We start from the raw sequence: 144179 nt of genomic DNA on the forward strand, positions 1-144179 counted from the left end.
ATGTGCAATGGTAGCTTTTTTCTTCATGACATATACCATTTTTCTTTCTATAGATTCTGGATTGCCTTTGGACAAAATGAACATGTACTAAGTCTCTCATGGTTTTTTATTGTTTAATGTTAGCCACTCTGAAAAATATCCTTTCGTAAACAGGAAATCTAAACGTACAAACGACAACTATTTAAATAAATAAATTTATTTCTAAATTGAGAGCATTTACCCCCAATCTATAATCCCAAATGCTATGGGAACCAATCCATTATGTTAAGAATCATATGGTTTATAATGTAAACAAACTGTGATTTGTTAATACAGGTATATAGTGCAATATAATGAATAAACACAAAGAACAGAACTGAAGAAGTTTCTTGGATGAGAAATGTTTTCAAGGAAAAAAACCCCCAAGAAAGTCCAGTTGCCTTTTGAACAGCATCATTGGGCAAAAAAATACACCATTACATTTTAATCCCATTCTTTCTTCAAGAACGGTGACTGGTTCAATCCTAGCCTGACATACTAAGCCTCCCTTTCAACCTGGCATAACTCAGATGAGTTGAGACTCCATTTTCTATATTTACCTGCTGGAATTTTGGAAATTATAGTTACAGAATAGGGCATGTTTTTTTTAAAAAAAGAAACTTTTAGCTTTGCAGCAGTTTTTGTTTTGTTTTTATCTTTTTACACACATGAATGAATCCCAGGTACCTTTATAAAATAGCAGATAGACTACTCAGAACTGAAATTAGCCCACCGTGATTTGATTGTTTTTGTTCTTGAAGCTTCAGGCAACATATATAGCACTCCCATTTCCAATTTTATCTTCACAGGAACAGCATTATGAGATAGCTTGGACCAAGAGGCAGTGACTGAAGTTACCCATTGATTTCTGTATTTGAGAAGAGGAACTTGGACCTCCAGCATCTTAACCATGGGCCAGAGGGGAGAAAACAGACACATTCAGAGATAACAGGTTTTCTACCCATAGTTTACGTATAACCTTGACAACTAGAAACACCGTTATATATTAGATTTTTTAAAATAAATACAGGGGGAAAGAAAAATATTTTAGCCTGGGTAATATCTTTTTAGGAAATCTTAATATCTGAAAAAATACTGAGGTATTTTTTTTTCTCCTCTGCAGGGAGATAATGTAGCTCAGTGTAAGCAGTTGCAGCTCTGCCATCCATTCTGCACAGCCCTTTGAGGTCTGCAGCTGACATTAATGATGACCCAAAAGCCACCATATTTCACTGATGACTACAGATTGTCATAAAGGCATAAGCTGTGCTGGAGTTCGGAGCAATTCTTTACAGCAAAAAAAAAGGCTCTTTAGAGAAGTGAAAGTCTACAATACAAAAATGGCCATGCTGCATGTTGGAAACATACTGGATACTGCAAGTAGCAAAAATACAGATTTCCCTCTTTTTCAAGTAAGTGATTGTGAAAGTGATCTTACACAAATAAATTATAAAAATGAATTATCTCGTACATCACTTAGAAAGAATTCATTGGACATGATGTGAGGATGGCCTCAAGTTAAAACAGCTTTAGGATTAGACAAGTTCAAGAAATGAACCTAAACTGTTAGATACACTGGCTGCATAGAATATCCCAAGTCCAGAGGCTTTACACCTCTGTGTACTTGCTGTTGGGGGAACTAGGCAGATGACAACAGACTTCCTTATGTTCTTAAAATAAGTGACACTAAACTACAGAATTCTATCCATGCCTGCTTCAAAGCCTACTGCACTAAATTTGGTGGATTGCAGCAAACTCCAAAGAAATATGACATAGATTTTTTTTTAAAGAAAGTAGTAAGTATTAAGCTTGGGATCACAGAACACATATTAATTTAAGTGGCTGTATATTGTGGATTGTATTGTTTATTCTTAAAATAATTGGACTAAAATTAAGACTGAAAATTAGGTTATTGGTGGGATATTCTGACCATCATATATTCACTGATTTCCTCAATTTTCTTCCAAATAACTGTAATACATGGAAAAGTATCATTTAGTCTCTCAAATTCAGCTCTCAGCTGGTGAAAAATCCAAATGAAAGCAACCTTGGAAGTTGGTTTCTAGCTTCTGTTTGAACAAATCCAGTGAAATTCAGTATCTCTCAATAATTAGTTCTACTGGTGACTTGTTCTTTCTCTTAGTTATTACTTAATTTTTAAACCCATATCTTCTCTCCTGTAGCTGTAGCTGTAGCCTTGGAATAAAAGTAACAGATCATGGCATGCTCCTCAGTAATATTCCTCTAGGATTTTGATTTCCCTTTTCATGACTAAATGTATTCTCAGTTCCTTCAGTCTCTCTTTATGGAACTTAGTTGATAACCCCAACTGTAATTTCTTGTAACCTCTTCACATTTTACATTACTTTGAAATGCAATGCCCAGAAATGGGCACAGAACTTGAAAAGGGCATAAAAATAACCAAACCCATAGTTTTACATAAATAAATGATACATAAATAACACTTCCATTGATGCAGCTTGTCACAGATTCTTTTTAAAACTCTATCCCATTAGACTGATCCAAGAGTGGCACATTTGTCTAGTGCAGGGGTAGGCAACCTTGGCTCTTTTATGACTCGTGGACTTCAACTCCCAGAATTCCTGAGCCAGCTGGTTAAGGCCTCAGACTAGCAACCAAAAGACTGTGAGTTTTGATCTCGCCCTAAGCATGAAAGTTGGCTAGATGATTTCAGGCCACTCTCTCTTTCTCTCTCAGCCCATGAACTCAGGCAACAAGCTAGTCCACCAATTCCTATTGTAACAATGAATTGACACTCGGTTAAAAAAAAAGGGGGGAGGCTGCGTTTGCACGCAAATGTTAGGAAGAAAAAAAATATTAAGACTGACCCAAAATTAAGAGGCAGAAAAGCGCTGGTGGCTTTATATCTCCTTGTAAAGGTTGGAAAGACTTTTATTTTGTAAAAATAAACATATAAAACTGTTAGGTGAGTGCTTCTATTGCTACCTCTATACCAGTACTATACTATGATAATTACTATTACAATATACTAATCCTCTTGAGTTACTGATATTATGACAATGTTTATACTACTCTACTATTAATGTTCAATTAATATTATATATTACTCTATTATCTATTACAATCACCTATTTATTCATTTATTTATATTGCCGCCTTCTCACACATGGCGACTCAAGGCAGTTTACACAGATATAAAAACACTATAAAAGAATAAAAATAACAAGAAAAAATAATAAAATAATAATCCCCCATCCCCTACCCCAGCGACAACACATATTCAAACTAACCATTTAATGGCCTCTAGCCCGGTCTGGATTCTCCAGGCCTGCTGGCAGAACCAGGTCTTCAGTGCCTTCTGGAAGAGTGCTAGAATAGGGGCCAGTCTCATCTCTGGGGGAATGTTCCAGAGAGAGGGAGCCACCACGGAGAAGGCCCTTCTGGGTCCCGCCAGATGTATCTCCTGGGAGGATGGGACCTGCAGCATTCTTTACTTCCCCACTCTAGTGGGTCAAGTGGATGTGATCGGCAAGAGACGGTCCCTCAGATAATCTGGTCCCAAGCCACGAAAGGCTATAAGGGTGACAACCAGCACCTTGAATTGCACCCGGAAGCAAATCGGCAACCAATGCAGGCCTCATAGGAGAGGTGACATATTGCACACTAAGGTCTGCACAAAACCCATGTGGGCTGCTGCATTTTTCACCAACTGGAGCTTCCAGGGGCAGTTCCATGTAGAGCGCATTGCAATAGTCAAGATGGGAAGTGACTAAGGCAGTGGTAGGCAACCTCGGCTCTTTTATGACTCATGGACTTCAACTCCCAGAATTCCTGAGCCAGCCATGCTGGCTCAGGAATTCTGGGAGTTGAAGTCTATGAGTCATAAAAGAGCCGAGGTTGCCTACCACTGGACTAAGGCATGAGTGACTGTGAATAGGTATACTGTGCTGTATACTATTATTAGTATGCATCAACATTTTTTCCTTAAGTCTGCCTGCCTTAAGTCCCCTTCTCTGAGATTTTGTTTCTTTTTCTATTATCAGCCAGTATGTAGAGCTCTTCCATCTTTTTTTACATTGTGCTTTGTCTTGCTGTGTTGCTATACTTTTCATCTCTTTTGGACTGTCCACTCCTTCTGAAGGAAAAATTCTTTCCTTTGGCTTTCCTTTCTTTTTTGCTGGTCGCTGCAGAGCTATGAAACTTATGTCTCTTTCCACAGCTTTCTCAAAGTTGCAGCTTTATTAGCAACTTTGTTGTGCTGATGCTGGGAAGAAGGCTAAAATGGGAGGGAAAGAAAGCAGTAAATTTACTGAAATTTAGTTACCACTCTGCTGTTGATTAGAAAAGCTGGGAAGACTTCTGCAACCAGGCTTTTGGCCAGCGATTGTGCGGTCTCTCAACTCATCTTCATCGCACTTGTCATTTTTGATTTATTGTCATTTGATTGCTGTGAGCTGCTCAAAGTCACTGAGAGCATTCCAGTGTGATAAATACTTATTATTTAAAGTAGGGGTCTTCAAACTTGGCCCTTTTATGACTTGTGGACTTCAACTCCCAGAATTCCTCAGCCAGGCACGCTGGCTGAGGAATTCTGGGAGTTGAAGTCCACAAGTCATAAAAGGGCCAAGTTTGAAGACCCCTGATTTAAAGTAACACCCGCCGGTTTGGTTGGCAATCCTTCTTTCTCTCTTCCGCAAATCTCACCAGCTCGCTGAACCGTCACCGCCTTTTCTTCAAGGCCCTCGTCTCCCCCATCCACTTCAGTGGAAGAAGTGGGGTCCTGTCCCACCTTTTCCGACTGGCTTGGTCTTGGGCTAGAGGACACGCGCAACTAATTGCCCAATGACCGGCGCCTCGCTTTCTCACCGCCGTTACTTTACTCACGGACGAGTAACTTTGGGGTGCCGCGTTACGTCACGGGAGGGGGGGGGCGAGCGGCGCTTGGCCGGGACGCTCACTTCTGATAGGCCGCCAGCCGCCAAGGATTCCCTTGGGATCGCCTAGCGTCAGAGGTACCACGTGGAGGAAAAAGGGAAGCCGCACGGAGCGGGAAAGGCGGGGTGTGTGGCTTTAGTTGTACATAAGGTAGGTGGAAGGGGCCAAGAAGGCAAAAGGATCTCTTTGTACCCTTGGGACCGGGAAAGACTGTGCATGTGTGTGTGATGCCTTCTTCAACTTCCGTCTCCGAAGCGAGAGCGAAGAGCTTCGGCCCTTTCCGCTTATTCTCCCCTTGTCTTGACTTTTTTTCAGTTTTGGGCGAGAGAGTAATAATGCCACGAGTGTGAGAATCAAGGAAAAAGGGCAACTAGCGGCTGTCCTAGGAGGTAACTCCATGGCCAGCTCTGCTCCATTTGTGGTTTCTTGGTCACCACCTCAGCTATCTCTTGCCTACTCACTATTTTCAGTCTTAATGGAAGTAAGCTGAGAGTGAGTTGGGAGGCCAGAGAATTTTTTCTAATTTTCTAAATGTTTTTAACCTGCCCTCCCCGAATATTCCTCCGCCCTGTTTATAAGTCTATAACCCGAGGAGTGATTCCAAAGTTCTTGGTGCTTTCTTAATATGTGTAGGTACTATTAGAGTACCTGGAAAGCTGGGGAATGAGTTCTCTTTAAGGCTGCTGGGAGTAGCGTGTCGTACATGTAGCCTCCACAAAGATACGGTAGGTCGTGAAAGTGGCTTCCACCGAGTTGCTGAATATGTCAGTCCTGCTTTTGTTGGAGTTGATAGGAAGGGCACAATGCCTCCCACCTCTTTTCGGATGCTCTGTAGGAATACATGTATGTAGTCTATTCCCTCATAAGGAGGGCAGAGTTGTAAGAAAGTTTGACTTGCATGTTAATTCCAGGGATTCTTTCAAGCTCAAGTCATCTCTTCTTGCACAGTTAGCATGTTTCACCCCCGGGCTGTTTCTTGGTCAATGGGAATATAGTTGAATATTGAGAGGTATACATTACATTAGAACATCTTCTTTTATTTATATTTTATCTCTGGAGGCAAAGCACATTTCTTTCTAAATAAGAAAAAGTAATAAAATACAAGTAATCTATAACAATACATTGTTTTTTAATTTCAAACTTACCTACAGTATAAATCATTATTCAAGTACACTGTGAATATAAAGTACTCACAACTCTTACTTCTGTAATTGCTAGTCCAAGTCACAGTTGCCTTTATTTTTATGTGGAAGTGAGAGCTTTAAAAAAAAACAATTCCTGAAACAATAACAAAATTGGCTTGGGACTACAGAAGGTGTAGTCTATGATTCCTAGGAAATACTATTTTGCAGCACATACACAATCTTGTTTTTGCTTTTAAATATTGTCTTGCCTTAGATGGAATGAAAGCAGATAGAGTTGTTTCGCTTTCTAGAATTTGCGTTTGAATTTTTGTGCACTTGGTCTTGTGACTTTATTTTCAATTGCTGTCACACAGAAATTAAGGAAGTGAGTTCTTTACTTATTTCCATGGCAGTAAAAATGTCTTAGCCCACTTTTTTGTTTTTTTTAAAAAATAGATATTATGCTATAAGTAATAAAAAGAGTAAAACATTCAGCTTTTTTTTCCAGGATAAGAAAATTTGGGTTTGGGATTTTGACACCAGTCTTGGATTCGAAACCTCCCCTATTACTGTAGTGTGGGATTAATGAAAGTAGTAGGAGAGTGTTTCTCCTCACCTTTGTTAACTGATCCATTTTCTTCTCATATGTTAATAGGGGAAAGAATCCAAGCAGAGAACATACAAAGGTATTAAAGATGCTTTTTGCTGTGAATTTAAGTCTTGACGATGTGCTGCTTTTGGCTGCCTAGTCAACATGAGTTTAGAGCACTGAAACCAACCATGCGTTGTATTACTCATGGTTTTTTAAACGAAATGCCTTAGTTATAGCTAAAGTATAAGCAGGCAATTGTGTACATAGAGAAAAACAGCTGAAAAATATCTTAAATTGATAATATTGCCCAAAACATTATGAACAATATTGCATGTTGCTCAATTTCAATCATCTTAAGGGGTTTTCAGACTTTAGTCTCAAGAAAAAAATGTGCCTATTATTCACACAAGAAAAACAAAGTTAGCCGAATGTGCACCGAAGAGGGAGGCAAATACATTCTGACTGAATGTATCTAACAAGTGAAGATCCATCCAAATACTAGTGCCAGAATCAAGCCAATCACTTGCAGTTTACAAGGGAAAAGTCGTCATTACTAAAGACATCAGGGAAGATTCACTCTGAACAGCTGAAACTGACAAGGCAAATTATCACTATTATATATTTATTATAACATTCCATTCTCACAACTCAAGGTGATTGTATTATGGCCAAAGCAGCCCTTTACAAGTATATTCAGCAAGGATTTCTTACATTTATTTACCGTATTTGTTTGTTTGTTTGTTTGTTTAGATTTATATACTGCCCTTTTCCCGAGGGACTCAGGGCGGTTTACAGGGCAAATTAAAACAGTGCAATGTACAAATTAAAATAAAATAAAATTAATAGCCCCAAAAGAGTGTAAAATTTAAAATTTAAAACCTTAAAATCCCTCAGTCCAGGCTGGCTAACTCAAATAGCCAGGTTTTTAGGTCCCGGCGAAATGAGCGAAGGTCGGGGATGATCCGGAGTTCCACAGGCAGTTGATTCCATAGGGCAGGCGCGCCCACCGAGAACGCTCTCCCCCTGGGGATCACCCGCCGGCACTCCCTGACCGGCGGGACCCTGAGGAGGCCCTCCCTGTGGGAGTGCACAGGACGATGGGAAGTTGATGCTGGCAGCAGGTGCTCCCTAAGATAATCCGGACCCATGCCATTTAGGGCTTTATAGGTCATCACCAGCATCAGCTGAATCACTTTATGATGTAACAAAGAGGGTAAGCTTGCTGATATCTCTATTACCAGAAGATGACATTATAAGGTGGTGGTTTTGTTGTTGTTTTTTAAACTGTATAAGAAGGCTATGGAGAAAAGGCATGTGCTGTTTTTTCTAAGGGTTGTCTTTTATTCATTCTGTTCAGGCATAATGCCTCCCCAAAAGCATAGAAAGAACAACCTCCCAGATCCTCTTCAAGAAGGAATAATATTGATGGATACCCAAAAACGGAACTGGAGATTGGGTTCTATGATTGCTTATGGAGGATTTGGCTTAGTCTACCTAGGTAAGATAAGTAGTATGAAATATTTTGTGTGAGAGAGCTTACAACTTGGAATCATCCCTCAATAACTAGGAAATGTATATATTCCTTTGCCCTCTTCCCCCCTCCCCCCTTTTTTTTGGCTTCCTAGAAGTCCACTGTGACCAGTGATGGGATTTAAATATGTGAACAACCAGTTCTCTGTGTGGATGCTGCTTCTGGAAGTCCATTCTGGGCCTGGGCAACAAAATATTAGCTACTGGTTCTGCTGAACTGGTTGAATCGCACCACTGACTGTGACATATTGGACACTGCAGATGTTAATATTGAGCTTTATATTTTGTTTGCAAAAGAGATTTAATATTTTATACCCCACTTTATAAAAGGAGGAAGAACTATATTTTCCTGAATAATAATTAGGATTTAAAGGGTCTGCTTCTAATATCTTTGCACCTAAAATGATGAAGTTAGACATTTTCCCAGTTTTAAGGGTCTACTTTTGTTTTTAACCTCAAATAGCTGAAACTTTTTTTTAAGTTACAGTACTTCATCATATCCTTGATAAAAGATCTTTGAATCTTTGATTTGGATATGACATTGAATCAGGTGGTTTTTCTGATTCAGCAGCTGCCAAAAAAGCCAACACAGTACTAAGTTGCATTAACAGAGGGATAGAATCAAGATCACCTGACATATTAATACCACTTTACAATGCCTTGGTAAGGCCACACTTGGAATACTGCATCCAGTTTTGGTCACCACGATGTAAAAAAGATGTTGAGACTCTAGAAAGAGTACAGAGAAGAGCAACAAAGATGATCAGGGGACTGGAGGCTAAAACATATAAGGAACGGTTGCTGGAATTGGGTATGTCTAGTTTAATGAAGAGAAGGACGAGGGGTGACATGATAGCAGTATTCCAATATCTCAAGGGCTGCCACAAAGAAGAGGGAGTCAAGCTATTCTCCAAAGCACCTGAAGGCAGAACAAGAAGCAATGGAAACTAATCAAGGAGAGAAGCAACCTAGAACTAAGTAGAAACTTCCTGACTGTTAAAACAATTAACCAGTAGAACAACCTGCCTCCAGAAGTGGTGAATGCTCCAACACTGGAAGTTTTTAAGAAGAGACTGGACAACCATTTGTCTGAAATGGTATAGGGTTTCCTGCCTGAGCAGGGGGTTGGACCAGATGACTTCCAAGGTCCCTTCCAACTTTATTATTATTATGTTATTTTTTAAATTGCTGTTCCAACCCATATATTGAATAAATTAAAACACATAATTTCTGAATATTTCATAATTTTAATACAGAATTGAAACTAGCAAGAACTAATATTTTGAATTAAAAAGTGAAAAAATAGAAAAGAGAGCAAAGACTGCAGAAATCAAAGGAAAAAAAATAAAGTGACTTCTGATTTTTTTTACAACAGTTAAAAGGATATAAAATCTAACTTTTATTACAGTATTGCGTACATTTTCTCTATATTATTTTTATTCTAATCCTCAAAACCATACAACATTTTTTCTGTTTCCTATAAAAAAATAAGGGTTTTTAATCATCAAATTTTGACAAATGTCTTATGGTATTTCTAGTTAAAGCAGTCAATTTGGCTATCTCAGCATTCCAGGATCTTCACAATCCATTTCTTCCCTTGTGGGTAATTTCCCAATATTTGTTTATATAGTTGTACTTCATGGTGCAAAAAAATCCAGTGATTATGTTCTATTAGTTCTACTTTGCCGCCATTCCCCACAAACCCTGATTCCAGAATTGAAAGTTGTGAAGAATAGATGGGGAAGGGGGGGTCTAGGATTGGTTTCAACATGGTTATTTCTCTCACTTGCACTTGAAAAAGAAACCAGATGTATATCAGATAAAATTAAAGAACTTTATATCTTAAATGCCACATGAGGCACAGTCCTGCATAGTTTACTAGGATTAGTACCCAGGCAGAAGCTAGCAAATGTTTTACTTTCCTTGATTAAAATAATTTTTACATTATATAAATATTCTTGCCTTGCTTTAGTTTTGCAGTACTGAAAATTGTTAAAGTGACGTTTCCTTGGTCTCCACTTGAGTACTAAACAGTTTCATTTCCATTTAGCTTCATTGCTCATTTGAATAGAAATAGAAAATTAGGAAAGGAGAAATATGTAAACAAGATTTCCTTGACCAGAGGACTTCCAGATTCATTTAGTTTATATATCTTGGCTTATCAGATGTGAATTCTGTAAGTTGTTCTAAGACATCTGGAGGGCACCTGGCTAGTGAAAGGTGATACAAAAGATGAAGGAAAACATAAAACTAAATCCTATCTTCCTAGCTGTTACTTTGCAAAAGTAGTAAAGAATTTTTTGGGGGAAATATCACCAGAATTTGTACTTTCTGATCTTGGAATGTCTACAGATTGTAGATATTGTGATGTTAGCATATAAGTAATGCCCACAGGAAATTAATACTCTTCAAAATTTTATAACCACAGCATGCTTGCGCACAAACCTCCACTTTCTTGAGGCCATCCATATTTGCAAAATGAGTATTTGTTGCCAGAGCTCCAGCAGTGGCAATGAGATCAGCTGTGGACAAGAGTTGGGAATTCTATTTAATTGCCAATAGGCACTGCTTTCCTCTTCCCTCTGTGCAAACTTTGCCTGCAAAACTGACTCCACAAGATGTACTGCAGGCACTTTTTCCATTATTTCAGGAGATGATTGCTACACAAATAAACTGTTGTACATGGAAATTTGTAGGTTCCAGCTGGCAAGCAAAACTAGCAAGTTACTTTGTCGGACTTCTGGGTGCCATGGTGCCAGGTTATCATTGTGTGTGTGTGGGGGGGGAAGCAATATTCTCCAGAAGTGTGCTCTGATGTTACTTTTGCTTGTAAAACTAACAAAAGCTATGGGGGAAAGCCATGGCTTAACGGCAGAAATCATGCTGTGCAGGCAGAAGATCTTTCTTTTCTTATCACAGAGCAAGACACTTTCAGCGGTTAATACTTGGTTAGCTAGGAGAAAGGGTCTTACTCTATATGAAATGGATGCATTGCATATCCTTTTATTAAAGTTGTTGCACAAATTAAGAAAATCTTGGGTTTATATAGTATTGGGTTTATTTATAAAGCAAATACATGCATAAAATGGAAGAGAAGTACAAACAAAAGATTAAAGCATTGATTTGAACAACTAGAGGTTATTATTAAATGCCTTCCTCATGTTCTGCAGTACACCTATCATCTTTTCCAATGAATGTGGTCAAAATGACAGAATAACACATTAGGAAAAGGTAGCCAATGTCTTCCCCTCTCAGTTATTTTGTTATTACATATTCTGATTTGGATTTCAACTGCTTAAATTAATATATTCTTTATTCAAATAGAATAGAATTCTTTATTGGCCAAGTGTGATTGGACAAACAAGGAATTTGTCTCCGGTGCATACTAAATTACTTTGAGCAGAACTTTAAAAATTGTGTACAGATTAGAAGACGTTTATTTTAAAAGGCAATCATAACTTGATTGGAATTAGTAGTAGTTGAGTCCTAAGAGGTGAAACTGAAGTGATATCTGGAGAAGATCCACTTGGAATGGGCCTGCTGTGAATCCTATCAAATAAATACTAGTGCTTCATTGGACATAATTGTCCACATTTTCGTGCAGCATGGGACAGAAATTATGCAAAAGGACTAATTAGACTAGGGGTCAATTTCAAAGTCCTGTTGGAAGTCATCTATTTCCTACTGGTGTAAGATAAGGAAAGGAAAATATGGATATAGCCAGTGTGGGGGTGAGAAACTATTTACTTCTCCTCAGAAGGCTTAACATGTAGGAGTTCTGGATTCTGAATCAGGGTTCCTCAAAAATCTTCTTAGATCTGTGGTGTTCATCTCCCAGAATTATCCAGACAGCATAACTTTGGTTGAAAATATTGAGAGATGACATCTATGTATCTAAATCTAATCATATCCATCTTAGGAAAAGCTGCCCTAAATTATGTTATATGGGGAAGCCTGCAGTTCCGAGTCTGTTCTAGTCCTTCATTGAATAATGAAGTCAAACTGGTGATTTCTTGACATATTTCTTTAAATCTTTTTTTTAATTAAAAAGTTTTAAAGTACATTTTTTTAAAAGCATAAACCCCATCCCCCCCTACCCCTACCCCTAACCCATACCCTAACCCACCCAATACCCCTACCACCCCCACACGCAACCCCCCCTGACTTCCCAAAGCTGAATACAGGGTATTACTTTCACAATCTTAATCTAAAATATACTAACAAACTATAATTACACTTTAAATCCAATCGCACTTTAACTCTCTTTAAACATCACAATATATCTCCATTACAAATATTCTTCACATATTCCAAATTCTACCTTTTCTACCTAATTGAAAACTTTCAAAATCCATTCTTCTATAATAAACAAATCAGCCTTCCTCCAATATAACAGTATCAAAAATTCTACTATAGTTATTAAATTTAATTTCTATAACAATACAATCTATAATAGTACCCTACAAAAATAGTTATACAAAGAAAAAAAAAGAAAGAGAAAAGAAAAACCTTATCTTTTTCTTAAAAATCTTACATATTCCACTAAATTACTTTAACTTTTAAAATTGTAATCTTATACAATTCAACCATACATAATAATACATTGCATCATCACAGCCACATCTCCAACATTTAGACTAGCAATTTAAATACATCCATACTAATTTTTAAGATCTACTGTAAATACCATCCCCAAATATCCACCATTATTAGTTCTTGATTATCCTACTATCTTTAACAAATTCCATTACTAAATCTTGTTTCTATCAATGTCCTCCTTACATACACTTGACTTTAATCTCTACTGTTATTATTATTGTTATTCCTTGAATCTAGATGCAGCCCGTGTCATTCTTTGAATCTTAAGATCTTTAAATAAAACCAAGGATTGCACAGCTTCTGAAACTATTTCTTGTAACTGTCGCTCTTCTTCTTCCTTTCCTTTTTTAACTTCTGAGGATGACGGTGTGCCTGCTTTCAATACATTAGAATAAAAATCACATGCCTTCCCTACTGTATTAAGGCAATATCTTTCTCCAGAATGATTCACCACAATCCCCAATGGTATCTCCCACCTGAAACGAAGCTGTTGTTTCTTTAATTCATCTGCCAGAAAGAAAAAAATCTTTCCTTTTTCTCAAAATTCTTGGGGGAATCTCTTTCAGAATCAAAACCTCCTGATTAGCCACTTTAAGTCTTTTATTATAAGAGATTTGAATGATCTCATTTCTAATCTTTCTCATTGTAAAATACACAACCACATCCCTTGGCAGTTTCCTTTGTTTAGCAATCCAAGAATTAACACTTTTATCTATCTTCCCAAAAAAATCTTCAGGTTGAAACCCCAAAATAGATGCCAAAGCATCCACCAACGTCTCTTCCAGATTCTCCTGCGGGTTCTCTTTCAAACCTCTGATCCTCAAGGCGAATTTCATATCTCTATATTGCATTATCATCATTTCATCTTCAAGTTTTTCCATTTTATTCTCCACTTCACCTATTTTAGCTTCCAGCATCAGATTATTTTGTTTCACTTCTTCCACACGTTCATCCAGGTTCTCAATACAGCCTGAGAACACTTGAAGTGCCATCAAAGTATACTCCCTTATTTTCTTGCATTCCTTTTCAATAAATTCTGCCACCTTCTCAAATATTTTTTCAGACTGGATTTTTAAGGCATCGTTTAAAGCATATTGTAAATCTTTTAAAGTCAATACAGATGCAGCAGCTTCGGGGGGGTAACTTCAAAGACTGTGTTCCAGACTGCTGAACAAGCAATGCCTCTGCACTTTTAAAAACGGGTCTATGCGGTTTGGGAGCCAATTTTGCGACTGATGACTTTCAGTACACACTTTCACTTTCTAGTCCATTTATTACTTTATAGTTAAACTGTGAAATAACCAAATCTTGAAAATAACTTTTTAGCACCTCCAAATTATAGCAAGCTCTTTTAAAGTTTGATAGTCCATTTTACATATTCCCACTCAGTTCAAGCAGTCACTTTACTTTGAAGAAAAACACTTTCACTTCTTGTTAGAAAAAAAGTACGTCAGGCGCCATTTTCCCCTTCTTTAAAACAATCGGAGTAGGAAGAGAGTTTGAGTTTCAGAGTTAAAGCTTTGTACTTGCTATTTATACTGCTCCTGCATCAGCTCTGCTACTACCGTAACTCAAGATGACAATCAGATCCGGCAGGAGTGGATTCAGCATCTTGTTCTGCCTAAGCAGAAGAGTCCTTCGTTCCGGAGTATTCCCAGGCTTCGGGGGGGCTCTCACCCTTCATGCCCCAGAACAAATGTTCTGGGCCACTAGGGGAGCTCTACCCCTACCTGGAAGCTCCCCCTCCCCTCTTTGCCCGAGGAGAGGGGTTTTTGAGTGGCAGAACAGCTGATCGTCGGCTATTCCGCCGCTTCAACGGGATCGAAGGGCCGGCAGTCAAATCCGACCATCCTTGCTGCTGAAGAGCCACCCGGAAGTCCCCCTATTTCTTTAAATCTTGTAAAAACAGGAATGATGTTAATGGTAGAGCTTTATCCTATGTCATGAACAAAACAATGAAAAAATTACATTCTTTCATTTTTAGCCAAATTCTTTTTAAAGAAAAATGCTTTTCCTGTTTGTAATATAATTTGTGCAAGAACATAACTACATCATATCTTCTGTTGTTGAATTGAAATTCAGTTTTGGATAAAGTGGTTGAAGTCTTCCATAACTTTCTCTGACTTAATTTTGTCTTGCAGCTTCCCCTTGTCTTGATGTTCCAGTAGAAGACAATGCTGTGCACGTCATTAAAGTGGTAATTTTTATAACTTTAAAAATATTGTTGCCTTTTTATTATTTCTAATTCAATGGAATTGCATACTTTCCTTACATTATTATTTATTTAAAGTGAATGTACTCTTTTAGACAGAAGATTCACAGAGCACCTTAAAACAATACAATACTTGCTCTATCAATTACAATCTTAAAAAGATGCAACAAAGGAAGGATTTTTTTTTAGAAAAGTCAGCACCATGTATTACTCTGATTCTGGTATTCTTTCCAACCTTTACTAACAGTTTTTATAGGAGGTATCTGTATTGTGTTGTTGGTGATCCTGCCTGTTGATGAGTACTTTTGAGTTTCAGGTCTCTTACAAGAAAGACACACACTGATTATTCCAACAATTTCTTTATTGTTCCTCACCTATAGACAGAATCTTGCCAAACTAAGGTAGACTACTACCTACATGAAGGATATACTTGTGAGAACTATTAGGGAAAGGCTGTCTTCACCCTCTTTCTCTCACACAAACTATCTGGACTGAGTTGTCTCTTATTCCTCTGGAATGCAGACCTTCCCTCCTGGAGTCCAGCCTATTAAATTCCATCACATGGTGTGTGGATTGGAAAGCATAAGGTGAGCATTGTATGCTCTGCTCTGGAACTTGTGACCAGAAAAAAAATAACACTTAGAATGGAATACTCAGTAATAAGCCAATCCACTTCCCAACTGCTCTCCCATAGAGATGGAGGTAACTGTTTTTTGGAATAGCTATATAGTAGCCTCCAGCTTGATCCACCCATTTATGCATTCATCTTTCCTTTGCCATCTTCTTCCACCACAACAAATGTGGCTCTGCTCTGTTCAATTTTTCGAGTTACTGTGCCCATAGACAGATGGGCAGAGTTTGAGCTACTTTACTTAGTGTCTTTCCAAACTTCTTTGAATTAAAAAAAATGGTATATTTAGTTAAAATAGTATTTTCAAAATTACACAGGAAGTTTACTTTGATCTCCTTAGTACTAAAATCTTTCGTATTGATTAATAAAATGTCAGGGATGCCTGATTCACTTGTGCTTTCTCCATGACCTGAAAGACAAAGTTACCACCACAGAAATTATAAATTTCCTAAGAAGGACCACGCAAGGCAGAATCAGTCTCCCAAAAGATGTTTCAGTTATCAAAGTCTCCCATGCTTTCATTCCTTTTTGAAAATTTTGTAATGTATAGTTGGAAGGCATTATCCTCATGAGGGGTCTACATAAAACATGGAAAAAACTTTTTTTATAATTCAGACAAAAGGTTTGCCTTTCAAAATTCTGCCAGACTCTTTCAAGCCAGCCATAGTTCAACAGAACTGGAGCCTAGATTGCCTTGGTTGTTCCGGATTTCAAAGCAAACAAGATCTAGATGGAGTGACTAGACAAAGATGATGTGTGTTGTCCTTTCTCCTCATATTTAATCAAGCTCCACTTCTTAGCACTTTCCCTATTTATGTGCAACACTCAATCATATGTAACACAAAACTGACATGAAACTTTTTGCCTTTATATATATCTATATAGGAATATCTTGAAAACGGGCCCTTATTTTCAGAATTGAAATTCTACCAACGAGCTGCAAAACAAGAACATAGTAAGTCAGGCAACAGAACTTTCCTAAGTCAAGCTGCCATTAATACTTTTTCAGGAATAATAGCTTGAGAACAATCACTTGGAAAAATTCAACTTTTACTTCAGTGTTACTTTTAGCAAATGTACCTAATGTGTATATTCATTTTAATAATATTGTATTCTGATGTTTCCAAAAACCATAATTATGTTTCATTTTTAAAAGAAGCTGGACAGTTTAATGAACCTGTTTTCCTCACATGTTTCCTCAGTCAAAAAATGGATGAAGCTGAAAGAACTAACATTTTTAGGCATTCCTCTTTTCTTGGGATCAGGCCAAGTCAAACATCTTGGTAAAAGGTAAGGAAGACATTACAATACAGTAGAGCTGAACAAGAATTCTGGGGGTAGGGAATTTTATTTGTCCTTCCCTGAAAGAAATGAGGAAACATTTTAGGATAATGTGGAAGGATATGCTTTGCATAACTGCCACATTAGATGGATTAATACCTAATCTAGTAAAACAAGTAAGGGACGCGGTGGCTCAGTGGGTTAGGTCACTGACTTGTCGATCAGGTCGGCAGTTTGACGGGTCGAATCCTGAGTGCCGCGTAGCAGAGTGAGCGCCTGTTACTCGTCCCAGCTTCTGCCAACCTAGCAGTTCGAAAGCACATAAAAATGCAAGTAGAAAAATAAGGACCACTACAGTGGGAAGGTAACAGCGTTCCGTGCGCCTTTGACGTCTAGTCATGCCAGCCACATGACCACAGAGACGTCCTCAGACAAGCGCTGGCTCTTCGGCTTTGAAACGGAGATGAGCACCGGCCCCTAGAGTCGGAAACGACTAGCACACATGTGCGGGGGAACCTTTACCTTTATAGTAAAACAAATCAGTTTATTTCACTCATATACATTAGCTTTTGTTGTTGGCAGTATGTTTTCATTGTTTTTCTTTGTGGTCATATTAGTTACAGGTTTATGGTGATGGAAAGATTAGGAGAAGATCTTCAAACCATCTTTGAAAGAAAAGGAAGAACATTTGACAAGGAAACTGTTCTGCAGATTGGGATGCAAGTGGTAGGTATGAAACCTCAGAGTAAATCTGGGATGGGGATCAATGGGCCTTTGAGATTTAGCTACTGTCTTGCATATGTATTTTTAAATGATCTTTGTTTAGTTTTGCTTGAAAGAATGACTACAAAGAAGAAGGACTTTCTCCATCTTTCTCTTCCTTTGCTGTAGTGATTTGAAACTAATTAATTAAAATTTGAGCTGAGCTTCTGCATTTCATATTTATTTTATTTTTATTACATTTATATACCGCCCTTCTCCGAAGACTCAGGGCGGCTTACAAGCTTAGCAGTAGCCTTCATTCTAAAAGATCTTTCTAGTCTGTCATGACTTACATAGATTTTTATTACTTGAAATCTAAAAATTGGCAAAAAAATGAGCTGCATTTTACCAGTAGTGTGGCACCAAATTTCAGTGATATGTTTTCAGAAGGTTCTGGAAGGTGGAATTAAAGGCTGTTAGTTTCTTAGCCCTTTCTAAGTGATTGTTCAAAATATACTACCAATGTATTATATTTGATGTTTAATCAAATAGTTTACCTATTCACTCTGGATTAAGAAATATGTTTTTCCTTCAAAATACAGATAGTCCTCAATTTACAACAGTTCATTTAATTTAATTTTAATTCCATTTATATCCCGCCCTTCTCCGAAGACTCAGGGCGGCTTACAAGCTTAGCAGTAGCCTTCATTCTATGTATATGCCTGCTTATTAGGGCTTTCGCCCCCCCCAAGCGGCATTATTACAAAGTCAGCTTAATTGCCCCCAACAATCTGGGTCCTCATTTTACCTACCTCGGAAGGATGGAAGGCTGAGTCAACCTTGAGCCTGGTGCAGGGGTAGGCAACCTCGGCTCCCCCATGACTCATGGACCCCAACTCCCAGAATTCCCGAATCAGTGACCATTCAAAGTTACAATGGCATTGAAGAAAGTAACTTATGACCATTTTTCATATTTACGACCATTGTGGCTTCCCCATGCTCAGTAATCAAAACAATTGACTCATATTTATGACGGTTGCAGTGTCCTGGGGTCATTTGTTCTCCTTTTGAAACCTTCTAACAACCAGAATCAATGGGGAAGTCAGAGTCACTTAACAACCATACTTCTAACTTAAAAACTACAAGGATTCACTTAAGATCCGTGACAAAGGTTGTAAAATGGGGCAAAATTCATTTAACAAGTGTTTTGCTTAGCAACAGAAATTTTAGGCTCAATTGTCAATTGTAAGTCGAGAACTACCTGTAATATTTCTCTTCATGTATTTAATAAAACTTGTTAAACCTTTAAGCTTGTGGGGATGACTGTAATATAAATACCAATACTGGTTTCCTTTGTAACACAGTCTTTCCTTGCCTACTAGCTGGATGTCTTAGAATATATTCATGAAAATGAATACGTGCATGGGGATATTAAAGCAGCAAATTTACTTTTGGACTACAAAAATCCACATAAGGTAAATAAATATATCCCATATACATAACATTTTTTATTTGTTAAATGTTCCTTGATTTTGCAAAAAATCAGGATGGTGGAGACATTGTAGTTGCTTAAAACTATATGCATTATTGCTAAGGAGAAGAAAGCATAAGGGTTTGTCCAATTTTCAAACTGTTATTCTGTGTGGTAGCTCAATGAAGTGATTTGTTACCAATACTTTAAAAAAAAACATCTGAACCTTCCATGCCTTTAAGAATTGGATGCCTTGTTTATATATGTGAAAGAAATTATGTGTTCATTTTTTATATAGATGCATTGAAATCAATATGAAAATGCATGTACAGCTAATTAGCATATTAAAATACACATTTTTCCAGTTGAAAAAGTATTTTGCATCTCTTTACCTCTTTCATAGCTGACAAATTAAGAGGATGCTGCTGGTGTGGTAAAATCTAGTGTTAAGGGCATCCATGGTTGCTGGGTAATTTGCTTGTGGCAGATTTATTGAAAAAACTTGACTTGCCCCAAAAAATCATAATGTAGCCTGACAGGTTCAGGAAATTCCTGCCTTAAAAGAAAGTATTTTTCATTGAAAATCTTCAGGTGGGAATCCACAGATTCAAAGTTGTCAAACTTCATTAATTTCTGTAGCCTGTATAGAGCAACTATGACTGTCTCAGATTCAACCATCTCTGATTGCAGCATAATCTTTAATAACTTACATTTATTTTCAAAATGATGGTTTCAACAAACTGTTGAATTACTGCTTATGAGATGCTGATGTTGGGTTTTTTTGTATTAAGTCTATTGGACAAGATTCATTTATACTTTTAAATGGGAGACAACCATTGGACATTAACATACACTTTTAAATATAGAATATGTAGTAACTGCTTTTATTTTGCTTTAAGATAAAGGAAATTATTTTACAGAACTTTACAGAAAATGGTGACAGAACAATCTCAGTTAAATTTTGAAGTGTACAATTAGGCACTTAAGTATGTTTTGCAACGTAAAAAAATTATCAGTACAACTGTGAGACTTGTGTGCTGAGTAATCCCTGCAACTTCAACAGAGAATGATTTTGGGACAGCTGGATCAGGCTCCCTGCTTACAAATGCCCCAGAAGTCAATCAGAACTCCTTGCCCCCAGGGATAAATACTTTGGGAAGATCAAGTTTTACATCTTGTGCTGCAGTTGATTGCCGTTTTACTGCTAATAACGCTGTCATTGAGTTCTGCAGCCTAATTAAGTTGGCCTCCTAATACACTGGTGATCCAAATTTATTACTGTGATAACAAAGCAATATATCTCATCAGGTTTATATGGCAACTCCATCGACTAAAAAAAATGAAAGGTGAAATACTTCCCATGTGTTTGTAATGTTTTTCTCTCCAACTGTTTTCTACTACCCTGTGGATACTTTGCCTTTAAATATTGTGAGTAAAAAACTTGAACATGGATAATTGAGGCATGTATGTGAATATTTAAAACACATTTTTTGGTTTCCCGGAGGTCATTGCAGAGCTTTTATTTAGAATGTGTTGTTTGGAATGCTTGTTGTATAAACAGGTAAACAAAAGGGCAGGAGATTTTTTTTAGTCTTTTGTGTATGAATATTCCCAGTAGTGCACTTTCCCTCTAATGGATTTGAAGACAATTTTTTGTATTTGTATTTCAAGCCAAGGAATTACAAACTTTAGGACTATTAATAGTAATTGGCTATTGCAATAATACAAAAAATGGTTATAATTCTCTTGCTACTTAGTGCTATGCAATAAAACCAAGCATATGTTGTTTTATAATAATCTAATCCGATAAGATTGGTGCTTGTGGATTCTACAGATTTAACTTGGATTCTCTGTGCATATAAAAAATTCTCACTTATGAAGACTCTTCCACTCTTTTTTCTATTGAGTATTCCAGAATATATAATAGAATAACAGAGTTGAAAGGGACTTTGGAGATCTTCTAGTCCAACCCCTTGCTCAAGCAGGACATGCTATACCATTTCAGACAAATAGATGTCCAATCTCTTCTTAAAAAACTGCAGTGGTGGAGCACTCAAAACATCTGAAGGCAGGTGCTTCCGCAGATTAATTGTTCTCACTGTCAGGAAATTTCTCCTTAGTTCTAGGCTGGTTCTCTCCTTCATTAGTTTCCATCCATTGCTTCTTGTCCTGCCTTCAGGTGCTTTGGAGAATAGATTCACACACACCCCTCTTCTTTGTGGCAGCCCCTTAGATATTGGAACACTGATATTAGTCTTTTTTTCCAGAGAGACTTCTACTGTTTTCTTGGCTGTTAAGCTCAAGCTCAATTCATATGTGTTCCACAAAACACAGCAGTGTAATATGAGAAGCTTTCCTTCCCTTGATGAAAGAAAGTATAATGCAGAGGACTATTAATGAATGAACATTTCGACAATTTCTAGCAATGTTATCCTGTAGCAGAGGGAATGCCTTGCAGAGGAAAATCAGCACTGGACAAGCTGTTTTCTAAGAAGCTTGTTTCTCATGACTAATTTTCTTGTTAAGGCACTCTTTAATATCTGAAGGTATGTCCTTTGAAAGCTACTAATCCATTCCAGTTTTTGTTATTAAGCTTGAGTATTCTGTAACTCTGTTCTGTTGCGGTAAAATGAGGGATAGTTGCTTTGTATGCCAAGGATTCCAGATTCAATCCCTCATATATCAAGGTAGGGCTGAAAAAGAATGTAGACTGAAAAATCAACTACTGTTTTTACAGCGGCTTAATTTATATTTCATACAAAGCCTCAAAGTGATCATAGTTTGTTGAATAAGTCACAATTGGCTGGGTTCACGTAATACACTATTCGTCTGTTATGATCTACAGACAACAGTGACTAAACCAAATCTAAATTAGCCACATTATGGATTAGTATAATACATGAACCAAATCTAAACCAAATCTAAATTAGCCACATTATGGCTTAGTATAATACATGAATTCAATATCAAGAATAATGAATTTGTGGAACCCTTGCTCTAGTCTGGTATAGATCTGTGTCCCTTAAGTATCCACAACAGTTGATCTTCCCTACTTCCCTTGAAAATAAAAATATGTCTTTCTGCAACTTCCTAGACTGCTGATTTCCTTATCTACACTCCTTTAGGAGTGATGTCATCATCATCTTCCCTTTAGCCTTAATATTCCTCTCCTATTCTTGGTAGACTAGGTTAAATAATTGCTCCCTTGTACATGAGATAATTGTATGGAATCCTTTTGTTCCATGCTCTAAATTGCTTGTCATTTAAATAAATTTAAATAATGGGTGGAGTTTGGGCTTGGGTGCAATATATAACAAAACCCTCTCCATGTCAAAATTACACTGAATTTAGGCTGTGTCTTGAATTGATAAGCTCAGTAGTACAGTTGCTCCAGTCAATTCCATTAAGTTGTGTTTTCCATCACATTGATTTGATGCATTATTGTCTTCTGGCTTGGCTAGGTTGACTTCTAAGCAAAATGAATCCACCAAAAAACACAAGTGTAAATGGAGGCAGTCAGGCTGACAGAGCTTTTTGCCTTGACTGAGAATTCTAGATGCTGCTTCCAGACTTTAGTCTTTGTATCATAATCTGTACAGATCTGTTGGATGAGACATGCACTGATATAATCTTAAAAAAACTGTCCCATGAAATAAAAGCACCATGCTCCTGGTGCCACATTCTCAATATGCATAGAAGATGCTGCAAGAAGAAATGATATTTTAAAACCTGCCACTTCAGCCATCCCAAGATTGCAAAACATGCCTGAAGCCCAGAGAGGAGCTAATCGTTTTAATGGAATCGGTTACAAGATAACTTGATTATTTCCCTTTGGCTTTGAAAAAAAGAAAAAGATCAGAGAAAGAGCATCAAGAGCAACATAATTAAATTAAGAGCAAGGTCATTTCTTGTAATGCTCATATTTTTTAGGACAGGAACTCGCCTCTGAAAAGGACACAAAAATAGTTAAGGAGGGATATAAAAAGTAGTTTCTTCAGCATAGTAAAGGTAAAGTAGAACTGTTTCCCCTTTCCTCTTTCCCAACTCACAGCACCCGCATACTGGCTGTGTGGGAAAGCAGTTATTTCAAACTTTGTTGGGTATGTAAAGTGTAAGGATAATCTCAACTTTTGCTAAATAGTTTCCCATTAAGGTGCAAAAGTCATTTTAAAGTTCTAAAAAAAATCATTGTTGAATTTTGCATTGTTAAAGTATTTCCTTCATCATATGTATTTGTAAATGGTCTGGACTCTGACTGGGCAGAGTCTGGCGGAGGTGACACGAGCAGTCTTGGTGATGTTATCTGGGAAGAGTTCGATCTGTGACTCCAGAAGATGTGGACAGGATTATGGGGAGGCTGAGCTCCACCACATGTTTATTGGACCCGTGCCCATCCTGGCTGGTTTATGTGGCTCGGGAGGGGACACGAGGCTGGCTCCAGGCAGTGATAACTGCTTCTTTGAGTGAGGGTAGCTTTCCCGCCGCCTTGAAGGAGGCGGTGGTGAGGCCCCTCCTCAAGAAGCCTGCCCTGGACCTGGCTATTTTGAACAACTATCGTCCGGTCTCCAACCTTCGCTTTCTTGCGAAGGTTGTTGAGAGCGTGGTGGTGCATCAGCTCCCTCTGTTCCTGGAGGAAGCTGATTATCTGGACCCGTACCAATCGGGCTTTAGGCCCGGGTACAGCACGGAGACGGCATTGGTCGCACTGATGAATGATCTCTGGCGGGCTCGGAACGGGTTGTTCCTCTGTCCTAGTCCTATTAGAACTCTCAGCGGCTTTCGATACCATCGACCATGGTATCTTACTGCGGCGTCTCAGGGGGTTGGGAGTGGGGGGCACTGTTCTCCAGTGGTTCTCCTCCTACCTCCTGGGACGGTCGCAGTCAGTGCTGGCAGGAGGGCAGAGGTCGGCCTCGAGGTCTCTCGTTTGTGGAGTTCCTCAGGGGTCGGTCCTCTTGCCTCTCCTGTTCAACATCTATATGAAGCCACTGGGTGAGATCAATCGTGGTTTTGGGGTTGGGTATCATCAGTATGCTGATGATACCCAGCTCTTCATCTCCACCCTAAACCACCCCAGTGATGCCCTCGATGTGATGTCCCGTTGCCTGGAGGCGGTTCGGGTCTGGATGGGGAGGAACAAGCTTCGGCTCAATCCCGACAAGACTGAGTGGTTGTGCGTGCCGGCATCTCGGGAAATTCAGGCTATTCCATCTTTAACCATGGGGGGTGAGTTATTACCCCCCATAGATAGGGCTCGCAACTTGGGTGTCCTCCTGGATTCACAGCTCAATCTGGAAGATCATATAGGAGCTGTGACCAGGGGGGCTTTTGCCCAGGTTCGCCTGGTGTGCCAGTTGCGACCGTATCTGGACTGGGATGCCCTGCGTAGAGTCACTCATGCACTCGTGACCTCTCGTATAGACTACTGCAATGCTCTGTACATGGGGCTGCCCTTGAGGACCACTCGGAGGCTTCAACTGGTGCAGAATGCGGCCGCGCGAGTTGTGATGGGGGTCTCCTGATACTCCCATGTAACACCTCTATTCCGCGAGCTGCATTGGCTTCCAGTTGCCCTCCGGGTGAGATTCAAGGTGCTGGTGATTACCTATAAAGCCCTAAATGGCATGGGTCCGGATTACTTATGGGAGCACCTGCTGTCGGCCTCTACTTCCCTTCATCCTTTGCGCTCCCACAGAGGGCCTCCTCAGGGTGCCACCGGTCAGAGAGTGCCGGCTGGCGGCCCCCAGGGGGAGAGCATTCTCTGTGGGTGCGCCAGCCCTTTGGAATCAATTACCGGTTGAGCTCTGGATGGCTCCTGGCCTTCGCTCTTTCCGCCCTGATCTGAAAACTTACCTATTTGAACAAGCCGGCCTGGTCTAATGGGTTTGGGGTATTTTAATTAGTAATTTTTAATCATTTATTTTAATGGGCTAGTTCTATTTAATCTTATTTTTAACTTTTGTATATTGTATTTTTATTGCCCTGTACACTGCCCTGAGTCCTTCAGGAGAAAGGGCGGTATAGAAATAAATAAATAAATAAATAAATAAATAAATAAATAAATAAATAAATAAATAAATAAATGTATGTATGTATGTATGTATGTATGTATGTATTTTTGATGGGTACCATTTTTGCCCTTCATTAAGAGCCATATAATATTTATTTATGAAATTTATATGCTGCCAGTTTCATTCATCTACTATCCATTAATGCTTTGAAAGACTTCATTGAATGAAGGTACAGCAACGATGTAAAATTAGAGGGACGTATGCAGCCCACAGAAGCTTTGAGTGCAATGCTCAGAGGTCCCCAGAAGTTGCATCTAATTGTAACTTTTAGGAGCTGTGACCAAGGGGGCCTTCACTCGGATTCGACTGGTGCGCCAACTACGACCTTATCTGGACCTGGATGCCTTACGTACAGTCACCCATGCACTTGTGACCTCTCGCCTTGACTACTGTAACGCTCTCTACATGGGGCTGCCCTTGAGAGCCACTCGGAAGCTTCAGCTGGTGCAGAGTGCAGCTGCACGAACACTTTTGGGGGCCTCCCGATACTCCCATTTCACACCTCTCCTCCGTGAGCTGCACTGGCTTCCGGTTGCCTTCCGAGTGAAATTCAAGGTGCTAACAATGACATACAAAGCCCTACATGGCATGGGTCCGGATTACCTACGGGAGCACCTTCTGCCAACGTCAACACCCCTCCGTCCTGTGCGCTCCCACAGAGAGGGCCTCCTCAGGGTGCCACCGCTCAAAGAATGCCGGCTGGTGGCCCCCAGGGGGAGGGCATTCTCAGTGGGTGCGCCAACCCTCTGGAACTGCTTGCCTACCGAAATCCGGATGGCCCCCGACCTTCGCACCTTCCGGCGCGACTTAAAAACTTACCTGTTCCAGCAGTCCGGCCTGGCCTGATAGCTCTTGGGGTTTCATTTGTTTTTACTATTGTTTTTACTATTGTTTAACTGTATACCTACCTTGCTCTGTACACCGCCCCGAGTCCCTCGGGAGAAGGGCGGTATAAAAAAACAAATAAAATAAATAAATAAATAAATAAATAAATAAACTTTTAACATGACAGAAATATAAAATTATCAAACATAAGAATATAAGAAGACATACTCACATAGACATCATGTTCTTTTTTGAGGCAAGCAGAGTTATACAGTAGCATAGAAAAACTGTAAAAATAGTAAGCAAAACAAATCAAAAGCAATGTTCTGTACCAGCCTGCTACCGGCCCTGCAGAAAAGGCAGGGACAACCCCTTTTACAAGAAGGCAAGAGGCTGGAACTAAGCCTGCCAAATTTATGGACACAAAAGCAAACAGAACAAGACACGAACCATGAAACAGGAGCTATTCAAACGGTTGCCTTCAGCAAACCAGCCCTCCCACGCATTCCCCTTTTAAACAGTTCAGGGCGTGGCTTCTCTCTGCCTCCTTCCGAGGTGCCCCATTGCCTTCCTCTGTTTACTCCTGATTGACTGCCTCCTGCGTCGGGCGTCCTTGAACAGGGCCAGCTGTGGGTCATCTTCATCCACGCTGTCAGGCTCACACAGCTGGGTCTGCGTAGTAACCAGATGGGAGGGGCCTGGCTGAGGGCTCTCATCAGCAAGCTCTCCAACACCCTCAGCAACCTCTCCAACACCCCCCTCCTCCTCCTCTGAATCGTCCGACCCAACTGCCCAACCCACAGGCTGACCCTGAATCACAACAAGCAAGAGATAAAGAAAAGGAAATCTTAATCAGGTTCATATTGACACCATTCACTGTATTCCTTCATACCTTCCAGCTACACATACATCAGTTCATAAACTTTTTTTCCTTATCTTTTTCTTTTTTGAGGATCTTAACAACAGTATCCAACCCTGACTTCTTTGATACTTTTTAGAATAGTTTTTCATGTTGGTCACTAACTTTGGTATTGAATTTATTATTACTACATGTCTCTTAAGTGATATGTTCGTATCACTGTTCTTATGTAAACATAATCAAGTCGTATAAGAGGGCTAATTGATGGGATGCAGACAATAGTGAGCTCGTGACCTCTCGCCTTGACTACTGTAATGCTCTCTACATGGGGCTTCCCTTGAAGACCACTCGGAGGCTCCAACTGGTACAGAATGCGGCCGCGAGAGTTGTCTTGGGAGTTTCCCGATACTCCCATGTTACACCTTTGCTCCGCGAACTGCATTGGTTACCAGTTGTCTTTCGGGTGAGGTTCAAGGTTTTGGTTACGATCTTTAAGTCCCTACATGGCATGGGTCCGGGATACCTCAGGGACCACCTGCTGCCGGCATCACCTCCCCTCCGCCCTGTGCGTTCCCACAGAGAGGGCCTCCTCAGGGTGCCGCCAGTCAGGGAATGCCGACTGGTGGCCCCCAGGGGGAGGGCCTTCTCTGTGGGCGCTCCGGCATTATGGAACCAACTGCCGGTGGAGCTCCGGATGGCATCAGACCTCCGAACTTTCCGTCGGGGCCTGAAGACCCACCTGTTTGAAATAGCTGGTCTGGCCTGACGGGGGATTATGGGTTTTTACTGTTGTTTTAAATTTGTATTACTGTTTTAACTGGGCATGGGTTTAATCTTTTTTTAATTTTTGTATTGTCTTTTTTTATATATGCCCTGTGAACCGCCCTGAGTCCCTACCAAGGAGAAGGGCGGTATATAAATCAAATAAAACTGAAACTGAAACTGTTGTTGTTTCGGTGCTTTCAGGTCACCATTGACTCCTGTACAAGTCCTGCAGTTTTCCTGGCAAGATTTCAGAAGTGGTTTACCTTGCCTCCCTTGTAGGGCTGGCCTAAGGTCATTTAGCTACGGCAGAACTAGACCTCAATTACTTGGATTTTAATCATATACCTGGTTTGCAAGGTATTATTTAAAGATCCTTGCTTGTATGGAAGAGTATGCACACGCTGGGTTTTGGTTGCACATACAACAAGAAGCCCAAATTTTGCCATAACTGATCATACTGTCCATATCATTCACAAGAAATGTTGCATGTTGTGTAATCTAATGTACTTTTCTCTTAATTGGTTATATTAATTGAATGTTGAATGAAAGGGAATTAAATTACACTTTTATCCTGGTTCTTCATCTCTGCTCTGTTATTTAAAGAATGACCTTTGAAACACCATTCGTAGCTTGGCCCAATAAGAGATGCACATCTGTGATTTACTGGGGTGTAAGTACAAGTGTAAAAAGTGATACTTTTCTATAACATTTTTTCTTTCTTTCTGGCTTTCCATTTGTATAATACGTACTTCCAAGATCTTTATTTTTTGTTTCTTATTATTTTGCAAAATTAACCTGTGGAATTTACATGAAATACTGCAACAATCACTAACTTGGATGGTTTTAAAGCAAGATGGGTTAAATTCTTGAGAACAAGCCTGTCAAGAGCTGTAATCTTAAAAAGTCTAAGACAGGATCCCCCTTGTAGACTTTAAAGTATACAGATGTTGTTCTGCCAAACTAATAATAGTGATAGCAGGCTTTATTCACCCTGATGTAATGGGTAAGGCTAGAAGTTACTAAGGAGGAAATGCTAAAGTTGTCGAGTCGAGAATAGTATGCTTCTAAACACCAATTGCAGGGGAACAATGGTAAGAGAAAATACATCTCCATCTTTTACCTGCAACCAGTTGGCTTCTGTAAAAAACAAAATATCATACTAAGATGGGTATTTTCCTGATCTGTCTGAATTATTATTGCCCTAATTCTTATAGTGGATTGAAATATGAAATATGAAGTGCAAATAGTATACTTCCTTCCAAATTTGATGTTACACATGTGGCAATGGAAAACATTCCATTGGAGAAGAAGGTGAAGAATATGCCAAAACAGGACTTTTCTCTTTCCACACTTGGCCATCTGTTCCTTGTTTCCAACTCTTACTCTACCCTACAAACAAAATGTTTTGAAGTAAAGGTCTTGCATTCTGCGATAGTTTATAAGTTTAAATTGTTTTATTTTATAATTCTATGTTTATATGTTAATATTAACATGGTTGTCTATTAAATAGAAAAACTTTAATTAAAAAAGAAAATCCTATCATAAATATATCAAGGTGATTTTTCTCATTGAATGTAAGTGCGATAAGATAAAAATAAGATGTTAAGAGGTCAGTTGGTATTAAATAATAATAAACCTTTATTGTCAAAGTACAACATGTGTACATTGAGATTAGCTGAGCCTTCCCCCCCGTGCTCTCTCCCCCCAACACACAGTGACAACAAACCCTCCATCCCACCACACTATGTGAACCAACTACACCACACACCGGCCTCCTAAGTCAATTCTGCATAAGATTATGTCCCATTTAAAAGCCTAACAGCCCACGGATAAAAGCTATTTTTCAGCCTGTTGGTACGGCTGGCTATATTCCTATATCTCCTACCGGATGGTAGGAGAGTAAAGAGATACCGTCCAGGGTGTGAGTCATCCCTGAGACTCTTCCTCACTCTTCCAAGGCAACGAGCCATGGCGATGTCATCCAGTGGTGTCAGGGAACAGCCCACAATGTCTTGTGCTGTGCTCACCACCCTCTGTAATACTTTCCTATCCGCGGCTGTCAGACCAGCATACCAAACCACAATACCATACGAGAGGACGCTCTCTATAGTAGACCGGTAAAAGAGGGTCATTAGCTGTTGTTCTACCCTGTTCTTCCGCAAGACCCTAAGAAAGGGTCTTGCTTAGGTTTCTGTTCTTGGATTACTGTTTTGTTTTAATTTTGCTTCTCACTACCCCTCCGCTTTATGTCCAATTCTTGAAGACTACTTGGACAAGTTCCTGTGGTTTTCTTGGCAAGGTTTTTCAAAAGTGGTTTGCATTGCCTTCTTCCTAGGGCTGAGAAAAAGTAACTGGCCTTAGCTGGGCTTGTACTTAAGGCAGGACTAGAACTCAATTTGTCTTGTTTTCTAGCCTGATGCCTTAATTACTACACCAAACTGGCACTCTGTTTTGTTAATCTCTGCCAAATCTAGGTGTTGCAGAATCCACCATTTTAGGATGATACTGCCTTCATTTTGGGGGATTGTAATGTCTTAGAAAATTTCTGAAAAACATTCATTCAGTTGTAGAAAACTGTATTCCTCTATAATGCTTTCTAGGGAGGAAATTGGTAGGTTATCACAATGGGTATTTGTGAAACTTTTTCTTATGTTCTTGCCTGTAGCTGAGCCTATTTTGAACTTGTTGCAGGGCTGGCTGTTAAAAGGTGGGATCTGTATGTGAGTGTGTTTGTGAGAAGGAGAGCTCCCATAAGCAGCATGAAGAAAGATAAAATATATATTGCATTTTATGATGTCTGGATGCCCACCTGGAGAGACAAAATGTGATTTTATTCTGTATTACTTGGAAATAAGGCAGCGCATAGAAGGCACACAACTTAGAAGGAGAAAGTAGCTGTTAATAGCCCCCAGATGTACATATTTTATCCTGAGGTGCAATTTGGCTTAATAAAATGCAGATCTAACAGTGTCCTTAAGCCACCATTTTCTTCTGGCTTAATTAGAAAGGTTATACTTTTTCAGAGGACGAAAGCATTATTCATGTCTCTGCTCATGTCTTCCAGGTTTATCTTGCTGATTATGGACTCGCCTACAGATATTGTCCCAGTGGGAACCACAAAGAATATCACGAAAATCCTAAAAGGGGCCATAATGGGACAATGGAGTTTACCAGTATAGATGCACACAGGGGAGTAGGTTAGTTTTTTCATCTTCACTCCCCCTTCCTTCTCCCCACTTTCAAACACGTGGGAGTTGGGTCTCAGTAAAGCTGAAGTGGCTTTTGCATGTGATAACTTTCTGTCCTATTAAGATGAATATAATCATTTGTGCAATTGTGAAAGATAAATCTTTTTTTTTTTTGCTCCTGAGAATATTTTTAGAATCTTTCACTATGGAGTTTCTACTGTGTGCTCCATAAGTTAGAAGCCAGTTCCATGCTCCATGTGGGTTGCCGATCTGTAAAAAGAACGATTGATGGTCTGAATGATAAGCACTGAACCATACAACTAGAAGTCTCTTAATATTATTTTTATTTATTCAATATATTTGCCTCCCTTTTTTCGGAAGTTCAAGGCAGCTGAAAATACTCCCTCCAAGTTTTATCCCACAGCTACATCCCCTAGATTAGTCTGAGAGATAGTGATTGACTCCACATATGTAGAGTTCAGAATAGCTACTTTATTCTTTCTATGCCTATTTCACAGGAATCTCCCCAGACTGGCAGTTTCTGCCCAGGAAAGCCAAGATAAGGCTCAAAGGCATTGCTCTCTTCTGTATATGTAATAAGTCCAGAATAAGTCCCCACTTGAATCCTCTTCCCAACTCGGGTGGTTTCTCCCCAACATTAGCCTGAATTTCTCCAATACCTTCAACTTGGGTCTTCCCACTTCAGCAAAAGAGATTTTTACGTAGTGTGGTGCCAATTATTGTGGCCATGCTGATTGGGGACTGTGAGACTTGTAGTCAACTACAATTGACCCTTATATGCATGAAAGCCTACATTAAGTTGATCCTTAGGCCACCTGTCTTTTCTTTTCCAAGTACTCCGTGACTAAATTATATCTTTCTGAAATCTCTTGGTGTACAGTAAGTCTCACTGCCTAGATAGTTTTTTACATATTTAAAACGTTATTTTAATTAAAAATTGGAAACTGACATGTTGAAAAGCACCACACACTCACATAATTTTTTCACCCTTAGAGGACTGCTGAACTTCCTTAGAAAACCAAATGGGCTGTATAAAGATTATTAGAACATATAAATAAGGATGGCTGCATCCTACTGATTGATTGATTGATTGGTTATTTATTTACAGGACTTATATGCCACTTATACAGTGACTTTTGTCAGATCATGACAATCCACAAAAACATGGTTAAGAACAAAAGTACTCTTTCCTGCCAGTTCAAACCTCCTTGCAGCTCAACTCCCATCCTATCCCAATGCTCAGGGGAACAGCCACGTCTTTAAAGCCCCCCAGAAGGCTAATTAAGGGTAGGGATCCCGCTGAGCTTGGGTGCGAGGCTGTTCCAAGGGGCTGAGGCAGTCATGAAGAAGGCATGCCTCCAGTGTTGCATCGGATGGGAACATTTAAAGGAGAAGACGTGTTGAAAATTCACCCATTTATTCCGGCGGAGGGGGGGGATTGGATAAGGAAGGGGTAGGATGGAGTGCTAGGGGGAAGTGGCTGATAGTATACTGTACTTGGTCATGACAACCTCTTTTGAACAAATAATTCCTCTCTTCCCAGAGGCATTTTGTTCAAGAATCCGCAATATGTTTTCAAAATTTCAAAAGTATTTATGAGATCAAAAATGTGGATTCCAAATGTGGTTTGATTGATTGAATTTGTTTAAGTTCACATAATATGCTACATTATTGTTCATTCAGTGAGCTGTTGTCAAGTACATAACAGATAGATATTATCTGTGAAACATAGACATTGTCTCATCAGCAGCTGTGGAGGAGAACTGGTTTCCTGATACTCATACTATTTCGATTGCCCTTGTCAATAGATTTGAATTCTAAGGCAACCAACAACATAATTAAAAAGTTTAAATACAGGTCAGCCTCATTTAACAACAGTAATTGCAAACAATTTCTGTTGCTAAGCAAAGCAATCGTAAAATGTAGTATCATGTAACTGTGTCGTTTAGCAGTGGAAGTTGCAACACTTCCAGTTGCTGTCATTAAACGAATCCTGAAATGTTGTTAAATGTGAAATGTCACTATTTGCAATCACCTGCTGGCTTCCCCACTGACTTTGCTTGTAGGAAGCTGGTGAATAAAGGTGCAAATGGTGAGCATGTGACCTTGCAGTGTCGTGATTATCAACTGTTCACCAAACACCTGGATGGTGATCACATGGTCATGGGATGCTGTGACCGTTTTAAGTATGAGGAGCAGTTGTAATTTTCACTTGTTCAGTATCATCTTAAATTCAAATGGTCATTGAACAGCCACTGAATGGTCATTAAGTAAAGACCTTCTGTATATGTGGACTAACATATACATATATGCACAATATCACTTCTGAAATATATGTTAAAGGACTATAGCAGGGGTAGGCAACCTTGGCTCTTTGATGACTCATGGACTTCAAGTCCCAGAATTCCTGAGCCAGCTGGAAGTCCACAAGTCATAAAAGAGCCAAGGTTGCCTACCCCTGGACTATAGCATTTACACAAAGCTTCCAGAAACTTAGAATTTAGTCATGTTTCTAGAGAACAGGCTGGAGAGGTAAGCTTCCCTAGTGGGGATTGTTTGTATACATTGAGCCTAAAAACAAGGCTGTTCCGCAACCAGAGTTAAATGGTTTGATATAAAGCTTCTCAGCGTGTCCAGTATACACAAACAGTAGGAGCACGCATCTCTTTCACATGCTGTCTCCTCCCTGACTAGTATCCTACCTCATACCAAACATTCAACCACAAAACTTGCTAAACTTACAGTCCATCATTTTGCTCTTACTAGACGTGATGATTGTTTCATTTACTTCTTTATCTTACACTGAATCTGTGGGTAAGATTGGTCTTTCATATTAAACCAATTCTATTTCTCTCATTGTTCTATAAGCTATGTGAAGTGTTAACTTAAAAAAAACTTTTTCTGGTAGGCTTTCATATATCTTACTTATTTAAACTCAGTTTGATGGTATTGGAAACACATTTGCAGGTAAATTACATACATAGTCCTTTTATTGGGTATTGATTATACTGCCTTGCATTCCAAGGCAGACTTAATTCAACAATTCCCTAATTAGTTAAAGTCATAACCTGTGTCTTGTATTCATTTACCATTAATTAAACCTCAGCTGTTTATTACCCTGCAGTCCAAATTCAATAGCCAACCCAAAGAGCCATACAAAAGGAGTGGAAGGTCAATATTGAAAATATATGGTATGGCATAGGTGTCCCTCTCCCCCCCCCCAGCTTGCATTGCTTGCAATCAATAATGGTCAATGCAACACGACTTTCTTAGTTGCTATGTCAGCAAGACACAAAGTCAATTCTCATGTTATGCTAGTATGAAAAAATAAAAGTGATTATTGGCAAAGTTTGACTTTTCTTTGAGATTCTTGGTCTCTTTCAATACTACCTAGAAATACTTCCTGCTGTGCCTACGTATATGACATTTATCTGTTTCTTTCTTCATTGTCCACCTCTGTATGACTTCCTTTAACTGTCTCACAGTTCACATTCCAGCTTACGTCAGTGTAACTCAGTCTTCTCCAAATTTTTTGAACTTCAACAAATTTCCAGCTAGCAAGTCACTCGTGGTACAAAATGCAGAATTTCTTTTGTATCCCTCATCATCTGCAGCTCACTTGAAGGGAGGAGGAGGGGAGTTGTTTCTGCAAACATTTGTAGTTGTTAATAGCTCCTGAACTGTTATCTTAAACTAATACTTTCTAACGAGTTTTACTTGGTGCAAACAACTATATATTATTGCTTTTTCTATTAAAAGGACCATTGACCATGTAATGTAGAAGGCCTTGATAATTTGCCAGTACTGTTAAGACCTGCAGTCATTTAAGGCTGGTCATTAGGAAAAATGAAATGGGACTTTTGTGCCTCTCTGATGCTGAAACAATTGCACTGTTTGACCTGCTAGAAGCATTTTGGACTAAAGAAGCTGTAATGACCAAGCAGTTCCTGACCTGGACAATGGGGATAAAGAGAATGAGAATCTGTTAAGTCTATTGATGATCTGTTTTTTACTGTTTGTTTTTTTAGAGCTGGGGAATTATTGTTTGCTGAAAAGCAGTTTTATGCAGAATTATTGGATGAAAAATAGGGATTTGTAGCTATTGGTTGGGTGGCTATCTCTGTGGCACAGGGGAACTCTGTTGCTTAGTTCTCAGACAAAGTTAAATGCATTTGTATTATAGATTCTAGTTCTGCGGTCTGTAGTGTTATTTAATGTGTTAGTTTTGCAAAACAAATAGTACATGTATCTTCCAGAGTCTATGCTTTTGAGAGCTAAAAAATGTTTGGGCAAATAGATTTTAGTTGTGCAAAATGTAGCATTCTCAAAGTATCAAACCCTGTGCAATATTTAACATTTTGGAATTTCGTGGCAGAGTATTTTGTGAGTTGTTTGTTCCCAAATTTTTCTGTTGCAAATGTTTTAAGTGAAAAGCATTCGTTTATATGTGGAATTGGGTTTCTGCAGAATAAGATAGGATGACAAAAGGGTTAAAAGGCCTTGTAGAATCACAACCAGCATGTTTATTTTGTTATAGTTAAGTCCCTACAGAGAAGTTGTTCTATATTTTAAGAAAAAATTGAGTATGCATTCTGACAAGAGAACATTCCCATAGTGAATGGGAATGCACTTCTTCAGTGCAGAAGTCATTTTCTTTCTGTTTCTGTAGTCGTAAGCAGTTAAAGCTATAGGGAAATATGATGTATTTTAAACTCTGACTACAATTTGGAGATAGTTTCTTGTTTTAGCTTCTAAGGGGATAAAACTCTCCAACAATTTTTCTTTGTGACAGTAGATATTAATAATAAATATTGACTACTTTCAAATCTATCTACATTTAGCATAACTGGGAGTTGGGGCATGATGGATCAGCAGTTAAGATGCTGGGCTTGTCAGCTGGAAAGCAGATAGCTCCAGTTTGAGACCCAACACCATGCAACAGGGTGAGCTCCCGTTACACACCGCCCTAGCACCTGCCCACTTAGCAGTTTGAAAGCATGCAAATGCAAGTAGATAAATAGGTACCACCTCAGTGGGAAAATAACAGCATTCCATGGGTTTCAGCGTATAGTCACTGACTCCTTCAGCTAAGAAACGGAGATGAGCACTGCCCTTTAGAGTCGGACATGACTGGACAGGGGAAACCTTTACCTTTACTTAGCATAACTAAAGTAGTTGAAAAAAAATGCTATAACCATCCACATGTTATGGAAGCAATCTTAGAATATGAGCTTTCTTGATCAGTTAATTTAACACCAACTTTGTGGCTTTTCTCCTTTTACCCCATCCTGAGATTATTCCTTTCCTACACTGAATCAAAGATACAACTCTCATTCCTGACTGTACAGTTCAAGAATCCTGTGTTTCAGAGGAGGAGTCATGGCCAGTCCTATCATAGGCACAAGAAAGCAGCCACTTAGAGTGATGAATGGGGGAAGAAGTAGAGTCTCCTTAGCCTGGGGCAGTAACTTCCTGGAACCATACTTTCTCCGTTCTCAGGAGGGTTCTGCCATTCCAATTGGCTACCCTGCAGGATGGGAATCTCTCTGGAGGGGTGTGATTGGCAGGAAAAGAAAGGATGTTGGAGGGAATGGCAGGTGGTGCTAGACTGTTCCTGTATGATGCAAACAGAGCACAGTTTTTTTATGCAAACAATCCCACTCAAATCACTGGTTTACATAAGTAACAGTAGATCAGCTTCTTATATGATGCCCGCTTATGTTTCTAAGATGAGAATAAAAACAATATTTCGGTTCTGCATGCATAACTAAGGTTTGTTTGTCCTTTAAAGCAGAATTATGACTATCTTTTGACAAATACAATAAAAACAGCTGAAAACTCATAAAAATGCTGTTTAAGTAATAAACATTTAGCATTTCTTGCTCCTATTCCTCCAGATTAAATTTCTTGTCCTTAAGACCATTGCTCTAAGCAACTATACAATTGGCTTATTTTTATCATGGAACCTGACTGCATTTTATTGAGCATTCATTTTTTGAAATGTTGCACTGTGAAAATAGTGTTGCTTTTTCCTGCTTGTTTCTTGATAATTAAAGAGAATTATACCTGTATCAAGCAGGCCTCTTAAAAATTTGTTACATTGTTAGTAGTGTTAAAAAGTAATATTTGGGTCAATGCTGTGTATGGATTTTTGTAGATTTTCTACTCAGTGAGGCATGCAGTCAATACCTAATTTCTCAGGAGATATACTGCACTCAGCGTATCGAGCTTCTTTTAAATACTCTAGGCTCTGCGTACCAAGTGCATAAGACTGGTTTTAATTTGCCATCATTGATGGACATCAGAGGAGTATGAACTGTCTGAATTAAATTTGTTCCAGCATGTGTATATCAGGGCAGGATGGAAGGTGAGACAATTCAGGTGCCGTCTGTCCTATTCCGTTAACAAATGAATTAGAAAACTGATGTTAGCAGCTTTACTCTTTTTCTAAAAGAGCTGCAAATCAACATCTCATTATGCTTTATTAATTTGGGAAAACAGCACCAAAGCATGCTTGTTCGTAGCTTAAAATACGAATAGGGCAGTTCCATATATGAAATTCTGACTTATACTCAAAACCACATTCGGTCATGAAGCATCCAAGATGGAGATGCCTTTGATACAGTCTCATGTAGTTTGAGATAAATTTATAATGAGGATTTTTTTCTTTGTATTATTTCTGTTATAAAAAATGTACAGCGCAGCTTACAAAATTAAGACAATAAATAAAATGTAGATTATACACAGGTTTTTGGAATGCAGAACAACAGCAAAAAGCAGATTAGAATTGGCACAGCTGCTTTAAGAGCATATTGACTAGATTACTACATTGACTAGACTAGTAAATCAAAATAGAAGTACACTGAATAAATATCATTTTTACAATATTTAAAAATGCAGACTGAAAAGCAGTATACATAACAAAAACTGTATAAAAATAACTAACATGATATTAAGATGACAAAAGCTACATAAGGCATTAAAATCAGTATTGAAAGTAAAAAAAATGTATGAAATTTAAAGAGAAAAAGAATGTACTGACTAAATCCAAGCCTAACTCATTCTGTCATGAAACCATTCATTAGATGGCCATAGCCAAAATTTCTGGCGCTCTCTTGTTACTTTTATTTTGTTACTGTAGGTTAAATTCTATTTATGGAAGAAGCTGTGAAAGAAATTTGCTTAGCTAAATTAACTAACCATTGTATTTCTTGCCTAGTAATATGGTTGACTAGAAAATATATTTAATTTAATATGTCTATTTATTACTCAATTTATATCTTGCCTTTCTGTTACTTTAAGGCCAATTTTTCTCTGCCTCAGCAATCAGTACCTTAGTGTACTGATTAGGGAATTCTGAAAGTTGAGGTACACAGGTCTTAATGTTGCTGTGATTGAGAAACACTGCTGTAGAAACCCTTGAACAACTAAAAAATATTGAGAGTAAGACACAATAAGGTTAATGCAATGAAAAACAAAGTCAAAAGATTGGTGAAAGAGATGTATTTTAATATCTTCCGAAGTGTTGAGAGAATGAAGGCCAAGCAGGAAATGTGCTGTGTGGTCAGATGAAAAACTTCCTTTCTAAAGTACTTAATGAAGTTCTGGTAGGAGAAGGATCTTAAGAAGGTCCCTTTCTACTGATCTAAGTAACAGGGCAAGTTCATAGTAGAGAAAAGATGGTGCCAGCACCTTAAAATAGTGACCCGTATTGCAGACCTTCTAATACAGGCATCATGATTTCTCTTCCACCAATCTGCAGCGTGGCCTATTGCATCAGTGGCAATTTCCCAATTTTTTTCAATGACAGACCCACGTAAAGCACACTGAAGTACTCCGATGGTAATATAACTTTATTGATTAGTCAATTGACCATATCAAAACTATTGAAGTAGTCAAGATTAGTTATACCTGAAGCATGACTTTAAGACCAATTGCTTATTCTGTCCTGGTTCAGAATGTTTATACATGAATATAAATGCTACCTATGAAAAAATTGTGAGTTGCTTTATGAGTTTTGTACAAATATCTGAGCTCTTTTTTCATTCATAAAGTAACAAAGTTGTTATTGGGGATACAATGAAAATGTAGGAAGCCATTCACTTATGGGAGATGGTGAAGTGAGAGTGAAAAGACTTGTAGAGTAGCCAATTACATGAAGTGTAACATTTGCTCTGCCAGTCACCAAGAGAGAAACTGTTTTGTCTGGCCTCCCTGATTTTAAAGTAGACAGATATCCTTGACAGCAAGAGACATCATAGATGATAGACAATGGTTTTTAATTGAAAGTATGGGGGTCCACATTTTTCTATTGACTTAATTGCATACTGAAGCTATGATTTAACTGTGAATTTATGATTCTGTAAATATAATGCAGTGAACATAATACAGAGATGGGCAGATCATTTGGTTAATTTTCATGGTGATAGTGTAACACATTTTCGGAAAAGATACCTCTCTAACCACAGACTTTATTGGAATCTCCTCCAATCTGATACTGTAATGTTGTTGCAGTAGAGAAATTGGCTGTGAGGAGTAGCATCTGCCTAGCATTGCACTGTAAATTAGGTTTGGAGGAGGGGTTTTTGTTTTGTTTTGTTTTGTTTTGTTTTGGGTTTTTTTTGACTTATTGTGGAGAGTTGCTGAATCTGTTACAATGACCCAATCTTGTACATGAGCAGCCTGATGAGTGTACTCTTCCTTGGAATTTCAATCTCTCTCTCTCTCTCTTGCATCTCTCTGCAAGTGTGGACAGGATTTTCTAGTTATGATATCAGAAATTTGATGTCCTTTCAGTGCCAAGGAAATATTAAAATAAGCATGCCTATAATGTTCTATTTTCTATTTTTTACATTAAGCTTATTTGTTTAGGTTTTGCTATACTTTTAAATTATTTTTATGTAATTTGCTCTTTTGCTCAAGTAAGCAAAATGTACTTTAAAAATAAATAATTGTAATCTGTTTTTTTTAAAAAAAGATAGTTAGAGAACTGATTTATACTGACCATAAAGATAATTGTGTGCCATTTAAAAATATATTATAAAATATTTCACATGTAGCCTCTTGCAGATGAGAAAATTTCATACTTAATATTAGCGACTTTTTGTATCACAATTGTTTCTCTATATGCTTGGTCATATGGCAGAATTTATAATAAGAGGTAGAATTTACGCTTCCTCTTTCTTGGCCAAATTTTGATCCCTGTAGAGGAATGCTTTACAGACTGATGTTATCAGAAGGATTGCTGGGTATTTTAAACTTGTTTCCAAGCTCATTTTCCCCCACTACTATGCAAGGCTGCATCTCATACCATGCAAGGATTGCACTATTTCTGAAGCTGTTGCCAACATTAGATAGTTCAAGCTTTAATTCCAGGAATGGGGCATGTGTTAAACTCCCAGCTCTATCCCTGGCATCTAAAATGAAAGCAAAATGGGATTGAAGTGGCCTCTGCTGAATGCATTGTACGGTTTTACTTGTAGGCTAAATGAACTCTTTAGGTACTTGGGAATCACTTTGTGGTTTAGGATTGCTCATGGGTTGCCCACTCAGCCAGGCAACTCAGAGAGTGGTAAAAATCCCATCACTTTCTTGAGCAGTGCATATTTCATCTTTCTGTATGGGGATAAGTAAAGTGTAAGTTTAATGCAATTTTTATGCATAAAGCATTTTAAGCATATTTGCTTTTTTGAAACTTTCAGAAAATCATCATGAAGAAGCAATAGTGTCCATTCATGGCACTGAAGCTTCATTTTCTTTCTATTTTCTTTATTGATCCCTTCCTACAAAGTTGGCATGCTAGCCATCCTACCTCTGAGACATGGTCAGTTAACAGAAACAATTTGTTTTACTGGGCCATACATTCTTGACCGATTCTTCCCTCTGTCACCAATCAGGGCCAATGTTTTAATAAGGGCATAAGTTAACACCTAACTGGGATGCGAGCATCTAGCAGGTTTGGTAATGATTGCAGTCCACATAAGTATAAGGAGTGGATACATTTTAATCACTAAACACCTCCTTTCCACAATTTTATCAAATGCCCTATAGACACTAAAGACTGGACAACCATTTGTCTGAAATGGTATAGGGTCTTCTGCTGGAGCAGGGGTTTGGACTAGAAGACCTCCAAGATCCCTTCCAACTCTATAGTTCTATATTAAATTTGAAAGCAAAAGTCCTCAATATGCTGAATTCATTGCCACTTTTGGGGATAAGGTAAAAGTGGATTATAACATGTAGAAATTTAAAGTGTACCATTTATACTGTTAAATGGTTACATACAACAATATTTACTTGGCTTAGAATTATTTAAGAAAACAAGACCATTCTCCAAAGGAAAAGTTACGTAACCAAAAACAAACATTCTGCATTTTTAATTTCACCCATTTTAAAAATAAATTATTTTTTGGGGGAAAACTATTGGTCGTTTGAAAATACAGTGCCTATTTTTCATAGTTCCAGTTTAAAAAGCCTATTTGCCTACAGAAAATGACCATAACCTGATTCTAAATGAAAGTTTGCTTTTTGTTAGCAAAATATAGGCTTGCAAAAGTGTTAGATTATAGAGAGGGGCATTTTTCAGACATGAAATTATTCAAATTGTCACTTTGTTTATGACATTTTAAAATGATGTAACATGTTATTTTCTCCTCTTCCATACACAGATTTATCTTTTCTTAAGAATAAACATTGGGAGTGCCAGTAATTCTGCTTCTGCACATTTTACACATCTTTTTTCCAATATTTGCATTATGGTTATTTATTAATATTTCTATTGAAAAAATATTTTAGCCTCACAATATGAAGAAAAGCAGGATAAAACAGCACAATCCCTTTGGCATATATGTTACAGAATATGCTCAGAAATGAAACTTATTTTTAATTAAGAAGAAGGAAACTTAATTCAAGATAGCAAACTGACAGCGTAGTTTGTGTACTCTAACTTTCTATTTGTCATTAAATCACCTTGTGGTCTTGTTCCTTATCGTTGACAGTAATATTTAGTGTGCATATTTTATCAGAGCTCTATTGACTATAGGAAATAGCAACCCTTTTTTTCTTTTTCCTAGAGATTGAAGAATTTAGAAAACATGCTAATTTCTAAAATATTGTGACTCCGATAACCTGAATATAAAATAACAAGGAAAAATGGATTTCCACATCTGGAAAATCAACAATATTTTTGGTTTGTTGTGTATTTACAGTATTGGGAAAATTGAAATTGTCTAATGTTTTACTTTTGACGTTATAGAACACAAAGTGACCGGACATTTACTATGAATTAATTATAATATACTTTCCTTAGATGATAGCTGAGAAATATAATTTCCATAAATGTAACAATTCTTCTACAGGAGATTAGCCATGATTTTGCCATGTCTGTGATACATTTTTTATTAATGTTTTGAGTATTGTTAAGTGATTGTATTACGACAGCACTTGTAGACATAGATGGGAATACAATAATTTGTTAATTTTTTTACTATTGGAGTTCAACTAAAATGCTGCAAAGGAGGTGGAAGATTGATTTTGTTTATTTTAATGCCCACAAGCAATGTTTTGGGGTTTGAACAGAATGAAAGCTGATTTAGGATAAAAGAGACCTTCAAGACAACAAGATAGCATCCTCCTAGATTGAAGGGACTTTCATAATCCAGTAGTTGAACAGCAGTTAATATAGAGAGAACATGTAAGAATGTATGTACTTTCATCATAAAAAAGAGCTGTGCATATGCACAGGAATGGATTTAGTTCTATTAGACTAGACTTCCATATTCTTTAATCAAATATTGTTTTCAGGAATGTAATTTTTGTAATTAATGTTCACGATATAGAACTTGTTGGGTCAGTGTTGGGAACAATTTCTCTGGGCCATCAGTTTTTTGCAGCCTCTTCCATCCCATCCTGGATCTAAACTGTCAGATTCCTAGTGCAGAAGTACACATTGGAAAAAGGCTTTTTTTGATATGGAGACTTGCAGATATCTTGAATTATAAATACTGTCATCTCTACCAGGCATGGATTTTCTGATTTCTGTAGTGTTATTATTTCCCTGTTTGTTATTGCAAAGTTGAGATCATATTTTGAATGTATGTACAATGCATACATTCATGCAAGTACAAAATCCTGTCTTTTGTTTAGAATAATTTAGAAAAAAGATTGTTACATGTTGCTCTGTGTGTGCATGTGTGTGTGTGTGTGTTGCTTCTCTTGTGACTGTACTTCATGAGTCTAATATCTCCTTGATTCTTATTTTATTTTTAATAGAGTGTTTAGACGCATGTTGCTAGAAAGAGCCATTGAGAAACTCACGTATCTTGAAGACAGCTAGTGGCTTATATACTAGCTCTGCTAGTACATTTTACATACCATAAATGGTTTCTTTTAATAATTTGGAAATAAAGCTAGATTTAAACTGAATAAACACTTTAGACAAAAAGAGCCCAGGGATTTATTTATTTCAAGCTATGTGAAAGCGTTCCTGTCTCTTTGTGCAGATGTTGCTGCTCAAGTTGTAAGCCCACTAGAGGGCACTGTTGTCATGCTGTCAGCCATCAAGCAGCTCTGGTTTAGTGGAGCAGGAAAGGCCATCACTGTTTAGTCTGCTCTCGAAGGGTCTCGGCATGACCAATGTGGACCCCATGGACTTCCTGGAACATGTGTTAGCAATTTAGGAGCAGACATTTATTTCTTTGTTTTACTGCCTGGCTCTTGGAAAAAGTGTTGGTGCCGGGTTATGGGCTGTCTGGATCATGTCAGAGGCCATGGGGATCAAGTTCATGTGACAGGGCAAGCAAAGGGATGGGGGAGGTGTGGAAGCTGCCCCTCCCCAGGAGCAACAAATCGCTGCCTGTCTGTGGATTGCAGCCAAAAGACAGGCCGTTTGGAGTTCCTGGGACAGCTGAAAAAACACTGCATAATTCCGCCCGCTTCCCTCTTTTGCTGAACCAGTGCGTTAAATTACTATAGTTTTTATTTTTTTATTTTTTTTAAAGGTGGTGGTGATGGGGAAACTAGCCCAGTAATAATTTCTCTTTTCTCCTTCAAATTCCTAATTTAGCACCATCCCGAAGAGGGGACCTTGAAATCTTGGGCTACTGTATGTTGCAGTGGATGTGCAGACGTCTACCCTGGGAGCAGAATTTGAAGCATCCTGAGGCTGTGCAGGCTGCAAAAACAAAGTAAAAAAAGTGTTATTTATTTAATTACATTTTCTGCCCTAACTCTGCAAAGCAGGACAGGTTAAAAGAATGGGGTATATGTCTGTGCAGGGATCGCCTTCCTAATGAATCAATTCCTCCTCTCCCTCCTCCCCCCCCCCCGCTCCAAAAGGAAAATCTCCTTCAGCAAATCAAAGCAAACCTAGGTTTTAGCTGTATGAAATAAAATAGATCTGTGGATGGAAAGCATTGGCCCCTAAGTTGCACTTCTGAAAGAACTGCAGGAATACAGTCAACATTAACTGGGCTTATTGCTCTTATTTTAATTAATATTTGACCCACTTTTGTAAAATCCATTGGAAGGCAAGCTTATTGTTGAGGGAGTCAAATTGCTTATCTCTCCTTTTTTGTATTATTTATGGTAAAGGGCAGCAGCTGGCAACTCTAATGAAGGTGGCAGTAGAAGGTTCTGCTAAGCTGCCAGGAGGATAACAGATTTGACTTGTTTTGAGAAAAAGCACAAGTTTTTTTGCAGTTGTCACTCTACCAACAAGCGTATGTGGGCCAGACTGTGACCAGATAACAGCAATGCATTCCTAGTCACTGGAAGGAACCCATGTATGGTTGTGTTTGTGTTTGTGTTACACTCCAGATTTAATCCCCAGTGAATGAACTTTTCTTAAACAATCACAGCCTAGAGAACTCCTTTAATATCATAAGGTTGATAATGATAGTCTAATTTTGCTGCAAAGGTGCTCTATGTATTCACCTACACTTGGATCCCATTTGTTCTCCAATGAATATATTCTTACGAAGCTTTTGAAACTTTCAAGGATGGGGGTCACATGCTGTCACAATAATATTGTGAGATGGCTAATTCTGAGAATCCCATTGCTTAAGTCTGTCCACCCTAACTCCCATCCGTTTTCCGCTACTCTGTAGTGCATACCTCTTTCATTTAAATAGATGAAACCAGGCTGTACAGCAGTGTTTCTATCCTACTATTTTGAATCTTGGTGTTTTGAATTTTTAAAATACAAACTAAGCTCTGGAATATAATACTCCAGCAGCGTCTCATTGAATACAACTGGACAATTATTAATTACAACTACAGTATTCTATTTATTTGAGAGACTTTGTATAATTATTACACATGTTTGCATGTGGCATTGATTAACTATTGGATAATAAAAAGGTTGTTGATAAGTTGTAAGTTTTATTTTTAAGGTCTTGATACCTTGCTTTTTAATGCAATGTTATTGTTCCCGTTTATTCCATTCTTTTTAAAGGCTATTTTCAGAAAGGCCATTCATAAGTGTGAAAAACAAAATGAAATTGGAATTCCACCTGCTTCCTTCCCTGAAAGCATGTAATTAGCCCCAGCAAAATGGAACCTATGTGGCAGCCTCTCTGCCCTTACTGTGGGACCTGAGTAAGTGAATTATTGTGCCCCACACAGCCAGTTTCTTGTCTTATAATATACCAGCTATGCTGCAGTGGAGGGTTACAAGTGGCCAAGGGAGCAAACTTTTAAATAGGGCAAGTCACAACAGAGGTACACAATAGGGAGGGCTTGCTCTGAAGAAATCAATCTGCACATTCAGTTTGGCACTGGCTCTCTGCAGAGACAGGGAGGGAGGTTAGTCTGCAGGCTGCAGATAATACAGATTGTATCTGTAAATGTTGACTTTGTACAGTATTGTTTAATATTTTCACATTTAGAACTCTTGATCACTACAATTCCCCACTACCTACCTCTTAATGCAATTCAGTATTCAGTCAATGTAATCCTTAAAAAATATTAATTCTACACTCAATAGTTTACCCCACGACAGGATGGTATATCTCTTTCCTAACAGTCCCTTTACCTTATATGCACACCTATACGCTCTTCAGGATTCTTGATATTTTACTAAAAAGATTTAAACATCATTTCCAATGTTTATCTTACTAATGTGGATAGAAGAACAAATTGTAGACCCATGCTTTGAAGGCCCAGATTTGGTTATTCTCAAGTTAAGTACTTGTGTAGTTATGAGTTCTGCATTAAGTTGTTATCTGATTAATTAGCACGCTTGGTGTGAGGCAACATTATATAAATTAACTAGCTTAATGCAGAGAAAATGTTTTGTAAATAATTATTTCATTGCATATCTCTTTGGCTCCTTTCAATTCTTATATGAAACATCTTTATATTTATTAGAAGGGTAAGTTCTATGTCAGATAATAATAATAATAATAATAATAATAATAATAATAATAATAATAATAATAATAATAATAATAATAATAAAGAAGAAGAAGAAGAAGAAGAAGAAGAAGAAGAAGAAGAAGAAGAAGAAGAAGAAGAAGAAGAAGAAGAAGAAGAAGAAGTAGTAGTTGGAAGGGACCTTGGAGGTCATCTAGTCCAACCCCCTGCTCAGGCAGGAAACTATACCATTTCAGACAAATGGCTGGCCAGTCTCTTCTTAAAAACTTCCAGTGTTGGAGCATTCACCACTTCTGGAGGCAGGTTGTTCCACTGATTGTTTTAACTGTCAGGAAATTTCTCCTTAGTTCTAGGTTGCTTCTCCCTTTGGTTAGTTTCCATCCATTGCTTCTTGTCCTGCTTTCAGGTGCTTTGGAGAATAGCTTGGCTCCCTCTTCTTTGTGGCAGCCCCTGAGATATTGGAACACTGCTATCATGTCACCCCTCACCCTTCTCTTCATTAAACTATACATACCCAATTCCAGCAACCGTTCCCTATATGTTTTAGCCTCCAGTCCCCCAATCATCTTTGTTGCTCTTCTCTGTACTCTTTCTAGAGTCTCGACATGTAGTGATAAGATGCAGTGTTAAGCCAAATGACTATATTGGTTATTTGACAACTCAAGTAATAGGATTTTGGGCAAAAGGAATGAAGAAGACATCTGCTGGAGAATTTGTGAAGCTAAAGTTGTCTGGAGTTAAGCCAGCTTTTTGCCAAAGAGGGCTTTGGATTCCAGCAGGCATTAGTCTTTCTGGAATGAAAGGAATTATTAGCTAAAACAACAGGAGGACCCCAGATTTAGTACAGGCAAGCTAATCTGTTTCACTTAAATTATTAGTGCTACAGATAGTCCTTTAAGAGTGACAATTGGGACTAGTATTGCCTTAAGCAACATAATTATATAATGTGATGCCATGCAACCACACCATTTAGCAACAGCAGTTTTAGTTGCTGCTGCTAAGCAAAAACTGTGCAAGTTGTTAAGTGAGAACCTCATATACCGCTTCCTGCTGGCTTCCCCATTGTGGGAAACATCGGAACATTGGAAATTACAATCATGTGATTGCAGCCTGCTGTGATGTTGAAATTGGAAGCCAGACACTGAGTGTCCAGATCACCATCACATGATTTCAGGGAAGCTGCGAGGGCCAGAACTGAGCATCAATCATAAGTACCACTTGTTTTAACACTGTCACAAATTCCACAAGTGATGGTTAAACATCTGTACTTGGAAAGAAGCAGCTCCTCATATTTTGGCACAACATAGATCACACAACGAGGCCTAAGCACAATGTGAAACATAGATTTTTACAACAATTAAACAAAAATAGGCTGAATGTCTGTACAGGTCCTTGACTTACAACCACAATTGAGCTCAAAATTTCTTTTGCTAGGTGAAACATTTATTAAGATAATTTTGCCCCCTTTTACAACCTTTCTTGCCACTGTTGTTAAGTGAATCACTGCAGTGGTTAAACTAGTAGCACGATTGTTAAATGAATCTGGCTTCCCCATTGACTTTGCTTGTCAGAAAGCTGATCACATGAACACTGCAAACGTCATAAACATGAGTCAGTTTCCAAGCATCTGAATTTTGATCATGTGACCGTGGGGCTTCTGCAATGGATGTAAGTGTGAAAAATGGTCATAGGTCACTCTTTTCAGTACCGTTATAACTTTGTACAGTCACTAAATGAAGGGGTCGGCAATCTTAAACACTCAAAGAGCCACTTCTTTTCCGTTTCCCACAGATAAGAAAATACTAAAATGAAGATCTTTATCTTTATTAGACTTATATACCGCCCTTCTCCCATAGGACTCAGGGCGGTTCACAAGGTTTTTAAAATAACAATACAACAATTACAAAAATTAAGAACAGTTAAAATAATTACATTTAGACCTTGAATAAATATAAAACCCCAATTAAAATCCAATTAAAACCCCAATTAATACTCTCAGTCCAGGCCACATATATATATATATATTAGGGACGCGGTGGCTCAGTGGGTTAGGATGCTGAGCTTGTCGATCAGAAGGTCGGCAGTTTGGCGGGTCGAATCCCAAGTGCCGCGTAACTGAGTGCCTGTTACTCGTCCCTGTTAGGCATATGGTGCTAGCCTACAATGTTGGGTTGAAAATATATTAACCATAATGCTATGGCTTTAAGAAGTTAATTGGCCAATGGGTGTGTAAGTGTTCTCATGGCCATAAGAGGAAGCTAGGAACGTAGCTTCTTTCTCTCTCTGAATTCACTGATCTCTACTATTACTGTTTTTGCTATGCTGTTGGTTTACTACTGTTGTAAACCTGAACTGTGTATTGACCTCTGGACCGGTAAGAAGACTTTGTAGTTTGGATTATGACTTGGACTGTTTATTTTTGACTGTGCATTTTTGTTTTTACACCACCTCAAAGTAAAATACTTTTTGCTTTTAGAACTCAGTGTATTTCTGTGTGTGACTTTTACTGCTCTCAGTGCCCTTCCTTGTCTGTGCAACTCTTTGGTAGCACAAGGAGACCTCTGCACAATAAATTCCTTAACACTGGTTATGGGCCCAGGCCTGTACTGAGAGTAAGTACACACAGTATTCCTAGCTGAGTTTGTATTTGGTGTAAAATGGCATAGGAACTGTTGTCAGGCATCTCCTGGATAACCCGGTTGGATGGGACAAACTATGTTTCCTGGTCCACGAAATGCTGCTTGCTTTTGCGCAAGGAAGGACTATGGGCTGTTGTAAATAACCCACCAGATACTACTGCTTGGGATCCAGATGACGAAGAGGATGCAAAGAAGTTAGACAACTTTAAACGTAGCAATGAGAAAGCTCTTTGCATTATTGGACTAACACTGAATGACCAGCAGCTTGTCCATATTCGTGGTGAGGAGTCTGCTGCTAGGTGTTGGGATGTTTTGCGAAGGCTTTATGTTCGTGACAGTGTGGGTGCACATATACACCTTACACGTAAGCTGTTTAGGGCTCGTCTGCAGAAGAATGGAGATATGCTGACCCATTTAAATTACATGAAGGCAACTTTTCAAGAGCTTCATGAAAAGGAGCTGATTTTTTCAGAGTTGCATCAGGTCTACATTATTCTGTCATCTTTGGATGAGAGTTATGATGAGTATGTTTCTTCTTTGGAAGTCCTGACCAGAGAGGAACTGACATTGACTAACATTACTGGGAGACTGCTGGAAGAGTCCAGAAGGAGGCGTGACAGAGACCAGCTGAGAGAGACACAGCCACGAGAGGAGCAGCCATTTACCACTGCTTACAACGTCAAGAAATGTTATTCTTGTGGGGCTAGAGGGCATATAGCCAAATTCTGTAGAAAGGGTAAAAAACAGAATGTGAATAGCAGTGGGAAGGCTAAGAAGGGCATTGGTTTGGCTATTTCTGATGAACCAACATCCAGAAATAATGAATTGTGGGTTGTTGATAGTGGGGCTTCACAATGCATTACTAAAGTGAAAAAGAGGTTTATTACTATGAAAAACAGCAACCAATATGTTTCACTAGCAAACGGTTGGAGGATGAAGGCCTCTGGTGAAGGTAATTCCTATTGTCCATGCATTGATGAACAGTTACCTATGTTATATATACCTAAGCTAAGATTCAACCTGTTATCTGTAAGGGAATTGGTTAAGGTTGGGTTTGTGGTAACATTCAGAGGGGAGCAATGCACTATTGAGAGGAATGGAACCTGTGTAACTGCAAATTTGAAAAATGGTTTATTCGTTCTCACAAGTAACCAGGTTAGTACAGTTAAAGCTAACTCAATATGTGAGAACAAGAAGCCACATGATGAATGTATACATTTATTGCATAGGCGGTTAGGGCATGTAAACTTTAACTCACTACGTAAAACAGTTGAGTTAGTAGAGGGAATTAAACTGAAGCCATGTAGTAAGTATTTGAATTGCAATGCCTGTAATCAGGAAAAGAGTAAGGCAAGTCCGGCAAACAGGATAAACAGCTTCAAAACAACTGTACCTTTGGAAGTTGTGTTTGCTGATTTAATTGGACCCATGAAACAAAGTTTAGGAGGGTCATGTTATATTTTAAGTATATTGGACCACTACTCTCGTTATGGATTTTGTTATCTGCTTAAGTCAAAGGCAGATACTTTCCAACAATTTGCAAACTGGCTGAAGTTCGTGGAGAGAAAAACAAAGAGAAAGGTTCAGTGCATAATTACTGATAATGGTACTGAATTTACAAATAAGCGCTTTGTTGATATGCTACAATCAGCTGGCATTGAGCATAAACATTCAGCCCCTTATAGACCTCAACATAATGCATTTGTTGAGAGACGTGGGCAAACGTTACAAGCCATGATGAGAACCATGTTAAGAGATTCTGGCTTAACAGATAGACTGTGGGGGGAGGCAGCAAAATGTGCAAACCATGTTCTGAATATAGGTGCTAATACTTCTACTGGTAAAATACCATATACAATATGGCATGGTAGAAGACCAAACCTTGATTACCTGCACACGTTTGGCACCCCAGCTTGGGTCCACATTCCTGCACAACTCAGGAGTAAAGGCCAACATAGGGCTAGGCAATTATACTTCGTAGGTTACGAAGCTAACCACAGATCCTATCGTTTCTGGGAACGAGGCACAACTAATGTATATAACAGTGCTAGTGCAAAATTCCTTGAGCACGTTGGTTGGGATAGGTTAGAGCAAGAAACTGTTAATACTGATCCTCTAGTGTTTGAGGACTCCTCTGATAACGTAACTAGTAATGATAATACATCTCCTGTAAATATAAAAGATGAAGAGGAGATAGGGGAGATAAAAGAGGAATCAGAGGAAGGAAAGGAGTCAGAAATTCAAAGCCCTGTAATTCCTTGGCGTTCAACGCGTATCAGACATCCACCTGATCGCTATGAAGCTAGTATAGTATGTCAAGTTAGTGTAGGGCCATCTAACTATGATGAGATCAGGATGTATCCTGAAAAGGAACAAGCATCATGGAAAGCTGCAATGAACAGGGAGTTGAAGTCTTTGCAGAATCTTAAGGTTTATCAGAAAGCAAAACTGCCACCTGGTGAGCAAGCTATAGGTTGTAAATGGATATATAAAATAAAGAAGGGTGTAGACGGAACTATAACCCATAAGGCACGTTTGGTTGCACAAGGTTTTGCCCAAACTACTGAGGATTATGACGAAGTGTTTGCACCCAGTCTAAGGGCAACTACTTTAAGAGCAGCTTTAGTATGGGCGGCTAAAAACCAATATATGGTTAATCATGTAGATGTTGAAACTGCATATCTACATGCTCCATTGCAACATACTATTTATTTAAGAATACCACCAGGATTGACCAGTGATAGAGACCATGATTGTTGGGAATTAAAGAAAAGCCTCTATGGATTGAAACAATCAGGCTATGAGTGTAATACATGTTTAGTTAATGAGTTAAGTGCAATAGGTTTTGTAGCCAGTAATGCTGATCCTTGTTTGTTTAGAAGAGAACACAACGGAGCATTATCTTTTCTCTTATTATTCACAGATGATATTGCAATAATAACAAAAACTGAGTTAGAAGCACAAACTATCATTTCAAGATTGCAAACTAAATTCACAATTAGAAATCTTGGAGAAATTAGCCACTATTTGGGGTTAGATATTGTGAAAACGAATAGGGGTTTTAAGGTGTCACAAGCCAGTAAAATATCTCAGTTATTAAAGAGATACAATATGGAAATGTGTAAACCAGCTAAAACTCCGATGGCTATGGATTTTAAGGACACTAATGTTGAGAGTCCTGTATTTGATAAGACTATGTACCAATCTTTGATAGGAAGTCTTATGTATCTGAGTAATTGGACTAGACCTGATATTTCTTACTGTGTAAATCAATTAGCTAGGTACAACAATAATCCAACTGTTAGACACTGGCAATCAGCTAAACGAGTATTAAGGTATTTGAAGCAAACTATTCACTACTCGTTATATTTAGAGCCAAATCGTGAGTTAATCCTTACTGCATATGCAGATGCGAGTTTTGCCTCTGATACAAACAGTCGTAAATCTACCTCAGGGTTGGCTGTAATGTTGGGTGATTCTTTAATTGGATGGAAGTCTATTAGACAAAAACACATAAGCTTATCTACAATGGAGGCTGAATTTTCATGTCTATCAGTGTTATGTACAGAACTGCTAGTGTACAAACAATTATTGTTAGATATGGGTTTAAATGTAAATGATCCATTCATTGTGTATGAGGACAATCAAGCTGCAATAAAGATGGCTAATAATGCTGCAGTAAGAACAAGATCTAAACATACTGATCTTCGTTATTTAAATGTCAGACAATGTGTCAAAGATAAATTAATACAGTTAGAGTATTGTCCATCTGATGTAAATATTGCAGACCATTTTACGAAGGTACAAAGTGCTGTGAAACACAATGTTAATTGTGAAAGAATGTGCATAAGATTGTAAGAGTTATATATTATTCTACCCAAAGGGGAGAATGTTAGGCATATGGTGCTAGCCTACAATGTTGGGTTGAAAATATATTAACCATAATGCTATGGCTTTAAGAAGTTAATTGGCCAATGGGTGTGTAAGTGTTCTCATGGCCATAAGAGGAAGCTAGGAACGTAGCTTCTTTCTCTCTCTGAATTCACTGATCTCTACTATTACTGTTTTTGCTATGCTGTTGGTTTACTACTGTTGTAAACCTGAACTGTGTATTGACCTCTGGACCGGTAAGAAGACTTTGTAGTTTGGATTATGACTTGGACTGTTTATTTTTGACTGTGCATTTTTGTTTTTACACCACCTCAAAGTAAAATACTTTTTGCTTTTAGAACTCAGTGTATTTCTGTGTGTGACTTTTACTGCTCTCAGTGCCCTTCCTTGTCTGTGCAACTCTTTGGTAGCACAAGGAGACCTCTGCACAATAAATTCCTTAACAGTCCCAGCTTAAGGTAACAGTGTTCCATGCTCCTTTGGCGTCTAGTCATGTCAGCCACATGACCACGGAGACGTCCTCGGACAAGCGCTGGCTCTTCGGCTTTGAAACAGAGATGAACACCGACCCCTAGAATTGAAAATGACTAGCATGCATGTGCGGGGGAAACTTTACCTTTATATATATGGTAAAAAAGGATATTTGCAGTGTTATCTTATGTATCATACATACATAAAATATGCTGAAGACACAGCCAGGCATAGCAATAGAGGGAGAGATCCTGCAACAACTCTTAACAGCCATACTTCGCATGACAGCTTCGCGAGACAGAAAAGATCAGCAGACGGAGCAAATAGAGCAGCGGAACTAAAGCATATCTGTCTCTCTTGAGGAGGGGCTTTAAGGCTGTGGACTTTCTGGATCTCACTTGTCTTGCGGGTTCCAAACAATTCCTTTGTATCTCGCTGAGGTCCCTGGGCTGTAGCCAAAATAGCTGCGATCAGAATATGCAGATAAAGCAGTGTTACTCTGGCACTGAAGGCAAGCGGAGGCAGTGGACGGAGCAGGCAGGTCTCAATCCCAACGTCTAGCCTGGGATCTGGGGCAGCTCCTTCGTGTTAGTCAGACTGCCTGCTAGCTAAGCACTCAGAGCTGGCAGCCTGGCAAGCGAGTCTGACTGCATACCACGGTTGAGGTGCTGCTAAAAAGGCCACCCCCATTTCTCTTCTGCCACTTGCCCTTCCCAGGACAGCCTCGCTCACGCTCTCGCTTGCCTCCTGCAGATGAGGCAGTCACGTCCCCACTGCGGGAGATGGAGGAGCCCCGCTGGGCGGAGGCACTGTCGAAGAAGCATGACCCGGGCAAGGGGGAGCAAGCTGTGACTAGGGCGGCCTTCGCCCAGGTTCGCCTGGTGCGCCAGTTGCGGCCCTATCTAGACCGGGATGCCCTGTGTACGGTCACTCATGCGCTCGTGACCTCTCGTTTGGACTACTGCAACGCTCTTTACATGGGGCTTCCCTTGAAGACCACTCGGAGGCTCCAACTGGTACAGAATGCAGCCGCGAGAGTTGTCTTGGGAGTCTCCCGATACTCCCATGTTACACCTCTGCTCCGCGAGCTGCATTGGTTACCAGTTGTCTTCCGAGTGAGATTCAAGGTTTTGGTAATGGTTTTCAAGGCCCTACATGGCATGGGTCCGGAGTACCTCGGGGATCACCTGCTGCCGGCGTCAACTTCCCTCCGCGCTGTGCGTTCCCACAGAGAGGGCCTCCTCAGGGTGCCACCGGTCAGAGAATGTCGTCTGGTGGCCCCCAGGGGGAGGGCCTTCTCTGTGGGCGCCCCGGACTTATGGAATCAGTTGCCAGTTGAGCTCCGGACGGCGCCTGACCTTCGCTCCTTCCGATGCGATCTGAAGACCTTTTTATTTGAACAAGCCGGCCTGGCCTGATCGGGGATGTGTTGGGGTTTTTATTGCGGTTTTTTACACTATTATTTATTGTTTTAGCTCGGGCTCTGTATTTAATTCTCTTTTAACTTTTGTACTTTGTATTTTATATTTACCCTGTTCACCGCCCTGAGTAAAAAATAAAGGCAAGAGGGCTGGGGAGGGAGCAGCTTGTTTCTCCCTCCCTCCCTCCCTCCCTCCCTCCCTTGCTGTGTCTCCGCCACCAATGTAAGCCCTGCATGTGGGGAAAAACCCAGCAATGGGGACTAATTGTTTACCTCTTCCGGGCGATGGGAGAGGAGCGGGCTGATTGCCTTGATGGCAGCTGGGAGTCCAGCACGCCTTCCCGGCCAGCGGGGCCAATGGTAGCACTGGCTAGGGATCGCAGGGGGGAAGCAAAGCGCAAGTGTCTCTCTCTCTCTCTCTCTCTCTCTCTCTCTCTCTCTCTCTCTCTCTCTCTCTCTCTCTCTCTCTCACAGCATTTAAACTGTGAAACTGATTACTATGAGAGGTGGTGAACTCTCTTTTGCTTGATGTGCTGAAGCAGAGGCTGGTCACCCTCTGCCATGAATTCTTTCTTTTGGATTCCTGCCTTTAGGGCATAACGGAACTGACAGTGATCTAGACCAGTGATTAGTACAGTACATTCTAGTAGTAAAGGCTATAATGTGTTTATGCTGGGCTACTGAATTTGGGGACCCGGTGGCTCAGTGGGTTAAGACGCTGAGCTTGTCAATCAAATGGTTGGCAGTTTGGCGGGTCGAATCCCGAGTGCCACGTAGCAGAGTGAGCGCCTGTTACTCATCCCAGCTTCTGCCAACCTAGCGGTTCGAAAGCACGTAAAAATGCAGGTAGAAAAATAGGGACCACTATGGTGGGAAGGTAACAGTGCTCCGTGCGCCTTTGGCGTCTAGTCATGCCAGCCACATGACCACGGAGACGTCCTTGGACAAGCGCTGGCTCTTCGGCTTTGAAACGGAGATGAGCACCGGCCTCTAGAGTCGGAAATGACTAGCACGCATGTGCGGGGGAACCTTTATCTTTACCTTTTTTACTGAATTTGTGTATGGGTGTGTGTGGGTGGATTGTTGTTCTATAAGCCTGTAGAAGCAAGCAATTGACACACATATTGATTTCAGACCAGCTTCTGAATAGTATGGAATTTGCTAATGATGTCAGGATAGGAGGTGAAAGCCACTGGAGGCTTCCTAGTGGGAAAAAAAGCTGAAATATTAGAACCTTTGAGGTCCATTTTTTGTCTATCTTTATAATATTTTAATTTTCCTCTGTTAAAAGTAATCTTTTAAAGAAGATTTGAAGGTTGTGATAAGCACATATCCCAAGGTTTTCTCAGTCCTTACCTTGTAGAGATAATTTAAAAGGTAGAAGAAGCAGATTCATAGGTAAGCATCATCTTTTCTATAACATTCTCTGATATAGAAAAGAATGTTCAGTTTAACTTATAAATTCATTAAGCAAGAAACTCTCTTAATTTGGTGCAGTTTTGAAATTACCATGGATTGGTGTTCCATATACTTACTTGGGGATAAGCCTCACTGAACCGAATAGGCATAAATAAGAATAGCCAATTTATCAAATACTATCAGTGTATAGAATCTACTTGTGAGCAACAAGGATGAATCAGTGAACTCTTTAAAATGCGGCTATTAATCTATAGTCTAATAGGAAAGAAAGCAAATTTATCCTGGGATGAATTTCTTCTCTTACAGTTACAAAAAAATTGGCGGGAGCTCTTGTGAATTTATTTTCTTAGCCATAATTCTGTGTAGTCTAATAGCTGTCTGTAAAGAGTTAATACAGAAGAGAGGGAGATTTACTAATTATTCTTGGTTCCCAAAGAGAAAAGAACTTGTTAATTTCCAAAGGGAGGATTACCATTTTGCCCCCAATCTCACAAGTGGCTCATTCTTATGGTTCTAGGCTGCTTGATGAACTGCCAGATTCAGTAACAAGGTGGGCTCCTGCAGGAGAAAACTGTGGTAAGTGTAAACACATGTGAGCATTATTATATTTCCCCCTGGAGGATGGCCACTCAAATTGCCTGGTTTATGACTCCAAATGGTCAATATTTCTATTTCAAACTTGGCTTGAAAATGCTGAAAGGTGTACCTTCACAGTGGTAGAGGAAAAAAGGACACACTTCTCTTTCCTTGAAGCTTATCAAGATATGGGCCTGGTCAAAATCTTTTCCCCTTACTTTCCTGCTTCTGCCTTTCGCTGGGCACAGCATACTGCAATGCCTTCTAGAGTTACTTTGAATGAAAAGAATCTTCCATAAAAGTGAACTACCTTTTTACCCTTTGCCACTTACCAGTCATCTGAGCTTGTTATGGTGTTTTGCTAAAAGAGAAAAAAGGTGATGTGTGCTTTATACATATGCTATAGGGATGCTTCTTCCAGTGAGAGAGAAAGGGATAGTTGGCTAATGTTAATTTTTTTTTGTAAAACACCCAAATCCCACAATAAGTGGCTGATGTTGGTTTTGAAAGGAAGTTAGAAACAAGTAGATGCTGAATACTACAGGTACTTTTGTCTTGCTAAATACTGTGCTGCTGCTAGGTTGCTATCTTGCTTGTGTTTGTTCAATTTAACTTGCTCTATGATTCTGAGATAAAATGTTCACACAAGAAGCCAAAATGCAGTAATTGTATAGTATATACCAGCACACTGTTCAGCTTGATGAAACCCAAATTATTTTGTTAAAAGACATTTAAAGCTTACTGGAAAGAATGTTTCTGCAAAATATATGTAGCTGCCAAATGTATATGCTGTTTAAGAGCACTTTTTAAATTTCCTAATGATTACCAAATGGAATTTGCCTTTTTTCATAGCAGTTGAATACTTGTTCAGTATTGATACTGAACCTCCATCACAATCACGGAATAAATTTCCAATCACCTGGCTGAAATCCCATCAACCTACATGTGATAATGGGTTGTTTTTTTGGTCCCCATAATTGTACAGTGAATAGCATTCACCAAGACATGTCTACTTACTTAAAAGTTATTTGTTAATGCACTTTCTTAATGCAGTATTAAAATGTTAAATAAATCACTATGAGTACATATGCTATTTTAATGCAAATTCCCCTTGCTGGAAACTCTTGAGTAATCTGTTTTAAGTGGCTTGAATTATTTGGTGTAATCAGAAAAATTAGCCACCTCCGGATTATGAACAGCAGTGGTATCAGTACTAGGTAATTCAAGTAAACAAAGTCTATTGCAGTCTCCTTCAGAAGAGACTTGTTGACACTTTTAGAAAAACCCTGAACCTAGTGGGATTGTTTCTATAAAAACAACATTCCTCAGCAAGGTTTGTCCTACTGGCTTGATACTGTAAATTTTGCTAATGCTTCTAATAGTTCACTTGAAACAAATAATAAACTAAGCAGCCTATCACTTCTTAGGTTGCTCCCTAAAACTATTAACTATTGTACTTTCCCTGGATTAAAGATGAATTTTCCTGTACTACTTTTTCTAATACAGAGGTTGATTTAAGGACATGTAATACTGTTAAGAGACCAGCATTTATACATTTTGACTTCTCTGTGGCTGAATACCATCTGGTCCTGCCAACTGAATTTCAAGGAAATATTTATGTTACTATTTCAGAGTTTCTATGTGTATTCCAATATGAATATTGTCATACATATCCAGTAGTAAGGATAATTCATTTAGTTTCTCTGCACTGTCTTGATATTTTTTTGTATGTCCTATCTCCTTTACTACCCAACCGTTTATAACTTCATTAGAAGATATTTCTATAATTTTAATAATTAATACTTTTAGCCCAAATTGCCCACAATTAATGTACTATGTTGTTTGTTGTAACCCATATTATGTCTTCTTTTTATAAAGGGTTTTTTTTTTACCAGTAGCTTGTTTGACAGTTCACAGAAACTGCTTTGGTGTTTTTTTTTTTGGACTTTACAATATTATCTAAGTTGTGTAGCTGGATTTCTGGTTATGAGTCTGAACAACTGCAAGCATTCTGGAGAGATGGTGTCCTTTCATTTTTTTTTCTTTTTGACAAGTTTCTTACATTGGACTTTCCTATTTTCATTTCATTCTAAGTTACTTTTGCTGACAAACCCCTGCTTCCATCTTATGAAATAAAAGGATTAAAATGTCCTCAGATTGGTCCCGTTTTTGATGACTAGGCACTTTTTTCTACAATATTGATTTAATTTCTCATTGTCTTCTTTTAGGATTTTCTGTGACTTCCAATAGGTCAGAAATTTTCTGGTAGTCTTCTCTCCAAGCATTAAACAGGGCTGAGGCTACATAACCTTTTTAGCCCAGGAAGATTGGTCATGTTCTGCTGTTGGCTGAGACTTCATTTCAGCTTTTGAGTGCCATTAGGCCTTATAGCTATCTCCCCTTTGTTCAATGAATAACTGTACTAAGACAATTGTTTTGGATATCCTCTTTATTATATGTGGAATGCACATTTAGCCATTATGTCTTGGTGGAGCAGTGGGCTAATGCCTCCTTAAGTAACACCAGCTGCCTGCAATTAGTGCAGGTTCAAGTCCCACCAGGCTCAAGGTTGACTCAGCCTTCCATCCTTCCGAGGTAGGTAAAATGAGGACCCAGATTGTTGGGGGCAATAAGCTGACTTCATAATAATGCCACTTGGGGGCCCCCCGAAAGCCCTAATAAGCAGGCATATACATAGAATGAAGGCTATTGCTAAGCACATTGATTTGTGCTTAGATTGTAAGCCGCCCTGAGTCTTCGGAGAAGGGCGTGATATAAATTGGATTAAAATAAAATAAAATAAATAAATGTCTGAACATTACTAAATTGTTTCCACTCTACATAAAATACTTAGGATTTTTTAATGTATCATTCAAATAAAGCAACATTTTGGTGGTTATATTGAAAAGATTTGCAATATAACCCTGAGTTCCAATCCACTTTTGGAACTTGTTTTAAGGTGAAACCCCACCACCACCATGCTACTGGTGTAATTGCAGCCACATAATTGCATTTTTGAATGTTAACACTACAGGGAAGCCAGGAGATCATAAGGCAAGTTATAAGAAGACAGAGATAGCATGAACTGTACCTTGAATCAAATAGCCTTGGTGCAAATTGTGAATGTTTATTTTTCTTTACACTGATGAATCACTATATGCTTGTCTCCAGTTCTTTGCGGGCTAGGTTAAGATACTAAGTAAAGGGTTTGCTCATATGTGCTCACTTTAAAGTGAGCTTTAAAGGTATACATATGAGTTTTCTATCCCTACCCTATCTTCTTCTTTTTTTCAGATGTATCCTAGAATAAAATCTGGAGTTCAGTAATACTATCCCTATGATCTCAAGTTATTTGTACTTCATATTTAAATACAGTATGTTCAAGTTATATGGTATGGCATAAAATAAACTGGTGTGTATTTATTGGCAATCTTGTAGAAACACCAACTTTTCAGATACTTATTCCAAACAGTAACTACATTAAGTTAATGCTCATCTGTTTAATTGGTCAGTAGAATGAACTTAAGTGGCCCATGACGTAACCGATGGTTATAGTTTGCATTATTTCTGTAAATTCTGTGAAAATGCCTGATAAAATATGTGTATTTGGTATAATGGAAAAATCTATAGTTGTCACAGACATTTGATTAGCCAATGTTGAAAGTAGGAATGAAGGTCTAGAGCAGGGTTCAGCAACCTGAAACAGTGAAAGAGCCACTCGGAACCGGTTCCCTCCCAAAAGGAAAAACTGGGAGCCGCAAAAAATGTGTGCACATGCGCATACATGCACGCATGCGCAGAACAGGGTTTGACTGAAGAGTGGAGCCAAGGCAAGATACGCACCTACCCTGCATATTTGAATTGATTGGTTGAACTTTTTTAGTCCCACCTTTTTTTGGGGGGGGGACTGCTCATGGCAGAGGACTGGGAGCCGCAGATGGCTGAAAGAGCCGCATGCAGCTCCGGAGCCACGGGTTGCAGACCTGTGGTCTAGAGAGATACTTGACTTAATGTAGTAAATACTTGTATGGTTAAAATTAGATAATTTGTGTGCAAGTTAACTGATCTGTTATGCTTTTTTTCCAGGTGAAATAGCCAACTTTTTAAAAAATGTCTCTAATTTAGCATATGATGAAAAACCCCAATATGAAATATTGAGGAAAATCCTTTTGAATGGCCTGGAACAAAAAGGAATTTGTTACAAGGAGACACTGGATTTAACCTCTGTTCAAACCTCTCTAAATGAATGCACAATTCACCACAGAAAAGTAAGTAATGAAACAATAAAGGTCAAGTCTAAATAAATATGAGGTAACAATACATCTTGTAAGAACTGGTTAACTTTAAATCACATTTAATATTTGGGGAAATTAAATTTGTAGGTGTGTATATGTCTTTTTCAAATTATTCCTTTTAATTGCTGAATTGAAAATGTGATAACTTTTGAGGGAAATAGAAGAAAAAATAATAGATGAGGTGAGGATCAAAGAGATCGCTGGTATGTCCTTAGCAGCTAATGGAACCTGACTCAAAAGCTAGTTGGACCAGTTAGTACATAGATTGAAGACCTCCATGAAATATCGAAATAGACTAGACTGGGAAAGAAAAAGGCAGTAACCAATCTTGCTTTCAGAGGAACTGCATCAATATTTCCAAGAAGCCGTTCAGTACTAAGCTTGCTTTACAGGAGATTTCACCTTGGAAGAGCTTCAGATTATTGCTAGGGAGAGATTAAAATGGCGAGCATTTGTTAATCATCACTTGGAGTAAAAATTGACTGGCATCTAAGTAAACTGCAAAGTAAATTATATTACATGTTTAAGTATTAAAGTTGTTTCTGATTTAAGGTGTGGAGCAAGCATTGCTCAATGTTAAAAGTGCTAAATCTTCAGATTAGATAATCTAGCATATTATGAAACGTTGACATTTTCTTGGATAGGTTCCAAAGCAGAATGTTACAGTGAAGTTGGGGGATATTATCTTTCTTGGAGTAGATATGTTTAATTTCATTTTCTTTCTGCACAATATAATTTGTGTTCTGTGGTATTTGTGAATCATCATGAATGCCGGCAACGTCTCCCAGACCATATTTAAAGCAGTTGCTTTTTATTGCTCCATCTATTAGCACCAACCTCAAGATTTTATTTTTTGGGCAGATTTTCATTCTTGCCTTCCAAAATGTCTATACTTGGATTACAATATGTGTCTCAATATAAATTGTGATACCATAGTGCTTATTTTTGTTATTGGAAACTTATAAAAACACCAATAGTAGTAACAGAATAACAAACCTTTATTATTAATTTTGGATTAATATGATTAACACTTCCCAGCCCCAATTAAAAACATGGCATGGTTGTCTCTTGCCATATGGATAAGTCTGAAGTCTTTGTTGATGAGTATTCATTAAGGCAAGGTCAAGATGTCATTCAGTTTTAATATCCCTAGTGAACTTTGGACTGTCACAAACATGTTAGTCAAAAAATGTGGGATGAAAACTAAAGTGACTGATCGGCTGTAAGATAAATGGTGATCCAAATCTTAGTGCACAGATGGTTTTGATTTTGCTGAGTTTTGTAGCTGTTGCAACTGAAGACATAAAATAGCAGCCTAGTCATAAATTAGCTCTTTGGAAGCCAAACCTTGGCACCAAAGCTTTACAACCTTCAATTAGTAGCAAAAGAAGTATTTGAATGGCTCTAGTATTGACATCGGTAGGTCTGCATAGTAATCATTCCTAATAGAAGAGAATCTCTGTTTGAGGGGCTTTTGCATGGCTAATTAACTACCACTGAGAATATGTAATTTTTTCATGATCTCCCGATTGTCACCTTTCTCTCATGATACAATTACATTTTATTGTAGCAAGTGCCTTTGGAAACCCAATTGTCAACACTATTTACGTTGTGCAGAAAAGCAGAACAAAAGTTCATGTTTAATAAAAAGCCACTGGATTTTGATCTTGGTAATTGCCAAGACTTTTTTTTTCTCAGAGTTTTATAGACTTTGGTATTTTTTTTCATTACTTTTTCCACAAAGCAAAAAGCCATTTCCTTGCTGCTGTGGTTGCCATTTAATCTAAATTAATTGGAGCAGCTTCTTTTTGTATCTATGATTGGTACAATTTTCTAAAGTTAATTGAAATATGCACATTTTTAATTAAGAGATCTGCTTTTTGACAAAGTTCCTTCTCTCATCTGTAAACACAGATCTAAGTTATAGTAACTTATTCTATTAAAGCTATAGCAATAACCTTAATAATTCTACATTAAAAGCTCCTCTTGGACATAATCCTCTGAAGCAAGGTCCAAGGATTTATAGGAGCTCCTCATAAAACAAAGCAGACTTCCATTTTCAGATTCAGCCTCCTGCCTCCACATTTTCCTCCAAGCTTTTCAAATTTGGGAAATCTAAGTTATAAAATGCCAGAAGATTCATAAGTCTTATCAGTTTTCTTATGTCTAGGACTTGGGAGAATATGTATGTATATATGCATGTGTATACACACACACAAAGTATAGAAAAATAATTACTAAGAGTCACTTAGATAGTGAAATTGGCATTGTATAAACTTGATTAATTAATAATAAAAATAAATAAATAAGTGGTGGATTTGGCTGGGAACAAGGAGTAAAATTCTAGCCAGAGGTTGGTCTGCAGAGGGGATTTTTTTTTTTGAACTGCTTGTTGTATGTCACAATATACCTGCTTTTAAAGCTGTATTTTGTTTCAATTGTGCTTTTGCCATGCAGGATTGCAGTGGTGCGGGGAAGTTTCAGAGGAACAAACTTAATGTCATTTGTTGCTATTATTTGCAAAAATAATTATATTAATATTATTGTGTTTATCATGCGTGTACGTGTGAGGAGGTACAACATATGTTCTATGCTGGTATAAGGAAGGCAGTAAAACTAAAGGTGAGGAAGGTGGTGCAGAAAATTAACAGCACCACTTATCCCAGCTGTAATACCTGTATGATTTCAATATAGGAATGGATTACAGAATTATGTTTTGCATTGATTAATCTGAAAATTGAAAAAAACCTTACTTTTTGAGGGTTAGTTTACTGTCTCAGGTTACAGTATTGGTGTCATGGTTCCAATAGATGAGACCAACCTTAGAACTCCAAGGCTTTAAGAACTTGTTTATTGGTTACAAAGTATTGGCACGGTCAAAAGTGAAACCAAGACAAACTTCCCTCCAAAAAGTTACAGTATTACAAAGTTAAAACTTCCCACCCCAGTACTGTGCAATCAACTATGTTCCCCAATAGAATAATTTGGTGGGTTTTCTAACATTAGGCTTAGCCCCCAATCTAACGAACAGAAATGACCTTGGTTCCCACAGGACAGAGAATTATTTAGGCTAGCACAAAAATGCCACCACTTTCCTCCCACTCTGGTGGCAACCGAAAACAAGCCAAAATGGCATCATTCAGGTTCGTTGCAGAGTTGACAATTGGCATCACGCAAATCTTGATATGAAAATGGGAGTTTGAATTTGTTTGCTGTTTTCAAGTACATATAAAGCTCCTAACCAAAAAATCTCAATTGTCACAGCTTCTGTTACTATATGTTGCTAAAAACAAATCTGGTTTTATAGAAAGCTTCCCACTAATTCCAAATTTGATATGTGGGGTCCATTCTTAGTCACTTTTTACAATTGCTTCAGAACTCTCTCTTAAAATAGAGAAAAAGATATCTGCAATTCAGATTTGGGATTGAAGTAGGACAAATCACCTACCATATATGACAATTTTGTACCAGGTGTAATTTACAAGTTTTAATACTTATTTATAGCTAGGTATATCATATACAGTAGCAAATACAGTATAATTCATTTTGTCCTCCTGTCTATAACATACAAAAAGATGGAAGAGGATGCTTCATATTCCAAATATGGAGCTAGCAGAAGCACAGATTTAATAATATTGGCAAGAGTTTGTAAAAATGAATATTCCTTTAATTTTTATGTATGTCTGGTGTTTGTCATGATACAGTAAATCCTTGATTAAACAAATAAAGACAAGAAGGATTGCTTCAAAGCTGAATGTTTGCTAAATGATGAATGAGATTTTTCTAGCCTAGAAACACTTGTATGAAAAAAAAAACATATTTACTGATAGCAGTGAATTATTGCCTTAAGTCATCCAATTTTAACAAAACTCAGATTCTGGATGTCCACAAAACAGTTACATTAAAATTAGGCTTGTATCAGTGTGGTGATAAATAAAAGGATTTATACCTACTTAGATAATTTTAAGATCTCTGGCTTGGATATCTTTTTGTTAAAGGCTGGAATAAAAAAGAACATGTACTCATGGCCCAATTAAAGCAACCCTATTTTCCTGGTATTTGGAACAAAATTTTAAATCTATTTTGTAAAAATATTTTTGAAGAATTGGAGATGAAAAATCTTTGCCCATTCTCTTGAAATAATTCACAACTTCTGCCTTTTGAGTGGAATACTGGAATTGGACATGCACATTTGAGTGTGTGCTTAAGCTAGTGCATTTTATTCGATAGTTGCCAGTGCATCCTACTTTATAAATCTTATTCTAAACATAGGTATAAGGGACGTGGTGGCTCAGTGGGTTAGGACACTGAGCTTGTCAATCAGGTCGGCAGTTTGACGGGTCGAATCCCGAGTGCCGTGTAACAGAGTGAGCGCCTGTTACTCGTCCCAGCTTCTGCCAACCTAGCAGTTCAAAAGCACGTAAAAATGCAAGTAGAAAAATAGGGACCACTACGGTGGGAAGGTAACAGCGTTCTGTGCGCCTTTGGCGTCTAGTCATGCTTGCCATATGACCACGGAGACGTCCTCGGACAAGCGCTGGCTCTTCAGCTTTGAAACGGGAGATGAACACCGGCTCCTAGGGTTGGAAACGACTAGCACACATGTGTGGGGGAACCTTTACCTTTAAACATAGGTATAATTTGCTAATCTTTCCCATTCCTTTTGCTGTTACTTCTCTCTTCTAGGCTACACAGCACAAATGCATTTTGTAGCTGTTCAGATTTCAATTATTTTTTAATAATATTTTGTTATTTTTTACAATAACAATCTTTAGTGCTTCGTGAACAGTGTGTTGTCTGGGTTCATATATTTAAAACAATGATAATTTCTACAATTAATATGTTGGTTGGTAATATATCTCTTGATCCTCTCTTCTTCCAGTAATATTCTCCTTTTGTCTACATTAAACAAATATAATTCTTAATATTTTCAGTATATACCAAGTTGAATATAAACATTTTTAGTATTTATGCATATAACATCAACATATAACAAGATTTAATCAGCTTGTTTCCATTGTATTTATGTCATCTTACTAAATCACTATGTCGTTTTCAAGGTTCTTATTGAAGCTTAGTTTCCCCTCAGTATTCAGACCACTCAATTATAATTTTCTCAAAATTCATTACCTTTAAATATCCAAACTTTTCATTTAAATAGACCCTCTCAATATTTTAACATTTCATATATTCTAAAAGTATTATATTACTTATATATCTTATTCCTCTTACTATAGGGCGCTTTACAAGCTATTATCTATTCTTTTGGCTTTATTCCAACAATATTTAATCCTATAATACACCATCTGATAATCTTTCTCTAGGGCTTCTTTATATCCAAACTTTATATATATTTGTTGGAATATAGTTAATATATATATTAACCATATTAAAACAAATGCTTAGTTATATAATATTCCATCTGATAAGTTGAATCACATCTCTTGATTCCAACTGTAATCTTCTTTTGTCAGGTTGCTTTCCAAATCAGTAAGTTTGTCTTGCCAAGTTGTATTTTTGCAAGTGTTGTTGAGGACAAAAAAGACAAATCAAGTATAGTATCAGTTTTTTGTCTCCCACATTTTAGTGATTCTTCTGACAGTTCTTTAATCCATATTATTTGTTCTTTTTTATCTTCAAATTTGTTTTGAAGTCCTGGAGGATAAAGCATCTTTTTTGTCTTCTTTGTTATAGTGAGGTTTTGCAGATTTTTTTTGTTTGTATTAAATTGTAGTTTTCTTCATTTGTAGCTTTTCTATTTAAATCACTTTCATTTATGTTCTGCTGTCTGATTTGTTTGTTCGTTCTTTGTTGTCATTTTTTGAGTCTTATATTAGTTGTAGGTTTTAAGTTAGAGATATGTTCATTTATATTGTCATACTTATTTCTAATCTCATCATGATCTGAAACAATTATCGTTTGAATCTGTCGCAGTATTGTGTATATTTTCTCCTGGAATGTATTTGTTTTGTCTTGACTCATTTTTCCTGCAGATCTTCGAAACTCCAAACTGGGGTCTTCAGGAGAAAGTGTTGGGTATGGTTTTCTATCACTTTTAGATAGGTATATATCTGTTTTATCTCTCCCCTCTAAGTAGTTTTTCATTGGTGTCATAATATTTTAATTAGCTTTATCAAGCCAGCCCATCTTAAAATCCAAACAGCCAGATCTTACATAGTTCTTATCTTTATATAATAGTTTTATAATCCAATATGTTTCCAATTGTCAAGGTACCACTGAAAACAATTATTTTGTGACAGTTCTTCTTTTCAGGGGTCTTGTAATTATCAACCAGTCAGGATTCAGTCCAAAGTATTTGACCATCTAAAAGTTTTAAAGTAATTTCTCCTTTAGAAGATTAGCCAAAGGCCAAGATTTTTCTTTCTCCGCAAACAGTTCAAAATACAGGTCAGTGTGTTTATAATCCCAGAAGGTCAGCAGTTTCTAAACACATGTAGTTTCACTCAGTACTAGATAGCTCAGTGCTTTGTTCTCAGCTGTTTTTTGCTATTTCTAGGCATCTTACCAACTTCTGGGTCAATGCAGCTAGTTTTCTCTAATCCTCCACTAGATGTCACTGTTCATTTTCCAACTTTTTAAAACAGTTATTTTTTTTGTTCTTTTTAATATATATAATTTTATCAATACTTTTTCAGGTATAGAGTTTTAACAATTTTCTTAGCTTTCTAATTTATCCAAACTGTAGTATTTTATACTTTTATTCCCCATAAGGGTTTAATACGCCACTTCCGCCTATAGAAGGATGCTTTTGTGCTGGTTAGTGCTTTTGGACTTCGGCTGCAAGTAGCTTTGGCTGGTCAACAAAGTGTGACCAGCCTTTCTCCTGTTGGATTAGAAGGCTTCCCCCAAATCGAGTGAAACGAACACCGTCGTTCCAGAATCGTCAGGCTACCTTTCTTTTCTTCACCATCTCTCCAGGGCAATTAGACCCATTTAGGGTCCCCTGGCAGGGTGAAACTAGCCATGGGGTGCGGAGGTCCGTGATCCCGCAACCGAGCGCTACAACACAAAACCGGAAGTCCCCAGATTTCAATCTAAACAGCCTCCTCATGCATGTAAACCAGTATCTTTACTTAATAGAAAATTTTAAAGGAAGAAGCATAAGGGAACCAAGAGATATTGCCTATCAACATGCAATAGACAAATAGGTTATTCTATTTAAAGAGCTAAGGAAAATCTTTTAGTTAGTATTTCCCATTTGAGACACTGAAATTAAAATACAGTATGTTAGTTATTGATAAACTTGGTTTCACCTCTACTAAAGGTTACTAATAGTCATCTCTATTTCTCTACAAAAATACTGAAACAATTTTTTAAAAAGTAATGCTGCCTTAGGAAAGCAAATTGTAGCAATCTTAAATAGCTGCTAATTTCATAAAATTTGTCTATTCCTTGCATGGCTGCATGTTAGCAATGTTTTTTCTAGTATTGTGATTATTTCATGTTACGACTCAAGTTCTTTTAGGTAAAACTAATTCAGTGGATGAAGGCTGCAGTACTGTATCATTTCATGGATTGCACTCAGGATGGCTTAATTTGTACATTTAATAGGCTCATTTGCTGATGCCAACACTGAAGCAAGTTAAAGGACAAGAAAGACAACTAGAGAACGAGGAGTTTTTTAATCTTAGAAAAGCCACTGCACAAATGAAAAGTAGCCAAATACAAAATAAGCCGGAACTGGTTAGATTGAATAAATTTACTCAAACTTCAATGGTGAGTTTGTTATGTTGCATTAAATTGTACCTGTTTGTTAAAACCTTTTTCTTTTTCATTTTATTTTTTTTCTAGAACATGAAGTACAGATGATAAATGGAACTCAAGTATGGAAATATTTGTCTTGAAATACATGCTTTCTATGAATATGGAAATATTGCTAGAAATTACTATCAAACAAATAATATGCCCTAATGCCCCTGACAGATGTTGCCAGGAATATAACATTAAGAACAAATATTATGTTCCATTATTATAACTCGTATGGTGCTTCCTAATTTTAAAGGCTTCCAGATTTACTCAGTCTTCTAAAATTTTAAAACTTTTTTACATATTTATTACTCAATGCAACATTAAGCTAAGCAATTTCATATTGCCCATATAATAAAGTCCCTACAAATGTAGCTATTTAATATTTTAGTGTTTTGACTTATAAGCTACAACTAAGGCTAAGGATATTTAAGTACAATAGGTATTTATGCAGTGCTTCAATTAGATTGAAACACCACACATTTGGAAAATTGTAATTTTCTGTGATTTTACAAACAGAGAATGATCTGCAAGAAATAAATGGAAATGTTTGATTTGGATGTGGTTGGGAATGGGAATGGTCCTTAGACTTGTACGTTCTCCATACTTTATAAAAGTATGATTATTCACAAAATGCTTGAATGAGACAAATTCCAGGGGTCTTGTCCAAGTGGAACAACTGTAAGCCCATAGCCACAGTTTGCAGCAAAACATTCTTAAGAAAATACTCTTCAGATACATCTTTTTGATCATTCCACTTTATTGTTTTTAAAAAAGAAAATACTATTCTTAGTTAGCTTTCTTAATATAAGTTAAGGGGAAAATATTTAGACAACCTTTCTAGCAACAGAGTACCGAACATTTGCTGTTAATCAAATTGCCATTAGCAATGTTTTTGCCTTCTTTTTCAGGACAATATAAAATCATTGCCCTGGACATATTCATGCAATTCTTTCCAGAATCTTCAAGAAAATTGCAGAGAAAATGAAGTCACATATTCAGCAATCCATCAAACAGAATTTGTGCAAACTCTGACCAGCTCTTCCACACACCGCCCCTCTCAGATTGGACTGCATGGAAAACTGTTTCAGTATATTGTGGCCATTGTTGTCCTCTTCTTCTTAATAATGCTCTCTCTCTATTACCTTTGATATCTTCTCCAGTAGGAGAAGGAAATGCAATTATCCATTTGTATTCAGAATTTCTGAGCAGATATTTTCAGTGTGATTTGCTGGAATAAATTGGTTTTGAAAGCAAAGTTAATATATAAAGTTGCTTACAATATTTTGCAAAAACTGTGAGATTTTAAACATTTCAAAAATACACCATTCCCTAAGCTTCCAAATTGTAAGGCTTTCTACACTGGGATTCATCACAAGCCTATAATGAAGTTTCCCATGGATTATTATAATCGTGTTATTTTCAAATTTATTTGGAAGCATTTTTATTCATCTTTGCTTACCTTATTACAATATGGGCATTCACCAAATATGACATTGAAACTTTGTCGACTTGAAGGGAGCCCACGTAACCACTGTAGAGTAAAATAAGGTATTATTTGCTGCATTTGAAGATAGAGGATGGCTATGAAAATGCTGCAAACAGGATAAGCATCTCTCCTGTTCAAGGCTTTAAATCAGTACATTCTGATCCAACATCCATCTCTCTCTTTCTGACATACACACACACACACACACCAGACTTATCTTTGGATGTGAAGTTTATTTGTTTAAGAGAACCAATTCTGATAGTTTTGTTATATTTAGGTGTTACATTTGTTTTAGAAACAATTCTAAGACTCATCTTAAAGTAGAATTTGCAGTAATTATTAATTACTTAGGGAGAAGATTGAGCACAAGAAAGATAAAATTAATAGCAAACGATGCATTATGATATCTGAGCAATAATATTCTATATCAGTGTATTTTTTTGTAAAAATCCTGTTCTCTACTAAGCAATTAGATTTCCCTTAGTTTTAAATTAGTACAGTTACTGCATGGAATTAAAAGCCTAGAAGAAATACAATATTGAATGCTTCTGATAATCATACCTCATATAAACAGACTTGATGAAAAGACTGGCTACAATGAGAGTCATCACAAACTTGGTCTGGAATAGCCCCATCTAGGCGATAAGCATAGCAAATACCACAATCCATAGAGAAGTCCTTAAAAATATAAAACAGAACTATATTAGTGAGGTGAGTAGGTTTAGTACATACACTGCACTAAGCCAAAGTTCAACCGGGATTTAGGAAAAAAACAAATAGCAGACAAACCAAATTATATGATGGCTCAACAGGGTGTCTAGAGTTCATCAATTATGCTGTGTTCTAATACATGTTAATGATTTCTTTAAAATCATTAGTTTTATCAATTTTATATAGCACAGTACAGTATAACTTAAGAGGCAAACTGGTTACCTATAATTGTGTTTTCAAGTAGCCATCTGTGAATTCATATACATCAGGAGTTCCCAACCAGGGGTGCTCACAACCCCTGGGGGTGTGAGATGATATTCCAGGGGGTGCGAAAACCTAGGTTTAGAACTTTCAAAATTATAGTGTATATGCATAATTCATTTTGACCTTTTGTAAGGAGTGTGAGAATATATCAGAAGTGTTCTAGGGGTGTGGGGTATGGAAAAGGTTGGGAACCACTGATATACATGATATACATCTGCACTCAGCCTGTTTACATCTTTATGGCTTATAGAGTTTCTTGATAGGAGTCCTGCCCTGTGCATAACATTCATAACTAGTCATGCCTCTGCTGAATCTCTTCCTATTTAAAACAGACAGTGGAATATGAGAGGGACACTGAGATCTCCCAGTATCAAGTGGAGAAAGATAATCGGTTATCCCCCATACCCTGCTCTCCCTGATGCCACTATTAAATGAATATGTAGATTGTTACATGCACATGGGGTTCCTCATGAGTGGGGGAGGCCCTGGGAGATTCGCACTTAGCTGGGTCCATAAAAGAGGCAAACAAACAGCACAATCTTTGCAAAGCCAAGAATAGCCCATGCAGGTCCCAGAATATGCTTGTGAGAGAACACTAATTCCTTACCTAGCTTGAAACAAAGTTTGATGATTAAAACTATTTACTTGGAAAATGCTGTGACCCTGAAAAGCCAAAAAAACAGTCACCAGTTTTTGAATACTGTTTCATTATTTGTTCAAATTTACATAGCTGGCCATCTCCTAAAGGGAACTCTGGGTAGCATACAATAGATAAAACGTAAAACATAAAAAAGAGTAAATACAAATAGAAAAAAAAATCACAAAAACAAAATTGCAAGTAGAAAATAGGCGTTTTTCTCTAGAGGGAATTAAATACCTCAGTTGGTAAGAAAGTATAATACCTTGTTTTGAAATACTAAAATGGACTTTGTCCTCCCAAACAGATTAATTGGAGAAAGGAACTATCTGGGCAAAATGTGGAGAATAAGCTCTTGGCATGAATTTCTCTCCCAAGTCTTGAATCCAAGGAAGAATGGCTAACCAGTAAATCTAGGAATGAGGGGTCTGCAATAATAGAGGTCTATCCTGGGTTAATCAAGAGACTTTTTATTCTGTTTGGAAGGACACAGGATATTTTTAAAAAGATTTCGGTAACTTATTTTCCTAGTACTTATTATTGGCATCCCCAATATAGCAGTGCATTGGGGATGCCAGCAAAGATAGGGATCATAAACTTGATTGCAATTAGGCTTTAGGGGACCTTTCTGGGAAAGGCTCTAAAGCTGAGAAAGGTAGAAGATTAAAAAAAAGGATGACCAGCAGCAAGGCAGATAGCTACAGATAATCCAATAAATGCACCACTGGATGATCTGAATAACCGGGTTAGGGACAAATTGTTGATAGAGAAAATCTATAAGGCCATTAAGAGTTGACAAAGATTTTCTGAAAAATGGTAAAGAATTTGTATCCCCAAAAATGGATTATAGATGAGAGAAACAATTGTGCCAAGCCCATTTTGTGCTGTATCTTAGCTGATTCCAAAAAGGATGCTTTGGGGTTTAGGGGTGTGAACAAAAGAGCTGTCTGCAATTTTTTTAAAGCAGTTATGCCTTTTCCCAGAATCAAGGGGTTGCCTGCCATAGTGAGCAAACAATCCTACAAACATGGATCCTTTAAGGAGCAGCAGCCTAGTATATTTATTTTCTTCTACATGTACTCTTAATCAACTTTTTAGAATCTAATCTGAACCACTTGTACAGTTCTATTTTGTAAATATCTGGCAGTGCTTGCAAGAGCCTAGGTTGTATCCATTGTGGGGGGGAGGAGGTTTGCTGTGGAATGGAGCCTTCAAGGCCATATGTGAATGGAGTCAATAACCTATATCCCACAATGGAACATAGATATATAATTGTTTAGAAACTGAACAAAATGGAAGAAAAGAAAAATTTCTAAAAGAATCAATAAATATTTCTAAAAGTGAATGTGCTATTACTGTGTTGGTAGAAAATAAAACTAAAGGGATTAAAGGAAGCATGCCTTATTAGGCATGTCTCACATGGGACGGAGCTCCTACTAGGAAATCCCATTAAGTTCTAGATTGTTCTGAACAGGCTCTTGCCTCATCCCATGTGAGATAATCACAGAGCTACAATGAAGAACTAGTCTTAAACTTAATTGGTTAAAACACACATTACTGTTTCTAATTAATTGTGTCTTTTAAAGCAAGTTTAAATGTTTTAATCAGTATTTATAAAACTTGTATATGGTAGTCACCATTTTAGATGAGACAGTGTTTTTTTAAGAGTAGATATATATGCATCACCAGAGGCCATCTAGAAATAAGTATTCTTTTTTCCCATCCAGTGTTTTATTTGCATGCAAATTTAACTTTTTGTATTCTTCTTTAATTAACTAAGATCTTTCAATCAGCTTAGCTTTACATTTTATCACTCACAGGATGATAAAACAATGAGACCCAAGGCAGGATACATGGACAAATATTGCCTTTTGATATTCTACCACAGATTTTCTATTAGTAGACTGAAGATAGGAAATCATAGCATATAAAGATTCAAATAGAGCTTTGATTAATCTCAAGCAATTCCTTTCTCAACTGATCTTGATGTATACATCTTATTACAGGAAAGGGCATTAGGTGATATGAAAGCTCTCAAATTACAGTAACCTACCAATGTATTATTGCATAGTGTCACATATAATACATATGTGCAAGATATAACAAATTCTCCATGAATAAACAACATCATGAAAATGATACTGAGATATTCCAAAATTACACCTAGTCAGAGCAGTCACAAACCTGACATTCTACGGGCAAAGAAGAAATTGTATTCTTCCCAATTTTTTTATTATTATTCTCATTCAATGTGAGCACATAGGAAGAATAAATCTAAATAGGAGGCCATACAGCATCACAGCATGGTTTGGAAGCAACACTGCTTCAGACAGGAAGGTGGTGCAGAGTGGTGAGGATGGCCGTAAAGATCATCGGCAGTTCCCTCCCTCCCATCCAGGATATAGCACAGAAGCGTTGCTTGAGCAGGGTCCATAAGGTTATCTGGGACACTACAAATCCTCTTCACAACCTGTTTTCCTTGTTACCTTCTGGGAGGGGGCTTCATGGTATCCACAGCAGAACATCCAGATTCAGCCATAGTTTCATTCCATACAGCATTAACCTTGTGAACTCCCAAGCTTCCTCCTTCCGTTACATATTCAAGATGGTCAGTTTTTAATATTTATGTTTTATGTATATGTAGGGGTGTAGGTCTATAAAGGTAAAGGTTCCCCCACACATGCGTGCTAGTCATTTCCGACTCTAGGGGCCGGTGCTCATCTCCATTTCAAAGCTGAAGAGGCAGCATTTGTCCGAGGACGTCTCCGTGGTCATGTGGCTGGCATGATTAGACGCCAAAGGCGCATGGAACGCTGTTACCTTCCCAACGTAGTGGTCCCTATTTTTCTACTTGCATTTTTATGTGCTTTCAAACTGCTAGGTTGGCAGAAGCTGGGACGAGTAACAGGCGCTCACTCTGTTATGCGGCACTCAGGATTCGACCCGCCAAAATGCCGAGCATCTGATCGACAAGCTCAGCGTCCTAACCCACTGAGCCACCGTCCCTGTGGATCTATACGTATGTTGTATATAGTATGTTTAGGTGAGTGTCATGTATGTTTCACTTTGAGAGCGGGCAACTAAATTTCATTTTTGATGTGTGCCGTTGTGCCCACAGTAAAAAAATGACAATAAAGGTTATCTTATCTATAGAATAGTCCCCATGTACAAGCAAACATTTTTAATCACGTACATTCTCTTTGAAAAATAGTTGTTTTATTTCCAAATCTGTAATATTCAAGGAAAGTATGAAATAACTTACAGTTTTTTCTAGAGCTTCTCGAGATGGGAAATCAATTTCCAAAATCTCTTTTAAATTTTTTAATAAACTATTTTCCGGGTTCCTAAAAAAGGAGAAAATACTATTACAAATATTTTAATTAAATTATTAACTAAACATATTTACAAGCAGATATACTTACCACATATGTATATTGCTATTCAGCTTGATTTTCAACGGATTTACCACTGAAAACAAATTATGCACAAGTTTACATTTTTCACAAGAAAACATTTTTCAGAATATCTAATCCATGAAGGAGTGGTAGTTCTATAGTTCAGAATTGGTGGTTTTATAGTTCATCTGTAATTGGTTCCCTAATTTTGCAGATAATGGATTCACGATCAAGAATGTCTTTTTTTCATTCATATACAACTTTTCTCATAGTCACAGAGCAGCTGACTTCATAAGACAAGTTATAATAAATTTGAATAATAACTCAAATTCAAACTACAGAATGGCACCACTATATAATTTTAATGCACATGCATCGTAACATATTTTCAATATTCATTTTATTTAATATCTCTACACAATGTTGTACATGTATGAGAGTTGGTTTGAATAAATTATCTTGATTTTCAAGGGTTTTCTGCTGCTTCAATTAGATATCAGATTTCTGTTTCTGTAGCTTTTTCCAAATTAATTTCAACTTGTCCCAGAGCTTCACTCAGCCAATCTTATTTGAATGGCTATTTTGCTTGAAGCCAAGTGGCTTCTCCACATGAACTGGAAATTGTCACCTTTTTCAGGGGCATATTTTAGAGAAATAATTTGATCAAATCATCCCACTGAAGTTTGCACAATCCCACTAAAGAAGCACCTCTGATCTTGATAAAACATCTAGGTAATTTAGTCTTCTTAATTCTGTGAACTTATTGCTGCCTTCACACAAGAACTGAATAATCAATTTGCTTTTGATCTGTCTAATGATAAAAGACAGACAGGAAAAGACAAATATCCCTGCATTAAAACAGAGCTCTACAATGGGAACAAGGGGCAAAAACGAAAATGGCCCCATTAGAATCATAAGAACTGTCCCTTGAGAGAAACAATTTCGTGGATAAAGATTGAGAGAATTGTTTTGCATAGCTTACTTTTATTCCTATACATGTGTGTGCTTTAAAAAATTAGATTCTTGTGGTTCATTAATGTGCTAATTTACAAATCAAGAATGCATTCACAGACCTCTCAACATTTATGATACAATTAATCTGCATTAAATGATGCCAAAGAATCACTTCTTGCTTAAAATATGTTAAGTGCCTTCCTGGGTCATATAAATCATTTAATGATCTAAACAAGATCCTGAGTGGCCTATATTCTGCCCATATTTGATGCAAGCCCTAGTAATATATTTAGAAGAAGGAGAAAAAAGTAGTTCATAATACTTGGAAGGATTATGGGTTTGACCTGAACACAAACATAAGTTTTCTATCTTCTTTAAACTTGGAGTGTAGAGAAAGAGACGATAAATAAGAATTGAGACTGGAGGCTTTTCCACTTGTTTGGTTTTCACCCAAACTTGATGTGTCTCTAAAGATGTAGGTCTATATAACCAAAAAGCTATGTCTTTTCTCAGTTTTAATTGCAGATTTGAAGTTTTCTTTTTCTTTCTGACTTACATCTTCAACTGTTAACTGACTGGTTGAAGGCTGATTTATTCTATAACCCCTTGCTGGATTTAACGTGATTTTGTTTGCATCTTTTTATTGCTTTACTTTGGAGTTGTGGGTCACTTTCGCTTTTGCCATATGAAAATCAACATTGAGAGGACTCTCCCAGAGTAGCGCAAGTGATCTGATTTGATTGACATCCGATTTTTACTACAAGAATTTTGTATTCTATTAGTTTTTAAAAGCTCTGGTCTTATTTCTTTCAACTTCTGTTGGGGACTTTATTTTTAATTCACTTTTTATTGTGGGAAATGTTTCATTTTTTTCTGTGGCCATTTTGTTATAGTACATTTAGTTCTCTCCTTTTGTTGTTGTTAGTTGCTAAGTTGTGTCCAACCCATCGCCACCCCATGGACAACGTTCCTCCAGGCCTTCCTGTCCTCTACCATTGTTCTGTACCAGCCTGCTACCGGCCCTGCAGAAAAGGCAACCCCTCTACAAACGGCAATAGGCTGGAAGTACGTCTGCCAAATTTATGATTACAAAAAACAAACAAGACACGAACCAAGATACAGGAGCTTTGAAACACTATCTGAGCGGTTGCTTTCAGCAAACCAGCCCTCCCCCACACATTCCCTTTATAAAGAGTTCAGGGCGTGGCCTCTCTCTGCCTCCTTCCGAGAAGCCCCACAGCCTTCCTCTGTTTACTCCTACTTGACTGCCTCCTGCGTCGGGCGTCCTTGAACAGGGCCAGCTGTGGGTCATCTTCATCCACACTGTCAGGCTCACACAGCTGGGTCTCCATGGTGACCAAGTGGGAGGGGCCTGCCTGAGGGCTATCATCAGCAAGATCTTCAACACCCCCCTCCTCCTCTGAGTCGTCCGACCCAACTGCCGAACCCACAGGCTGACCCTGAATCACAACAACCATCTTCTGGAGTCCATTTAGGCTCACGCCTACTGCTTCAGTGACTCCATCCAGCCACCTCATTCTCTGTCATCCCCTTCTTCTATTGCCCTCAATCTTTCCCAGCATTAGGCTCTTCTCCAGTGAGTCCTTCCTTCTCATTAGGTGGCCAAAGTATTTGAGTTTTAGCTTCAGGATATGGCCTTCTAAAGAGCAGTCAGGGTTGATCTCCTCAAGGACTGACCGGTTTGATCGCCTTGCAGTCCAAGGGACTCGCAGGAGTCTTCTCCAGCACCATAGTTCTGAACTATAGGGACTTTTATAAAAAATATGTTCAATGATGTTATTCTGTATTGCTTGCCTGAAACAAGTATATTCAGTATACTTCAGTATAACAAGTATATACGTCAAGATCAACTATACTAGCATAAAATATTAGGCTCTGCTACAGAAAATATTTGAAAGAGAAGCCATCCTACCATGGTCAGCTCCCAGAAAGTAACACTCAGGAAGCATGGCAGGGTGTCTGGGATCTACCTCTATATTAAGTGAAATGTTGCTTCCTGAAACAGACAGACAAAGCAGTATTTTAGCTATCCAGTCCTTTTTTTAAGAAAAAGGCATTATTCTTAATTGTACAGATGCCATGCACAGTATTCCAAAACTACAAGAATTACAATTCTACCCTTGAACTCAAAATACTTATCTACCATTTCTAACTATGTATGTGATACTGACTAGATTTTAGTACATTAGTATCTAACAAGTCCAGAATGACTTGACCTTTCTACCTACTTCCTCTTTTTTATTTCTTAATACTGATTATTTGAAGTCATTTTTCAATTAAATTAACTAAACATATTTCAGTACATTTTAAATGCATGTATTTCTATAAAAACAGTAATTTAATTTAATTTAGTTCAGGTATTCACAAAAAATCCTATGTGGTGGGTATATTAGGAAACCTTTCCTTCTGTGCTATAAAAACTGATCTGAAAAAGTAGCTGATATGGTATATGTATGTATCTTCCAAAATGAAAGGTTTGCTGAAGAAGTTAGAGCTTAGTTTCAGTGGACTAGAGGGCATAAATGTTGTCCAAGAAAAGCAGAAGAGGGCAGTTGTTTGATAGGATGACTACTTTGTTTCTATAACCTTTTAAAAAAAAAACACCCTCCCCCCCACAAAAAAAGTGGAATATAAACCAGCTGGAAGTTATGACCCACAGTTTGAGAGACTCCGTAAACAGTTATTACTATTAAGGTTATTTAACTTTATATAAGGGACGCGGTGGCTCAGTGGGCTGGGACGCTGAGCTTGTCGATCTGAAGGTCGGCAGTTTGGTGGGTCGAATCCCGAGTGCCGCGTAACAGAGTGAGCTCCTGTTACTCGTCCCAGCTTCTGCCAACCTAGCAGTTCGAAAGTACGTAAAAATGCAAGTAGAAAAATAGGGACCACTATGGTGGGAAGGTAACAGCGTTCCATGCGCCTTTGGCGTCTAGTCATGCCGGCCACATGACCATGGAGACGTCCTCCGACAAGCGCTGGCTCTTCAGCTTTGAAACAGAGATGAGCACCGGCCCCTAGAGTTGGAAACGACTAGCACGCATGTGCAGGGGAACCTTTACCTTTATATAATACATAAACCATAATACCAGGAAGGAGAGGTTTCTCCCTCAGTGAAGCCATAATCTAAATTTTGAAATGCTATGTGTAATGGAAGAAAAAAGCATTTTTTAATAGAAACATGATTTCTTAAAGTTGTGTTTATCTCGCTTAACCACTAAAGTTCCTATGTAGTTGTCTTTTTTATTCTTACCAATTGCAATCCTTCGCCTAGTGGAGCTCCTTGTGGGTTTCTCTGGTTCAAGGACCCAGGTCTTCTCATCAATTTCATCTAAAACATCCCAAAACTCCTTCAGTGATTCTAATGCTGCCAAGAACTGAGTGTGAATGCTCAGTAAGGAACTCTAGTATGGAAGGAAATTGTAAGAAATATTATAAGCGGCCTTTAACAAAGCAATACAGAAGTACTGTTTATTAATTGTTTCAATTTTCAAAATGTAGCAATTTTACTGACAAAGAGTTAAAGGGAGACTAGTATAGCTATTTCGAGCTATTTAGCTCTCATCAACTACCCATACCCTTCTGAGATTCAAACCTGGGCTGCTTACATATTAGGCAGCTACATTAACCTCTAGGCCACAGGTTCTCCTCGCTTTTTGTCAGCTGAAAATTTACTATATACACACAGTTCACTGTAACTATGCATTATGCATACAATTAATCTTTCAATCCCTTTTTAAAAAGATTCACCTTTTAAATGTATTTTAAAATATTTCTAATTTTTTACATTTAAACTTAAAACTATTCAGAGTACAATCATGTAAAAAAGGTTCTTTTGTAGTTAATGAAGAATACCTCTGTACAGGGGACTTTAATCCCCAGTTAGTTTATATGTATGTTTGTTAAGTGCTTGCTTGTCCTTTTTCTTTTCTTTCTTAATTTGAAATGTATATACTTAGTGTGTATGTGTCTGTAAATATTTAATAAAAATTTAATATTTTTAAAAAAGAATACCTGTGAGTAATTAAGGAAGTAACTTGCAGCTTTATTTTTGCAAAGCACCTAAAATCATTCACATGCAAAATTCCAAGTAATTTGAAGTGCTAAAACATTTTTTAAAAATGTATTGCAAATCTACTATGTGTCTATTTAAAACTATATTTATAACTGGGGCCTATTTTTCTTATTTTTTTCATTAAATCTAACATATTTTAAACAAACAGAGATCCTGAAATCCAGGATTAACAGGGGAAAATTGTACAGCATGCACATCTCCAAAACACCAAACTCCTTTTTCTCACAGTTATAGCAGAAAAAAGCCTAGTACTTTAGCAGTGGAATGTGTTTAATAAGCAAAGCAAAAATTATATTTTTTTGAGGAATATACAAACTTGGATCTTTTCATCCATTTTCTTCAAAATGTCAAAAAAAATAAGTTGTGGATGGTTTAAAAATTGCTCAGGTGAGTTTTTGAGATTTTACACACTTGAAAAATATTTTTAAAAGGAAGGACAGAGCTTGAGAAAGAACATGTTCTCCCTGCTGTTATTAAATTATATTAAAGTGAGAAAGCACTTAAGCAGAAAAGTGTGAATACTGCCAATCTCAAAATGTAACGCTTATTATCTTTAAAAGCATTTTGTTACTTTTATAATACCTGAAGTGATATAATAGTGTCAGTCACTTAACCAGATCTTACAGCATAATATCTTCATCTTAAGTACTATTATTTCCAGTATTTTAATAATTTTCACACTGTCTTGGAATGTGATCTTTTGTGCTCTGATGACACTTAAATTAATAGCATAATTTTCTGGTACTTGCAACAGTTGCTTTCCATTTTGATTTTTTACATTTTCCTACCTCATATACACACAAATCCTTTTAATAGCCATTTTTATCTTTTTCTTTAGGGAATTCAAAGGAATTTTTAGTAAAAATAAAGACACCAAGGGATTAGAATTTTGAAATCCAATTAATTTTAATACTAATTGCAATTTTTCAGTGATGTTCCTTGAAAGGTAGCAAAATCTTAAGAGTGATCTGCTCATCTGATCTTATTTGCATGTTTCATTGATGTTGTAGTTGCCTTTCCATATGCATATCTGAATTCCTATACTAAAAACATTTACACTACTTTGTCATGCAAATTATAAAGAATTTATTCCCAATTTTACACTTCAATTAGATCATTTCTGTACATATTCCCTTTAAACAATTTACATGTGTTCCATGGGAAGAGATTCAATAATGAAATAGTTAAGCCAATCTGCTGCCCTATGATTTTTTAAGATAGCATTATTTACTTAGCATATTTACAGTTACCCCTTAAATTTATCTCAAGGCAGTGGATAACCTTTGATATACAATGTCCCTCCCATTCAAATTAACATGAAAATAACTATATGCATTTCTCTAAAACAGTGATGCAAGTGAAACTCTACTGAAGACATTATATTTTAAAATAAGGCACAGCAAGAGGAAAATCCACAAAACTTGCAAATTAATTCTAGAAAAGGTATAGACATTTCATAAATTCTTATAGAAATGGAGTAGATTGCCAGAACAGGATAAAGAACTTTTCTGTTCTTTTTCTACTTCAGGATGTTCCATTCCATTTACTATATCTGCATGCAGTCCAAAATTCTTCTTCCCAGTCATTTCAAAGCATGCAGGATCGTACATTCACTTTTTTTAATTTTGCCCCCATAGTTCTAGGGAGCATACTGGTAAAAAGAGTAAAATGTTCACCTGTATGTCAAACTCAATGATAAGCAAATTTGAGAAGCAAGTTTGGTTAGGGCAGGGGTGTCAAACTCAATTTCCTTGAGGGCCGCATCAGCATTGCAGTTGCCCTCGGGGGGGCGGAGAGGCAGGGTGGGTGCAGCCTACTGGGTGGGCGTGGCTGGAGTGCATGTGGCCTACTGGGTGGGCATGGCCAGCTCTACATCTTTCACGTCAAGGGTACCTATGGGGGCCTGGGCAGGAGTGGGGCAGATCTGAAGGTCTCTGACAGAAGGAGATGGGACCGAGGGAAGTGCCAAGGCATGGTCCACTGGAGGAGCCTCACTGTTCCTCTTAGGCCATGCGGGGGGAAGCTGGACGGTGGCATGGAAGTCAAATGCCCAGCCCAGCCCTCAAGCACCCGCAGCACTAAGCCCAGCCCCAATTCCCCAAGGGGGCACCCAGCTGCACTTACCTCCTCAAGGTTGATGCTGCTGTGCTTGCTTTCCTTAGCCAGGTTGCTCATGATGGGTACGAGGGCAAAGTCAAGAGGGAGGCCCACTCCCTCTCCATGTGAGGAGACTGGCTTTGTATCCAAAGCTTCCTTAGCAATAGGATGGGAGACCCCCCCAGGATAGGCCAGGAGGAGGGGGCAAGGGGATGGTGAAAGGGCAGCAGGGAAGGACTAAGGCAGGACTTCCCTCAGACCCTCCCTCTCCTTCCTTCCTTCGAGTGATGGGAAAATATTTGAGATGAGGGAGTGAGAAAAACAGGCAAGAAACGCAGCTGGGGAAGTGTCATCCTTCATGAGGAATGAAGAAATGCACCATCGCCTGGAAGTGACCAGCACACAGCCCTCGCCTACTTCACATATCTGGCTTGGTGGGCTCTGGGGGAGGGGATGCCATGAGCAGCATGAGAGTCGATGTTACCTGCGCAATGCTGCCCAGACCCCAGCCTGCCTGGTTTTGGCAGGCAGCGGGGCGCTCTCCTCACAGTGCCGAGAGGCTGAGCCGGGTGGCACGAATCTGAAGAGAAGCGCAATGCTGCCCAGCCCCTAGCCTGCCTGAAGTAGGCAGGGCCATGTGCTGGCCACTTCCAAGCAATGATGCATTTCTTCATTCCTCACAGAGGGTGATACCTCCCCAGCATGCGCCCAGGGGGTAGTGCTGACACGGCACGGACCGGTCCCTCGCTGTTTTCAGACGGCCTTGTGGAGGTAAGACTGCATTTCAGCATAGATGGCCAACATGAAATTGTACATTGGCTCCAGGCCTCCCTGGGCCAGGGCCAAGGCAGTGGGGGCCGTTCCCTCACTGTTTCCAGGATGGGTTCACGGGCCACATGAAACCACTTTGCGGGCCACATCTGGCCCCCGTGGCCTTGTGTTTGACATGTCTGGGTTAGGGCATCAGGCTAGAAACTGGGAAAGGTGAGCTCTAGTCCACCTTGGGCAAAAGCATACCGGGTGATTTTGGGCCAGTGACTATCTCTTAGCCCTAGGAAGGAAGCAAAGGCAAACCACTTCTGAAAATTTCTGCGTAGAAAACTGTGGGGACCTGTCCAGGCAGCCTCTGAGAATCTGTTCTGAATGAATGGAGGGGGGGGGGAAAGCAAAAACAAAAAGTAGTCCAGGGGCAGAAATTTGAAGCAACCTATTTTCTCAACATCTATTCTTATTTTATGGAACAAACAAATGGGCATCTTTAAAGAATGCTGTAAAAAACAATTTGGTGACAAGTAGAACATTACAACAATGGAAGGGGGCAATTTGGTGGGAAGATTTTTTTCTATAAATTCAAATATGATTAGAATAGAATCAAGAGCTTCTGGAAGGCAAACTACCCTGAATTCTTTAAAAAATAGTCTGAAGTTGCCATTTTTGAAACTGATTTTCAAAAATTTAGTTTTTATGAATGGTGCTGGGACTTTGGTCCCTAAAAAGCTGAAAAAATATGAAAAGCTGAAATAGATGCCCTGGTGGTCACTTACAAAACAACAACAAAATTTCATATCCTTTTCTCCATCAACATTATCTCTCAAGAGAGAAACCCTCATTTACAGTACTAAAGAAACAAATAACTGGCATTAAACTAGCAAAGATATAGCAGCCACAATGGGACAGGAGTGGTTGCCTTGTAAGGATCCCTCACTAACATTAGTATCCTCTATTTTTGGGTTGAGGGAGGAAACACACTAGAGAAATTTTGATCGTTTTGCCATCAAAGCTCAATGGCATTATTCCAACATGAGAGCATAAAACCAAACATGTCACTAGAAGGCAAAATCATTAAACTGCATCTCGCTTTCTGTGGCCCTGTCATCCTGGAGAAAGCAATTATGTTTGGAAGAATTAGCGGTAAAAGGAAACCAGGCCATCAAAAAACATGGTGGCTGGACACCATGAAAGCTGACACCAACCACAGCATAGAAAAACTCAAAGTTGTACAAGATCAGAAGATATGGAGAGATCCGGCCTTCAGAATCATCAAGAATCGGGCACGACTGAATGAATAATATCACCATCACTCCAGTATGCTGAGGATGGCATATATGTGCCTCAGGGGACATGTTGCACAGCACGGATTTACCATATTGTAGATTTAATACATCAATTCTGCTTACTCTTTCTTTATATTAAGAAACTAGAAAATCATGTAATCAAATTTTAGCACTTTGATTCTGGAAAGAATTCACACATAATTTGCCAGCATGGATGTATGAATAGATGAAATTTTAACATCAAGTATATCACTGCTTACTTGAACCACTATCATCTTGGGCACACATTTAGGGCCCCAGGCTTGAGCATGGACTCAAGTCTTCAAGGCCTTCTGGAAACCTGACGTCACCAATCTAATCTCCAGAAGAATGATACAGTGCAGATACCACTGCGCAAAGAGCCTGGACATTGTCAGCTGACAAGCCTTAGCAGATGGGAGCTGGACCATACCCCTCCTGCTGGACTAGATTAGGTGGGTAGAAAAAAAACAGGCAGGAGATGGCCCCTTTACTTGGATTTTTAAAATTTCTTTAATGTTCCCGTTTCGAAAGTTATAATGTAGCTCTAAAATGCACACAAAGGGCCATCACAATAATTAGGATTTATAGCAATTCCTCTCTGAGACAAGACAAGACTGGTTTGAATTGAACTAACAAATTCACACTCCTGCATGATTTCTATTTGTTCAGCTCTTGTCCACCACTGCTATTTTTTTCAATTTGGTGCCCTTCAGAGATGCTGCAATTGCAGTTCCCAGCATGGTCAAAGGTTTATTGGCTCAGTTTCCATCAGCATTTTATAAATGAACTATTTCCTTTATGATAATTTAGGTCTGGTTTTTTTAAAAAAAACCCTCTCTTCTATTTAAAATTTATATGAGGAAAGTCTTCAACTATGTAGAACCCACTCTACTACATCTTGCTTCCAAGCTGAATTATTATTATTATTATTATTTATTATTTATTGGATTTACATACCACCCTTCTCCCGAAGGACTCGGGGCGGTGTACAGGGCAATTAAAACACAATATACAATATACACTATACAAAGTTAAAGTAAATTAAATTAGCCCTAATAAGTAAAACACATTCTAAAAGTTAAAAATTAAAAAAATTAAAATCCCAGTCCTTCAGTCCAGGCCGGCAACCTCAAATAACCAAGTTTTCAGGTTGCGGCGAAAGGAGCGAAGGTCGGGAGCCATCCGGAGCTCAACAGGGAGTTGGTTCCATAGGGTAGGCACGCCCAGAGAATGCTCTCCCCCTGGGGGCCGCCAGTCAGCATTCCCTGACCGATGGCACCCTGAGGAGGCCCTCTCTGTGGGAGCGCACAGGACGATGGGAGGTTGACGCCGGCAAAAGGTGCTCCCGTAAATAATCCGGACCCATGCCATTTAGGGCTTTATAGGTTATCACCAGCACCTTGAATCTCACCCGGAAGACAACTGGAAGCCAATGCAGCTTGCGGAGCAGAGGTGTTACATTGGAGTATCGGGAGACCCCCATCACAACTCGCACGGCCGCATTCTGCACCAGTTGGAGCCTCCAAGTGGACTTCAAGGGCAGCCCCATGTAGAGAGCACTGCAGTAGTCAATCCGAGAGGTCACGAGCGCATGAGTACGTAGGGCATCTCAGTCCAAATAGGGATATGGCATATTATTAGATCTTGACCCGTACCAATCGGGTTTCAGGCCCGGGTACAGCACGGAGACGGCATTAGTCGCACTGATGAATGATCTCTGGCGGGCTCGGGACAGGTGTTGTTCCTCTGTCCTAGTCCTATTAGATCTCTCAGCGGCTTTTGATACCATCGACCATGGCATCCTACTGCGACGTCTCAGGGGGTTGGGAGTGGGGGGCACTGTTCTACAGTGGTTCTCCTCCTACCTCTTGGGCCGTTCGCAGTCAGTGTTGACGGGAGGGCAGAGGTCTGCCCCGAGGTCTCTCCTTTGTGGAGTTCCTCAGGGGTCGGTCCTCTCTCCCCTCCTGTTCAATATCTATATGAAGCCGCTGGGTGAGATCATTCGTGGTTTTGGGGTGGGGTATCATCAGTACGCCGATGATACCCAACTTTTTCTTTCCACCCCAAACCAACTCAGTGATGCCCTCGACGTGATGTCCCGTTGCCTGGAGGCGGTTCGGGTTTGGATGGGGAGAAACAGGCTCAGACTCAATCCTGCCAAGACTTGAGTGGCTGTGCGTACAGGCATCTCGAGTGAATCATTCTATTCCGCCTTTAATGATGGGGGGTGAGGTGTTACCCCCCGTCGATGGGCTCACAACTTGGGTGTCCTCCTGGATTCATGGCTCAGGTTCGCCTGGTGCGCCAGTTGCGGCCCTATCTGGACCGAGATGCCTTGTGCACAGTCACTCATGCGCTTGTGACCTCCCAGTTAGACTACTGTAACGCTCTCTACATGGGGCTGCCCTTGAGGACCACTCGGAGGCTTCAACTGGTGCAGAATGCGGCCGCGCGAGTTGTGATGAGGGCTCCCTGATACTCCCATGTAACACCTCTGCTCCGCGAGCTGCATTGGCTTCCAGTTGCCCTCCGGGTGAGATTCAAGGTGCTGGTGATGACCTATAAAACCCTAAATGGCTTGGGTCCGGGATATCTGAGGGAACACCTGCTGCCGGCATCAAGTTCCCTTCGTCCTGTGCGCTCCCACAGGGAGGGCCTTCTCAGGATGCCGCCGGCAAAGGATTGCCGGAGGGCGACACCCAGGGGGAGGGCCTTCTCTGTGGGCACGCCTGCCCTTTGGAACCAGTTACCCGTAGAGCTCAGGACTGCCCCAGATTTTCGTTCATTCCGCCGGGACCTGAAGACCTGGCTCTTTGAGCTTTCCGGCCAGGACTGAGAACGTTTAATTTTTAACCTATTGTAATTGGGTTTTTTAATTAGAGTTAAGGGCTTTAGATTTTAATTAAGGATAATTTAATTTATTTTAATTTATTATTAACTTTTGTATTGTTATATTGTTTTAATTGCCTTGTGTACCGCCCTGGGTCCTACGGGAGAAGGGCGGTATATAAGTTTAAATAATAAATAAATAAATAAATAAAATTAGATGAATGACTATTCAAAAAGTATAATATTGAAAAGTTACCTTTTTAAAAAACAGCTTTTCCATCTAAGCTTACTTTAAAAATCAATGTTGGGAGATATAGTGCTATTACCAACATATTCATTAGAACATCTTAAACAGCTTCACAGTCCATTAATCTGTGAATGCTTCCATGATTTGCATACTTCTTTTGGATACTAAGCCACATAACCTAAGCTAAGGTGCACAGACAGAAGCTTATGTGGAATTTAATATTCTTTTAATATAAATAATGGTGCAAAACACTTACTAGATAGGGATTATCTACTACATTGGTTAGAACACTAAGTAATACACACACACACACACACACAGATATAGATAGATATAGATATAGTATTAACAGGTCCTGACAAAGCAAGAATATGGATTAGGTAACCCTCAAGATCTCTATTAATTTATTCTTTTTTCACATTTGCTTGCAAAATTATCTTTTTGTCATTTACCTGAGTTGGAACCCTTTCTCCAGTATCCTTCCTGTTTCAGATTGACCAAAAAAATAATACCACCAGATTTCAATTAAACATCTCCAGCTGTCAGATATGCTGTATATATTATTGATTTGATATTCAGTAATTTCACTGAAGACTTAGTCATCAAAGGTAGAAATCCTCCACGCTTCTTTAAAAAATCCAGTATTATGTATTTTACTAGAAATAATTTGACTAATAATTCAAAGGAAAAGGCAGTGCCTTAACCCATGAATAAATACCTGCAGTAATTGGACATTTTAAAAAATGAAACAGACAGCAAATGAATTTTGCTAATTAGACAAAAGAAAGTCTGTAACTGAAGTAAGTAGTTGTACTGGGGACTTGTCACTGGAAAGCTTTGTATGTATGGCAACTGGAACAATGGCAGCAGCCTTGCCCTTGTACGGATTTCTGACTATTTTAAAATGTCTCCTCTGCCACCAGAATCCACTGGCTGCTGCTGATCCTGCTGTGAGACACCTGCACTGGCTACTAGGCTTGTCATGATGCACAAAACCCTACCATCTTCAGCTTGACATTGTGCACGTTATAATTATTCATCCAAATGAATATGTCAGAGCAGCAGCAGCAGACCTCTCATCAGAGCACAAGAAAAATACATCAAAACATTATCAACCCAGCAGGAAGACAGGGACCATAAGGAAAATTACCCATTTTTAATACAGACGCCATAAAGCCATGTCTATTATTATATAAAAAGCAAGAGGGGGGAGAACCACCATCAAGCTTTGAGTCCAAAAGTACTAGAGGAACACAAAATGGGAAAAAGATGTTAGGAGAAAATCAATTATTGTATGTGGAATCTATTTAGATTCTTTTAAAACAAGTTCTGCGCTAGTATTCTAATTTTGACATTTGTCCTCCTCGAGTTAAGGATCTTGTCAACATTTTCATTAGGATGACCTACAATTGTTAGAATTAAATACCCATCAAATGTTAGAAGATATATGCTGAATACACAAAATACTAAGGACAAATGAAAATCTGCCAACAAATAGCTCACTGAACATATAAATCTCTTAATTTGGGGGAAAAAGTCAACCTGAATATACATACATCCCTTTGGGCATAAGTGATGCTGTGCAAAGTGCAAAAAAGGAGTAAGAAATAGCAAACCAAAAATAAGCATGACTCACTACACTCGTTTTCACTTATTTGATACTCATTCATTCCTTGCAACGGATCACATTTTATCTACTATCCTTTTACTAGCATTTATCTAACTTAAAAGTCTCAATTTTCCTATCTGTTGCCGATTTCTAGCAAGATGGACAAATCTACTTGCTGTGTTTTTTGCTGCTTACATATAACTTGCAATTGTTCAGTCAGTTTTCTTTGTCAAATATGACTACCTTGATATTTGATATATTAGTTTTCAGATTCTTTCTCATTGTATCCTACAAACTATCTAACAATCACTGACAATCATTCCGGTTCTTTAACCAACAATGTGGTATCATTTATATATGAATGGAAATTTCACTTACTATGAAATACTAAACTCATCTACAAAATTTCAGTGAAACAACTACTGCAAATAATCTGGACAGTATGCTCTTGATAATGCACCCAGCCCTTTGGATAAGCTGAGTCAAACGTTTTCCAAACATATTCTTCCCAGTTCTTGTGAGGTTTAGTCCATTCCCTGCCAGAAGCCCTTCCTATAGGTAATGTAAACCATGGTCTAGGAATCCAAAGTTCTCTGTACCATCTCTTGGGTCAGCAGTTTACTTCTAAAATCCTGTTCCCCCAATTGGAAGTTGACCTTTCATAGTAAGTACAGATGAGAACATTGTCTGTCCTCTTTGTCTTTCCTGTCTAACTATTCAAAGAGCCTTGATATTCAGGCTCTTTGTTGTTTAATTTGTCCCAATGTGAAAGAATAGAAAGGGATAATAATTGATGAGCTTGATTATTTTGGTAAGCCTTTCTGCCACATCTTTCATCTTTGTACCTGGAAGACAACATACCTCCCTTGATAGATTGTCTGGTCTACAAACTGCTGATTCTGTTCCTTTAAAAAAAAGTCACCTATCATCAACACATACCATTTTTTCTTGGGGGAAATCTTGGCTACCTTCCTTTTTGTTACTGGAATACTTGATGAAGGCTCTTCTTTAGATGCCTAGATGTTTTATTCCAGGGGAAGTATGTGAAACTGGTTGCTCAGCTCCAGTGGGGCTGAACTGGATTGGACAACAGTTTTCTCAATTTTTTGGACTTCTGAGAGACATGCTGCCTTCTGTCTCCAAATTTCCCTTTTTGGGGTAGGTTTAATTGAAGGCAGAGAATCAGCTATAAGGATTCCTAGATGAAATAGATTAGTTATATTCCTCTCAATCACAGTTCAGCATAAGATTGAAACAGCATCAGTCACTCTAGCACAGGGGTGTCAAACTCAATTTCATTGAGGGCCGCATCAGTATTATGGTTGCCCTGGGGGGGGGCACGATGGTTGTGGCCGCCTGAGTGAGCATGGCTGGGGTGGGCGTGGCCACCTTGAAGTCGCTTGCATCGGGCACCTGTGGGGGCCGGACAGGGTTGGGGGGATCCAGGGGTCTCTGGGAGCTGGGGCAGTAGGTGGGAGGCTCATCCTGCAGAGTGAGGTGAGGCAAGGAAAGTCAGGCCCCTGCACACAAAGGGGTCTTGCAGCATTTCCCAAGAAATCATGCATGCTCATACTATTCTTAGCAAGCTAAGATCTCTAAGCTAAGACTACCTTACAAGTCAATATATTGTTGCCAACATCCCACCAGCTAGGAAGTACATGCAGTACATTGATACACACCAATTTCTTATTTGGTGAACATGGTAACAAACTATACATAATGAATACTTTTACACAGAATTAGGACAAAGGTTTCTTTAAAAAATGTTCTAACATAACATTAATGTTAATGTTCTAACATTAAATCTTCACTATTTCATTATGAATGTAGGCTTGATGTTAAATATTTGAGAAGATATGCTTTACATAGGCATGCATGTCTACACAAAAACATCATCCCTCAGTAAATTACAATTATGCTTTGAAAGTTTATACTATGATTCTTTTCACAAAAATATATTTACTGTATTAATATGTTAGTACTTATAGTATCCCATAATTACAACACTTAATAGGACCTGACATGTTGTTGTTGTTAACTGCGAAGTCGTGTCCGACCCATCGTGACCCTATGGACAACGTTCCTCCAGGCCTTCCTGTCCTCTACCATCTTCTGGAGTCCATTTAAGCTCACACCTACTGCTTCAGTGACTTAATCCAGCCACCTCATTCTCTGTCGTCCCCTTCTTCTATTGCCCTCAATCTTTCCCAGCATTAGGCTCTTCTCCAGTGAGTCCTTCCTTCTCATTAGGTGGCCAAAGTATTTGAGTTTTAGCTTCAGGATCTGGTCTTCTAAAGAACAGTCAGGGTTGATCTCCTCTAGGACTGACCGGTTTGATCGCCTTGCCATCCAAGGGACTCGCAGGAGTCTTCTCCAGCACCACAGTTCAAAGGCCTCAATTCTTTGGCGCTCAGCCTTTCTTATGGTCCAACTTTCACTGCCATACATTGCAACTGGGAAGACCATCGCCTTGACTATACGCACTTTTGTTGCCAGGGTGATGTCTCTGCTTTTTAGTGTGCTGTCTAGATTTGCCATGGCTTTCCACCCAAGGAGCAAGCGTCTTTTAATTTCTTGGCTACAGTCCCCATCTGCAGTGATCTTGGAGCCCAGGAAAATAAAATCTGTCACTACCTCCATTTCTTCCCCATCTATTTGCCAGGAATTGAGAGGGCCGGATGCCATGATCTTGGTTTTCTTAATGTTAAGTTTCAACCCAAGTTTTGCACTCTCCTTCTTCACCTGCAACAAGAGGCTCTTTAGTTCTTCTTCACTTTCTGCCATTAGAGTGGTATCATCTGCATATTTTAGGTTGTTGATATTTCTTCCGGCAATCTTAATTCCAACTTTTGATTCATCTAGCCCTGCCTTTCTCATGATGTGCTCTGCATATAAGTTAAATAGGCAGGGTGACAGTATACAGCCTTGCCGGACCCCTTTCCCAATTTTGAACCAGTCACTGGTTCCGTGTCCAGTTCTCACTGTTGCTTCTTGCCCCACATATAGGTTTCTCAAGAGACAAATAAGATGGTCTGGTATGCCCATCTCTTTGAGAACTTGCCACAGTTTGGTATGATCCACACAATCAAAGGCTTTAGCATAGTCAATGAAGCAGATTTAGATGTTTTTCTGGAACTCTCTAGCTTTCTCTATGATCCAGCGTATATTGGCAATTCGATCTCTAGTTCCTCTGACTCTTCGAAATCCTGCCTGTACTTCTGGTAGTTCTCGATCCATATACTGCTGGAGTCTAGCTTGTAGGATTTTAAGCATAACTTTACTAGCATGAGAAATGAGTGCAATGGTGCAATAGTTTGAACATTCTTTGGCACTGCCTTTCTTTGGAATTGGAATGTAAACTGATCTTTTCCAATCCTGTGGCCACTGTTGAGTTTTCCAAATTTGCTGGCAAATTGAGTGTAGCACTTTTACTGCATCGTCTTTTAAGATTTTGAATAGCTCAGCTGGAATACCGTCACTTCCACTAGCTTTGTTGTTGCTCAGCTTTTCTAAGGCCCACTTCACTTCAGATTCTAGGATGTCTGGCTCGAGGTCAGTGACCACCTCATGGTGATTATCAGGGACGTTAAGCTCACTCTTGTATAAGACCTGACATAGATTCACAAAATTTACCTGTATATTTTTTTCCCAAATTTAATATAGTTGAAGGTCTTAAAGCTTAATGTACTATAGTTTGCTTAGGAAACATATGCTACTGAAGTAGAAGACTGGTAACATCAGAAAAAAAGAAAGATTATCCAGCTATGAAACTACAACTAGAAGAAAACCATAGGTTAGAAATTTAAGGCTGTTGGGCAGTGGCATAGGCTTAATACTATAAGAGACTGTGAACTAGAAAGTAAATAATATGAGCAAATTATATTTTGCTTTTTCCAAGAAAAAGGAAAGTAAACTGCCAATTGTCCATTGATTAGACATAGAACTGAATACATGGTTTTGGAAGTTTGGGTGAAACACTGAGCATGAATTATAGTGCAATTTTAACATTCAGTATCTTGAAAATTCATATAGCACACAGCCAGGTTTCAGCCTTTATTTAAAAAGTGTGTGTGCATCTGGGCTGAAGATAGGCTTTTTTTATTCTTGTGCTGCTCTCTTTATACCCAATGACATAAGACGAAAAATACCAAAAATGTTCATTATACAGTATTTGAAAACGATGGGAAAATTAAGCACTTTGCATTCTTGCCAGAGGGGGGCATCCCATCAGCAGCAGAGACTTTTAATTGTGTGAAAATAAAGTATGGTTTTCAAGAATCTATCTTTAGCAACTTTTTCTACCAGGATAAGATATAGTATTCGCTATGTCAAAAGTAATTTCTGATTATCTGTATCTTGTAACTATTTCTGCCTGTCTCAGGTGTATCTTATTAAAGGTTCCAAGTCATCTTTATATATCCACAGAATATTTCTAAAGCCACTGCAAGGCATGCTGAGGATTTAGAAACTGATATGCTTGCATTCAAGTCACCAGACCTATTAAGAAACAATGAGGATTTCCAGTAAACTCTGCAATTAACTTGAACAAGAAATTGCAGAATTTGAATTACCATAGCCTTAGAAGCAGAAATTATATATTGCTAAAGTGCTTCCTGAATGTTGAGCATCTAACTGGTAGGTTGTCAATAGCCCACATATGCTTTTAATCTGTTTTGCTTTCAGATTCTATGTACATCCTTCTTTATTTTTACACAATTCAAAGTAGCATACCTTCTGTTCCTCCCTTCTCCCCCCAACCACCCTGTGAAATAGATTGATCAGGGAGAATGACTAGCCCAAACTGGCTCGCTGTGTCTCAGATTACACCCATGTTTATTTTTAGAAATATTGATACCTATGAGTTTGGAGATAATTTTGCCACCACAGAATAGGATTTAGAAGTAAAGTTACACTAATGAAACAAAAGTTCAATGACCACTTGGCTTATGAATAATTCCTATTGAACACTGTTGGATACATAACATTCACTGGAAGAAAAAAAATCTGTTTTTGTTTCAGTTTTATTTTATTCAAAATGGTGAATAATTTACATACAAACATACTCTTAAGCCAGGAGCCCATTTTATGGTTCACTGGATACTATACCATTTATATTATATTCAAGATTAATTTAATTGAATTATTAATTCATAGAGTAGAAATTGTTTAAACTGTATATTAGATATGAGCCTAACAGCTTTTCAAATACATATATACTTCACAAGGAAACAAATAAATGGTAGTTTACCTGTGGAGTCCAGGAAAAAGAAAACTGAACCGGTAAGTCAATAAGACAGTCTGGTTGCTCTCTGGGATACTGACACAGAAAAAAAAAGAGAAAATCCATGTTTATTCCTTGAGTAATTTTTGCAACAAAACCAAATGATAGATTGAAATAAACACATTACATCTTTTTTATAAACAGAAAAGTCATTCTAATAATGAATTCAATTTACCGGTATATGCCACCTGATTCCCAGCAACTTTTAAAATACTGTATAAAGAATCATAAGAATTTTTCCAAATATTTTCCTAAATGCAAGAACATATTTGTAAAAATTATTTTCTTATCAGGAACCCGCTCGTCATTCACATTTTAGATTCAACTGTAAATAATTTTCTTACAATTGGATTTCTATGGTATGAGAATTTATCCAATTCTAATTTAAAAAAAAAACATATTTTACATGTTATTTTACACTTGCTTTTATCAGTAAGAATGAAAATTGTTTCCAATATCTGTAAATAAAAAACCTGTTGTCTAGCTTGTTTTTATTCACATCCTACAACTGATTTCATTATGTACGTGCTTGTATGTGTATGTGTGTATGTGTGTATATGTGTGTGTGCATGCATGTGTGTGTATATATACAGACACACAGTCACACTTTCTCTCAAAACTTCTATTCCAACTGATATGAGCTCTGTACATTGAAATGAGTACAAAGGCAGCAATAAAACAAGTATGGCTAATACTGAAATAGATACATTGATTAAAATATTGATACTTTCCCTAATTCATCTTAATAAAAGCTCATTATTAAAACTCATCAGTTAAATATAAACACAATTTAAATCTTCCCAAATAAATCTACCCAAATCTTGGATACATGCACCTACTACTTTGAATGTACTATTTTACTTTTTTTCAGTCTTCCTGCTAACTTAATTCAGTAATAGACCACATCCGATTGACTTCTATGGTAATGAACTTCAGTTTCTCTGTAACTTTATATCTGCCTCTGGTAATCTCCTACTGATTCTTCACACCTGCTCCTCATCTAGGTCACACTCAAATTTATTTCCATTTCTCTGGCTACTTGGTATTCAAATTTGCACTTTTATTATGTCTACTATGTTTTATGTTCCCTGCTGTACTTTCCATTTTTAAAACAAAAGTTTTATGGCTTGCAAAAGCTCTTATGCTTTCTTGTTATGATATTTTTAGTTGGTTACACTAATAATTTTTGAACAAGCAATATAACAGAAAAGGAGTGATTAAGGGAATTCATCTGAATCACAGATGAGAAGCCATACACCATTTTTTTTCTCCGCAAACTACGGTATTTTTTGGATTTGGAAAAATAAATTAAGTTACTTTAAATATCTAAATCTTGTAGAAAATAATAATGTATTTAAATAAGGAATCTGCAAATTTTCAGCCTTTTATATATTAGGAAAAAAGCTCACCTAAAAAAAGTATGGCAATAAATTAGTGTGAAAACCAGTAGAAAATATGAATTTGGTGGTAGATAATTCAGCAATATAAATGATTTGTTCAAATGGAAGAATAACAGGAACATTCAATGGAATTTACTGTTTATTAAAAGTCCAATAATTATAGTTCTAAAATACAGATCTTAAGTTATCGGTTTCTAAATAATACAAATATCTTATATTTCTTCTGAGTATAGTATTATTTATCCAATATAATTACAAAGAGAGAGAGAGAGAGAATATATGGCCCATCTGAGTATACCTATATATTTTTACAATATTTACTTAAATTTCTTATTGTACTCGCAAAATTTTCCATAAAATAACTTTTGTTGATAAAAAATGTAACAAAATTAATAGTTCCATGTGTCTTTATAAGTTTTACTTTTAATTTAAGAATTACAATTAATCACCATTATCAAATATGTAACCAAATATGTAAACATGTATATCATTCAAATATTCCAAAGTTTAAAAAAATAATCATTTCATTTAGTATCATTTCACTCTGATGTAGATTTCTACAGTATCTATTTCTTTAAACGAACTAAAATATACAATATTTTAATAATCAGACCATAATATTTCAAACAAAATATCATTTAAAGTATTACTTGCTTAATTTGAAATATTATTTTGTCTCATTTTACTAGTATCATGCATGTCTGAAAATGTTTATTCTAAATATTTTGATATTTAGTTTCCCAAACTGCAAAATATCAAAGCTTCCTCTTTAACACAAAATACATCTTTATGCAAATTAAAATTGCATTGGCTATAAATCCTGCTGAAGTAATTTTTGTTTTCTTCTGAAATAGTGTACTCCATACACAGGATCTGCTTGTCAGTGAAAACTGTAGTAACTAATACTAGAAAGTAAAACAAGAGGTAAACATTAAGAACTTAAGAGATTTTAGTATTAAATAAAAGGGTTTCAAATATAATGCACCAATTCTAATCAGTGAACTCCTACTTCTGAGAAGTATGGAATGAACACAACTCCCTTTTGCTGATTTTCAAATGCTACTTCTGTAATTATGACAGACTGACAGACCAAATTGATATTAACATATTTAATACCGATTAAAACAATTTAAGATATTGTCCCTCATCTAACCTTAGAGCAGCATAAAAGTAGTTTCTTTCACTTTTCTTCCCATACAGATAATCAATGCCATAACTGTATCAAATTCCATCATTATGGGAAGAGGGAAATAAAATTCTATGTATCCTTTTCACATTATGCATCATTTTATAAATCTCCATTAGGGTTTGTGCTTGTAAACAATGTTTGGAAGCTGGGGGAAATCAGCATAAATTAATGGAATAGGAAGAAGCAAATGATAGAATTATATCAATTTCCTTTCTAAATCCACATAGTTATTTGTTCCATTGAAAAACATTTAAAAATGTAAGGGATTCCCTGAATTGACATCTTATAATTTTAGGATACTTTAAGACAAGAGGGTATTTTAACTTTATTGATTTCAATGAGAATTCAGTTTAACATATGCTTAAGTTTCTTTTGAAATCAATAGCCCTTGAATGTATTTCACTTTGGCAGAATTGTCCACAAAAACATATTGCTTTTATTTCTTTAAATAAATGTAACATATGAATGAACTGCTCAGAACATTTATTACACAAATTACTACAAATCAAATTCTCATGTCATCAAGCACACGTTTCATATATTAATTTTCTCCAGTGGCAAGTTTAAATGCCAGACACATTTTTAAAAAGGACAAACACAATTGATTCTTTCATCACTATAATCTTGTGAAACAGAGTTGATTGATGATCATGAGTTTCAACTAGATACTTGCATAATCTGTTCTTTGCAAGCTGCAACTAAAATAACTTTCCAGCCAATATTTTCATCTTGGATAACATAAAACAGAGCATAAGAAGAAACTGAATTTGAATGTTCTTGGTTTAAGTACTGTTTTGTAAGTACTGCCTCAAAAGACACAGAAAGCATTTTAAAACTTTATTTGATAATATTTAATTAAGTGTACATAAACACATCGAACAAAGATTTTATTAAAATGTTCACTCTATATTATTGATCAGAAAAAAATATGTATATGACAAATTAAGAATACTTCATCTTAATGCACTATAAAGTGCTTTCTGCAACTGATCTAGACTACAGTTCTACCCACTGTTTTGCACTTATGAACTGTTACGTAAAATCAAGTCTCTGCTTTGTGAGCCTGCTTAGTTAATAAGGCTATTATAAGGCTATCTAACTCATTTACTTAGAGCATTTGTAGACCACCTCTACCAACAGATTCTGAGTGGTGAAAAAGAAAAGGCTAACCCTAATTAATGCCCCACCTCATCCCAAATTAATATCAAAGCCACAAAGCTAGCTGTCTTTAATAATTCATTCCAGCCCAAAGTGCAACTGAGAAAGAATGGCTAAAGCATCAGAAGGATAGTAGTTAAGCATATATTTAGAGAATATATTCCACTGTGCAAGGGCTCAGAGAAAAGGGCTGCCTTCTGACTAAATCCTTTTTACAGGTAGCCCTTGCTTAAGGAGCCTAATTGGGACTGTGAGAGGGGAGGTTTGGAAGGATAAGGCAAAGAAGAGATGGAGAGAAAATTATTTCAAGAGCAGGCTGTCTGCTCTTCTACAAATCAAGACCAATGCAATTGCACTAGGGACGGTGAAGGATTCAGACAAAAGAAGGATTTCCTACAGAAACTGCTTGCTTTTTTCCCCTCCCCTGCTCCCCAGCAGAGGAGAAAGATTGGAGAGCAAGTGATTCCTAGAGCATACTATAAACTCTGTAGTGTGCCAGGAGCTCCCAGTCTCTTGCTTTTGAAATGTAGAAGAGCAAACAGCTTACATTTTTGCAATCCCATCCTCCCCTATCAATCTGCTCTGCAAGGAGGAGGGAAAGGAAGAAAAAGAAAACACAAGTCAGGCATAGGACAAGTCATACTTACTGTAATGGCAATCATGTGACTGAGGGACATTACAAAGGTCATAAACGAGCTGTGAAATTATTTTTTTCAGCACTGTTTCAACTTCAAATAGTCACTGAACAAATATTTGTTAAGGAAGGGCTTCTTGTATTAATATTTACTTCACAAGAGCTTCTCTAGACACCCAAGCCGAACCAGCAGAAACATACTACTGAAATTCTTGTGTCTGTCTGCAACTTTCAGTAGGGTGAAATGGTACATCATAGGCAACAATTTTTGAATCAATTTACCTCAAATAAGCTAACTTGTGCATCCAAAATTTGGGAACCATGGCTCCCCTGCGATTGAAATTTAGCAAAGCCGTGCCCACTTCAATATTGCTGCATCACCACAGTCAGGTGATTATCCTTTTCAATGCTCCCTACCAGCTTCTTTAAGGAAAGTCATTGTGGAAGTCAGAAGGAAGTCGGAAGTCACTCCTGCTCTCATTGCTTTTTTGCCCACTCATGATCATTCTGTTTGTCATGTCATTGTTTGTAGTCAGTCTGTGCAATCTTCTTGCAGCAGTTAACCAAGTGGTCCACTGTTTCTTTAACTTCTTTAGCAGAGATGAAACTTGCTGTTTAATATTATTATTAAATTTATTTGCTGCCCATCTCGCATTCTATGGCTGTGTGATCAACAATGACAATCACTACATTGTTTTCTCACTGTTTCCTTCCAGTTACCTTTGTGGAAGAAACTGCCAAGAGTTGGCTGTCACCTCCATCATTATCCAACAATGTCTTGGCTGGGAACCATTTCCTGAAGTGTCCAGATTCTTGCAACTCCTTTTCAAATTCTCTTTTCCATAACGTCTTTCTCCAACATCCATCCCCTAATTTGTTACCTCCTAACAACCTTCCCTGCAATAATCCTGATATGCCATGGCTTTTCAAGCACTACTCTTCCTAAAATATCATCTATTTTGTAACTTGCTCTCTAAGTAAAATAACTGACCCTCAGATAAATTTTTGAAATCTGACTGAATAGAAATAGAGAAACCTAATTCTCATATCAATCTAGACTGCCGAGATGGGATCATTAATTCCTCAGACAAAATCCAGAATTCCCTCTTGTTCCCACTAGTTTTTTTATATTAGAAACCTCTATATGTTTCAACTGTACTGCATAATTTAAACTGAAAGTAAAAGCAATTCTTAAAATACAAATGATTGTATATGATTTTTCAGCTAATCAACATCCATAAAAATCATGTGTGGCAGTTTCATCAGGTTATGGTTTGTTCCCAACATTTTAAAAACTCTTACTTTTGAATTTAATTTCAAGGTGATTTGATGATCCCGACCAGAAGAATCTTCAGCTTTTAACCTGATGGTACTAAAAGCAGGATCTATAAACACAACCCTACAAGAAGAAGAAAAAACAAGTTATGATGTAACTCTATTAGTAATTCATTTCTATTAGTTTATTCTAAATATATTAATTGGAAATCATCTATATGACAGACCTTTTTGCTGTTATAAATTTACTGCTTGATTCAATCATATACTTCTGGGTTATTTATACTGTGTGTCAGAACTCATGCTGTGGAAATGAACACGTTTCAGTTTTTTATCACTGGAACCTTTGGCATATAAAGTGTACTTCTGTCAGCCTTTATTTCTCTACATATACACTTCCTGGCAAAATTTTCATTCATTTTTGCAGTTACTTTTTATATACTGATCTTGGGGGAAGGGGGGAGTGGACCACACATTTGCAGGAAAAAAACTACCAAGTGGTTATTTAGATATAGATATAAATACACACACATACTATACTGGTTTATACTTTTAAGCATATTTCTCATAACACTGTTTTGCCTGGAGCTATAAAGCTAGCTTTTAACATATGATATTTATATTTCATGGAAAATTCATTCTCTCAATAGATTATAGACAACAAAAGGTTCTTTCAAACAAGTGAAATAGCCCAGACACAGTATTAGTTTTTAAAATTCATTCTAGTGGTATATATTCAAAATGGCAATAGCTAAAATTGGGAGGGAGAATGGCAGATAAAACGTTTTAATTGTAACCCATCAGTTATTCCTCCCACCTGCCTGTCCATGTAATATTTTTTTTTCCTTGTGCATTTTGGTCTGCACTATCTTAGTCCAGGCAGTCAAAACTGAAAATTAGTAAGTAAGGTGAGATAGGTAGAAATTTATTTATTTATTTATTTTATTAGATTTATATACCGCCCTTCTCCCAAAGGACTTGGGGCGGTGTACAGGGCAATTAAAACATGGCATACAAAGTTAAAAATAAATTAAATTAAATTTAGCCCCAAACCAAATAAATCAAATTCTAAAATTTAAAATCCCAATCCCTCAGTGCAGGCTGGCAAGCTCGAATAACCAGGTTTTCAGGTCACGGCGAAAAGAGCAAAGGTCGGGAACCATCCGGAGCTCTACAGGGAGCTGATTCCAGAGGGCAGGCGCACCCACAGAGAATGCTCTCCCCCTGGGGGCCACCAGCCTGCACTCCCTGACAGATGGCACCCTGAGGAGGCCCTCTCTGTCGGAGCGCACTGGACGAAGGGAAGTTGATGCTGGCAGAAGGTGCTCCCGTAAATAATCCAGACCCATGTAATTTAGGGCTTTGTAGGTCATCACCAGCACCTTGAATCTCACCCGGAGGGCAACTGGGAGCCAATGCAGCTCGCGGAGAAGAGGTGTTAAATGGGAGTATAGGGAGACCCCCATCACAACTCGCACGGCTGCATTCTGCACCAGCTGGAGCCTCCGAGTGGTCCTCAAGGGCAGCCCCATGTAAAAAGCATTGCAGTAGTCTATTCGAGAGGTCACAAGCACGAGTGACTGTACGTAGGGTATCTCGGTCCAGATAGGGCCGCAGCTGGCGCACCAGGCGAACCTGGGCAAAAGCCCCCCTGGTCACAGCTCCTATGTGATCTTCCAAACTGAGTTGTGAGTCAAGGAGGACGCCCAAGTTGCGAGCCCTATCTACGGGAGGTAACACCTCACCCCCCCATAGTTAAAGATGGAATAGGCTGGATTACCCAAGATGCCGGCATGTAAAACCACCATTTAAAGGCTAGTTGATCACATCATGGTATATTATATCTGCTTTTCCAAAACAGAATGATTGCTCCTACGAAGCAATATACTGTACACTATCTTTGTATTTATCCTATCAAGCAGGGTATCAGAATATTTAAAAAGTGACATTTTAACAGTATTCTTCCTTAAAAACATTCTGACTTTCTGACAGAAATCAGGCTGAATTGGAAAGGAGTCAGACTAAGTTCCTGTAAGCCAAAAGTTAAGCTAGATTTCAGTTCCCTAAGTGCAAAGTAAGAAGCCCAAAATACTAATATCCTAAATATCCTGAAGTGGGAGTTTTGCTCTAAATAATCAAATTCAGAAGTAGAGCGACTGTAAGTATAAATGACATTTTATATAATATTATGATTTTAAACTTTATTAAATATTGATTAACTACAACTTTTTAAAAAGCAAAACTGTAAGTACTGAAATAATCAGAGCAAAATCCAGTGTACTATATAAAAATATTTTAAAAGCTGGCAGGTTAACTTTTTAGTATTTGCAGAAGATAATAAATATGAATACTTATTCCATCCCAAATTTTCTATTTCTCCGATGAGGCCAGAATAATATTGTGGAGGTGGTTGAGCACACAATTCTTCTGTATTTTTCAAAGCAAGTTCCTGTTTTTATTTGTAAAAAAAAAATAGTTCATTTTTTGTAACTTGGTTCTTGTCTGTCTATCTAACCGTCTACCAAATCTGCCTATGAATCTTACAATTAAAACCAGAAATATTTCTGCTTATATTCCTGTTCAGTATGACATACACTACAACTGTTCACATTACTCAGAAATAAACTTGAAAATAATCAAAGTGATTAGGGGCAGGTAATTGTACATAAGTTCATAAATACACAACTACCTGAAAGTAAACCCAATTCAGTTGGGTTCATTTCTCATAGATAACATTTGGCTGCGCTTCTAGTCATGCCATTTTAGATGGATAGCAGCAAGGTCTCTTGGCTAAAACAGAAAAACCTTAATCCATTAAACTGCTTTTAAACACTTGGCTAGCAGTCCCCTCCACATTTTAAACAGGTATTATCCGATGCATATATGCATATATATGAAGTATGTATCAGAGTTTAAAAAATGGTAATAGTCACACACTCTGGCTAAAAGCACACTTTAAAAAGAAAGGGATCCATTAAATGAATGGCTGTCTTAATGGGAAGATACATAAAGAAAATTCTCAACATCAGCACAATCCCTCTAGTACAGTGGAGATTTTTAATTGCACTTAGTTAAAAAAAATGAAGCTGAGAAGGAATATTTGGTGACTATATTTGAGAATAAAAGATAATCTAAATAAATTAAAGGTAAGGTGATAATACAATCTCATAACATTTATTGGATTTTTTCCCCTCTTATCATTCTTTTCCTCTATCACCACTCATGTGCTCAAGATGGCTAACAACAGAGAAGACTACAACATCCAATTTCAGTTCAGTTTCTAAAAGTTCAATTTTTAAAGGATTATCTGCAATAAATACAGTGCTTTCCCTAGGTAATGTGCTCATGCAAACCACAAACTATGCAGCATTGCAATGCTGAATTTAAATTCAGCGATTTTACATTTATATTTTTACATTCAATAGTCCTGTGTGGGGCAAAATTGGCTTTTTTTGCTTTAATCTTTTTTTATAAAATCTTTTTTCTAAAATCAAGGTACAAAGTTGTGAATTTTATAGCACAGGGAGGGGAGGGCATATCCTTAGAAAACTATTAACATACAAAATAATAATTAAAAGATAGGCTTTTTCATAGGAGTTAAGGGACCAGTTAACATGAGCCTTGCTCGTGGTTCTTTATATTTTTCTTTTAAGGGCTATATGAGTGCTACAATAAGGGAGCAATCAATCTTTAAAAGAATTAATAATTTTGAAAAGTCATAAAATAATGGGATATGGAAAAGTCTATGATAAAAATGTCAAAAGAACTATCTAAAAGGTACACTTATACCACATTATATGCTGTATTTATTAGAAATAATACCTCTGTGAATGGCATTCTCTGAACAGCAAAATAGTTATGCTCTAAAGAGAAACGTTAAATCCTCTGTAGTAAGTAATAATTATACTCTAAACATTTTAAGCAAAGTACTATTTACAGACTTAGAAAAGGAATTAAAAGGGGAAGACACCGAAGCAGTGAAGTTTGCTGTAAATGAAATATTCATATTTTATTTATTACATGAATGAAAATAGTTCTTATGGAACCTGTCACCAGACTTCATTTTACTAAAGGTATTACTATTTCTACTTATCACTATAAAATCAGAATAGACATTAAAGCCATTTATTTTTATTGTTTGTTAAATTTATAGGCCACCTATCTTAGCTCAAGATTTAAAACCAAAGATATACCCCTATATCAGAATCATTTACTGCAGGGGTCCCCAACCCCTGGTCTGTGGACCAGTACCGGGCCGCGGCATGCCAGCAACCAGTCCGCACAAACAAGGAAAGCCCCATCCACAAGATGCAGGCAGCACACAAAACCACGCCCCCTCTAGTCTGCGGAAAAACCTCTTTCCACATAACTGATCCATGGTGCCCAAAATGGGAGTGCTCAATAATGTAAATATATACATAAGCTAATACATTCAGATAGCTTCACATTCCCCTTAATAAGCACATAACAAGGAAGAAAAACGGACATTCAGTACAAGTACTCCTTGTCCTGTCTTATCAATATTGATCCTACCCATGAAAAATTGAAGATTATTTATTGTTAACAAAATAACTATCTAATTTGGATACTGACTATTCAACATCATAAAAATGACTTTTAAAACAACTAGTTTTGCAGGGTTATATTTATAACTATTGACTTGAAAAATGAAATTTACAGGCAGTAGTGTTATCCTGTAGAGATAACTATTTCTTACAAGGATTTTATTTTAAAATATAAGTATTAAGATTATTAATGAAAAGGATCATTTGTTCATTATAGCATTAATGATAATAAACAGATATCAGTAGTCCTCTGCAAAATTGTAACTCACCAAAATAGTCTTCAACTCTATCATGAAACTGACTAAATCTGAAGAATGTTCCAACCTCTGAAAAACATTTTTTGGGTTAATGATTTCATGCAAATACTTTTTATATTACGCCAAATATTTACCTGGCAACACATATTCTTAAAGTGAGGTTGAAGACTTACATCAGAAAGCGTGAAATTAGCACTAGGGTATAGTTTAGAAGGAGATAAATAGTTAAACATCTACCTCTGTCTCAAGGCTCCCTCATCTCTCTGCGGTACCATGGATTACCATATTATGACCATCAGTCAGTAGAACAGACATTGATTGCCGGTTGATTGGATTTCAACCATTACCCTCCCAATCCCCCTATGATTTAGGTACACAGATTTTTTTGAGCTCCTGATTAAGAAAAGTGGAGAGGTTGAAAGCGTTTATGGAAAAAAAATCTAACAGGGAACAGAGGTTAAATGCACACCAAAGTAATTTACTAGAGCGGGGGTGCCCAACCCCCCAGTCTGTGGATAGGTACCGGGCCACGCAGCTGGGGGTGAACTAAAGGCACGTCTTCCACCAATAGGCATGCAATGTGTCTGCAGGGGCAGGGCTGGGGCAGAAGCTGTCTTGCCCAGTGCAAAGGTTCCCTGCCAGCTGCACTTGTAACTAGCTTGACACTTCTGGGCTCCGTGTCCTTCCTCCTCTTCTTCCTCCTGCTTTCTGATACCTCTTCTTCCTCCTCCTCCTTTCCTCCTCTTCCGGGTCCTGCTTCCTCTTCCTCCTGCTACCTTTTCTTTCTCCTCTTCTTTCTCATTTTCCTCCTCCCTCCTTCCCGGAACCCCAACCGGGCTCGTGCTCCTTTCACGCAGCTCTCCAACTCTGCAAGCCAAACGTGCACCAGTCTGGCTTGCAACTGAGGAAGCAACCAAAGAAAATTGTTCTGCAGATTTTTGCTTTGAGGAGCTACAGAAAAAAGTTCATCTCTAAAAGTTGAGCCATGTGCAGCAAAATGGGACACAAGCTGGTCTGGTTTCTAGCAAGAGCCAGGAGAAGTTTGCAGTCTCCAGCTGGCCAGCTGATCATCAGCCAACTGATTGGGCAAAAGCTCTGAAAGGCTAAGGAACCAATTTTACTTTACTTTATGTTTTTGCCCCAGAAAGACAGTGGCACCTTGGCAGGAGGAAAGGTACTGGCAAAACCAGGAAAGGCAGGCATGCTTAAGAGTTTTTCTTTCCCATTGTCTCTCTCTGGCAAGACAAATGTGTGTGGACATATATACTACTCAAGGAGTGGAAGTAGGGCATGGAGTATCTCAGGGAGTGAGGGAGGTCCTGTGCCTGCACTAGGCCTCCCAGAATCTCTCCACCAGAGGCACTTGTGCTCCACTTATCAGCTAACACATTTGTTTAATGAGTACACTGGGGAGGGCAGGGTTGACTGGTCATTATTTGAGGCAGTTTATTTAATACTTGTCCTGACCTCCAACCTAATGGGCAGGCTCCATTATGGTAATAACTTGAAGACTACCTGTATGCATCATTGGGGAAACAATATTGTGGTCACTTTTAATTCCCCCCCCTTTTTTTCTATTTTTAACATGATACAACTTCACAAAACATACTGTTGGTTGATCTCTGATTGAATATAAGTCAGTTTTATTTTTGTCTATCTCACTGGCTATTCTTTCAAGCATTTTTGACACTTTATTTCCTTATTTGACAGTAGCTCTAATTGCTCTGCATTTCCTATAAACTTTTCTTTGCCTTAACAGCTATGATTCCAGAACTGACTTTTCTCCTTCAAAGAAGCCTTCACTGTTAGAATCTGTTTCTCCCTTACAATTAAGGTCATAATTTGTTGTGCTTTAGATAAAACCCATAATCCATGTACTATGAAACATTTTAATAAAAATCAATATAGCAGTCATGATTTTCAAATATAGATTCTACTGTATCATATTTTTTAAAAAAGGTTTGAATGGATACCTGCTTTAAAATCAGATGATATCCATGAAGCAATTTTTTCAGATGCCAACTACACTGAATCCTATAAGAAATAAAATGTTTTCATGATCAATTAAACCAGGCAACCTAACATTCAAATGAAAAAGATATATACTTGAGTATTTTTTGTAGATTGGAAAGATAAAATACACTAGCCCATAATTTAGTACTTTGCATCTTATATGTTAACATCTGTTAACATCAATACTTTATGCCATGCACATGTATACATAATCCGAACTAGACTGTGTTGTTTCTCTGTGTCATATATGTGGGTATATACATAATTCTGTATTTATTTGTTTTTGTCATATTTATGTAGTGTATATTGGAGGTGGTGACCCTTGGAGAGCTGTATGCAATGAAATTTCATTTTAATGTATGCCGATTAGTGTACATTCAAAGTAAAAATAAAGTTATTATTCTATTCTATTAATTTCCTATTATAGACATTTATAAATGGAGAAACCAATCATTATCATACAGCATTTGTAAAACTTTTGTAAAGCTTAAAGCTAGTCCTCAATTCACGACCACAAATGGGACCAGAATGTTGGTCTTAAGTCAAGGCACCCACATGATCAGACCCAATTTTTCAACTTTCTGTACTATTGAATCAAGCAATTGTTAAGGAATCCAGTCATGTAAGGTTCTGTGACCATGGCGGCAGGAGGCTGTGACATTTTATGACAACTCTAAATGCTTTACAGGCCATAAAGCTGCCTTTCTGAGGCCATCATGACTTTAATGACCAGTCATAAGTTGAGAACTATCTATATATTATATATTTAATAAATTTATGCTTTGGAAATTAGTAGGTCTGTGAAGCGTGATGGATCTAAACCTGAAAAGGTACTTCAGAGAGACCACGGACATGGTAATTCTGCAATCCCAGGAAAAACTTGCAATGGTGATACTGTAGCTTCAGAGTGGACATGGACAAGCTGTCAGTGTCTTATCATCTCAAATGCTTATTTTTCTGCAACAGGAGCAGTATGGGGCCCATGCCTACCCTAAAGCACTTTTTTGCCTTGGATCTGAAGCACTATAAATCTGTAGAAGTAATGCGAACTTTACAGGTTTTTGAAAACAACTATTTATTGCATTTTATTTCAGTAACTTTCATTTTCCCACATTAGACCTTGCAAGAACAAATACTGTTAAAAAGCATTATACTGGATAACACTTATGAAGCCCTGATCTTCCTATTTGTTCAATAAAAATATCTGGTATAAGAACTGCTGCAGATAAATGTTATGTTCACCCCCCAGTATTTTATTTTATTATTTATTTTTCACACATTTTAACTGCCCATCTCCCTCAGAGAGGGACTCTGGGCGGTGTACAATTTAATCAATAAAATTAATTAAAACTGATGTATACTCTTAAGCACTTCTTGCCTCGGAATCCAAAATACTAGTCTTATTTCATACAGGCATTTAAATCTTTCACATGAATAGCTATCACATAATGTCATAAGAATTCTACAGACTGAAGGAGGAGAAATCTAAAGCAGAAAGGAAAGAGATACTGTTTTCCAGGTTTTAATGAACAAGCTAGAATAATATGAAAAGGATGCTACACTGCACATAAAAAAGTAATGTCTTTAAAATTAAAAGGTATTATATAAACAATAAGTCAAGAGTGAGATGTGGAACATTTCTCTATATTAAATTACAAGAGGCTTGTTAAAGATTTGAAGAATTTTGTGAAAAAATTATTTAAATAGACTAAAGATCAACACTATTAATAAGTTGATTTGATCTAAGTTAAAATAGTTATGTTATCTCTGGTAAGCCTTAATGAACTTTTGCTAATCAAGATTGAAATGACAACCTTTTAAGATTTGTTAAGCTATTAAGTTTTTTTAACAGATGGAATATGGGAAGAGATAATTTGTTGTTTTAAGAAAATTAATTATTAAAATTATTTATACTTGTAAAAGGGGAAATTATTTTTATATAGTTCTTTTCTTTTTCTTTACTATATTATTTTTTCTTTCTTTTTCATTTTTTGTATTTTTTCTTTTCTGAACTATTTATTTTATTCTTATTTTTTAGTTTGTATTAGATTTTATCTTTGCAATTATAGTTTTCATAAAATTACTATTTTAAAAAAGCCATGTCAGAAATTGATTTTTGGCTTTGCTTTGGTATAATTTTATAGAGGTGCATGGCCCCCGATCTGTGTTATGTAGCATTCCTTACTTTCATATTTTTTTTCAGGGGGCCTTAGATTGTACTCAGTAAATGAATTCTAAAGTAGGAATAGAGACAAGTAGGTAAGTCTGTGTAGATAGAAAGAAATCACTTGCACAGACGGAAGAAAAAAGGAGACCTAAATTAAAAAAGGCCAGGCACTTTTTCTTCCTCCACCTAACCTCCTGAAACAAAATAACACCCTAAAGCCTGCTTTCCCCACACATTTCCTCCACCTCACCCTGATTCTGAAACATCAGTGAATAAAGGGTGATAACAATGTCAGAATTTCTTCTTCAGACATTTCCTCATGCCCTACTTTCCCCAATTTTTCCCATTTCCCTTCCTTAAATAAGGATGCTAAGTTTTATTGTAATTTAATCAAATGTTAGAAACTCAATTTTGTGAGTATTTATAAAACTTTAAGTTAAAAAGTCCCTGAAAAGCCAAACTTGGGCTGATTCTTTAACTCCTTGCATACAGCCTACTCAAAAAGTAAAGTATGCCTCAAACAGCATGGCTGTTCTGAGGTGAGACATACAAGTTATCTTATGAGTCAATCTGGTAAGAGTAATGATGCAGTAACATGGGGCTTGACTTGGTAGAAATATCCATACATTAATGCAGAACTTACCAAGCCAGATCTGAGATCATTTGTGAAAAATGAGGGTATCTTGATGTAATAGAAACATCATACAAATAACATGCACTATGAATCAGAACATCATAGTGCATATCTTACTGTCAAGTTGGGAAAGGAAGGTGATGCTTTCTTAGCTAGAGCATTGAAAATATTTTAGTTTTCTAACAGTCAGTTATTACCTGAGTATTACTTCAGTTTGATTGATTCTAAGACCAAATACATCTTTCTAGTTATATTTCTGTAGTTCTAGCCTCCAGAATTAGAAAATATTCTCATTCCCATAAATTGCACTGTGTTCTCAAATTTATTTATTTTTATTTATTTATTATATTTTTATACCGCCCTTCTCCCGAAGGACTCAGGGCGGATGACTTGACAAATTATATTTGAGTTAACTAGCATCAAACTTAACTAGTAACAACAAACACTAATATTGGAAATATCTTCAAGTCAAATTAATGATCATTCCTTTCCTTGTAGGAAAATGAAATTATTTTTGAAATTAAAACAGTATATAAAGAAATTATGCTCCTCACCTAGCATTTTTCAACTGACGATCCATTGGTAACAATATCCTTATGTGAAAATCTCTCCCCTGGAAATACAGAATCACATTAGGCATATTTTCAGATATATGTATTTAACAAAGCCTACATGCTTGAGCATATCAGAGACTTTTAAAGGTATGCTCTAATATTATTTTTTCACATTTTTAAAATAATTTTCATTTAATTTCATCTATTTAAAACCTATACAGCAGGGGTCCCCAACCCACTCCCAGTCCATGGCCTATTTGGAATTGGGCTGTGCGAGTGGCAGGCCGGAGCTTGCCCACTACTCACCAAGACCAGTTCCCCTCTCCCCTACCAGCCAGGCCTCCAAGCCACAAATATTGAAGACCACTGCTATGCAGTATATACAATACAACTAATACTATGGCACTAAATTCTCAATATAAAACAATAATGATTATTTGCTCAACAATAATAGAGAAATATAGCAATAAATAGGTCAATAGCAGATTTTGTATACTGTATACAGGTTTACTAGATACAATTTGTTAAAGGAAAGACATGATAGAAAAGAAAAAGAAACAAGGAGCAAAACCAAGATTTTTTAAATGGTCAATGTTGATGAATATAATCCATACAAAAAAAAAAGCTTTTTCTGGGATCCTCCATAATTTTAATAGTGTGAATGGGGTCCTGAGAGAAAGAAGAAAGAAATAGTGATCTACTCAAAATAATCAAATTAATACATTTCTACTCAATTACCAGAATTTTCAATATATTTTCACTAATAATATTAATATCCTGTTTTTAAGTTTTATCTAATTGCAATAAAATACTCTAGAGTAGCCTATGATGTACAAAAGAAAGCTTAATTTTTGGGTAACCCACAATTCCCTATTTCAATAAAGAATAATTCTCTTGTCTACAAAACTTACATTGTTCATTACAAAACATTCTTATGTTTTATCAGTAAAGTCTAGTTTTCATCTTAACAAATCACCAATTATCAGAAAAATATTTTTTGTCTTAACCATTCCACAATTATTAAAATACTATGTTTTGTTATAAAAATCTAGATTCTATAAGGTAAAGGTTCCCCCATGCATGCGTGCTAGTCGTTTCCAACTCTAGGGGCCGGTTGCTCATCTCTGTTTCAAAGCCAAAGAGCCAGCGCTTGTCCGAGGACGTCTCTGTGGTCATGTGGCCGGCATGACTAGACGCCAAAGGCGCACAGAACGCTGTTACCTTCCCACCGTAGTGGTCCCTATTTTTCTACTTGCATTTTTACGTGCTTTCGAACTGCTAGGTTGGCAGAAGCTGGGACAAGTAACAGGCGCTCACTCTGTTACGCGGCACTCAGAATTCGACCCGCCAAACTGCCGACCTTCTGATCGACAAGCTCAGTGTCCTAACCCACTGAGCCACCACGTCCCTACCCAGATTCTATAGTTTAGTTCAAAACTGTCTTCTAGAGGCTTAATTTTGTTTTCCTTTAAAGATCTAAAACCTAAATATAAAATCAGTTTATATTTTTAAGCTCTGTCCTTACAAATCCCAAGAGACAAGTCTAATTTTTTTAAATCTAACTCTCGCCTTTTTGTGCCAATCAAGCTTCCATCTTAGTGTCTTTAAATTCTTAAATGTGTCTCCCTTTCTTCCTCCACCTCTCATTTGAATCCGAGACCATCCAAATGATAGTTTTGCAAAGAAACTTTCATAAATTTCTGAAGAGAAGTACAATTAATGTATCCTACAGCCTTTAGTTTCATAGTATATTGTAACTCTCACTTCTATTATATTTAAATAGCCTTTTTAGGAATTAAAAAGCAGATTTAATTGTGAATCGCAAAAGTCAAATAACTATAATTCAGTATATTATTACTTTTAAAAAGAACTTACAAATCCCTTTTACTATAATAGATGTATTATAGACATAGATATAAATTATAAATGGACAATAACTATAAAAACATTACATGGAGAGGGAAGGATATTTCTTCCCTTTTCCCCCACTGGAAAAACAGTGTATTTTTTCAAGTTTACTTTATTTTGTAAGCTAGAAATAGATGGGTTTGTTTAGAAAATGAGTGATATAAATTATTTTGAGAAGTAGAAAGAAAATACAGTAAAAGTAATGTGCACTTAAATAATACTCTTTTCTTCTATGATAGGGCGTTCTATGATAGGACATTCTCCCAATGATAGGAAGCTATTTTTTCCTTGATGCTATTGCTCCTAGCAGTGGTTTCTCTCAGGCTGTGTTTCTCAACCTCAACCACTTAAGATTTCAACTCGCAAAACACTGCTCTAGGATATATCCCATGATATATGGGGTTTTAATTAGAGTTAAGGGTTTTAGATTTAATCAAGGATAATTTAATTTATTTTAATTTGTTATTAACTTTTGTATTGTTACATTGTCTTAATTGCCTTGTGAACTGCCCTGGGTCCTACGGGAGAAGGGCGGTATATAAGTTTAAATAATAATAATAATAATTCTGAACAGAGAGGCCTTACTTATCCTGGCAGAAAATAAAGAGGCTGCAGTGCACCTAATCTGGAGGACAGATTTGGAAGAGTAGGCTAATTTAAGGCTGGGAATCCTATGGATTCTCCAGGACTTTGAAAAGCCCAAAACTTCCAGGTCACTCACTGTATTATTTTATCTCTTATAATAATAAAATTGGCAAGTTTTAACAGGGCTACAGGACTTCACCTCTTCTCTGATACCAGAGGTTTGCACGGCTGCCCTTCTACAATATCTCTATTTTGTGTGCATGCCACTGGAGATGCTAGAGAGAGAAAACAGGCATTTATGAAGTATCTCTTTCACAGGAGGCAGGACACTTTCTGCACCTGAAAAGAGCCAAGGCAGGGCGTGGATAAGCTTCCAAAAAAAACACAGGATCACAATCCTTACTGAACACGGAAAACATCAAGGTGGTTTTCAGGGACCATCCTATCCCTTACCTGCCACACCACATTCTTGGTAAATAAATAAATAAAAACCACGGATGAACCGGAACTGAGATAATCCACCTGCTGCCGCCACCAACCCCTCGCCGCCGCGAGTGTTTCGGTACCTGAGCGGTGACGAAGCCCTCGTAGACACTCTTTTCCCGGTTCTGAGGCAGGAGAAGCGGGCACTCGCGCAGCAAAGAGCCGAATCCAGTAGCCATTTCTTGGCTACTCTTTTCCCTTCGCCCCTCTAACAGCACACCCTGGCCCGCCAAAACAAGCGCATGCGCTTCTGTCTCCTCCCTAAGACTAGGAAATAGTGCGCGGAATACGCGTTATTTTTATCGGGCGAGAATATTCATGAGGGCGCCTCCGTGTTTTCTGATTACTCTCGGTTTAGCGAGGGAAAGCCTTGGACAAGAAGCAGGCAAAACCGTGAAAAAGTAGACCACGCCAGTAACCGACAGGAGAAAAGCAGTCCCGCGCTCTGTTTCGAAGAGGCAACTCTTGATGGCTGCTTGACTCTTGATTGGACAGAACGGCCACGGGTCCGCGCGGGAAATAGCGCCGAGGGGAGGAGCTGGCTCGCCAGCAATTGGCTTTCAGGCGGTTATTTTCTTTTTTGTCCGGCCGGGGTTGTTGCTTTCTTTCATTTCAGGCTGTCTCGGAGAAAAGTGGATGGCGCTGAAATCAAAATTTGACTTCCGTCCAATAAGACTTTTTCCTCTTCAAGAGCGGTAGTGCTGCCATTGGGTGTATCTCATCTTCATGAAATAAATTGGTTTTGAAGGGCCGGAGTATTGTTATTTATTAACTCTATAAAAAACGAGGGCAGACTGTCTTGCACCTCGATGAGAAAATTGCCTCGTTCATTTCAAACTAGTCCTCGACTTACGACCACAATTGAGTCCAAAATTTCTGTTCTTAAGTGAGACATTTGTTAAGTGAGCTTTGCCCAATTTTACGACCTTCCTTGCCACAGTTGTTTAGTGAAAAACTGCAAGTTAGTATAAATTAGTAACCCACTGGTTAAGTGAATCTGGCTTCCCCATTGTCTTTGCTTGTCAAAAGTTTGCACAAGGGGCTAATGTGATCTTGGGACACAGCAAAGGTCAAGTATGAACCAGTTGCCAAGCATCTGAATTTTGATCACATGGTCATGGGGATATTTCAAAGGTTTTAAGTGAAAAATGGTCATAAGGCACCTAGTGTCATTGTAACTTTAAATGGTCACTAAATAAACTGTTGTAAGTCAAGGATTATCTGTACATAGTCTTTGAGTTATTTAAAGCACCCTCAGTGGGTTAGGACGCTGGGCTTGTCAATCAGAAGGTTGGCAGTTTGGCGGGTCGAATCCCAAGTGCCACGTAACAGAGTGAGCGCCTGTTACCCGTCCCAGCTTCTGCCAACCTAGCAGTTCGAAAGCACGTAAAAATGCAAGTAGAAAAATAGGGACCACTACGGTGGGAAGGTAACAGCTTTCCATGCGCCTTTGGCGTCTAGTCATGCCGGCCACATGACCACGGAGACGTCCTCGGACAAGCGCTGGCTCTTTGGCTTTGAAACAGAGATGAGCACCGGCCCCTAGAGTTGGAAACGACTAGCATGCATGTGCGGGGGAACCTTTACCTTTACATAGAATTACCTCATAAGAAAAGTTGAAGATTACACCAATAGCACAAAATGTGGGCATTTTCCTTTAAATTTGTGATTACTATTAAATAGTTTATAGTACTTATTTATTGTAACCAAAATATATTATTCATTTCACTTGTTATGGCCACCCATGTCACAAGAGTAACTGGGCAGTTAAAACACCAGGTATAAGTAGCATGTAACAGAAAATAGATATTAAAAGGCATAAAATAGTTATCCAGAATAAATATAGAATTAGCAGATTGCCTAGGAGAATGGTCATATATTTTTCACATGCTGAAAATATTACATGGTGAGTATTAACAAAATAATGTGAACATTCTACGATTCACCATGTAGGGTTATTTAACAATAACAGAGTTGGAATGCACAGAACAGAGTAATAGTTGGAAGAGACCTTGGAGGTCTTCTATTCTAACCGCATGCTCTAGCACAGGCATGTCAAATTGCTGGCCTGAGGGCTGGATGCGTCACGCCAAAACTGTGCTCACCCCATTGCCGGCAACGGGGCAAAAGTCATTATATGTTGTGCAATGTCACATGATGTTGCAAGTTTGACATGCCTGCTCTAGTAGGAGACCTTGTACCATTTCTAACAAATGGCTGTCCAGTCTATTCTTAAAAGCCTCCAGAGATGGAGCACCCACAACTTCTGAAGGCAAGCCCTTCCACTGGTTAATTGTTTTCACTGTTGGGAAATTTCTCCTTAGTTCTAGGTTGTTTCCTTGATTAGTTTCCATCCATCCATCCTTATCTTGCCTTCTGGTGCTTTGGAAAATAGGTTGACCCCCCCCCTTTTCTTTGTGGCAGCCCCTCAAATATTGGAACACTGTTATCATGTCAGTTCTAGAACTTCTTTTCACTAAACTATACATACCCAATTCTTGCAACCGTTCTGCATATGTTTCAGCTTCCAGGCCCCTAATCACCTTTATTACTCTTTGCACTCTTTCCAGACTCTCAACATCTTTTTTATAATGTGGTTACCAAAACTGGATGCAGTATTCCAAGTGTGGTCTTAACAAAGCATTATAAAGTGGTACTAATACTTCATGTGATCTTCATTGTATCCCTCTGTTAATGCAGCCTAGGATTTTATTGGGTTTTTTGGCTGCTGCCACACACTGCTGGCTAATATTTAACAATTATCCACTAGGACGCCAAGATCCCTCTCACAGTTATTGCTAATGAGCCAAGTTTTACCTAATCTGTACCTGTATATTTCTTTCTTGTCTGAGAGGGATCTCTCCAATGCTGTAATTATTGGCATTTCATTAATAAACTTTTGGTTATTATCTTTGGTAATTATCTTGATATTTTCTCCAGTGTACACTCTCTTTGGCAGGCATGTCAAACTTGTGATGTCATGTGACGTTGTGTGATGTATCACAACTTTTTCCCCATTGCTGGCAATGGGGTGGGCGCGGTTTTGGCATGACGCATCCGGCCCCCAGGCCAGCAGTTTGACATGCCTGCTCTTTGGGATCTGCCCTGAAAATGTTAAAGCCAGCAACAATCAATGTTATAAAATGCCATGTACTGAACTCTTAAGTGCAACATTTTTTTGGTTTTCTACTCATTTTCACAACAACAAAGTGTTATTGTATTGTTTGATTTTATTTCTTAATTGGCTAATTGCTATCCAAAGATCACAGTTCACAAAAATAAAAATATAAAGTTATAAAACCAAATTAGCCCTCTGACAACTACAATAATTCCAACAGTAATATACAAATTAGAATAAGCAATAATATGTCAGTTTTGCTTTCAACTACATCACATTTAAAGAACAAATTATTATTATTATTATTATTATTATTATTATTATTATTATTATTATTATTATTATTATTACTATTATTATTATTATTATTATTATTATCTTTTATTCATTAGACATGAACAACAGTTTGACTGGCGCTGATGGTTGACACGGGTTGCTGCCAGCATCCTAGGTATCAACCAGGTACCTCCTTAAAATGTAAGATGTTCCAAGTAGCGCAGTTTTTTGTAGCATTGCTGGAGTTATTGCAGGAAGCTGCAGTTTCTTGATGTATTTTGCAAAGTTTTGGGACATAGTTCCCAGTGCCCTGATGACAATGGATATCACTGTTACACGTTTCATCCTTAACAGTGATATCTTATTGTTGTTGTTGTTGTTGTTGTTGTTAATAATAATAATAATAATAATAATAATAATAATAATAATAATAATAATAATAATAATAATAATGTTGGAAGGGACCTTGGAGGTCATCTAGTCCAACCCCTGCTAAGACAGGAAACCCTATACCTTTTCAGACAAATGGCTGTCCAATCTCTTCTTAAAAACTTCCAGTGTTGGAGCATTCACCACTTCTGGAGGCAGGTTGTTCCACTGATTAACTGTTCTAACTGTCAGGAAGTTTCTCCTTAGTTCCAGTGGCTTCGCTCTTTGGTCAGGTTCCATCTGTTGCTTCTTGTCTTGCCTTCAGGTGCTTTGGAGAATAGCTTGACTCCCTCTTCTTTGTGGTAGCCCCTGAGATATTGGAACACTGCTATCGTGTCACTTCTCATCCTTCTCTTCATTAAACTAGACATACCCAATTCCAGCAACTGTTCCTTATATGTTTTAGCCTCCAGCCCCCTAATCATCTTTGTTTCTCTTCTCTGTACTCTTTCTAGAGTCTCAACAACTTTTTTACATCGTGGTGACCAAAACTGCCTTACTGCATTGTAAAGAGGTATTAACACTTCACGTGATCTTGATTCTATCCCTCTGTTAATGCAGCCTAGCACTGTATTGGCTTTTTTTAGCAGGTGCAGCACACTGCTGGCTCTTATTTAAGTGATTGTCTACCAGGACACTGAGATCCCTTTCACAGTTACTACTATTGAGCAAGGAACCACCTATACTATACCTGTGTATTTGGTTTTTCTTACCTAAATGTAGAACCTTACTTTTTTCACCATTGAATTTCATTTTGTTAGATAGCAAGTCTGTTCAAGTCTGTCAAGATCCTTCTGTATCTTAAGCCTGTCTTCTGGAGTGTTGGCTATTGCTGCCAGCTTGGTGTCATCTGCAAATTTGATGAGTTCCCCATCTATCCCCTCATCCAAATTGTTGATGAAGATGTTGAAGAGCACTGGGCCCAGAACAGAGCCTTGGGGCACCCCACTAACACTTCCCTCAATGTAGATGCATTTCCATTGAGGACCAGACACTGAGTATGGCCGGTCAGCCAGCTGCAAATCCATCTGGTGGTAATGCTGTGTAACCCACATTTTTCTATCTTATCAAGTAGTAGGTTGTGATCTACTTTATCAAATGCCTTACTGAAGTACAAATAAATTATATCCACAGCATTCCTCTGGTCTACTAATTTTGTCACTTGGTCCAAGAATGCAATAAGATTTGTCTGGCATGATCTGTTTTTGACAAACCCATGTTGGCTTTTGGTAATGACTTTGTTTGCCTCTAGGAGTTCGCTGATTCGTTGTTTGATTATCTTTTCCAGAATCTTCCCAGGTATTGAGATCAGGCTGATAGGTCTGTAGTTTCCTGGATCCATTTTTCCCCTTTTTTGAAGATGGGAACTACATCAGCTCTTTTCCAGTCCTCTGGAGTTCCCCAGTGCTCCAGGATATTTGAAAGATATAGTCCAGTGGTTCTGAGATCACATCTCCCAGTTCCTCGAGAACCTTGGGGTGTAATCCATCTGGTCCTGATGATTTGAACTCGTCTAGGCTGGACAGGTGCTCACTTACCATTTTCTTGCCTATCTTTGTTGTTGTTGTTAGTTGCGAAGTCGTGTCCAATCCATCACGACCCCATGGACAACGTTCCTCCAGGCCTTCCCGTCCTCTACCATCTTCTGGAGTCCATTTAGGCTCACCCCTACTGCTTCAGTGACTCCATCCAGCCACCTCATTGTCTGTCATCCCCTTCTTCTATTGCCCTCAATCTTTCCCAGCATTAGGCTCTTCTCCAGTGAGTCCTTTCTTCTCATTAGGTGGCCAAACTATTTGAATTTCAACTTCAGGATCTGGCCTTCTAAAGAACAGTCAGGGTTGATCTCCTCTAGGACTGACCGGTTTGATCGCCTTGCAGTCCAAGGGACTCGCAGGAGTCTTCTCCAGCACCATAGTTCAAAGGCTTCAATTCTTTGGCGCTCAGCCTTTCTTATGGCCCAACTTTCACAGCCATACATTGCAACTGGGAAGACCATAGCCTTGACTATACGCACTTTTGTTGGCAGGGTGATGTCTCTGCTTTTTAGTGTACTGTCTAGATTTGCCATGGCTTTCCTCCCCAGGTGTTCTGAACCAGCCCTCTTCTCGCAACCCCTAATTAAGAGAAGAGTCTGGAAAGCGTCCAAGGCTAAAAGGCTTCTGCCAAGATTTAATTACGCAGTTAACAAAAACACAAGAGCTTGTCTTCTCAAGCGGAAAAGTTGCTTTCAGCAACCAGCCCCTCCCCAAACACTTCTTTTATAGAGAGCTCAGGGCGTGGTCTCCCTGTGCCTCCTCCCGAGGAGTCCCATAGTCTTTCTTTGTTTGTCCCTGCTCGTCTGCCTCCTGCGTCGGGCGTCCTTGAACAGGGCCAGCTGTGGGTCATCATCCTCCGCACTCTCGGGCTCACACAGCTGAGAAGAGGTCCCCGGCTGAGGACTCTGCAAAGCCTCCAAATCATCATCAGCCGGTTCGTTTCCCTCCTCCCCCACATCTGAGTCCTCCGATACATCGGACCCGGCTGTCGGACCCACAGGCTGGCCCTGAGTCACAACACCAGGTGCAAGCGTCTTTTAATTTCTTGACTGCAGTCCCCATCTGCGATTATCTTGGAGCCCAGGAAAATAAAATCTGTCACTACCTCCATTTCTTCCCCATCTATTTGCCAGGAAATGAGAGGGCCGGATGCCATGATCTTGGTTTTCTTAATGTTTAGTTTCAACCCAACTTTTGCACTCTCCTTCTTCACTCGCAACAAGAAGCTCTTTAGTTCCTCTTCACTTTCTGCCATTAGACTGGTATCATCTGCATATCTTAGGTTGTTGATATTTCTCCCGGCAATCTTAATTCCAACTTTTGATTCATCTAGCCCTGCCTTTCTCACGATGTGCTCTGCATATAAGTTAAACAGGCAGGGTGACAGTATACAACCTTGCCGGACTCCTTTCCCAATTTTGAACCAATCAGTAGTTCCGTGTCCAGTTCTCACTGTTGCTTCTTGACCTGCATATAGGTTTCTCAAGAGACAAATAAGATAGTCTGGTATTCCTATTGTCTTTTAAGATTTTGAATAGCTCAGCTGGAATACTGTCACTTCCACTAGCTTTGTTGTTGCTCAGCTTTTCTAAGGCCCATTTCACTGCACATTCTAGGATGTCTGGCTCGAGGTCAGTGACCACCTCATCGTGGTTATCAGGGACGTTAAGCTTGTTCTTGTATAGTTCTTCTGTATAATTTTGCCTTTCAGCTTTGGCCCAGTCACTTCTTTCTGGCGCTATTAGTACTAGCCCTTTGCTCTTCCCCAGTAGCATATTGGACGCCTTCCAACCTGAGGGGCTCATCTTCTAGCGTCATATCTTTTTTTCCTTTTGGTACTGTCCATGAGGTTTTCATGGTAAAGATACTGGAGTGGTTTGCCATTTCCTTTTCCAGTGGATCACGTTTTGTCAGAGCTCTCTGCTATGACCTGTCCATCTTGGGTGGCCCTGCATGGCATAGCTCATAGCTTCATTGAATTACGCAAGCCCTTTTTTATTATTTTTGACTTTTGTCACAAGCCTTAGTTCACTTTGAGCCTTAGCTTTCCTTGCTTCATCTTTGCAGGCTCGGGCTATTTGCTGATATTCTGCCTTAATTATGTGTCCCTTTTTCCACTTGTTATACTTGTACTTTTTGTCTTTCAATTTATCAGAGAGTTCTTTATGCAGCCATGCTGGTTTCTTTTGAGAGTTGTTATTTTTCTTCTTCATTGGTATTGTGCTAGACTGGGCTATTATTATATCACTTTTCAAAATTTCCCAAGCTTCTTGAGTTGTTTTCCCCTTTAGGATTCTCATCCATGGAATCCTTCCCAAGCTGTCTCTAAGTTTATTGAAATTAGCTCTCTTAAAGTCCAAGACTCTAGTTTGACTGTGTTCTATTGTTTGTGCTTGCATAAATTCCAATATTGCATGATCACTCCCCCCACAAGATTCCTGTGGCTTCAACACCTTCTATCAATTCATCTCTGTTAGTGAGAATTAGGTCCAATATGGCTAAATCCCTGGTTCCCTTCTCTACTTTTTGGGAGACAAATTTGTCTGCTAGGTTTGTCAGGAATCTGTTTGATCTTCCACTTGGTGCAGAGTTTGTCTCCCAATTGATGTCAGGGTAATTAAAGTCCTCCATTACTATTGTGATGTGCTTCCTACATACCTTAGTTAGCTGACTAGCAAAAAGTATAAATGCAATTGAAGTCCAATCATGCTCAGCTACTTTTCTCCTCTCCACTCCCCCTTCTTAACTCACAGATTGCAGATCTTTCCAGCAACCTCTGGACTGTTTAAATCAGACATGTCAAACTCGCGACGTCATGTGATGTTGCATGACGTATCAGAACTTTTTCCCATTGCCGGCAATGGGATGGGCGTGGTTTCTCCGTGATGCTCTGGCCCGCGGGCCGGCAGTTTGACACCCCTGGTTTAAATGCAATGGAGGTCCAATCGGGCTCAGCTACTTTTCTCCTTTGTGATCCCCCTTCTTAACTGCAGCTCATCCAGGAGAGAACAAGAAAGGTGATGATGACGGTTTCATGCTGAACATTGAGAACCAGTTCCAATGTCCATATCAGCAGAAAAAGATGAAATGAACAGCAGCTTGCACTCAACTCTTCTAATGTGACGAACTTTGGTACCTGCTTCTCTAAAATGTAATGTCTACAGCCTTGAGATTTATTTATCTGCACATACAAAGATTGATCTTGACTTCCCAGAATTATTTCTTCCTGGCAAAAGTCCAATAGCAACCATATAAATCAGCTACCTTCCACACATAAAGTACATAGGTTCTCTAATGACTCATTTACATCTCCTTGTATTATATAAAAAAATCCCTTTACAGGGATAGCCAACAGTGTAAGACCAGACCAATCCATATGCTGTACTGATTTTGAAAGCCCAAAAGAATGCTCTTAATCCCTTCCAAACCTTGAAAATACTTGGAGTTTTTCCAGATTGTCCAATGAAGGCTTTCTCTACAGATGTAGGTAGAAATCCTGAAGCTGTCAAATAAGATCTTGATGAAGTTTTGCATTAACATTCTTTTAAAAAATGTTTCTGTGAATCCTTTTTCAAAACCTACTTTTTAGCATAACCTTTTTAACCATCAGAGCTATATGGCTTTTCGTACCTATAATATTTTCTCATCAAAGTACAAATAGATATTACTAGTGAATTTACATGTAAACATGATTAAAGATAAACAATTTTGAGAAATCCATCAGTAGGTATCAAATTTTAGATAAAAATAAGAAGCCACAAATTGAAATAATATATGATGTAATCAGGGTGAATGAGGAAAAATGTAAGGGAGGGAGAAAAGGAAAGTAGGTTAGAAAACAATTGAGAAAATCCAAATTCATATTTAGGGAGAAACATTATAAATTAAATAAAACAATTTTGAATTGTAAAGCTCTGATGAACAAACTAACATTTTTGAATACTAAGATGATTAAAAAGACAGTATCAGTAGGAGAAAGATATAAGTTTATTCTCTTTCATTTTCACTATAATTTTAATTAGGCACAGGTAGGGGGAGAATATAAAAACATGTTTTTCCTTTTCAAATTGCATTTTGCCTTACTTTTATGCTTTTCATTTCTTAGAGTTTTTTTCTCTTTCTCACTTTGTTTTTTGTTCTGTGTAATCAGTTGATTAGAGTTAAGTGATTTTCTTTCAACCAAGTTTAAAATTCATCATTCCGGCAATTTTCTCTTTTTTTATTCTCTGATTCAGTCTATAGCTAACTTTTCAAACCTTTTGTCTATATACTTTTAGTGTTTTTCAGATAATCAATATTTAGATGTCTGCTTCCAAATCCTGATCAACAAAGATACATTCCAGGACCTAAGCAAAGAAAGTATATTAGATATTTATTTGTGTGTTTGTTTGTTTGTTTTTCTTATTTATTTATAAAATATTTTGCTTGTTTTTCTTTATTAGAAATATTTCCAAAGCAATTGTACAAAATAAAGACCTATGCAATAAAATTAATCCCACATAGATTACCGTAACGTTCTCTCCCATCAGAGTCAATTTGTTCTCTGTGTATTCTGTCTGGTAATGTCCATTTTATTTTAATTCCATTTATATCCCGCCCTTCTCCGAAGACTCAGGGCAGCTTACAAGCTTAGCAGTAGCCTTCATTCTATGTATATGCCTGCTTATTAGGGCTTTCATACACCCCCCAAGCGGCATTATTACAAAGTCAGCTTAATTGCCCCCAACAATCTGGGTCCTCATTTTACCTACCTCGGAAGGATGGAAGGCTGAGTCAACCTTGAGCCTGGTGGGATGCGAACCTGCACTAATTGCAGGCAGCTGGTGTTACTTAAGGAGGCATTAGCCCACTGCTCCACCAAGGCTCTTTTCCATGCCTATAGGCTTCATTTTAGTTAAAGAATGTGTTAGCAATGAAAGAATCACTGGACTTGGAGAAGGTGATAAGTCATTATCTGGCTTTATTTCTGTTTTCTAGGTTACACAGTCCAAATATATTTTCCTTCTTATTGTTTCCAATGTTGGCATTCCTGTCTCCAATTACAAGCAGCACATTTTGTTTCCATGGTGTGTTGAATGTGATCATAAAGCTCACCATATCCTCTTCAAGTATAAACTTGAATAACTATCATATTAATGGGTTGTCCATGAAGCCTAGGTGATATTATTTGGTTATTGAATGTATTATATCTAAGTACTGCCTTTGCTATATCTTTCTTCACTATGAAAGCAGCACCATTGCTTTGTTATTGTTGTTGTTATTTGCATCCTGAGTAACAAACAGCATGATCTCCTGACTGACAATGTCCAATTCTAGGCAATTTCAATTTGCTAATGCTGGAGATGTCAATATATAATAGATTCATTTCATCTTTCACTCTGTTAAGCTTTCCCATGTTCATACTTTGTATGTTCCATGTTCCCATTGTAATTCTGACCTCACAGCTTTGGTTGTTCTGTTTTTATACGGCAATATCAGCAACTAGATATCCGAAAGGTTCCATTCTAGCTGTATCATAAATCCATTAGTACTCCAAAAGATCCTCAGCTTTTCCTCAGTAGGATATTAAATGCCATCTAACTATAGGAACCCATTGTACAACATTATATCATCAGTCTCTTTATCTTGTCTGTTCATGTGGTTTTCTTCATAGTGTACAAGAGTGGTTTATCATTGCCTTCTCTCACACAATATTAAATGATGTCTTTGCTATTGTCACTAAACTGATCATTTGTCTCCAGCACGTTTCTATGTCTTTGCTACCTAATATATGTGCCTTTTTGCTTTAGCTGGGCAGCTGGGATGACCTCCATAGTTTAGTGACCTTGCTGGAAATACACACTTTTGGCATACAAGTCTAATGGCTTTTGCTCCTTCCTCCCAGGATCGTACATGCACAGTCATCATGATGACACAGTATAACAAGACTTGGGGAGAACTTATTGAGTACAGTACACAATACAGTATATTTCTACTAAATCTGGGTTTAACTTATTCATTGGACATCATCTAACTATTAAATATCTCCAGATTCAAATAGAATATTTTGGCAACATTTGTCCTTTGCATTTCACGACCCTTGTCTCTTGACTAACTGGTACTCTTGGTATTTTTTTCAGAACTAGGAGCTGACTAAGAATACGCAGCAGTGTCTTCCTGATGCGATGGCACAAACCTTCAAAAATAGTCTGCCATCAGTGAAGGTTTTCTTTTTCTAATCCAAAAAAGGAAATCCCTATACATTTTAAATTTTGATTTAGAATTGGGATGAAAGAGCCTGATATGCAGTACTCAAAGGCCTTTTCCTTAATTAGAAGATCAACAGAGAAAAAATATATAAATCCACATTAAATGTTGATATTCCTTCAGGTTTACCACTGAGGAATGTTTTCACTTACAAAACTAAATTGAAAACACTACATACATAACCAAAAATCTAATTCCACACAACTGCCTAATCACTATCTCTTCTCTACAGTGATTATGATTAGTCTTATGGTCCTTTCTCCCACTAGAAACTGTTATTAAAAAACCAAAAATGAAACAGAACTTCCTGAAAACCGAGGCTGATTACACTCCTATTTATTCTTGCTCTATCAACCATAAAAGAATGCAACTCCCAATTGTCTCAGCAGCCTTTTCCTCTGAATTTTTCCCCTGTGAACCACTATAGTAGCACTAAGCAGATCATAAATTAGATAGACAGATGATATATAGATAGATAAGATAGACAGAGCCAGAAAATGGAAATTTGTGGAACATCACACACTACTGGTGTATGCCTTGTTACTAAACATTCTATTCTCTTGCCAATGGTCTTAAAGCTCAGTTAGAAACCCACAAGGCAATGTTTCATTTCCCATCCAGAGAGATATAATGATCAATGATGTTGAATGTCATTGAGATATCTCTGATGAACTGAGCTGCAACTTATGAAAGTTTATGGCTTTTTATAAGATATATTAATCAGGAAAGATGCATCAGTCTTGTGCTAGTTCACTTCCTTCCTCTGGGACTGGTCTCAATCAGTGTTGATAGTGAGAGGCTTCAGCTAAACCCTAGTAAGTGGAGTGGCTATGGATTGGAAACTCCTCTGTATCTGGGGGTTTACTATCTTTGGTCTTGGTCTTGCACTGCCCTAGACAGACCAGTGTGTAATCTGGGGGTCCTCCTGGATTCATGACTCCTACTGAAGAAGGTGGCAGTTGTGGCCTTTGCTCAACTTTGGGTTATGCAACGTTTACAGAAGCTCTCCTTTCACTCATTCATGCCTTGGTCATCGCACGGATGGATTATTGTGATGCATTCTACATGAGGCTACCCTAGAAGAGTATCCAGAAGCTGCAACTGGTGCAAAATGCAGCAGCACAGTATTTCTGGGCTTTCTAGGGTTGTGCATGTAACACCTCTGCTATTCAAGCTGCACTAGGTGCCAGTTTGCTTCTGAGCCCTATTCAAGGTATTGGTTATTACCATCTTGTCCCAATTACAGCAACCTCTCCCACCTGGTCAAACAGGGAGGGCATACTTTGTGCCTCATTGGTTAAATAATTTTCACTGGAAGGATCTAGGAAGAAGGTCTTTGCCACTGTTGTACCTGTCTTTTGGAACACCTTACGCCTAGAGGAGAGAAGAGAGAGGAGTTTCTGGCTTTGCAGAAAAGTGTTAAGAACTGGCTCTGCCAGTTAGCACGAGGGTTGAAGAGTGCTTTGCAATCCTGGGGATGGCTTTTGGCTTGATGGTGCTCCCTCCAGCTCGTTAACCTTTTAGTTTTGTTAACTTTATAACTTTGATTTTTTTTTAACTTTGTTTTTTATTTTTGTTTTTAAATGTACTTTTTAGCCACATCTTTATATTATTTTATCCTATTGATTGCAAATTGCCCATAGTCAGTTAGGTGAGATGGGTGGTGTGGAAATAAATAAATAAACAAACAAATAAATAAATAAATAAACAGAACAAAACTAAAATAACAAAAAGAAAAAAATATGTGCAGAAAAGAAAAAGAAAAATAATGCAGTAAAAAAAGAAATACATGGAGTTAATCCATCTTCATCACAAGTATAAACAATTTTAGTTACATTTTCATCTTGAACAAATAAACCTACTTTAGTCCTTTCAAATAATGTCCTTTCTCACAAAAATCTTCTAATCTTTAACAAGACTTTTATAAAAACAATATAGAAAAATTATCCACATTATCCAAATTATCCTGTTGTTTATACAATTGCTTTTAATTATGAAAACATCAGTTTCTTTTTTATATTGACTCTAGCATCTTTTTCTTTTAGCTTGTTATTTTTAAATCCACTTTAAATCCAATTCTAAATCCAGATCAGTCTCGGTCTTGCCTAATAAAACTTGTTCCTCTTCCATAACATCTTTTGGATACAATCCATCAATAGAGGCAGACATTCCTAAAATTAAGTTCTGGGTCCATTGTACAAAAATATCCTTCAGTATTTCAAATGTTTGTTTCATTCTCTTTTAGTAAGTTTGTAACTTTATAAAATCAAAATTGCAATCATCATTTTGCTGTTAGTTTAATGAAAAGAAGGACTCGGGGCAACATGACAGCAGTGTTCCAAATCTCAGGGGTTTCCACAAAGAAGAGGGAGTCAACCTATTCTCCAAAGCACTTGAAGGCAGAACAAGAAGCAATGGATGGAAACTAATCAAGGAGAGAACCAACCAAGAAAAAAAAATAAAAAAATTCCTGACAGCTCAAACAATTAATCAGTCAGTGGATGACTTGCCTTTAGAAGCTGTGGGTGCTCTCACACTGGAGATTTTAAAGAAGATATTAGACAACCATTTGTCTGAAATGGCATGTGGTCTCCTATTTGAACAGGGGGTTGGACTAGAAGATCTCCAAAGTAACGTCCAAGTCTGTTATTCTGTTAATTCCAGAAAAAAAAATAATTTCTTAAATCTGTAATTAAAACTCCATCACTAAGGACTGAGAGAAAAATCACACAGTTCTCTAAGACTTATCAATCCAAAGGTTGTTAACAGCTGAAAAGCAGTTAACAAGCAATTTCCAAATGTGATAACAAAATGAAGTATGCAAACCCAGGGTCTTTTTTTAAAAAATAGATATTTTATTAAGTTCTTATAGTTACAAATCTTTAGTGCTTAATAAACAATGTTGTCTGGGTCCATATATTTGACATTAATAGTAATACAACCATTCCTACTCTCTACTCCATTTCTCTAGCCATTTGTAAAAATTATCCTATGTTTGAAAATAACCCAGGGTCCTTAACGGTGCTCACTGTGGGTTGAACAAGATAACTATTTTTTCACCTCCCAGAGCTCTAAACCTGCTGGAGATCACTGCCTTGCAGTTCCTCATGAAGAGCAACAGTATGGAGTACTTGTGAATGAGCTCAATCCTCTCCTTGTCCAGAGACAAATTACAAAGACGCAGTCTATCACTGACTCTTCATGCTACAGTCTTCAGTTTGCCATTTCCTCCCCAGATGTCCCCTATTTTGGCATATGTGGTGGGACCATAACTCCCAGAAATCATAGTCAGGATGGATAAAGGACATATGGACTGGGAATTCTGAATGTTCTAGTCCCACCACATCTGGAAAGCACCAGGTTGTGGTAAGATGGCTTAGCATATGCCCAGTACACAATATCCAGGTCGGATCTCCTATGGTATCAAGATTAACTTGCATTTTGGCACACATCATCATGGAAATCAGAGCCAGCTGCATTGTACTGGGTTTAAATACAATGGATTCTCAGTAGAATTACTGAATGAGACAGGAAAAGTCTTGCTGTAATCCTCCAGTTTACTTTGTTATACTTGGATTTAAATATTTGTCTAGCTTTGAATTTCTCTTTGCTTTCTTTTGCTATGTCAAGGCAACCTTGAGCTATAGTCAGTTGTATATTAGATTTTAGTTCTGGATTTGTGATATCGAAGATATGAAATGGTCAATCAGCCAGGCAAAAATAGGTAGCTATAGTTTGTCAAAGCCTAGCCAATATGTAGTCTATACTGCCTACTACATGGTAATGTAACATAACTTCTATAAAACTGATCCTATGTCTGTATCTTGACTAGATATGCTTCTTGTAAATATTCTAGATTTTTTTAACATGCCAGTTCTGGAAGAAATGTTATTTCTCACTTACATCCCTCAATACATCAGTTTCAGAATGATGAAATGAACATAGATTGGTTTATAGCATGTTTGATGAAAAATAGGTTTCTAACATAGACACCTAATTCTGCTGATCTGCTAAACCCATATTCAGATACAATTTATCTGAATATATCCCTCACAGATATATTGCATTTTGCTATTACTTTATCTCTGGGGATCACACTTTACTTTCTCAAACAGCTGTTGCGAGGAAGCCCAGAATTCTGTATATATACTATAAAGATTAGCCTCTCAAAACTCTTGGTCTGCATCCAAAATGGGGTGTGTGTGTGTCATATTTGGAGCCTATACATGAACCCCTCAAACACATTCTTGAGCTGCAAGTAGTTTCCTTTTATTTACCATTTCTGTCCTTGTGCTTTTGAACTTTAAAAACATTTGGCTTTCTTGGTTTTATAATAGAGACCAGTTGACCATCTGATTTTATTTGAGAACATCCAATTTTACCATCTGGTCAAACTTAACTTGTGCTTTTTCTCTCATCAGCTGTGGAACTTTACATGGCACATATACTTTTGTGAAAATGTTAGAACCTATAAAGCTACTATATTTTTCTTTGCCCTACATAGTTTGCCAGTAAAAGCTATCATCCTAATATTTCTGGTAGGATACTTTTCACTGCAACTATTTTAGTAGAGACTAGGTGTCAACCTTTAACACATTTATTTGTCATCCATGAATATAGTTCATTTTTTTTAAAAAATTATTATATAAGCATGCCAGTTGAATATTTATAAAAGACATTCATGGCATCAGATCTAAAATTGCTCCTCTAGAAATAGAACTGTTCTTCTCTTCTTGGAGGAGCCAAATTGCAATGGAAACTTTCTAATGAAGGAAGGAAGACTTTGGATTTTACAGACTGAGTTACCTATGTCCTGTTTTCTTCAGCATGTTTCTGCCTAAGCTGCACCAAAGAGTCTCCCAACCAGCTAGAAGACTAACAGAGGCAAATTAGGCAATGACAAATATCATCACTCCATCTGTCCAGAGTAACCAGAGCTCCAGAATGTGTCTAAGCATTTAGTTCTTTGTTTTATACCAGTTATATTCAAAGTGAGTTTTCCAGCACAGTGGAATTCTATGAATCAGACATGTCAAACACAAGGCCCGGGGGCCAGATCCGGCCCGCGAAGTGGTTTCATGCAGCCCGCGAAGCCATCCTGGAAACAGTGAGGGAACGGCCCCCACTGCCTTGGCCCTGACCCAGAGACCCTCCTGCCAGAGACCCCCAGATCTGTCCCACTCCTGCCCAGGCCCCCATAGGCACCCTTGATGCGAACGATGTAGAGCTGGCCACGCCCACCCAGTAGGCCATATGCACTCTAGCCACACCCACCCAGTAGGCCACGCCCACCCTGGCCATACCCACCTGGCCCCCCGAGGGCAACCGCAATGCTGATGCGGCCCTCAATGAAATTGAGTTTGACACCCCTGCAATGAATTCTAGAAATTTGCCTTTTCCCAAGTCAGGTTTTTACTATAGTTCAGAACTGACTGCAACACAGAGTGCAGATGCTTTTTACTTTCAGGCAGTTGTTTACTCAGGCTAACTGCAAACTTGAAAATTTTGGGAGAGATTTGTATTCCTCAGATGAGGTATACCTCATTGTATACCTCAGGTATACAATATGTCTTAGCATATTATGTGATCCAGACCATTATTGTAAACCATAATACTTTTTTATTTATTTGGATGTATATTATATGAATAAAACAATTATTTTTTAAACACATCTGTAGATCAGGTTATGTGAATTCACCCAGATTACCTACAACTACAGTACTTCCTTTCTCTGAACTAGGCTAAATAATATATAATAATAAATTAAAGTCACTTGTCTTAATGAGATAAGTAGTTCCATAAATTTGAAAAACAAATGAATAAATAAAAATAATAAATAAATGAGAATAAATGAATAAATAAATACTGGCAAAATATAATTAATGAATCCAATAGAGGCTGTATTGGGAGCAGATGATCAGTCTTCTGGCTAAACACAGATACTTCTCAGGAAAGCTCTGCAGTAGTGAAAATATTTACAGAATCAGAGGAAGCAATCAGCTGTAAGGTTATCATGATATATTTATTTATAAAACAAATTAAATATGTGCAAAAGATCTATACACAAACATATTCATGGAGTAGCTAGCTTCAGGTGGTCTGTCCAGGCACTGATCAGAGACCTGTTCCAAGCTGAAGGGGGAGTGGGGGGGGGAGAGATAGAAAAAACACCATATTGATAGGTGTATTTAAGGGAGTTAGGAAGGGACTGGTAAGTTTGGCAGGGTGCCACTTGGATATGTCTTGCTTGAAGCCAAAATCATTGGTGGTGATTAAGGAAATGTACAAATGGGAAGTCATTTGGGATGATTGGGGGTTTGGTATACAGGTCATGCAGAGGAGGGCAAAGAGGCATAAGGCACACTAGCATTGCCTTCTAACCCCAAAAGATACCTCCAGGTTTTTACAAATCCAGGTTCTGTCACCCATAGCCCACCTGAAATATGACATGTTTATTTTGGATTTGGAAACAAATATATTTTCAATGTTGTCCATACCTCTGCAACAAATTTATATATCACCTTTCATCAGAAATATTTCATATACACAGATTAAAAAAAGTCCTTTATAGACAAGTATAAAATCAGATGAAAAAATGACCAAAAGAACAATAGTTGTAAACTATTTTGAGTGATAATCTGTTACTTGATCCTTTCAATCGAAGAAGACAGAATTTGAATCTTGGACCTTTTGATTAATGTGTTTATTTTCCTTAGACACACTTATCATATCTTAGGTAAATATTTTTTGGAAAAATACATAATGAATTTCAGAAGAATATCTGCATTGTTTTGGACCATGGTTTGAAAAACTTAAGATTTTTAAATATTCCTACTGCAACCTAAGACAACTAAAGCCAGAAGAACTTAGGGTGGATTCCTTTGTTTTTATCATCCTTTGGAATAAAAATGTCTTTCTCCTAAAAGGAAAATAGAAAGGAAATGTGTTCAACATATGTCAGCCAAGACTATTTGATATTTTAAATCTACAGTAAATGTCATGAACAATTTTACTACCTTCTCTGCATTACAAGTGCTTGGATCATTTGTCTTTCAAAGGACTAGTAAACCTTAATTTACTTTAGCAGCTCTCAGTGGATTTTTATTGTTTCTTACTGCTGCCTCTCAACTCAATGTAATTTGTAAAAACTAAATATGAACTGCTAAACTCCATCAATCCAGTAGTATTCTTTTAATACCAATTTTAACATAATTAGCCTCCAAACTCTGTTCAATTACTGACAATTAATCTCATATATTGTGAAAGACAAGTTCATTTCATAGTGAAGAGAACCTAAAAAAAGCAATCTTACCTTTCTATTAGAAAAATATATTGTGTTACCCTGAAAAAACAGAATGTGTCTAAAGGAGGGCAATTACCAAGGTACTGTAGGGAGGAGGCCATAAAAAAAGCCCCAGTAAAAACTGGTGAAAGACTGAAGATCTTTGATTTGGAAATAAATTCCACAAGAAATTCTTACACTTTTGTAAAAAAAGCTGCATAGAAAAGTCACAGGGGGGCAAACCCAGTTCAAAAGAGATACCTTGTACAGGTTACATATTAGCCTAGCTTTAAGGTTATGTATATGGAGGAGGCACTGTATCTAAAATCGACAGGATAATCAAGATGATCCAAGGTATTTTTCTTTAACAAAAACTATTGGCTAAAAACAATGATGTATATACTACGTTAATATAGAATCCATTTGTATACTGTTATAGGATACATATCGTTCTATATATCAGGGGTGCCCAACCTCTGGGCCACATGAGTGGCTGGCCAAGCATCACGGTGGGTGTTTGCAGTCCCACTTGTGTGAGTGCCGCAAGTGTTTGTGACCCCACTTGTGTGAGTGTTGCAGGTGTTTGTAGTCCCACTCGAGTGAGCAACAGGTGTTTATGTGCATGCACATACACATGCATTCACCCCCACGCACAAAACCATCCCTTCTTTCGCCCCTCCCCCACTCCTGGTGCCAACCCCCAAAAGTTGGGGAACTCTGCTATATATCATTGTGATAAATTCTATATATCCCTTTCTGAAATACTGCTGAGTGCCAGGATCTGGGTACCTTTAAAGTTAATTCACTATGAGGGTTTGAATCTCAAAGAAGAAATGGATCTGGCTATGTATATCTGATCATTTCCAGTAAGGATGAAACCAGCCATGTCCTGCCTTCTCATGGTCAATTTGGTACTAATTTGAGGTGAATTTACACTAAGCCATGTACTACCTACTTCCAATGGAAGAAGATGACTCCAATGGAGGGAGTTGGTCTTGTAAACCATTGTAAGAGTTACTTACTTCAGTTACTCAGTCATTAGAAAGGGGCTATTCATATTCATTATGAACGTAATGAATAACATGGTGCCAATTTGATATCAGGGTGCCAATTCTGGAATGGGAGAAAATCCCTATATTACAAAAGCCCTCTTTGCATTAGTAGATTTCTCTTTATGTTTACCCAGACACAGATCTACACTTAAACAAAGGAATTTCCCACAGCTGAAAATTAGATAAAATGCGCCTGAAGTCAATTTTAAGAATTCACACTTCCACTTTAATTCTTGGTCTATAACATTTTGCGTAAACTTGCACAGACATTGTCTGGGTTTTGTTGGTTTTTGTCAGAGGATCAGGCCATAGAAAATACTGTACTTCAGGCAAGGCATGGCACCCTGCCATACTCTGGCTGAAGTTAGTTCAGCTATTGGCATTTGTATGTAAAGTTATTTCTTTTTACTGAGAGCAGGCCATTCAAACTCATGTAGAAATATTGTAAGGGCCTGCCTCAATTAAGCCTCCCAAGAAAGCAGAACTCTTGAAATTTCAAAGGGAACTTTTATTGGAAAGTGTTGACAGCAGTAGTAGAAGGCAGGATCTGAGGGTTTCCCATGTGAATCAATAGTTTAAAAGAGACAATGAAAACCCTACCCCAACTGTCCGTCTGGATGATTCAAATAGGTCAATCTGCAGGTGTGAAAATGTTGTGGGAATGGAGCGATGAGGTGCCTGTAATGTACTGGCCTTTATATGCTGTAAGTGTTTGCTTGTGTTGTACTGCTTGCTAACTGCTTAATTCAAGTGTATCTTTGTAATGGTTGCTGGGCTGGCCTAGATTGGTTGTCTCCAGCCGGCTAAGTAGGTCTCTAAGTGGGAAACCACTGCTTTAAACCTTTTTGTCGCTGCCTATCGGCCAACCATATAAATAGCTGGGCAGCAGCTCCTATGTTGCTTGTTATGTTCTGACCTTCAATAAAACCTGTTGCTATTTGAACCTCCCATCTCGCTCAAAGCCTGCCAAGAACTGAATACACAACACTGGCAATGAGGATGGGATGTGCTACTTCATTGTAAGAGCCTGAAGTCACTATGGGGTGAGACCAGCACAGAGCCTGGTAGGGAACAGTGTTCCCCCACCTCGGTCTGCCTAGCAAGCCACACTGGAGACCAACCCGCCCTGAGGATCTGTCCCAGGGCCTACGCAGAAGCCAGCAGCATGAGGCAATGCGAGCCACAAGCCACGAAGACTTGCATGGCGAAGGTTGGAAAGCTCGAAGAGTTCGATGTGACACACCTGGAGAGATGGTTGTCCTACATTTCCTGTGTAGAGAACCACCTGCATGCAAATCAAGTCAGCAAAGATGGGCTGAAGCCCGCGACACTCCTCTGCATGTGCGGCCCAGCCACCTTCAATATTGCCGAGAACTTGGTCATCCTGGTGCTACTGGAAACCGTATGCTGACCTCAAGAAAAAACTGCGTGACCATTTTGAGCCAAAGCTATCAGTGATAGCATGGAGGTATGCCTTCAAACAATGTGAAGAACAACCCGGTGAGTCAGTGACAGAATTCATTGCAGCGCTTCATCAAGCATTGTGACTCTGCAATGTCTCTGACTTAGAGGAGCGACTAAGAGACCGCTTAGTCTGTGGACTCAGGAATAGAGAGCTCCAACAAAAACTCTTCACTAAGGAGACTCTCTCACTACAAGAGGCCTTAAAGGAGGTCATGGAGGACAAGACTGATGGAGGGGCCGTGAAGGCATTGCGGCCCTCCAAAAGTGTGCCAACTATACAGAAACCGTCCACCATGAGGATGCCGAACGGTTGGAAGACTCCACGAAGTCTTCCGTCCACGAAGTTGACAAGATTCAGCGGCACCACGGAAGGGGAACAAGGCCATCTGACAAGGCAGTTCTGTGCCTGAGGTGTTTGGGCTGCAGAGCCTGCCATCAACGCGCGGATTACTGTTTCAGAACAGCCACGTTCCAGGCGTGTGGAAAACCAGGCCACATTGCTGCCATCTGTCGAGGTCGCAAGAGGGACCGCCAGCTGGACGAGCCATTCAGGAGAGGTACCGGGGCCCCAGGGCAACACCAAGTAGGATTCTGCTCCAGCCGCCAGAGCGTTTTCCGCACTGGTGCCCACCAACCTCTTAAACAAAAGTTGCGACTGCAGGTCAAACTTCAAGACTTGTCTTCCGACTGCAAGGAATTCGCAGATGTTTTCGGCCCAAGTTTGGGAGAGTACAAGGTCCCTCCAATAGCTTTTAAACTTGATCCCCAGGTCTTGCCAATTCGGGTTAAGCCCCGCCATGCGCCATTTGCATTAAAGCATAAAATTGATGCACAGCTGGACAAACCTGTCAGTCAGGGGGTTTTGCAGCAGCCCATAGACAGTGGGGAGTGGGAGACCCCCATTGTAACACCACTCAAGGCCAACTGATTACAAGTGTACCATTAACCGGGCACTACAGCAGCACGCATACCCTGTCCCAGTCATCAGCCATATTCTGGCATCATTGCAAGGAGGCCGCATGTTCGCTAAATTAGACTTAGTGCAGGCCTATCAACAGCTGCCAGTGGACTAGGCCACGTCAGCTGCCCAAATGATTGTTACACACAGGGGGGAATTCAAGGTCAAGCACCTTCAATTCGGGGTGAGTGTAGCCCCAGGGATTTTTCAGGGAATCATGGAGCGCATGCTCAAGGGTATTCTGGGGGTCTGCCCCTACTTTGATGATATACTTATCACTAGGGAGTCCACAGAAGTTCTGGCTGAGCGGCTTAGAGCCGTCCTTCAGCGGTTCCATGCCGCAGGACTTAGATTAAAAAGAGACAAATGCAAGATTGGGGTTCAGTCTACAGAATTCCTTGGGTGTTGAATCAATGCCAAGGGTATCCATCCTGCAGAGTTAAAGCTGAAAGCGATTCAGCTGGCACCAAGCCCTAGGTCCAAGGGAGAGCTTCAAGCCTTCTTGGGCCTCCTAAACTTTTATCATGCATTCCTCCCTAACAAGGCCACAATGGCAGAGCCGCTACACCGGCTCTTAGACAGAAATACTCAATGGCAGTGGACCAAGCTCCACGAAAAGAGTTTCCAGGCAGTCAAGGCACTGTTGTCCTCGAACTTGGTGCTCACACACTTTAACGAAAAGCTGCAAGTTTGCATCACAAGTGATGCATCCCCATACGAGGTTGGAAATGTGCTGAGTCACTTGTCGGAGACAGTCACCCATTGTGTATTACTCAAGGACCTTGTCCTCAGCGGAGCGCAATTATGTGCAAATTGACAAAGAGGCCTTGGCCATCGTGGCCAGGGTTAAGAAGTTCCATGACTATTTATATGGAAGGCAGTTCACGGTCTTTACTGACCACAAGCCCTTGCTAGGCTTGTTCACAATGAACAAGCAGACACCTCAAATTCTGTCGCCACGAATGTTGAGGTGGTCTATATTCCTTTCGGCCTACAACTACAAGCTGGTTCACAAACCTGGCAAAGAAATGGGCCATGCAGATGGCCTTAGCAGATTGCCCTTGCCACACGTGGAGCCAGATCCGGCTCTAGCTGCATGCATTTTAGCCATACAAGACTTGCCAGAATTTCCCCTACATATGAGAGATGTTACTGCAGGAACAGCAGTCGACAAAATCCTAATTCGCATGTTGGCTTGGATTCACACAGGATGGCTGGAAAATAGCGGGGGCCCTGAGTTCCAGAGTTTTTCAGTTGGAAAATGAGCTTTCAGCTCACAAGGGGTGCATCCTTTAGGGCAGCAAGGTTATAGTCCCCAGTTCACTCAGGCCCAGGGTTCTTCAGTCTCTGCACGAAGGTCATCTGGGCATCGTCCGGATGAAGGCACTGGTGAGGAGCTACCTCTGGTGGCCAGGGCTAGATATAGCTATTGAGGCCCAAGTACATGGGTGTTACATGTGTCAACAGTTCAGACCGGAGATGCCGCAGCCCCCTGTTCCCCGATGGGAGGAAACGCGCATACCATGGTTAAGAATCCACATAGATTTTGCCAGGCCCTTTCAGGGACAGTTGTTTTTAATAGTGGTCGATAGCCACTCTAAATGGTTGGAGGTGGTTCCAATTCCCAATATGACTACTGCAAAGACCATCCAGGTGTTGCAGTCACTGTTTGCAATGCATGGGCTTCTGGACGTCAATTCCAGGCCTTTCTCAGGGCGAACCTCATAAGGCACGCCACGTCGGCTCCCTTTCACCCGTCATTGAACGGGCAGGCAGAATGGATGGTTCATACAACCAAAGAGTCCCTCAAATGCATTAATACAGGGGACTGGCACCACAGGCTGGCCGATTTTTTGTTATGCCAGCATACAATGCCTTGCACAGCCACCGGCAAGAGCCCCACAGAGCTTTGCTGGGCAAGAGGCTAATAACCAAACTGGACAGACTGCACTCCAATAGAGTAGCCTCTGACACAGCATGTCCAAAGGCACCTAGGAATTTACAGGTGGGGGACTGGGTTTGGACCTGGAACTACAGGCAAGGGCAGTTGTGGGTGGCAGAGAAAGTTGTTAAGGTGTCAGGACCACTCTCCTACGAGGTGGTCCTGGAAGATGGGCAAGTCATTCACCAACATGTCTATCAGTTGTGCCGGCGACTAACAGAGCAGTCGCTGGGTTAGGACTCCTAAGGGGAACAGACCTGGAGTCCACAACCCCACACTCCAGCAGAGCAGTTTGTATGCTCTGAGACATATCGCGCACAAGAGAACGGGGCTGTAAAAGCTATCCCCCCAACTGGACCTCAGGAGCCGGACAGCCATCTGACACCCAGTAGCAGCACTGCTAATTTCACGGCACTTTTAGACTTTGGGTTGGGTCGACCGGGACAGGCCAGCCAAAGGGACTCAAGTTGTTTTGACTCCACCGAACCACAGAGCCCGGGTCTACCCAGCACAGAGGCAAACCAGTAGACTGGGAGATTCCGGCAACCCCCCGACGCTCTGAATGAGCACAAAGACCCCCCAAGTACCTACAAGATTTTGTAACCAAATGAATGTGTGTGCTATCCAAGGGGAAGGGATGTAATGTACTGGCCTTTACATGCTGTAAGTGTTTGCTTGTGTTGTACTGCTTGCTAACTGCTTAATTCAAGTGTATGTTTGTAACAGTTGCTGGGCCGGCCTAGACTGGTTGTCTCCAGCCAGTAAAGTAGGTCTTTGGGCAGGAAACCACTGCTTTAAACCTATTGGTCACCACCTATCGGCCAACCGTATAAATAGCTGCGCAGCAGCTCCTATGTTGCTTCTGTTATGTTCTGACTTTCAATAAAGCCTGTTGCTATATGAACTTCCCGTCTCACTCAATGCCTGCCAAGAACCGAATACACAACAGTGCTATTTCAAGGCTGTTAGGTCTCTGCACTTCTTCTCCATGCCAGGAGATATGGCAGATGGCCGGAGGCACATTCCTTTCTCACCGCGAGGAAGAAACATCAGAGGATAGAACAAGGAACAAAGCTAAGGAAATACACTGTAGCAACACCGAGTTCCCCCCCCCCCGAGGAATGGCAGAACCTGAAAGAGAACAGAAATTCTATTGCCCATAGAAAGACAGGGTTCTGACAAATATGCTTGTTTCTTGCATAATATCAAGCCTACAGTGAGCAGTATCTTTTTTTCTATATTCTTCAAACACTCAGTAGAAGACAACAGTAAGGAAATGTGTAAGCAAATGTGCCTATGATGCATACATTCTAAATATTCACATAAAACTGGAGAAGTTCAAGGGAATATTATAAAAAAACCTGTCATGTATTTTAAATACTGAATGTGTAAAATATAACTTTGCTCTACAATCGCATCATTGACTTGTGACCAGATGTTTCACCTTAAAGCAGCTATCCTCGTAAATTTTGCTCTCTTACATCTGTGCAGGTGCACATAATTATGATCAGTGGTGGCAAGAGGCCTAATTACAAAAATTGTGGCTCCAAATGCTTCTCTTCACTGTGTCAAAAATACATACAGTAATAAGGTGGCATTGCTGAGATATAAAAAGATGTAGAGACAAAAGGCAATTCTTATGTAAAATAGATTTAACTTGGGGTGTTTTTTGACTCTTTTTGAAGTTCTGCTGTAATTTAAATAAAGGTTTTTTGAGGTCAGATCAAAGGCCCATTTAATCTGGAATCCAGTCATATGGAAGACATATGCTTCCTCCAAAAATACTTTCTGTAAGAAATGAACCAAACGGTACTAACTTTCTGCTCCCCTTGGAAGACTAAATGGCTATATTTGTAATGGCTGATAGGAGTTAAAACCCAAACCATCTTTAGGCAATCATCTTGGAAGGACTGGTCTTCATCAAAAATTTAATTCTTTTATACATAGTGAACAATAGACAGGTCAATATCAAAACCTAGAGAGCTGTACTTCAGGTTTCGGAGGATATGCTGATTTGGATGGAGTTGCAATTTCCCTTAAGTATTAAACATGCAGCCTCCTGAATAGCACTTATGCTGGACAGTCATATTTCAACATTGCAAAGGAATGTTTATTAGTTTTGACTTGAATATAAGCTGTGTCCATCCTTGGAGGTGAGATACCTGACACTTCAGTGTAATGCAGATGGCTGTAATTCCTTTCTTAGCATCTATAACAAGAATTTTCCTTGGATGGTGGGGGGGGGTGTAGCTGCATTGAGATTTCTGCTTGCAATGTTTTTGACCAGAAACAGGAAATGTTTTCAGTTGATCCTAGTCAGGGATGCCAGTGTCAGTTAGAAAATTAGATGCTGTTTATCAGAAGGACACAATATTCCTCCCCTGTAGGTGGTCTATGTTTCATTAGGCTTCAGATTGATGGCACAAAACAGTAATCCAAAAATGTGCAGTGGGTACATCCACCTCATTTTTCATTAACAGTGTTTCCCCAACACACTAGAAGCAAAACTATAGATTTTGCCCAGCTTATTTTTATCCTTGAAGACTCTATTGATTATCCAACATCACTGTTGGATGCTTGCTGTTTCTGTTAAAGGATGTCTGGTACATAACTAGTGGAGATTAGCTTTTTGCACAGTCTAGCCATTTGAGCATATTGTGCAAAAGAGGGGAAAGTAGTAAAACTGATTTTAAAAACTTCTGTTTTTTCTAAAAAAATAAATGAGATAGGAAGTGGGATGTGTGTTATCACTTTAAATTAAGAGAGTTCACCCCAGCTGAATATATCAACAGTATGCAGGACAGATGATTTTATTCAAAGTTTCACTGAGGATCACACAAATATAATATGTTCTCTTTCTGTATGTGTGTATGTATGGAATAGATTGATGTAATATAGCAATAGTACTTAAACTTTTATATTGCTTCATAGTGCTTTACAGCCCACTTTAAGCAGTTTACAGAGTGTCATGGTTCTGACTAGTGGAACCAAATAAATCAGAACTCCGAGGCACGAGAATTCCTCAAAGAACATGTTTATTGGATACATGATGATAACACGGTCAAAAATTAAACCAAATCTAAAATCCCTCCCCCCAAAAAGGTTCAAAGTAAATCAATGTAATAGTTCCCCCCCCCACCCCCATTTAGGCATAAATCACATTCTGCAATAGAACTACTTGGCAGGCTTTCTGGCTGGACATCCCTCCTTCTCCACTACAGCATGGGAATGAGCTTGGTTCCCATGGGATCTATTCATGTTTAGACTAGCAAAAATACCTCAGTTCCCCTCCCCCTCTTGCGGCAACCTAGAACGACGTTGTAGAGTTGACAGCATATTGCCCTCAACAATCTGGGTCCTCATTTTTACCAACCTCGGAAGGATGGAACATTGAATCAACCTTGAGCTAGTCAGGATTGAACTGCTGGCAGTTGGCAGAATTAGCCTGAAATACTGCATTCTAACCACTGCGCCAGCATGGCTCTCTCTCTCATGGCTATATTACCCATAATATGAAGCTTCCAAGCTCTATAGGCACTATAAGGTGGCAACACCAGGACAGAAGAGGAAGAAGAAGGACAGATTATGAAAAAGAAAAATCTGCCCTTAAGTTTGATGAGGTCGCTTTAGCATACTTAAAGACCTACTGCATATTTCACCCCATGATTTCAGGCACAGGATTTCTTGGACTTTGTGAACAAATCTCAGTTGTTCACAAAGATAAAAATACCCAATAAAATACACAATTAAAACATCCAAAATCCCATTAAAAATAAAGGATAAAATGCAAAATATATAATAAAAGCACTCTATAAATCAAACCTATGTATCATTGCCCAAACACTTTTTCTAGCTTACTAAGCAGCAAGTTGTAGTCTACTTTGTCAAATGCCTTACTGAAGTCTAAGTATATTATGTCAACAGCATTTTGCTCGTCTACTAATTTAGTCAGTTTATCAAAGAATGAAATAAGATTGGATTGGCATGATCTGTTTTTAATCCTCAACAATCTCTCTTATTTGTGCTAGATCTACTTCCAAGGGTAGCTTGTACTCAAAAACTTTGCTCCTTCTTCTAAAGCCACCTGAATTTCAAATATTCCTAACACCATCCTGATAGAAACCAAAGATTTTTGCATTCTTGTTCCAGGATTTTCAAAGAAGCAGCTAAATCATGTCTGATATTAATAACTAACTGATGTTTCAGCTGGGGATTATTTTTGAATATCAGGCTAGCAATGTTTTCTTTGCGGTGTTCTAAAAAATGACTTATTTGCTTTTTAAGAGATGACAGTCCTCTTTTTATGAAAGAAATGGGATTTTGATCATAGACATTACTGTCTTTTTTAAAAAGAAAGTAAATCAGATAATTTATTTATTTTATTTATTTTAATCCCATTTATATCCCGCCCTTCTCCGAAGACTCAGGGCGGCTTACAATCTAAGCACAAATCAAATGTGCTTAGCAATAGCCTTCATTCTATGTATATGCCTGCTTATTAGGGCTTTCGCCCCCCCACAAGCGGCATTATTACAAAGTCAGCTTATTGCCCCCAACAATCTGGGTCCTCATTTTACCTACCTCGGAAGGATGGAAGGCTGAGTCAACCTTGAGCCTGGTGGGATGCGAACCTGCAATAATTGCAGGCAGCTGGTGTTACTTAAGGAGGCATTAGCCCACTGCTCCACCAAGGCTCTTGAATAATAAATTATTTTTTTTTATTTTACTTTTTTATAAACTGAATACAAAAAGTAAAGAAAAGAATACATGATTATTCCAAAGGTGCTTTTTCAAGAGGCAACTGGACTTCCTTGTTTTTCTTTGAAAAACTTTTCGCTTCTCATCCAAGAAGCTTCTTCAGCACGCATCCCTCCCAGCCTCCATTCTCAGCAGCAAAGTCTTTTTGCAAAGATGACTGGAGCCTATAGGGATGCAATCTCTCATCCCTGCAGGCCTCAGCAAACCTTTGCTCAAGGCGAACCGCAGCAGAGAGACTGGAAAGGATCACTGAGATCTACATAAGGTAAGTGACCTGGTTGGGCAGAATGGGGAGGGAGGGGGAGGCCTTGGGTGGTTGGAAGCACTAGTCCCCCCCTTGGCCTTCCCCACCCTGAGATACCTTGTGCACTTAACGACCCACACATTTGATTAGTGAATGTGTGAGCGAAAGCAGAGTGATCACGTTCAAGTTATGTGATTCACTCCTATGAATCCTCAGGTTATGAATGTAATTGGCAGGTTCCATGACATTCGTAACTCGAAGATTACCTGTATTTAATTCTCTAAGCCATGAAAGCTACGTCCTACAGATAACCTATCCTATTAGTATAACTGAAAAAAATGTTAGTTGTAGCAAGCCCAAAGCACTTGGAAGCAGAAGTGGAAGAATCATTTAGACTATAGAGTTTAATCCCTAGCTCATAGTTGGAATTCAATTTAAAACAGTTGTACTGCAAGTCTGATAAAATCCTGCAGTTTTGTGTATTCATGAGTGGGCCTCACCTTACTCCATACTGATTAAAAATCACACAATAATCTGGCACATATAGTGCAACAGATTGATCTATTTGTGACAATATCGTGATATGAGGTTTGATACAAATTTACATAATTCATATCAAACTTGTGACTATCCCAATGTAATCTGAATAAATCTCATTATAAGGATGGGGACATGTGACTTGGACTAATAAGCAGAAACTATTGTCAGTTTTGCTTTGAAAGCCCATAATCTAAATCTTTCAAATCACTCATATTGCTAGAGCCATTCTTCATTCAAGCAGTTTGCTCGAGAAGAGGTTTCCTCTGGGCATGAGTGAACAAAGCAGGTACTGAGACTGACTGAAGGAGCAGATTATTGTCAAGTTCTAGGAAAGGTTAAAAAAAGCAGGAAGTCAAGAAGGTAGTAGACAAAAGGAAGGAGGAGGTCCATAACTCAGGCTAAATCCTTAACATCTACAATTAAAAGATGCCATATATTTAGTTTAGTTAAGGTTATGGTTTCCTTGGAGACCATAGAGAGCTACTGTCAGTCAAAATAGACAACACTGAACATGGTGGATCATTGGCAAGGACATTAGAAAGAGGGAGGGCTAGGAGAAAGTGCTACCATTTCCAGGTTTGGCAGAGATCTTGAAGCTGCCCATAACTAGCTCATTATTTAGGTGGACTCATCCCATCCTCATCCCAGTTATGTATTTGATTGCTAAGCCAAAACTACATAGCTCAAGGCATTTGAACAAATGCATTCTGTGCCATTTCTTCATTAAAGAGATAATCAGTCAAATTAGAACACTTAAAAACAATCTTGTGCTGGAAACTGACATCCTCTTGTACTCTTCCACTGTGTAAGAGTAGTGTGCTGATATATATACATATATATATATATATATATATATATATATATATATATATATATATATATATATATATATATATATATATATATATATATATGGATCTTTGGTTATTCGGGTTTTTCCCCGCGTAGAACTAAAGGTGTAGGAGCGACGTTTCGACGCTCCTACACCTTTAGTTCTACGCGGGGAAAAACCCGAATAACCAAAGATCCACATACGAACACCCGCGAAAACCTCAGAAAACATATATATATATATATATATATATATATATATATATATATATATATATATATATATATATATATATATATATATATATATATATATATATATATATATATATATATATATAT

At 38.4% G+C, this 144179-nt stretch overlaps 2 protein-coding genes across 2 annotated transcripts; one reads left to right on the forward strand and one right to left on the reverse strand.

Moving 5' to 3' along the window:
* Positions 1-5278: 5278 nt before the first annotated feature.
* VRK2 (VRK serine/threonine kinase 2) lies at positions 5279-69807 on the forward strand (the record flags this gene model as incomplete). The annotated part of the gene is made up of 13 exons (XM_081333468.1): positions 5279-5324; positions 8009-8149; positions 14922-14977; positions 16509-16578; positions 16826-16913; positions 17522-17630; positions 18989-19081; positions 30662-30794; positions 43870-43990; positions 56536-56594; positions 60681-60862; positions 68462-68626; positions 69568-69807. Exons 2-13 carry the CDS (start codon positions 8014-8016, stop codon positions 69805-69807), a joined length of 1452 nt encoding a protein of 483 aa, XP_081189594.1. The 5' UTR covers positions 5279-5324; positions 8009-8013.
* Positions 69750-113357, reverse strand: FANCL (FA complementation group L). Its single transcript, XM_081333484.1, has 14 exons — positions 113243-113357; positions 110184-110242; positions 106789-106849; positions 104828-104884; positions 102345-102442; positions 100021-100117; positions 94305-94373; positions 79378-79528; positions 78040-78123; positions 75180-75225; positions 75020-75101; positions 70707-70823; positions 70119-70190; positions 69750-69887 (listed from the first exon to the last, which is right to left on the reverse strand). The coding sequence occupies exons 1-14, from the start codon at positions 113336-113338 to the stop codon at positions 69852-69854; spliced, it is 1125 nt and encodes a 374-aa protein (XP_081189610.1). The 5' UTR covers positions 113339-113357; the 3' UTR covers positions 69750-69851.
* Positions 113358-144179: the final 30822 nt, after the last annotated feature.

The sequence above is a fragment of the Vipera berus genome, assembly GCF_964194415.1.
Source record: "Vipera berus genome assembly, chromosome: 1".
Classification (NCBI taxonomy): domain Eukaryota; kingdom Metazoa; phylum Chordata; class Lepidosauria; order Squamata; family Viperidae; genus Vipera; species Vipera berus.

Bases quoted from the DNA above. Each gene is read 5' to 3' on its own strand.
- FANCL (XM_081333484.1), bottom strand. From the start codon at position 113,338: ATGGCTACTGGATTCGGCTCTTTGCTGCGCGAGTGCCCGCTTCTCCTG. The intron at 106,850-110,183 runs GTGAGGAGCATA...TATTTCTTATAG, and splicing joins CGTCAGTTGAAAAATGCTAG to GATTCAGTGTAGTTGGCATC. The intron at 78,124-79,377 runs GTAAGAATAAAA...TGTCTGTTTCAG, and splicing joins TAGGCGAAGGATTGCAATTG to GAAGCAACATTTCACTTAAT.